The sequence below is a fragment of the Prionailurus viverrinus genome, chromosome D4 (assembly GCF_022837055.1).
Source record: "Prionailurus viverrinus isolate Anna chromosome D4, UM_Priviv_1.0, whole genome shotgun sequence".
In the NCBI taxonomy this organism is placed as follows: Eukaryota; Metazoa; Chordata; class Mammalia; order Carnivora; family Felidae; genus Prionailurus; species Prionailurus viverrinus.
Genome location: NC_062573.1, coordinates 15,829,780 through 15,948,095, shown reverse-complemented (window position 1 = coordinate 15,948,095; position 118,316 = coordinate 15,829,780). Strand labels below are relative to the sequence as shown.

General features: G+C 40.4%; 3 protein-coding genes and 1 non-coding gene across 8 annotated transcripts; 2 read left to right on the top strand and 2 right to left on the bottom strand.

The window, feature by feature from the left end:
- The first annotated feature begins 9,883 nt into the window (after window positions 1-9,883).
- On the top strand, window positions 9,884-21,304 carry ZNF483 (zinc finger protein 483). Of its 2 annotated transcripts, none has more exons than XM_047831524.1 (6): window positions 9,884-10,115; window positions 11,952-12,493; window positions 14,164-14,252; window positions 15,184-15,310; window positions 15,691-15,786; window positions 19,755-21,304. In XM_047831524.1, the coding sequence occupies exons 2-6, from the start codon at window positions 12,106-12,108 to the stop codon at window positions 21,302-21,304; spliced, it is 2,250 nt and encodes a 749-aa protein (XP_047687480.1). In that variant the 5' UTR covers window positions 9,884-10,115; window positions 11,952-12,105. The 2 variants fall into 2 exon arrangements, with proteins under 2 accessions (XP_047687480.1, XP_047687481.1); XM_047831525.1 differs by lacking the exon at window positions 9,884-10,115 and adding an exon at window positions 10,590-10,630.
- Window positions 21,305-38,448: 17,144 nt separating this feature from the next.
- On the bottom strand, window positions 38,449-65,066 carry PTGR1 (prostaglandin reductase 1). 4 transcript variants are annotated; one of them, XM_047831528.1, is made up of 11 exons: window positions 64,824-65,066; window positions 64,331-64,487; window positions 62,191-62,306; window positions 60,752-60,797; window positions 58,780-58,836; window positions 54,526-54,693; window positions 50,340-50,457; window positions 49,459-49,614; window positions 46,415-46,523; window positions 42,713-42,831; window positions 38,449-38,709 (listed from the first exon to the last, which is right to left on the bottom strand). In XM_047831528.1, exons 3-11 carry the CDS (start codon window positions 62,294-62,296, stop codon window positions 38,599-38,601), a joined length of 990 nt encoding a protein of 329 aa, XP_047687484.1. In that variant the 5' UTR covers window positions 62,297-62,306; window positions 64,331-64,487; window positions 64,824-65,066; the 3' UTR covers window positions 38,449-38,598. The 4 variants fall into 4 exon arrangements, with proteins under 4 accessions (XP_047687484.1, XP_047687487.1, XP_047687485.1 ...); XM_047831531.1 differs by lacking the exon at window positions 64,331-64,487 and having other exon boundaries at window positions 64,824-64,969; XM_047831529.1 differs by lacking the exon at window positions 64,824-65,066 and having other exon boundaries at window positions 64,331-64,597.
- A 4,073-nt stretch (window positions 65,067-69,139) lies between these two features.
- TRNAT-CGU (transfer RNA threonine (anticodon CGU)) lies at window positions 69,140-69,212 on the bottom strand. Its single transcript has one exon. It is a non-coding gene; the product is annotated as a tRNA-Thr (tRNA).
- A 27,216-nt stretch (window positions 69,213-96,428) lies between these two features.
- On the top strand, window positions 96,429-117,180 carry DNAJC25 (DnaJ heat shock protein family (Hsp40) member C25). The gene is made up of 4 exons (XM_047831526.1): window positions 96,429-96,846; window positions 110,209-110,361; window positions 113,131-113,601; window positions 115,967-117,180. Exons 1-4 carry the CDS (start codon window positions 96,514-96,516, stop codon window positions 116,087-116,089), a joined length of 1,080 nt encoding a protein of 359 aa, XP_047687482.1. The 5' UTR covers window positions 96,429-96,513; the 3' UTR covers window positions 116,090-117,180.
- The last annotated feature ends 1,136 nt before the right edge of the window (window positions 117,181-118,316 follow it).

The following is a 118,316-nucleotide window of genomic DNA, read 5'->3' as shown; positions in this document are numbered from 1 at the left end:
GGGTGCCTGGGTGGCGCAGTCGGTTAAGCGTCCGACTTCAGCTCAGGTCACGATCTCGCGGTCCAAGAGTTCAAGCCCCGCGTCGGGTTCTGGGCTGATGGCTCAGAGCCTGGAGCCTGTTTCCGATTCTGTGTCTCCCTCTCTCTCTGCCCCTCCCCTGTTCATGCTCTGTCTCTCTCTGTCCCAAAAATAAATAAACGTTAAAAAAAAATTTTTTTTAAAAAAAAGAATTTATAAAAAAAAAAAGAATAGTGGCCTTGAGGTACTTCCTATCTAGAATTTACTTCAATTTCCAAAACAGACAAGAAGGAATTGTGGAAGGGGGTGAAGGGGGGGGGGGCAGAGAAGAGGCCACTGGGAAGCCAAAATAATGTATCATAAAATCCAAGAACTAAAAACTTACATCTTGTAGATTTAGAAGTCCCCTCTCCCTCTGTTAGGCCCTAATCACACTAAATGCAAGCATAGTTCTAAGAAAGTAAATAGTCTTGTTTCCGTAGTCAAAGCAAGTTAGAAACAGAGTATTAGAGAGCATTCTTCTGGGCAAGTACTAGGAAGACAGAAGAGCTACTAGACACCCTAAAAACAAGAGGAAAAGGAGGAAAACTATAAACAGAAGCTATAAGAGCTCAAAAAGCAAAACATGCTGGTGTTATTTGTTAAGTACAAAAAGCACCACCCCCAAGAGGCCCTGACGTCATTTCACCTGAATAACTGATGTTCATGGTGATCATCCTGACATCAAGAAACAGTAAAATGATGTCTACTATATCAGCATCAAAAATCAAGGAAGTACAGAGTATATCTTAAAAAGCTGTTCATCCAAAATGATTCTAATAAGCAATTTTAGATGCCTAAAAGGATTGATTCTAAACTATCTAGAAAATCTAGTTATCCCAAATGATTCAATGATCCATTCCCAAGGATCTCTAGAGAAGCCAAAGTTCTGCAGAGATGTGTCTCATACAGTATTCATTTTGGTTGCCGAAGAAGTCGGGTACTGGGTCCAGTCTGCCAACAGAATCCACAACGCTAATGATCTTCATCTCTGCTCTTTTCAGTTATTAAAAACATGTTTCACTACACATAAAACCATGTCATGGCTCAAAAAATTCTGTTTTCTAAAAATCAAACTCCAAAACATCAGTCCTAACCGCCATGTAGAATCCTTCCACTGTTGTACTCCCCACTTCCTGTGGATTTAAAGTACATTTTGGATCCTCCCCATCGCCTCAAACATTTCCACTACTCTCTGGTCTCTGTTTCCTCTAAGTATCATGTGCTCCACTCTCAGTCCGAACCCCAAAGATGGTAATGAATTCAAGTCTTTCTTCCCTTGGTTTCTATCTTAAAAGTACAGTGCCAATCAATCCCCAACCTTTGGCAAATCTTATCATTCACTTTATTTTTCCCTCCCAAATATCTCTGGAAAAAGGCAAAAAGCTGACCTGGTTCAATACAGTACTACACCTTGCATCTTAGAAGATAAGGCAACATTTTCTCTACGGATAAAACTTATCCCTATACCAGAAGATCCTCTGATTTTCTTTAGATGGTGGTTTCAAACCTTTTGGTTCACATTCTTCCTCCTGCCCCAAATTTATGAAATTTGGGTAATCCATTTACACATTTTTAGATTGACATCTCAAATTTTCCCTTATAAATAGTTGAAAAGGAGAAACTTTGACAACAAATTCTATTGTAAATATTAGTTTTGTTTTGTTTTTTTAAGAGAGAGCACACTCAAGAACAGGGGGAGAGAGGCAGAGGGGCAGAAGGTGAGAGATAGAATCTTAAGCAGGCTCCACGCTGAGTGGGGCTCCATCCCATGACCCTGAGATCATGACCTGAGCTGAAATCAAGATTCTGAGGCTCAACTGCCTAAGCCACCCAGGCACTCCAATATTAGCATCTTAAAATAAAAACCCTTCCGTTATTTAAAAGTACATATATATAGGATCTAATTAAGATATTGATTTGATGCCTACTATCTTCTATTTAAAAATACATGAATAGGGTGCCTGGGTGGCTCAGTTAAACCTCTGACTTCAGGTCACGATCTCAAGGTTTGTGGGTTCAAGTCCTGAATCAGGCTCTGTGCTAACAGCTTGGAGCCTGCTTCGGATTCTGTGTCTCCCTCTCTCTTTGCCCTTCCCCTGCTTGTGCACTCGCTCTCTCTCAAAAATAAATAAACATTAATAAAATACATGAACAAGCTCTTAATAATCAGAAATTTTACGTAATTACATTTGCTCCTTGAACTTCTACACCAACATGTTTCTTCCCACACAATAATTTATTTTTTTTAAGTTTATGTATTTATTTTCAGAGAGAGAGAGTGTGTGTGTGTGCGTGCACAGGCATGCACACGAGCAGGGGAGGAACAGAGGCAGAGAAAGGGAGAGAGTGAGAGAGACAGAGAGAGAATCCCAAGCAGGCTCCATGCTCAGTACAGAGCCGGATGTGGGGCTCCATCTCACAAACACTGAGATCATGACTGGAACCAAAATCAAGAGTCAGATGCTTTACCAACTGAGCCACTGAGGTACACCTCCCATGATAATTTATACTAATGCAATATAGTTTTAACCTTGAAAGTCCTTGAAAGTACCCTTTTCTTCAACAAAAATGATATGTAACATAAAAGTATTTAAATTTTTTCTGTGGCCATCTAAAGAATTATGATGATTGAATAACCATAATTAATAGTAGTACACAACTTGTCAAAACAACATAAATATATTACAATTTTTTAGAGGTTTCAACTCTTAGTGATTGGCATATTTTTATGTTACAACTTCTGAGAGTTGTAGGGGTAGGGGCTTTTGGAAAGAAAAAAAATATGTAGGTATAGCTATTCACTTCCTCATTACCTAATTTAGTATATCAAATTGTCCCTTTGATGTCACTTGAAGCTCTTCCCTGGGGGTAATCAACCATACTTAGACTGGAGGTAGCTGAGAGGTGTGGCTTGTTTTGGAAAGTCAGAGAAGGGCCATTGTGAAATAGGACACCGTGACTCTATTTTTTTTTTTAATTTTTTTTTCAACGTTTTTTATTTATTTTTGGGACAGAGAGAGACAGAGCATGAACGGGGGAGGGGCAGAGAGAGAGGGAGACACAGAATCGGAAACAGGCTCCAGGCTCTGAGCCATCAGCCCAGAGCCTGACGCGGGGCTCGAACTCATGGACCGTGAGATCGTGACCTGGCTGAAGTCGGACGCTTAACCGACTGCGCCACCCAGGCGCCCCTCTATTTTTTTTTTAAGATTTTATTTTTAAGTAATCTCTATGTCCAGTGTGGGACTCAAACTCATGACCCTAAGATCAAAAGTCACATGCTCTCCTGACTGGGCCAGTTAGGCACCCCATGGACACCTTGACTTTACAGCATTCTTAGGCAAAACAAATTAAATGAAAAATGTATATGATCTACAGATTGATTCTCTTAACGTTATCCATGTCCTTGTATTCCAAGAGATCCCTCCCTACTCCCAGGGGACCATAGCTTCAGCATAGTTCATCTTGAGTGTTCTTTCTTCTTATCCTACTCTGTCCCTAGTTTCTCCTTAGAAAAATAACCTACCCCACCCTTCTCTATCCATTCTCATATTCAAGCCGCTCCTGTATTCTGTCCTCAACCCACTGGACCTCCCTGAAACTAATCAATAGCAAACTCTGATGGACACTTTCATCCTGATCTTGTTTGAACTATGGATTCAGCCTCCCTTTCAAAACTCTCCTCTGCTAGGTTTTCCCTACACAATTTCCTCCTGATTCTTTTCCACTTATCAGTTGCCTTCATTGTCCTCTCATTCTCTGCCACCCCTTTGAAGTTGGGACTTCACTTCAGTTTTAATCTCAGACCATTTGACATTCTACCCGCTCTTTCTTTGCGTTCCCCACTCCCTCATCTTCAATTACTAAATAACTACTTTCTCTCTCCAGTTAAGTTCTCTTGGACATGTCCACCTAAATGTGCTACATCCACTTCAAACTCAATATATCCGCAACTGAACATATTTTCCTTCTCAAACCAACTTCTTGTATCCCTCAAAGTGTGTGAAACCAGCATTCAGTTGACCAAAACAGAGACCTGAGAGTAACCCATAATTCTACTTTCTCCCTCACTTTTATTCACTATCTGCAGATTGTCACTGAGTAGTATCAGTTAGGGTTTCTCTGGTCCCCAGCACAGAACCCAACTCATGTAAGTAGAACAATATTTGAAGAAGAGTACTGGAGTAGTTCACAGAAACAAGGAATAATGAAACAAATATGTTCCAAAAAGATAAGAACTGGGCAGCAACCAGGATCTCTGGACCAGGAACTTGAAGATCATCCCTCAGGGAACTGCAACCAGATGATTCAGCAACAGCACAGCCTTTCATTTCTGGATGTTGTGGAATAAGAATTATAAGCTCCAAACTTTGATTCAACCTTGATTAAAAATAAAAGAAACCATAGGGGCAAATGATAGTAGATGAAAGGTAAATAACTTTATTGACATAAATTCTTTGGGAACCCAAAGTAGTCTGTTGGTCTATTCTGTTGTTGTTTCTCAACAACAAAAGAGATGATTAACACACACACACACACACACACACACACACACACACACACACACACACACATTCTGATGCCTAGAGGAGCATACTAAATAAGAGACCAACTCGTGAGTGGCAGAGGTCATGTTTAAGTTTCAGATCTAGATCTGCTCTGTTTCTTGTTTTTATGATTATTGCTTCTTTAATATTTCATAAAAAACAAGAGACTACCATCTTATGTAATCGAATTATCTCATTCATGCTATAAATGAATTAACTAATCTTAGGTGTACTATATATATTGTGTGGGTTCTTTTGTCAAATCAAGAGTATTTCGAATGACTCTCTCTCATACCTGGAGAAAGTAAGATATAGCTGATCCAAACACAAAAAAGTCTGATTCCTTTGACAGTGTCAAGTTTAAAATCCTGGGATGGGAGAGTTGATTGATTTAGTTTGGATCACTTGTCCCCACTGATGGAGACTTGGGACTATTTAAAAAAAATTTTTTTTAATGTTTATTTATTTTTGAGAGAGAGAGACAGAGACAGAGACAGAGTGCCAGCCAGGGAGGAGCAGAGAAAGGGGAAGACATGGAATCCGAAGCAGGGTCCAGGCTCTGAGCTGTCAGCACAGAGCCCAAAGAGGGGATCAAGCCCATGAACCGTGAGATCATGACCTGAACCGCACACTTAACAGATCGAGCCACCCAGGTGCCCCTGGGATATTAATAGAAGGACAAAGGGAAAGTTGAACAATAAGACAAACAATAGTAACCACCTCCCACTAATCTAAATAGCAAATATTCAGTCTCCTTAAAATGGTTCTAATCTGCCACTTCCTCTCTATTACTTGCTTTAGTCTACTTTCTCCAAGGCATCTCTTGGTAAAAAGTCTTCAGCCTTTAATCCTTTGCATTCCAGCTTGTGTCTTCTTCACTTTACCCTAATAAAGATCACTGTTACTCTGGAGGTTTACCATGATTTCTCTAAGTTTTTTTTTTAATTTTTAAAAAATGTTTTATTTATTTTTGAGAGAGAGAGAGAGAGAGAGAGAGAGAGAGAGCGCACGAGCTAGCGGACATGCACACACGTGCATGTGATGGGCAGGACAGGGGCAGACGGGCCAGAAGATCGAGGAGGGGCTCACACTCACTGTGATATCATGATCCCAGCCCAAGTCAAATGCTTAACTGACTGAGCGACCCAGGCACCCCTTAATTTTTTTAATGTTTACTTATTTTGAGAGAGAGTGCATGCGTGCACGTTCAAGTAGGGGGAGAGGCAGAGAGAGAAAAAAGACAGAATCTCAAGCAGGCTCTGTGCTGTCAGCGCAGAGCCTGACATGGGGCTCAATCCTATGAAACATGAGATCAAAATCTGAGCCAAAACCAAGAGTCTGCTGCTTAACTGACTGAGCCACTCAGGCGTCCCTTCTCTATGTTTTAATTCTTTTTTTAAATTTTTTTAATGTTTATTTACTTTTGAGACAAAGAGAGAGAGAGCATGAACAGAGGAGGGTCAGAGAAAGAGGGAGACACAGAATCTGAAACAGGGTCCAGGATCTGAGCCGTCAGCACAGAGCCCGATGCGGGGCTCGAACCCACAGACCGTGAGATCATGACCTGAGCCGAAGTCGGCCGCTTAACCGACTGAGCCACCCAGGCGCCCCTCTATGTTTCAATTCTTAAAATTTAATATGTATATACACATATGCTTTATACATTTTTATATTGTATGTATTTTATTATAAATACAAAGAATTTATTAATGCATATATATTTTATAACTTAGATATAATTGACATATAAGATCATATTCTTTCTAGGTGTACAACATAATTTAATATATGTGTATTACTATATGATCACCATAATAAGTTCAGTTAACATCCATCACCACACACAGTTTAAAAGTTTTCTTGTGATGAGAATATTTAAGATCCACTCTCTTAGCAACTTTCAAACATACCATACAGTTTTGGGGTTTTTAAATGTTCATTTATTTTTGAAGGAAAGAGAGACAGAGCAGGGGAGGGGCAGAGAAAGAGGGAGACAGAGAATCGGAAGCAGGCTCCAGGCTCTGAGCTGTTAGCAGAGAGCCCAACACAGGGCTGGAACTCAAGAGCCATGAGATCATGAACTGAGCCAAAGTCGGATGCTTAACTGACTGAGCCACCCAGGCGCCCCTACAGTTTAACTATAGTCACCATGCTGTATATTATATCCCTAGGACTTTATTAATTTGTAACTGGAAGTTTGCACCTTTTGGCCATATTCACCCACTTTGCATACTCCTCCATCTTATAGTATATTTAGTGGTTTTTCAAGACAGCTTAGCCTCATTAACATCTCTCAAACATCAAACATTAAACATTTCTTGCAATTCCACCCTTTCTTGTCACCCGTTATTCATTTTTCTTCCACCTGTCTAAAGTTTGTTTGTTTCCATCATTTCCCCTTCCTACTCCTTTAAATACACCTTATTGGCAAACTTTTCCTGTAAAGGGCTTGCTAATACATAGTTTAGGCTATGTGCGCCATAGAGTTTCCTTCACAACTACTCAACTCTGCCATTATAACATGAGAGCAGTCATAAACACTAAATAAATAAAGGAGCTTGCCCATGTTCCAACAAAACTTTACTTAAAACAGTGGGCTGATTTGGATTAGGGACCGTAGTTTGCTGATGTCTCATTTAGGAGCCTCTTGAGAAAGGGAGACTAGGAAATGAATGTTGGGGACTTGCATGTCTAAAAATGTCTCTAATCTCCAACTTAAATACTCAGGATGGCTAGAATAGAATTCCAGGTTGGAAAAACCGCTCCTCATAATTTCAAAGGTACTGTTCAATTTTTTCCTACTTTCCACAATGCGTTTCCTTCAGCTCAGCTAGCTCCACTGGCCTTCAGAGGTAATGCTTTCCCTTAAGATTTTACTCAGGCTAACAGAGCTATTTTACTTCATCAGTAACATTTTTCACATTTCTAAAAACCCATTTGAAGAAATTGACCATTATGTTTTCCAATTTCCTATACCCAAGGAATACCTTTTCCTGGAATTTAGTACCAGAAAAATGTTTGGCTCTCAGGGAAACTTCTATGCTGTCTTTTATGAGACGATAAGCATTAAGTAACCCACTGTGATCCATTTTTTTGTCCTGACCGTTATTATCCAATTGCATTCAGCTCTCATACCATATTCATTTGTATCCTCTGACGTTTATTAAAAGTGAATACATGTGAAGGAATTGCCAAAAGGAAGGCCACTATTTTGTCAGCTTGTGGCAACACTCAAGGCTGAAGGGATAGAAACAGGTATTTCCTTTCAACATCAACATCACATTGTAATAATATATTTCTAGATGGGCTAGATATCATTGCAACCATCTTTACAAAATATTATCTACCATATAGTGCATCATTTTGATCATTTCTTTGTTCCTACCTATCCACATTTGCAATAACTCACCAAAACCTACTACTACTATGTCCTGGGCCTTTTTTAGTTCACCACCAATTAGACCACCTTCATCGTCCCACCTGGATTATTGCACAACGTCCTGACAAAACTAGGCTTTTTGCCTCCAGCTTTACCTCTTTCCAATCTCTTCTCCATCCTGAAGCTAAAACAGCTAAAAAACAAGCAAACAAAAAGCCCACTTATTTGATTAAGTGTTCCCTAGTGTGCTTATCCTGACTAGACATCCCACCAGATTGCTTATAAGTGAAACTCATTGATATGTGGTTTTTCTCTTTCTTTACTGATGCACAACCCATCACTCTTTACCGCGATGGTTGCTTTTAATCAAAAGTTAGTTTGGTCACCAGTTCCAAGGAATCATTTTTTCCTGGTAATTTATTCATATGCAGCATGTCACTTAATTACAGAACATTTCAACTTGTGTAGTGTTTCTCAAAGTATAGTCCAAGGATCACCTACAACAGCTGTGGAGGGGAAGGTCCCAAAATTTGTACTCAAATGAAGAATATCATGTGTGTCTAAGGTACACATTGTTTGAGAACCACTAATTAAAGTTCCTCTGACTTGCCCAGTTAAACTTTCAAGCCAATTTTATATCATGTCCCTCTGTTTTCTCCAGCTTCTCCTTGATGTCCCATTTTCAGCCTGACAAGGAGAGGTGGGTAGAGGAGAAGAGCATGTACTCAGACCTGGGACTGGGATAGCTTCGTTTTGACTGTGGGCAGTTTCTTCAGCTTGCCTTGCTGCCTGTGAGATGAACCCAGTGGTTCAATTAGTTGAGCCTGCTCTCTTTTAAAGTCTCAGGGCCCTGACTCACCCTGCTCTCTCAGTCTAGAATGTTTTTCTCTCCTAACTCACTCCACCCTTCCAAAAGCCATCTAGTCATTAGAACCTTCCAAAAAATCCTTCCTGAGTTCCTCAGCCCTTTTTGCAAGGTCCCCAGTAATCTGTGCAAGCGCCCATTTCTAAATTCAACAAATCTACTGACCACCTACTAAGCACCAGGTACTGTTTTATAAGGCCTGGAGATTGTTTCTCATGGAACAAGATAAAAGATAAAAATCCTTACTCTTGTGGAATTGGTATTCTAGTGAAGAAGGCAGACAAAAAACAAAACAAGACAGTAAGTAGTAAACAAATTAGAAAATTATATGTTAGGTAGGGAAACAGGAGTGGAGATGGATGGGTTCCAATTTAAGCATTGTGGTGGTGGGAGAGCTTCACCAAGAAGATATGATACGAAAGGGTAGGAGAGTGAGCCATATAGCTGCCTACAGCAAGAGCATGCAGCCAGAAATGCCAGGCAGGTCGGAAGGAGAGAGCAAGGAGGTCATTGTGACTGGAGCAGGGAAGTCCAGGAAGAGGTCAGGGAGGTTATGGGTGATTGATCAGATTCTATCCAGCTTTGTAGGCCACTGTTAAAATTTGGGTTTTTACTCTGAGTGAAATGGGAAACCTTTTCAGGGTTTTAAGCAGAGGAGGGACATAATCTGTTTCACGTTTTTAAACCATCTCTCCCGCTGCCGTGTAAAGAATAGACAAGGGAAGAAAAGTGCATTCAATCGGCTATTGCAATAATCCAGGGGAGGCATGATGGTGGTTTGCACCATGGTGGCAGGTGTGAAAGTCATAAAATTAATATTTGTTAAATTCGAGTTGCGGCATTAATTATGGCTTACATAGAATGCATCACTAATATGCATTCTGCAGTGGGTTTTTCCAGCCTGGATTTAAGGGAAGGGTAGGGAGAGGAAGGAGGAGGGATGGTTTGAGGTTACCTAGGAGACCGAGCATCATAAATCTGAAAACCTGAGATGGTTCTAGGCCTTTAGGCCTCTGGCGCAGCAATAATTCTGTGGCCGAGCCCACCAGCCGTTTCCCAATGACCATGCGCAACAGGCCAGGTGGGAGCCTATGGAAAACACAGGACTTTCGCAAAGCAGGACAAACGCATTCCGGGAATCGTAGTTCTGCGCCCTTGCGCAGGCGCAGTGGCTCTTCGCGGGCTTGCGCGCGCAGCTCCTGCAGGACCAGCTTCTAGAAGCTCATTGCGGTGGCGTTGGTCCTGACTGCGGGTGCTGATGCAGGTAGTGGTTGTCCCGGGCCCCTGATTTGGCGGCCGCGGCCAGGTCGCCGGCTGCAAGGATGCACCCGGGCTGGGTGCATCCTTGGTGGGGTGGGTGGGTGGGTGGGTGGGGAGCCGAGCGATCTCCCAGTGCACTCCCGATGCTGCAGCTTCTGGGGGAGGTGGGCACTGTCCTGAATGACGGAGCTTTCCTCCATCCCCTCCCTGCTTCCATTCTCCCTTAACTTGGGTACGCGGACTTTTTCGGCGGGAAAATTCCTTTATGTGTGTGCGTGGGGGAAGGGAGCATTGCGGTGACTGCAGGATGTTTAGCAGCATCCCTAGGTCTACTCGCTAGGTAGGTACCACTAGCACTCCTCCAGTCGTGATAACCACGTCTTCAGCCGCCCCCCACCCCCTTTGAGAACTTCTGCCTGCCTGCGTCACATTTTCGCGGAGCCTCTATTGTAGGCTCCCTGGAGACCTAGACGAGTGTCTTAGTCACCACAGAGCCCCAGGTGCTCAGAGCGGCGTCAGGTACGTGGTAGGTGCCTAATACTTGGCGAAGGAATAAATGACGTCATGCATTCGTGTGTGCCGGGCTCTGTGCTCAGAGGTGGGGGAATTATTGGTATACTTGCAATAGGAGGAGAGGGCTTTCACTTGCCGCAATGTAGTACATCTCAGACTGTGTTTTCATCTCCTGGGTGCTCTCTGAGGGTGAGGACCCCACCAGATCTCTCCACGCTTGTCATAGTTTCCTGATCTTCAGTTATTTGCAGAATGAAAGCATGCGTGTAACACACGATAGGCTCTGTGCAAAAGAGCACTTGGGCATCAGAGAAACCTTTGTGCAAGAGGTGACAGTTGAAAGGAGTCGTTTTGAAGGATGAGTAAAAGTTTGGTAGGAGAGAAAGAAGACAGCATTCCTAGGAGAGGGAACAGCACTAGTGCAAAGGATGAAAGGGGATATAGTTTTTGTTTTGTTTTTTGTTTTTTTTATGGCTGCAGCATCCATCAGGGGCAGCTAGAGCTCAAGAGGTGAGGTTCTCAGGGCAGGGTCTCTAGATCATCAATACATGGCCTCTGCATTTGAATTTCACCCTGAGACAGCTGGGGAGTGATAGGTCCCTATTTTGCAAATTAGAAGGGATCCTTAGGCTGCAGCATGAGACTGGATTGAAGGTACCCGTACATTTGTAGTTTAAGTAGGATTGGGGCACCTGGGTGGCTCAGTCGGTTAAGGGTCCGACTTCTGCTCCAGTCATGATCTTGCTGTTGGTGAGTTCCAGCCCCACATCAGGCTCTGTGCTGACAGCTGAAGCCTGGAGCCTGCTTCAGATTCTGTGTCTCCCTCTCTCTCTCTGCTCTGCCCGCATTCATGTTCTGTCTCAACAATAAATAAACATTAAAAAAAAAAAAAGGTAGAATGGGGAGGTTTTTAAGAAATAAAACTGCCAGAACTTGGTTGTTGATTACGTGAGAAGTTTGAGAGGCAAATACGAAATCGGGCTTCTGAGTTGAACACCTGTTGGGAATATGTGGCCATTCACTGCAACAGGACAGGAGGAATAGAATAAATTTGTGACTGGATTCTCTTCTAGCAGTGTGCCTTTTCTGATGTGTTTTGCTTATGAAGAGTCTTTAGTCTGAAGAAACCGTTTTCTTGGTGGGTATCTTTAATTACCCTTAAATTAACTCCCCAGCCTTTCCCCCACAAAGAAAATTGCTCTTTAATGTAGCAGTTGGGCAGGGCTGTTGCTGGCCTCTGTGTATGTTTATGTCTGTGAACCAAACCAAGAACAATGTTTTTAGAAGTAATTGTTTTACCTGTTTAATATCTTTTATTTCTTGACAGTTTCTGCAAGACCATAAGCTGAATGCTTGGAACCCTTGATATTTTGCTGTCCCTAGTGCCTGTCGGTGGACTGTACTGTTAATTCACCTAGAGTCTGAAGGGGACTGTGTTCCTGCTGGTGATACATTTTGCAAGCTGTAGTACCTTGGACGAGATGACAGCCATCTCTCCGGACCCTCAAACTCTGGCCTCAAGTGAACCAAACAAGGTCCTAAGAATGGATACTCCTGGGGATCAAGAAGCTATCCGGAGAGGAGACGCGACTGACCCAGAGACTTTTAGACAGAGGTTCAGGTGGTTTTGTTACTCAGAAGTGGCTGGACCCAGAAAAGCCCTGAATCAGCTCTGGGAGCTCTGCATTCAGTGGCTGAGACCAGACATCCACACGAAAGAACAGATTTTAGAGCTTTTGGTGTTTGAGCAATTCCTGACCATTTTGCCTGGGGAGATCAGGATATGGGTAAAGTCACAACGTCCTGAGAGTAGTGAGGAAGTAGTGACCCTCATAGAGGATTTGACCCAAACACTTGAAGAAAAGGAAGGTGAGAATCATAGATGGTGGGAGGAAGAGGGAGTAATTTCCTCAAGGTGTGAAAGTAAACTCCTCCAAAGAAAGCAGTTGATTGCTAAAATAGGAGTCCAGGTTTGGGGTTGGGACTGGGTTTGGATCAGCCTCACCTTTTACTGTAGAATCTTGGGCAAGCTATGTAACCTCTCTGAACTTTCATTTTTTTTTAATCTGTAAAAAAGGGGTTCCTGTCTAGGTCTTTTGTGAGGGTTAAACAGGTCAAGGCATAATACTAATTTCTTTCCTCTTCCCTTTGAGTAAGAGGGACTCTTAGAACATGGGAGAGAAGGAAATTATCTGAATGTGTTTGGAGTCACAAGCATATCATCCTGCCCAGGCCTCAACTTCTGCCTCCAGCGGGTACAGGAGCATGTTTCCAGAACGGGGCTGCCCGATAGCTGCAATGATGGAAATGTGTTGTGCACGGTTTTGCTCTTCAAATTGAATATATGAGATGTGGCGAAGGCAAATAAGGAATTGAATCTTAAATTTAAATAGCCTTACGTGGTGAGCAGCTACCCTATTGGATAGTGCAGTTCACAGCCTTAAGGGAGGAACAGCTGACTTTTACTTTTATGCCTACATTATTATAAATGTATAAACTATGAATTATAACTAACTTATCATTGTAAGATATGGATAAAAAGACTTCTAGGGTGGATAGCCCTTTGAGGGCATGTGGTTCAACTTTTATAAAATCCCTCTAATATCCTACAATGTTCCAAATATGTGTAACATATGAGTTACCATAAGACTCCCAATACATATGTACAAGTTTGTATTCTACCCAGAGTTCCACAGAAGTGGCATTTACCACCACAGACTTGAATTGTGCTTGCACAGCTAAAGGTATATTCAACATTTGGGTTTCCTGACTTTCCTCTCACTTGTCTGTCATTGCAGTGTGGTGCTTCTCCAAAATTAGGGCCTCTATATGGAAGCCCCTGCAGTAAAGAAGTTCATGAATTGATTGCTTTAGCCTTCTGTAAGAACAGTTTCCTTTAAATCGTCCCTTCTGTCTCTTTGATTATATAATTCTGATTCTTAATTTCTGTTGATTGTCTAATCAATAAGCTGCCTAAAATTCTTTTCATAAGAAAGTGAAGCATGATTTAAAAAATACTTTTCTCTTATTAGGAGAGCTGTTGACATTGCCAGGTATGTAATATATTCAGTTGATAGTTTGGCTCCCTGATTTCAGTCTTTAGGAATCTGCTGGTGACCCCAGAATAAGGGTCTGTTCCTGAGACCATCTTGGTTCTCTCATTCAATAAATGACTCTACAAGGCATTGTGCTAGGACTGTGAAGAAAACAAATTAACACATAAAACAAAATGCTTTTTTACCTTAAAACATCCTATGAATATTTTAAAAGAATAATTAGTATGCCATTTAAATTCATAAAACTGTAGGTGTATGGATTGAATGAAATCAGTTATTGTGAGCTTAGGAATCGAAAGGCTTTTTTATGGGGTAGGGGAAAGAGCTTGGATTTTAAAAGAGTGTATCTGTGGCTTTTATCTGTGTTTTAAAAAGTAGGGAAAAACTGTTTCTTCTGACGTTTTTATCCAGAGAGACCTGTAAGAAATTCTAGTCTGAGGAACACATTTGAAAGACCAGAGTGTTCTTCTCTCCCCTTCTTAGATCCAGCCTCTCAAGAGTCTGTTATTTCTGAAGAGGAGAACCCTGAAGAAAATAAAATGGTTTCTGTCCTTCCAAGTGCTGAGTCCCGGGTAAGCTTCCCTTCACTGGTTTTCATTCTTTAGTGAATACTTACTGAGCTCCTACAGAGTGGTATAAAAATATTAGAGTAAAGAAGACAGTCTCCCTTTTCTTCATATTCTTCGAGCTCATTCTTCAGATGCTATTTTATTTCAGTTACCAGAATTTGTCACAAGTCTGATTCTAATGAAAATAACAGCTCTGTGGAGCTCCTGGGTGGCTCATTTGGTTAAGCATTGGACCTCAGCTCAGGTCATGATCTCATGGTTGATGAGTCTGAGCCCCACCTTGGGCTCTGTGCTGACAGCTCAGAGCCTAGAGCCTGCTTCAGATTCTGTGTGTGTCTCTGCCCATCCCTGCTCACACTCTGTGTCTCTCAAAAATAAATAAACATTTAAAAAAATTATAAAAAAAACCCAACAAAATATTTTTACTAAAATTCTTAAATTATTCTTGGTAAAATTAGTCAAGTGGAAATAGGGTTATATTTTCTTAACACAGTAAAACTCTAGCTGAACAGTGTTGGAAAACAAAAAACAACTCTCCTGTAAAAAGATATGGCTGTCTAATCATGCTGCTGTTAATGAGTATTTCTTGAATATTCTAGCCAATGCAGTAAGGTAAAAAGGAAATGAGGTAAGTTTTGGTGTGAAAGAGACAAACGTGTATTATTTGCAGATGACATGGTCTATTTGTAAACCTCTGAGTATCAACTGAATAAGTACTAAAACTCGTAATAGTTGAGAAAAGTGGCTGGTTACAAGTCGATAAGCTTTCTATAGACCAATAATTATCGGTTAGAAAAAAATTCTTATTCACAATAGTAAATAATACCGCTAAAATAGACTGATAATGGCTCCCAAAAGTATACCCAGTTCTTAATCCCCAGAACCTGTGAATGTTAAGCCGATGCAAAAAGACTATGTTTTGTGTGTTCATTAGGAGTCCATAACATTCAAGGATGTGGCTGTGAACTTTTCCAGAGGAGAGTGGAGAAAACTGGAGCCTTTTCAAAAGGAGCTCTTTAAGGAAGTGCTACTGGAGAACTTTAGGAACCTAGAATTTTTGGGTAAAGATATCTCTTCTTGATCTAACATACAAGCTGTGTATCTTTTTGTTCACTATTATTGAAAGGTAAATGCTATTAACTGTTTTGGCTGGGCATGCAGGGTTGACCATGACTGATCCTAAAAGTGTGTTCTGAAAATGTACTTTTCTGCAGTGTTTTCTCCAAAAAAAAGAGTTCTGCTTTATTGAACTGGAAATGTTGAGTATCACTGTGCTGTCATCAAGGGGCATACCTTCCTTGGTTTCCTCCTCATATTCCAGTGTTGATGTCTGTATGTGAAAGCTTCTCTTCCCTAGAGAACCAGAGGCTGTGTGTGAATGTTGGAACATTTTTGTTCTATGCAGAAAACAGTCATTTGGTATTCTTTTCTCTATGAGCAGGCTTTGCAGTTTCCAAATTAGATTTGATTTCCCAGCTTAAGTGGGTTGAACTGCCATGGCTGCTGGAAAAAGAAGTCTCAAAAGGCTCCAGACCAGGTGAGTTGGTGAAAAGCAGATAAAGAAATTAAAACGGTTGTTTAGCCAAGTCATTTGTGAAGAGCTTTTGAAATGTTGGGTGGGCTAGATGCTAAAATGGAAAGGTGATTAGAATATACCCCTTGCCTTCCTGGAATATTCATTTTAGTGAGGAGACTGTTGGTGTAGGTCCTCTGAGAAGTGGATGCCAAGACACGAATAGCTATGCCAGAGACTTACTGGGGAGAATTTCAGTGAAGGAAAATGGGGATTATTGGAAGAGGCTAGAGGAGCTTTCAAGAGCATAGTGTGACTGTAACGTCTGTGAGTGAGAGAGGGAAGGGAGAAAGGTTGGGTAGGAAGTATCTTAGACTGCAGTGCTGCTTAAGAAAGTTTTGGCAAGGGGGCGCCTGGGTGGCTCACTTGGTTAAGCGTCCACCTCTTGATTTTGGCGCAGGTCCTGATTTCACTGTGATTTCGAGTCCCGCATTGGACTCTGTGCTGACAGCACGGAGCCTGCTTGGGACTCTCTCTCCCTCTCTCTCTCTGCTCTTGCCCCACTTGTGCTCTCCCTCAAAATAAATAAATTAATAAACAAACAAATAAACTTAAAAAAGCTCTGGCAAGGCCAAAAACTGGAATCACCTGCCTGTCAGATTCCTGAGTCTCACAAAAAATGGACTTGCCCAAGTGTCCCTGCTGTACTTGCCATGGACTGGGAGCAGCTTATGGGAAAGTGGCCTTGGCATGAATGTGGTGGTGGATATTCAGGGCAGCTGCAGGGACTGGTAAGTAAGTGTCCCAGAGTTGGAGATCTGCGAAGTGCTATATAATATGGGTATCAGAACAAAAGGTGTTAGTAATGGGATGTGTACTATAATAATGCATGTGTAAGGAACAGTGGGAAATACAGGAGTGACAGCTTTTTTCACGTTTAAGTTGAATCTTGAAGGAAAAGTAGGAATTCATCCAGTGGACAACATGTAGAGTATAATCTCATCTTTGTTAAAAGCAAAAAAATGTTACATGTACAGGTATTAAATATATAGCTATAGATAGATTTTTTTAATGTCTGGAGAGCTTTCATGTTCACCCTGGTTATCTTTGAGGGATTACATTTTTTTTCTTTATCCTTCCTTTATATTTAACAATAAATGTATTAAATTCACATTTAATTTTTTTTTTCAACGTTTATTTATTTTTGGGACAGAGAGAGACAGAGCATGAATGGGGGAGGGGCAGAGAGAGAGGGAGACACAGAATCGGAAACAGGCTCCAGGCTCTGAGCCATCAGCCCAGAGCCCGACGCGGGGCTCGAACTCACGGACCGCGAGATCGTGACCTGGCTGAAGTCGGATGCTTAACCGACTGCGCCACCCAGGCGCCCCTAAATTTACATTTAAAAATAATTTATTACAATACTTTTTTATATTAAATAATTTCACTTAGCTCTGTTCCACCTTTTATTTTATATAATTTAAGTTTATTTATTTTGAGAGAGACAGAGAAAGGTGGGGAGGGGCAGAGAGAGAGAGAATCCCAAGGAGGCTCTGCAGGGTCAGCACAGAGCCTGACAGGCTTGGACTCACAAAACCATGAGATAGTGACCTGAGCCAAAATCAAGAATTGGATGCTTAACTGACTGAGCTACCCGGGTGCCCCTTAGCTCTATTCCATCTTCTTAAATTTTATTTTATTTTTAATATTTTTATTTAATTTTGAGAGAGACAGAGCGTGAGCATGGGAGGGACAAAGAGAGAGGGAGACACAGAATCCAAAGGAGGCTCCAGGCTCCAAGCTGTTAGCACAGAGCCTGACACGGGGCTCAAACCCACGAACTATGAGATCATGACCTGAGCCGAAGTCCTACGCTTAACCAACTAAATCACCCAGGCGTCCCATCTCTATTCCATCTTAACCAAAGTCAACCTGTTGGCTCTTTTCAGTATAGATACACAAGTAAAGAATATTATGTTTAGTATAAATGATATAAATATGTACCTCTCCACCCCAGAATCATCATGTAGATGTACACCTTGTTTAAAAAGTTATTTACAACAGACTGGAGATGACGGACAAAGCAGAGTCAGTACTTATAATTTATAAAATACTTAAGTAAATCAGCAAGGAACTGATTTTTCTAATGCTGAGTCTGTTCGAAAAATGGGTGAAGAACTTGAGCAGATAGCTGACAAAATTAAAAATAACTGACAAAACTAAAATTTAAATACCTGCAAATTTGAAAAAATTTTCCCAGTCACTGGTCAACAATGAAATATACATTTAAAGCAGCAGATCTACTTATTATCCATCAAATTTGTAAAGATTTAAAGAAAGATCATTTGACCAGAGAGGAGGACTCAAATACTTGTGTTCATCATTTTTCATATGGTGGTAAAACTTTTCTACCCTTGGTTCCATAACTCCACTTTTATGACTGTTTTCTGAATATATATTAATCATTTGATAAACATTCAGTATGGGAATGTCTCAACTGTAATGCATCTAAATGATGAATTACTACTGATTCAAATTACTCTTACGAAGCATTATCCATGAGATGGGAAGGAATTAATGAATGAAAAAAGTAACGCCACGTTATACATGGTTTTACTTTTAAATGTATACGAAAGATTTATTCTAAAATATAGAGAAAAATATCTTTAAAAAATACACAGAATTTTTAACAATGGTTAGCTTCTGGGTAATAGAATTTTTGTATTTTATAGTTAGTGCTTTGAAAAATAGTTTCATGAGGGGTATGTGGGTGGCTCCATTGGTTAAGTGTCTGACTTGGTTTTGGCTTAGGTCGTGATCTCATGGTTTTTGAATTTGAGCCCTGTGTCCGGCTTGGGAATCCTCTCTCTCTCTCTCTCTCTCTCTCTCTCTCTCTGCCCCTCCCCCACTCGTGCTCACCCTCTCTCTCAAAATAAATAAACATTAAAATAATAATAGTTTTACGAAAGTGACAGTGTGATCTTATGATTAAGAGCCAAGTTGAATGATGATGGCTAGTAAATGAATTCGAAGTTCTGAGAAGGGTGTAAATAGAATATGGTATTAGAGAAGGCTGTGGAGATTGTGGGACTTGAACCCTAGGCCCTGTCAAATTTATGTGTTTGTAATAGTGAATAGTTGAATAGTGAATAGTGAATGCTTGGGATTGCACTTGAGGTAGTACAAAGACTGAGAGAATAGGATTGAGAACGCCACCATAGTGTGTAGGGACAGCAAATGGATGCCTGAGTAGAGTGTATCCATAAGATTGATAGGGCCAGACTGGGGTAATGTGTGAAAGTCTAGCGTAGTTGATGTTACATGTCTGTGATGTGATTAACATTTTCTATAAACTTAGTGCTATTTGGCTGCTTTGAGAAGCAGTGTAGTATAGGGATCAAAAGTATGGGCTTTGATAAACATTAAAAAATAAATAAAATGATTAAAAATAAATTATGGGCTTTGGTGCCAGACTAGATTAAAATCTGCCACTTACATGTGACTTTGGGTAAGCTCCTTATAGTCCATGTGCCTAGGTTGTCACATCCACAAAATAGGGATAATGACAGGACCTACTTTATAGGGTTGCTGTGTAGATTAAGTGAAATACAAGTGCCGGATGTGGGACCTGGAATTTACTAAGTATTCAATAAATGTTTGCACTGTCGTCATTATTTGGAAAAAGGGTAGATTGTAGAGAGAGTGAGTTTGAACATATTACAGAAATTTGAAATGAGGGTGAGAACATGCATCTTTATTTTAACTATAAAGCATAAATTCTTCACTTTCCTCAATATTTTTCCTAATCCCTATATTTACCTAGTTTTCTTATATTACTTTTTTCTGCTCTGTTTTGTAAGATTCTGAGAACTGTCCAAGCCACGCACCTACTGTTCATAGTCCTTACTATTTATCTGTATTCCTGTTTCAGTCCCAAATATGATAGCTCCCTTTACTGCAACAGGACATACCCTATTTATTATTTCTTTTAGAGTGTGAACCTAGAGGTGAATTGAAGGAATCCTTTCGAAATCAAGATGCTCTCCTGGATGAATCAACTTTAAATAAAATAATAGAAAGATGCCTAATGGGTGGGGATCATGGCTTAATGGGAGAATCCCGGAAGCGTAGCAGTAAGGAATATTCACAAGGCGCAGTCACACAAAAGAAAACTCATGGGAGAGGCAATAAGGGTGAGGAATTTGACCCAGATAAGAGCCCCTTTGGAAGTAATTTCAAACAAACCTCAGACATAATTAAACATCTGAGAGTCTACTTAAGGAAGAAATCTCGGAAGTATAATGAATGCAAGAAACCCTTCAGTTTTCATTCAGACCTTATGAACCGCAAAGAACACACTGGAGAAAAGCCACGGAAATGTAACGAAGGCAGGAAAGCCCTAGGTCACTCTTCATCTCTTACTGAACATCAGAAACATCAGAAAATGGGGAGGAATTTGGGGAGGAAGGCCCAGAAATGCAGTAACTGTGGGATAGCCTTTACACGAAGCTTGTCCCTTACTAAGAGAAGAAACTGCACTATATGTGAAAAATGTTGGAAAAATCTACATCAAGATGCATCCTCAGATAAAGATGAGGGAGCTGAGATGGGAGAGAAGACCCACAAATGTAGCAAATGTGGAAAAGCCTTCGGCTATAGTGCCTCCCTGACCAAACATAGGAGAATTCACACAGGGGAAAAACCCTATATGTGCAATGAATGCGGAAAAGCTTTCAGTGACAGTTCATCCCTCACGCCACATCACAGAACTCATAGTGGAGAGAAACCCTACAAATGTGATGATTGTGGAAAAGCTTTCACCCTGAGTGCCCACCTCATTAAACATCAGAGAGTTCATACTGGAGAAAAACCCTACAAATGTAAAGAATGTGGGAGACCCTTCAGTGACAGTTCATCTCTTATTCAACATCAGCGAATTCATACTGGAGAAAAACCCTACACGTGTAACAATTGTGGAAAGTCCTTTAGTCACAGCTCATCCCTTTCCAAACATCAGAGGATTCATACTGGAGAGAAACCCTATAAATGTGGTGAATGTGGAAAAGCCTTTAGACAGAATTCTTGCCTTACTCGACATCAGAGAATCCACACTGGAGAGAAACCCTATTTGTGTAATGACTGTGGGATGACTTTCAGCCATTTTACATCTGTCATTTATCACCAGAGGCTTCATTCGGGAGAAAAACCCTACAAGTGTACCCAGTGTGAGAAAGCCTTCCCTACCCATTCGCTCCTCAGTCGTCATCAGAGAATTCATACTGGTGTAAAACCTTATAAATGTAAAGAGTGTGGAAAATCATTCAGTCAGAGTTCATCTCTCAATGAACATCATCGAATTCATACTGGAGAGAAGCCCTATGAATGTAACTACTGTGGAGCAACCTTCAGCCGCAGCTCAATCCTGGTAGAACACCTAAAAATTCATACCGGAAGGAGAGAATATGAATGTAACGAATGTGAAAAGACATTTAAGAGTAACTCAGGCCTCATCAGACATCGGGGATTTCACTCTGGAGAGTAGTTCTTGAAATACTGTAAGGGGGTGCGGGTGGGGGGTGGGGGTGGTGGAATCTCACCAAATTGTCCCTTATTAAAAACCTGGGGTGTAAACTACCACAGCCTTGATCTGCAGCCACAACTTTGATGGGTTGGCAGCTAGGAAAAACACTTTCTCCCATGCACACTTCTTTGGCAAATCCTAATTTGGGTTGGCAAAGTCACATTGAAAGTGAAGAACGCAGGCGAGATGGGCAATGATTCTAAAAGGCCAAACGCAGATTTAAAAAGCAAGAAGCGGTGCACAAGACCCACTTGACCATTTCTCTTCAAGAGGTTTCTCTTAGCTTCTAGCAAGAACTGGTCGAATTCTGTTCCAGTTTGCCAACCACCTCGATATATCACCTTGGGGCATGTCATTTGCCCTTTCTAAATTTGAGTTTCTTTACTGGTACAATGAAGTGGCTGAGGCTCATGATTTCTGAGTTTACCTCTGATCCTCTCTGAAGCTGTGAGAATAAGCTAAACACTTGGCTCGTTGGAATTTTCAAGTTTCTGTGGTAGGATATTACTCAAGAGCCTGAGCTTCTAGCATAGTGAGAATGAAGTATACTCTTGGAATACTTGATGCCAAATCTGTCAGCAGGAACAAGTCGGTGAAGCTCATGCAGGTGTGTTTTCAGGGAGCGTTTTAATTGGACAAAGTATCCCAACCTGTTTTTTCCTCTGGACTTTGAGTAAGGGGCTTAGGAATCTAGAGGGCATGCATGGGAGCCATCTCAGCCATGAGAGTACCAGTCCTCGGAAAATAGGTTGGGGGCTGGGGAGGGGGGTGGTAGGGGAAGAAATGGGTGCTGAAAGCAGAGCTATTCTGGATGGATTGTCTTTTGCAAAATAGAATTATATTTTTTTAAAAGTTTGCTTATAGTAAGTATAGCTCCTTGTAATTGGAGTGCAAACATTGTGTATGGCAAAGGTCACGAGCTAAGAATGGGCCATTTGATATGGTTTCATTGGTCTGCACGATAAGGGGTGTGTGTATGTGTGTTGGTGGAGTTGTCACCATTTAAAAATTAGATTTCATATTTAAAAAAATAAAGGCTTGCCTTGAAAAATTGCAAGGGGTGACCACACTGGCCCATATTTCAGTGGAGTAGTCAGCTGGTTTGGTGTGGTGCCTGCTGCCTTTACATGGGGAATCCACTCTTCTACTTGCTAAGTTCTCTTGTTTATAGGACCTGACTTGCCCACTATAGGAACTTGATACTGTGATCCTCTACCATCTGGAGAATGCCGATCCTAAAAACTAGAGAGACTCTATTGATACGGATATTCAGGAAAAGAATGTAGAAATCAAAAAAAAAACTTTTCAGTTACATTTTCTTGTTGAAACTGGACCTGAAAGGAATAGAGTGTGCAGATACTAGTGGATTGTTACTTAGAAATCTCATTGGTGGAGTGTGAATAACAATTTCTAACTGAAAAAGGAACTAGAGCCCTGAGTCCATTTGGGTTACGTCTCAGGTGATAGGGTTCTGGAGGTGCCCTACTGATTCAACAGTGGTACTAAAAAGTTCCTCAAGTTGAAGTTTGAGGCAGCTGTTATATGAAAGAGAATGAAACCAGAAAACTTTTGGCTTATGGAAGAAGATCTTTCATGCTTACTGGAGACTCAGCAATATTTGCTGTGATTTAATAGGTGTGGGTTTGCAGTGCTACCTCTGGATTATACTGTTGGTTTCTTCCTTGTACCCCAACTCTCCCCACCCCAAAGCTTGTAGTTCAGATACTGCTGAGTGGTAAATTGATCCGCATAGTTAATTGCTCAGTGGACCAACCAGAGACATTCTAGCCATGAAAGGAATATGGTTTATGAGAATCATTCAATCTGGTTTCAGTGTTTTTTGTGAACATATATAAACCCTGGTTTGGTTTTTTTTTTCTGAAAAGATAGAGTATGTGAAGGGAAGTATTTAAAATTCTTGAGAAGAGGCTCGTTCCAGGATGTTTACCAACATTCTCCAACATTCATAAGAGGATGTTTTATACCATTGTTGGGAATCTGGAACATAGTTTTTTTTAACAAGTTTTTTGGGGTGTAAGTTACATATGAAAGTCATTTCAAGGGTATAATTGAGTTTTGGCAGATACACTGAGTTGTGCAATCATCACCGTAATCCATTTTTAGAACATTTTATAACCTCAGATCCCTCGTGCCTGTTTACAGTTAATCCCTATGCCTACTCTTAGTCCCAGGCAACCACTAATCAGTTTACGCTGTCCGTAGAGTTGCCTTTTCTGGACATTTTATACAAATGGGGTCATACGTGGTCTTTTGTTTTTCATTAACATGTTTCTAATTTCATATTATAGTGTATCAGTCCGTTATTTTTATTGTTAAATAATACCCTATTTTATGGGTATACCCTATTTTGTCCATTCACCAGTTGAAGGACATTTGGGTTGTTTACAATTTTTGGCTGTTAAAAAGAATGCTGCTTTGAACATTGATGTGTAAGTCTTTGTGTAGACATGTCTTCATTTTTCTTAGGTAGATGCCTGAGTGGCTGACTCATCTGGTAAATTTTTGTTTAACTTTTTAAGAAATTGCCAAATTGTCTTCTCAAGCGAGTACATCATGTTGCTTTCTGAGCAGCACTGTATGGTCCCATACAATCTGGGAAATACAGATCCTAAAATCTAAAGAGATTCCATTGACAGAAAAATTCAGGAAAAGAATGTAAAAATCATACAGAGTGACTCTTCAGTTAAGTTTTCATTGTAAAATTACACCTCAAAGGAATAGAGTGTGTAGATATTAGTGGATTATTTCTTAAGAATTTCATTGACAGAGTCTGAATAATAATTTCTAACTGATGAGGCAGCTGAAGCCTTTAGTCTGTCAGGTGTCTCTACATCCTCACTAACCCTGGTTATATTATCTGTTTTTATGAGAGCCCTCCTAGGTATTTGAAATGGTATCTCTTTGTGGTTTTAATTTGCATTTCCCTGGTGGCTAATGATGGTGAGAGTCTTGTCATGCGCTCTTTAACTATTTATAAATCTTTGGGAAAATATTTATTCAAGTGTTTTTTTTTTCCATTTAAAAAATTGCCTTATTGAGTAGTCATGGTTTTTAGTCTACGTAACAGTCTTCTCTCCAGTATGAACTCTCTAAATACCAGGTACTAGCCACAGAGAGTGACCTCAAACCCTGCTGCATGGTATTTATCAAAAGCTTGCTTTCAGTAACTACTTCTGTGTAATTGCCTAAAGGATATTTGATCTGGGCCATCATCCAAGTACTTAAATTCATTTTTATGCCCTATCAGCTCATCAAGAGATTTTAAACTTTTTTTGATTCCTTATAGATTTGTTTTTATTAACCAGTATTTTGACTTTATGCTTTTTATATACATTGACGGGTATTAAAATCAGCCCTTTAACACATTCTAATTTAAAATGCAGATCTTGCTCTTAAAAATGTTTCTTCTTACGGAGTTTCTGTTGAAGAAACTTCTTTCAGCTCACAGGACAAGATAAAAGCTTCTCCTGTCAGTGAGTCTACTTTTATTTACTTATTTTTGAGTTAGTTTTTAGTGTGGTAAAATACACAGAACATAAAGTTGAGCCTTTTAGCCCTTCTTGGGAGTACAATTCGGTGGCATGAAGTGCATTCACATTGTTGTGTAATCTTCATGACTGTCTATCTCCAGAACTTTTCTGTCATCCTAAACGGACACTTATTAAACAGTTACTCCTCATTCTGTCCTGCCCACAGCCCCTGGTGACCACTATTTTACTTGCTGTCTCTCTGAATTTGAATATTTGTCTTTTTGTGTCTGATTTTTTACACTTAGCATAATGTTTTTAAGGTTCATGATACAGCATGTGTCAAAATTTCATTACTTCTCAAGGCTGAATGATGTTCCATTGTATGGATGTACCATATTTTGTTCATTCATCCATCCACGGACATTTGGGTTGTTTCCACCATTTTGGCTATCATTAGTGGTATAAAATAGAGTCCCTAGTTCTAAGCAGATGTTCTTAATGGCATCTAGAATGGTGATCCATTCCAGAAGGTTTTCCATTTACTTTGCCGAGGTCCATCAGAGGAATCACTATCTGTGCCAGCTATAGCCTTACAAAACATGTTTGTTAAATAAATAATAAGACCTGGAAGTTGAAATTAGTCCTTGATCCAGGGGCTGCAGAGTAGATACTGTGTTAGCAGTGATAAAAACAAGTCATACATCTTCGTGAGAGCTCTTGGGTGACCAGGTAAATTGTCTTTGAGCAGTAATACTTTGAAGGAATTTTTTTTTTTTCTGAGCAGATCTCAATAGTGGACTTAGAAAATTGAGTAAAAACCATGTGGTAGGGGTGCCTGGGTGGCTCAGTCGGTTACGCATCCGACTCTTGATTTCAGCTCAGGTCATGATCTTAAGGTTATGGGATTGAGCCTCACATGGGGCTCTGTGCAGACAGTAGGGAGCCTGTTTGGAATTCTCTCTCCCTCTCCCATGGCCCTGCCCCCGCTCGCACGCGCATGCTGTCTCGCTCTCAAAAAACAAAACAAAACCATCTTGTAAACAGTTGTGTTGTCATCCAGGTTTTGTTGTTTCATGTGTAGAGCACAGGCAGAGAAGATTTAGTGTGATTCTGAAGGGCCCTAGGATTTTCGGAATGGTAAATGAGCATTGGTTTCAACTTGCAGTCACCAGCTGCATTAGTCACCAAATGAGAGTTAGCCTTTCCCTTGAGCCAGGCACTGACTTCTCTCTAGTTATGAAAATCCTAGGTGGCGTTTTCTTATAAGACTGTTTGGTCTGTATTGAAAATCGTTTGTTTAATGTAGCCACCTTCGTTAATTGTCTTGCTAGATCTCCTGGATAACTTCCTGCAGGTTCCACATCAGTATGTGCTGCTTCGCTTGCTGTTAAGGAGGCAGCTTTCCTTAAACCTCATGAACCAGTCCCTGCTAGCTTCAAACTTTTCTTTCTGCAGCTTCCTCACCTCTCTCAGCTTTCAGAGAATTGAGGGGAGTTAGAGTCTTGCTCTGGATTAGGCTTTGGCTTAAAGGAATGTTATTGGTTTGATCTTCATATCAGCAGTAAGGCTGCCTTGCTTTCTTATTCATGTACTTATGGGAGCGCTGCTTTTAATTTCCTTCAAAAAACGTTTCCTTTGCGTTCATAACTTGGCTAACTGGGGCAAGAGGCCTAGCTTTTGGCCTATCAGCTTTCAACATGCCTGCCTTATTAAGCTTAATCATTTCTAGCTTTTGATGGAAAGTGAGAAATGTGTGACTCTTTCACTTGAGCACTTCGAGGCCACTGGAGGGTTATTAATTGGCCTAATTTGAGTATCATGTCTCAGGGAATAATGAGGCCAGAAGACAGGGAGATGGGGACAGAGGGTCGATGGAGCAGTCAGAAACATGCACAGCGTTTATCATTGGTGTTCGTTGTCTTACGTGGGTGTGGTTCTTGGCACCCCAAGACAATTACATGAGTAACATTGAAGATCACTGATCATAGTTTACCATAACAGCTATAATAATAATGGGAAGGTTTAAAATTTTGTGAGAATTCCCAAAATGAGACACATAAAACGAGCAAATGCTATTTGAAAAATGGTGCTGGTAGACGTGCTCAACACAGGTTGCCACAGATCTTCAGTCTGTGAAAACAAAAAACACCACAATCTATGAAGCACAATTAAATGAGATATGCCTAGGTTCATTTTCACAAATGCTACGTTTATTAATGCTTCATATATACAGTGCACTTTAAGAGATGAGATGAATGAATATTCCCCAGAATATTCCTGCAGAAATCCAGTCTTATGTGTAAGACTGATGTGTGTTGGAGGGCAGGTAGGATGCAGGTCACAGTATGGTTGCATTTAACAGCGAAAATGAACTGTGTTCATTGCTAAAAATGAAATGTAAACATAGCACGTGGGAACACCCAGGAAAGGTGGCTCTGATGCTTGGGGATAGGAGTCCGTTGTGTTCCTTGCTGCCACGGTGCAGGCCCTGCATTGTAAAGACCTTTCTTTCCAGCCCTGGTGAGGAGTTTGTGTTTTGTTACCAGGGCAGTGGGGAACCAGTAGAGGTTCTTCATGTGTACATGTGTTTGCTGATAGAGAACTTCTGTTTTTGCTGTTTTTTTTTGTTGTTGTTGTTGTTTTGTGTTTTCCTCAGAATTGTTTCTCCGTTGTGGAACAGCTTGATGCAAAGAGAGAAACAAAAATTTTAAGATTCTGGAAATACACTGTCAAATTGTTGTCTATACAGGATAGCACATACATAGGGTCTCTCCTTTCTGTGGAAATATGGATGTCTCTATGATCTGATGTAAGGGATCTTTTCCCCAAACCAGGGCACTTGTGAAATGTCTCTCCTAAGTTAATCTGATGCTTAGTAAGTTGCAAATTACTAGCAAAATATTTCCTACCCTGAGAACATTGGTGAGATCTCTCTGCTGGGCTCTCTCTCTCATAGGTTCTAAGGTTGAGAGGTCCTTCCAGATGAGAGTCTTCAGGTCTCTACCCCTATAGAGTGGTTCTGATAATCTACAAGCTTTGCTAAATATCTGCAGCTCTTCTGTTTTTTTTTTGCCATTGGTATTCAAGATGTTTGTCAAGATGTCCCATATAAAATGAGACCAAGGAGAGCATTCCTCTAAAGTAGTAATTAATGGATGCATAATCCCTAGTTTTTTCTCTTTGAAGAATCTTCATTTTTCTCACTGGATTTGCCAACCTCATCAGAACCTTCCTTTAGCTCTCAAAGCATCTTTTAAGACCATTGTTTTAAAGGTCTTGTCTGGCAAGTGTGACCTCTGGGCTTTCCAAAGTACGTTTTCTGTTGATTTATTTATTTTATTCCTTTGAATGGGTCATACTTTTTTGTCTCTTTGTATGCCTTGTGATTTTTTTGGTTGTTGTTGAAAACTCAACATTTGAATCTTACAGTACAGTAGCTCTGGAAATCAGGCTTTCCCTCTTTTCAGAGTTGTCTTTTTTATTGTTTTAGCATGTCTCTCTGCTGGGGATCAGTCTGTGAATGCTTAAACTTTTCTCAGCTCTCTTCTGACTCTGTATTTCCCTGGGAGGAGTCCATGGTATTCTAAATTCTCCCATATATCAAATTTTTTCTCAATGTCTAAAAAAAACCCAGGTCCTGTCCCTTAATCCTCTGGAAGCTACTTGAGCCAGTGGGGGTTGGAAGAATGGTAGCTGGCTTCTGTGCTCTTCCTTCATGATCAGAAGCGGCCACCCACAGTCCGAACCCAGAACTCCGACATTTAGAGACAGAGGTTTTTATTACTTCCTCTGGCACCAGCAAGCCCAACTACAGATGTGGGTTTCGTCTCCACAGCTGCCTCCCCCTGGGCTGGCCAGTAGAGAATGAGTGGCTCCTACTGTCCTGAAGGCTAGAATCCACCACTAATCATTGCAGTGTACCAGTCAAGAGTTCCCCTGGGAGCTGTAAGTTTTAAAATAGACTTCCTCTATTCCAGAATTATCACTAGCTACCTTTTTCCAGTACAGTTGTTGTCTACGTGGACAGATGGGTTCCTGGCTCTTCCTTCTCCGCCATCTTCCCTGTCATCACTTCCTTCATGTCTTTGATCTTTATCTTGCTTTCTGGAAATTTTCTTTAGCTTTATCTTGCAACTCTACTACTAAATGTTTTGCATGTTTTATTTGTGTTGTCACATTTATAATTCTAAGTGCATTTTCTGATTCTCTTTTCCTTTTTTGTTTCATGGGTGAATTTCTTTTCTGTGAGGATGCTAATATAGTGTCTTTATTCCATGTTCTTCTACTCCCTGCATTATCTGTCTTTTCTCTGAGTTGCTTTTAATCTGTTTTCTCTCTTTCACATTGGAGGCTTTCCTCAAATGTCTGGAGAGCTTTGACTATTCGCATTTAAGAAGAGGGCTCTAAAGAGCTGACTGGAAGGTATTTCATTTAGTGCATGCAGCACTGTCCCGATAGCATAATGTGAGCCACACATGTAATTTCAAATTTTCTAGTAGCTGCTTTTAAAAAGCAAAGCAGATGAGGTGAACAATATATTTTAGAGACATATTATTTCAACATACAACCAGTGTAAAAATTGACGAGACATATTTTTTGCATTGTCTTCAAAACCCAGTGTATAATGTATAAAAGTTGCAGCACATCTTAATTCATACACTAAATTTTTCCTTTGAAGTACTTGATCTATATTTAGATTTACAAAACTTAGCATTGAAAAGTAGATTCACCTAGTTCTTCCAAACATATCTTGATGTTAATGTAAATGTACTTAAAGTTTTCCAATAACTGGATCAAATATCAAAAACATTACTTTGATATTTGCATCCACATTGACAAAACTCATTGTTTTATTGGAAGAATTGATTTGATTTTGAAGCAAAAGCAATCATTTTGAAAATTATTTAAGTAAATTCACTAACTCTTGTGTCCACTCAGTATTGTGAACATCAAATTTGGCAAAATAATTGCATGAAATGGAAATAAAACTAAGTTTATCCAATCAACAAACCATTCTTCACATTTGCTTTTTTCTTTTTTGGCATCCAACTTACACAGAATACTATTGATTACATTTAAAATTTACATATTGACCAATGTTAGAAAAATGTGTACAGTTGTCATTTTTTATTTGTATTATGAAGTGTTTCAATTTTAACTAAATTATTTTACCTAAGTAGGTACAAGTTTTTCCTGTTCTAAGGAGTTTCATATTTAGCTCATTCACATGCAGCGTTCAGTTAAGGAGAAATATGAATCACACTGCCACTTTTTGTCCATGATTATTGAATATATGGCAAGCATTCCTTTCATTTTAAGAAAACCTTAAATTGAAATTCTTAGTACAGGAAATCTTTGTAAAAATTCTTTTCTAACTCAACCAAGGAACATTGGTAGAGAACACAAGATCATTAAAAACATTATCCTCACCAGTTCCATAACCTGGCAATGATAATTTTATAGCATTTGCACATTATATACTGAAGAATTTTAACATCTGTATGCTTGACTCTCTTTAAGAGTCTCCTTGAGAAAACTGAACACAAATATTTTCAAGAGTTACCAGACACTGGAACAAAGCAGTGAGGGAAACATCATTCTCTTGCTTTAAAATTCTAATACAGCTGGTCTTTTGACTTAACATAGCTGGAGTCTCATTCTTATGATAGAAACTCGTTTTTCTGTCTCTAGCTGAAATTCTTCTTTGACAGATGGAAAAATGTCAAAAATACCTGTCATGAGTTTGAGTTTTTAGGCAATGAATTGACATTTCTTTGTAAATTTGGATGTTCTTTGAGACAGAATGTACCAGATTTTCAATGGGCACTGTCTTAGTACATGACTCATCCAAAGCTAAAAGTAAATACTTTCTGAATTTTAAATCAATTGATCTTTGATAGTATTATAAACTTCTTGTATTCTATGAACAACTTTGTTTAGAGAGTTAATTGAAAATTTCAATTTTTGTAAATGTCTTTTTAAGTCTTTAATAATTTCTAACTAAATTACCATAACTAACATAATTTCTTTTTATCGTCTCTCCATCTAAGATTTCTTGTGTATGTGTTGAAGAATTCAACTATTGTATAGCTGGCCAAGTTGACAAGTTCAAAATCCTGTTAAAAACTGTTTAAATTTTTTTGATGGAAATTGCTCATTTCATATAACTAATTTTGTGGAATTTTTTTTTTTGCTGTTAGAATACTTAAACTCACTAGATTGTTGCTGAAAATGACAAATATTAGCTATTGTCTTAAATATTGTCTACTGTATCTAACACATTTGTATACAACAAACAGCTTCTTCATTTTGCTGTGCCTGCAGTAAGTTGCAATGGCCATTCATCGATTGTGCACTATATCCTCTCCCCCTTTTGTCTTTCCTGTACTAGTTGTAGTACTAGCTTCTGTATTGCACTGAATTCTGCCTCAGTAACATGCCTTCATTTTGAAATTTAAATATTTTCCCTTATTTTTTTATCTAGAAAAAAGTTATAATTAAAATAGTATCTCAGTTGGTGGTTAGGATTTGCATAGATGTCACTGTAACTGTGCTGTCTGCATAGGTATGCTTTAACTTGTGCTAGCTACATAACATCCCCAAGTAAACACATTGTGATGTTCTTTCAGTGCATAGAAGAAAATCATCTGAACTGAATCAATCCGTTGATAACTGTGTAGATTGAAGTGTTTATCTGTAATACTAGAAATAATGCACGTCCCTCTACAAGCATTACAGTACAACATCCTATGCGATGCAACAGTTAAAGTGAATTGTAGTTCTACAAAAACAATAAAGTTGTGTTTAATGGAAAAACATTGACTCTGCTTCAGTTTTTTAAGCCTCAGAATGTGGCACTGTCTGTACTTGCAGTCGTAAGAAGCCTTCAGCAGCTACCATATTGGACACTACAGAGTCAGAGTAAGCAGCACTAGCCACAGAGAGCCCAGCAGATCAAAGTGCTTAACTGATAACCATTCATTTCCCAGGCAGACATCCTACATTGTGTTGCATTCTACTGTTTTGTAGCTGTACCATCTGGAGGTCCCAGAAGCAGAGAAAGCCAGAGTGGGGAGCATTATATACATGGGTCCCAAATGGGTGCCACGGTGTCCCAGGTCACTGTAGAGAATTCTTAGGGGATTCCAGGATATTTTAAATTTTAGGGAAACACAGATACAACTATTGGGCATAGTACCAGATACTACTGTCTTATTATTTGGAACTTATTTAGCACATGGGACAGTTTGGTATTTCTTTTCTTGTGAAAAGACGGTTGTGGTGCTAAGAATGCTCTAACCAAGAAACTTTGGGAACATGTAGCTTAGAAATCACTTCCTTGCTCTTCCATTGGCCAGAAATCAGTCACATGGCACTAACTGCAAAGGAGGCTGGGAAATTGTCTTGCCCTCATTGTGAGCACATAGATTGCTTCTGCCACTATTTGTCCTGATCACTATACCCTTTCATTCTCCCCGCCCACCCTCCTGCTCACCCCCCCCCCCCCCCAGTACATACCTTCTTTCCCCCAGGGAGATAATCCAAAGTCTGTTGATGAGTGTTTACACCTTGAAGTCCAGGGTCTCTGGGTTACAAACTGAGTACCTGGGAGCAGCAGGTCAATTTATGGGCTTCACAGAAAGATGATTGGGTGTTCACTTAGGTTTCGCCTCGGGGAATTGCCCAAATGTCAGTGTCTGTCAGTCATCCTTGGAGCAGTGTGATTTCTCCAGGAGGACCTAGTTTTTCCAGAGAAGGAGCTATTCTGCCAGGGGCTACACACCTGGCTATTGTGGAATAGGCAGAAGAAATGCTGCATTGTGGGATGGGAGTTGAGAGTTCACCCCCCTTATATAGACTTCCACTTAATCTGTTTGCAGCCTGACATTTCATTTCCACCTTCCTCCAGGGCCAGGGGATCCAACTTAAGAGCCTCTCAAGTTCCACTTGGTGAGAGATCATACTGGTTTTCTGGGGGGGTTTATGGAGGGATGGATAATCATTTACCATGTAAGGTAGGAGTGGCATTGTGAGCTTGAACTGCTCCTTACACATATTTTTAAGCACTAGCTTTCATTTTAGCCCCCAATTGCCTCCCCACTTCCAGAGAACCTGATGCCTTCGCCTCCCAAATCTATATAGGTTTCATCAGTACCCTTTGAAAGAATGCAGGCATTGGGGCGCCTGGGTGGCTCAGTCAGTTAAGCATCAGACTTTTGATTTCAGCTCAGGTCATTCACAGCTGGTGAGATCCACCCCACATTGGGCTCTGTGCTGACAGCATGGAGCCTGCTTGGGATTCTCTTCCTCTCTCTGCCCCTCCCCAGCATGATCTCACAGTTATCAGTCTGGGCCCTGCGTCAGGCTCTGTGCTGACAGCTCAGAGCCTGGAGCCTGCTTCAGATTCTGTGTCTCCCTCTCTCTCTGCCCCTTACCCATTCACACTATCTCTCAAAAATAAACATTAAAAAATTTTTAATAAAAACATTTTTTAAAAAATGCAGGTGTGCCTTATTTTCTGTGCTGACAACAAAAGTTCCTGTAAACAACATGTGTCTTCATGTAATGTTGTTTGCAGTTACATGTGTGTAATTTTTTACAACAGCTCTAATGAGATATAATTCACATCAAAATTTCACTTTTTCAGCTTTATAGAAGTAAAAATCAGCAAAATTGTAAGATACTTAAAGCATACAAAGTGATGATTTGGTGTACATATACATTGTGAAGTTATTCCTCCCACCACCACCGAGTTAATTAGCACATCCATCACTTTGCATATTTACCAGTTTTTGATGGGAACATTTAGGTTGTACTCTCCTAGCAAATTTCAATTATATAATAACAGTGTTATTAACTATACTCATCATGTTATACACTGGGTTCTCAGAACTTACGGGGCTCCTGGGGGGCTGAGTCAGTTAAATGTCCAACTTTGGCTCAGGTCATGATCTCATGGTTCGTGACTTCAAGCCCCGCATCAGGCTCTGTGCTGACAGTGTGGAAGCTGTTTGGGATTCTCTCTCCCTCTCTTTGCCCCTCCCTGACTTGTGCTTTCTCTATCAAAATAAATAAACACACTTAAAATTGTTTGACTTTTTTCTTTCTTTTTTTTAGACCTCACATATAAGTAATGCCACACAGTATTTTGTCTTGTTCTGACTGGCTTATTTCACTTAGTATAATGCCCTCCAGCTCATGCATACTGTTGCAAATGACAGAATTTCCTTTTCTATGGCTGAAGGATATTAGTGTGCGTGTGCATGTGTGTGTGTTTATCCGTTCATATGGATACAAACACTTAGGTTGTTTGCATACCTTGGCTATCGTGAATAATGCTGCAAAAATTCATTTCTTTGAAGTGTACAATTTAGGGGTTTTTAGTATAGTCACAAAGATGTGCAACTATCACTACTATATAATTCAAGAATATTTTTATTTCCCCCCAAATAAATTCCATACCTATTATCACTTTCTACTCCTTCCAGTCCCATCTGTACAACTACTAAATCTACTTTCTGTCTCTAAATGTGCCCGTTTGTTCTGGACATTTCATATAAACAGAATCCTACAATGAATGGCCTTTTGTTTCTGTCTTCTTTCACTTTAGCCTAAGGTTTTCAAGATCTTCTGTTGTAACATGTATCAGTACTTCATTCCTTTTTATGGCTGAATAATATTCCATTATAAATATGCCACATTATAGCATATTGGACATTGGCTTGGTTCTTCTTCGGGCTGTTATGAATAATGCTGCTATGAACATTTGTGTACAAGTTTTTGTGTTGACATATGTTTTCAGTTCTCTTTGGTGCATACCTGGGAGTGACATTGATGGTTCATGGGGCAATTCTGTTTAGCATTTGAAGAACTGCTCAACTATTTCCCAAAGCAGCCACCCCATTTTACATCCCTACCAGCAATGTATGAGTACTGCTAGAATCAATTTTTTACCTCTTTGCCATCACTTGTTATTAACCTTTTTTGTAACAATTGGTTACAAAAATCCTACTGGTTCCTCTTTATTTTTCTTAAATGGAGTTTGCATTTTTTTTTTTTTTTAAGTAGGCTTCATGCCCAGTGCAGTGCCCAGTGTGGGGCCTGAACTCAAAACTCAGAGATCAAGGCCTGAGCTGAGATCAAGAATTGAATGCTTAACCAAATGAGCCACCCGGGTGCCACTGGAGTTTGTATTTTTGTTATGCCTTATGTTATTTTGGATCATTTTCCGGAGGACAAAGCAGAATTCTTTACTCCCTTAAAACCAGAAGCCCTATAGATCTTAAAATTTTTCAGTTGGGCTAATAATATGCTGTCAGTGGTAATGTCCTACCTGGTTCTTCATCTGGAAATGTCTGTCACTTTACTATTGAAATTTCACTGAAAAAAATTATATTCCTGGGATATGCACAAGTTCACAGAACATATTACATGCTGGAAAAAAGCACATTTTTGGTGCAATCAGTTGTATCATATCAAGTCCAATTAGCTACCTGGAAGCAGTTCTGGATTATGCTGTTAGCATCAGGCTAAACCACTGCAGTGATGATTTTAAATGAGTTAATCCGAAATACTGTATTTAAAAGAGCACTCTTTTCGGGACACCTGGTGGCTCAGTTGGTTAAGCATCTGACTCTTGGTTTCAGCTCAGGTCATGATCTCATGGTTTTGTGGGTTCGAGCCCTGCATCGGGCTCTGCACTGGCAGCATGGAGTTTGCTTGGGATTCTCTCACCCTCTCTCTCTGCCCCTTCCTTGCTCACCATGTCTCTGTCTCTCTCAAATAAATGAATAAACTTTAAAAAATATTTTAAAAAGGAGCACTCTTGTAATACCCTATTACAAAAATGCATAATTGTGCATAGATTGACAGATTATTTAAAAACTTTCCCAAGCCCTGGGGCATCTGAATGGCCCAGTCGATTAAGCGTCCGATTCTTGATTTTGGCTCAGGTCATGATCTCACGGTGAGACTGAGCCCCACATTATTGGAGATTCTCTCTCCCTCCACTGCTTGTGCACATGCACACACTCTCTCTCAAAATTAATAAACATTAAAAAAAGAAAAACTTTCCCAAGCTATAGGAATAACTAATAAAAAGTGTAATAGGAAAAAATCCTATTCCCAGTAGTGACAAAATAATGAAACACAAAGATCAGTTGAGCGGGTTAGTCTAGCTATGAACCAAGTACCTATGAATAGAAAACACAATGAAAGATGTGTTTGAAATCAGTGAAGGGTAGATGGGAGTATTCCATAAATGATGTAGGAAAAACTGGCTCCTAACTTGGAAAAAATAAAGAGGAATATGTATCTTACAGTGGGGACCAAGATAAATTCCAGACAGAGAAGTAGATGGGAGTGGGGGAAACATGAAGACCTGTGTTCATCCTGTCTCAAGTTGAAAATATTAATTCCCATTTAGGAGGCTTTTCCACAAAGTACATACCTTGTGGTTGTAGATCTTACAGACTTTGGCCTTAGGCTGGCTGTTTATCATATTTCTTTCTCTCTGCACGTAAGTCAGGAGTCTGCAGTGGTTTGGTAGCAAGCAAGCTCCTGTCTTGGAGCCTACCTTTCGTACTGGACATATTTTCTTCTTTTTAAAAATTAACTGTAGTAAAGTATAATTTACATACAATATGATGCACATTTAAATGTACCACTTCATGAGTTTTGACAAATGTCTCCCCTTATGTAATACCCACCCCCAACAGGACACTGAAATCGCCCCCAGATAATTCTCTCTTGCTTCTTTGCAGTCAGTCTCAATCCCCTATTCTCTGCTGTCACAGATCTAACATAACAGCTAACACTGTAAAATTTACAGAATAAAACATGGGAGAAAAATTTCATGACCTTGAGCTAGGCAAAGATTTCTTAGGTGAGAAACTAAAATCAGTAACCATCAGGGCACCTGGGTGGCTCAGTCTGTTAAGCGTCCAACTCTTGGTTTCAGGTCAGGTCATGATCTCATGGTTCATGGGTTCGAGCCCTGCATTGCTCTGCTGGCAGTGTGGAGCTGGTTGGGGTCCTCTCTCTCTCCGCCCCTCCCCTACTCACCCTGTCTCTGTCTCTCTCAAAATAAATAATCTTCAAAATAAAATAAAAAAAATAAAATCAGTAACCATAAAGGAAAAAAAGATAAGTATTATCAAAATTAAAAACAAATGCTCTTGGCTTCCAATTTCTGGGCCAGCCCATGTTGGGTTTGGAAGTCATCACTCTGTCCTAACAAGAAAGAAGTTGAGGAAACTGAAAAATCAACTCTCTTTAGATACAGCAGAGAACTGAGGTCACAAACTGCTGCCCCCAAATTTAGAAAGTCAGACAGACACAGAGAATCATGTGATTGGAGTCAAAGCCCAAGAGCAGAAATCTCCATGGGAACCAGTAGTCCCATGGCAGGAAAACTTAAACTATAATTGAGGAATTATTGGAGGCTCAGTCTGGATATCTTTGAGAGTTAAAAAAACAAACAAACAAAAAAAGCAGGGGTGCCCATCTTGGGGATACCTCCACACTTGCCTGAGTTTTATCTCATCCCTGTATGGGAGACCCAGAAGGGTGAAGATTTTTATTTTTTAATTGTATTTTAAATAGTGGATAATTTGTAAGACCTAGAATTCAAAAAGTACGAAAGGTTATACAGTGTAAAGTTTCTTGCCTTCAGGCACTCCCCAGTTCTCTTCTCTGGAGACAAGTCATATTATCAATTGTTTATTACATCCTTCTTGAGGTTTCTCTCTCTCTCTCTCTCTCTCTCTCTCATACACACACACACACACACACACACACACACACACACACACACACATTTTCTTCTTCCATTTTTTCCCTTCCATTTTTCACTGTGGTCTAATTTACCCCTTACCCTATTTGGAGGCAGAATTGACATCTTCATAATTCTGAATCTTCCTATCCAAAAGCATGGTACCTTTCCAAATTTTAAGTCTTTGTGTTCCTCAGTAATGCTTTAAAGCTCTAAAGTGTTCGTGGGTGGGCACCTGGCTGGTTCAGTCAATAGAGCTTCTGACTCCTGATCTCAGGGTCATGCGTTCAAGCCCCACGTTGGGTGTAGACAGTATATTTAAAAAAAAAGAGAGAGCTTGAAAGTGGTCTTCATTTAACTCTCAAACACTTTGGAGGCTTATATCCCCATGTGCTATCTTTTTGTAGCTGTTGGGAATGATAAATCCCTTCCTTGGTCTGTCATATTATTAGACTCAGCTGCAGAGAACCAGTTTGGGCTGCCCTGAGACCCCCATGAGCAATGATTATTTCTGCTCATGTAATCATAAGCAATAAGAGTGATAATTTTATGACTTCAAATTCACTGATTTCTGCAGGGAGATAACTAACACTTACTGGGTACCTAATATAGGCCAGGCATTATGCTGGTATTTTAAATAAATTTATAATATGTACATAACGCAGATGTTACTATCCTCACTTTACAGGTCGGAAAAAAAAAAAAAAAAAAGAACTCCAAAGTCACAGAGGCAGTAAACTTTTGGCCTCTAAGCCATTATTTTCTCCCTTAACCTAGAAGGAGCTGTAGTAGGCAGTGACATGGCTGGCCGTTGTTCACTATGCAATTTTCACTCTCTGTTGCTAATTACATACCACTTAAATGTGTTTTATTAGATAGATCAAACTCACTACAATTTTTAGATAATGAAGGCAGTATGTATTTTTACTAAATGGTTAAAAAGACGTGGTAATCATCCAAATGAATTCTAGATTCCATGTGTCTTTTTTTTTTCATGCTTTCACTATTGTTTTCCCCAAATTTTCACCTTTCAGCATTCCCATAAACGCAGCTGGCATGTTTTCAAACCCTTCAGTGATGTATTCACGGTACTGGATTTTACCCTGTATCAAAATGACAACAAATATAACAGATTAATTTCATATTCTGAATGATATACTTTTCTCATCATAGCAACAAATTTATCAGGAACATCATTATCTTGGACATCTAAGAGGGAGGCCCAATCCACCATGAGCGTATACTCAATCTAGTGGCATGAGCCACAAAGTACACATAAAAGTTTGGTTAACAGGTGTTAGGTCACAGTATAACAATAGAAGAAATGTTACAGGAAAGTGATTAAGCAATTTATAAGTAAATCACATGGAAAAGTTTAATAATGTAATGATCTCAGAAGAGGTGGAAGAAGATGGAAAAAGGGGCCCCCTTCCAGAGTATTATCTACTTTAATCCTTCCAGTAGCTTCATGATGTAGCATCATTACCTCTCTTTGACCCCTGAAGCGGCAGAGCCTGTTCAGGAATTGTAAATACCATGGCAATCTAATAATTCGTCCTCCCTTCAAGCCCAGATTCTCTCAATATGTGTTGAACATTCACTTAGGAATGTGGGAGGGAAGGGTTTATTTAGTGAGGGTTTTTCATTTCTCTGCTACAAGGCAGTCTACTAAGTGGAACTAATTTACATTTTCAAGGTTTTTATAAAGGGTCTTCTGTGGAAACTGGCGTTACCGGATACCATTTATTTTCTTAACATATTCCAGTGATGGCTTAGTACCCTTTATGAATTTATGGAGGGACAATTTGCTTGGGGTCACTCAACTAATTGATAAGTACAGAGGCTGGGATTTGAGGAGGCCTTGACTAGGAAGCCCCAGCTCTTTTCTGTTCTTAAAGGAGGCAAAGAACCTGTAAAGGGGCAAATGCTGTAATCAAAAGTTTATAAGTTAAAAGTAGAGGATGAATACTAATATACAGGTGATAATAATATGGTAAATTAAGGTGCAGAATACAGGGCATATTGAAACTCTTTGTACCATCTTTGTGATTTTTCTATAAATCTAAAACTATTCTAAAAGAAAAGTATATTTTCAAGAAGAAAAAGAGATGAGAAAAAAAAATAAGTAGTTGAGAGAGAAATTAGGCCAATTCACTAGTTACTGAAAACAAAACTGTAATTAGGTCCACTCTGTTAGAAGGAGGCATTAGGAAGACCAGCACAGTGGTTTCTTGTTGTCAGTTGCCATCATGGGAGGGCTAGATCAGATTTCACCAACAGGGACAAAGAGGCTCCACACTGGGAGCTTGAAAATCATTCAGCTCTTCCCAGCTTCCTGGAAAGAGCCCAGCTCAGCACTCCAAGCGTTGGACTGGGAAAAACACCAAGCTCCAGTGGCTGCCAGAGGAGCAATCTGTTTGAATTGGGAAAGGATGATAAAGCCAAGAGTTTAGAAGTGTGATATCACTTTTCCCCTCCAAAACTAAAATAATGCCCCTTGGTTATTCAGAATTCTGTTGACTAAAACTGCAAATTGTGAAAGACGGGAAAAGTATCACAACATAGGACAGGATTGGCTTCTTCCTGTGGATTGAAAGCCATGGCTATAGGAAGATGCCAATTTGGGACCTGGAAGAGCCACAGCCCCAAATATATGCCTCTCCAACATTTATCCAACAATATTCATCTAGAGTTTACATTGATTCAGACACTATTCTAGGTGGTGGGGATACATCAGAAAAAAACGCATGAATGTTGCTGCCTTCATGGAGGTTACATTCTCACAGGAGGGCGATGGGCAATAAATATACATGAATTATAGTATACATCATGTTAAAAGATAATAATTGCTACGGGTAAAAGATAAGGAGGATCAAGAATGGAGGGGGACTGCAATTTAAAATAGGGGCATTATGGGGCACCTGGGTGGCTTAGTCAAGTTAAGCGTCCAACTTTGGCGCAGGTCATGATCTGGTGGTTCATGAGTTTGAGCCCTGCATCCAGCTTTGTGCTGACAGCTCAGAGCCTGGGGCCAGCTTCGGATTCTGTGTCTCCCTCTCACTCTAACCTCTTACCTGCTCACACTCTGTCCCTTTCTCTTATTAATATTTAATAAACAAATATTTAAAAAATAATAAAAAAATAAAATAAAATAGGGCCATTTTATTTATTTATTTTTTTTTAATTTTTTTTTTCAACTTTTATTTATTTTTGGGACAGAGAGAGAGAGCATGAACGGGGGAGGGGCAGAGAGAGAGGGAGACACAGAATCGGAAGCAGGCTCCAGGCTCTGAGCCATCAGCCCAGAGCCCGACGCGGGGCTCGAACTCACAGACCGTGAGATCGTGACCTGGCTGAAGTCAGACGCTTAACCGACTGCGCCACCCAGGCGCCCCTGAAATAGGGCCATTTTAAAAGTTGCCTCATTCAGAATGTAGTTATGACTTGAAGGAGATGAGTGAATTAAGGAAGCAGTTACAGAGGGCAGAGGGAAGTGGGGAGGGATTGGGCAAAGAAAGCAAGGGGTGAACACTAAGAAATGAAATTAGGTAATGGAGGCCAGATCATGTACAATCTTGTAGGTTTTTTTTTTTTATTAGTTTATTTTTGAGAGGCAGAGAGAATCAGAGTGCCTGTGGGGGAGGGGCAGAGAGACAGGGAGACACAGAATCAGAAGCAGGCTCCGGCTCTGAGCTGTCAGCATAGAGCCCAATGCGGGCCCGAACTCACAAACCGTGAGATCAAGACCTGAGCCGAAGTCGGTCGCTCAACCGACTGAGCCACCCAGGCGCCCCTCGTAGGTTTTATTGTAAGTGAAATGGGGAGCTTTGCAGAGTTTTGAGCATAAGAATGACATGGTTTGATTTATGCCTTAAAAGATCACACTGGCAGCTGTGTTGGGAATTGTCTGTTGGGGCACAAAGTTGGGAGGCCAGACAGAGGCTACTAGGCTAGATAAGAAGGTGGCCTGGACCAGGGTGGTGGCAGTAGAGGTGGGAGAGCTGGACAGATTCTGTGTATATTTTGAAGGCTGAGCCACCAGAATTTCCCAACAGATTAAATGTGGGTCTGAGAGAAAGAAAGGAATCAAAGATGATTTCAAGGTTTTTGGATTGAGCAACTGGGGGGTGGGGGTGGGGATAGAATTGCCGTCACTGAAATGGTGAGGTCTGTATATGGAATGGATTTGGCAGGAAAGATCAAGACATATTTAGTTTTTGACGTGTTGAGTCGAAGATGTGTATTACACATCTAAGTGCAGCTGTTGAGCAGCCCAGAGCCCTGGGGAGAGATCCAGGCTGGAGACAGACATTCAGGAGCTGTCAGCATACCAATGATATTTAAAGCCAAGACCCTGGATGAGCTAAGTAAGGGATAGACAGACTGTGGGCAGAGAAGAAAAGAAGTCCAGTGACCATACCTTGGGACACTCTATTATTGATCTGCAGAGGAAAAAAGAAGTTAGCAGAGGAGGAGGTCCTCTGAGAAGGACAAATCTGTGAGGAAAACCAAGAGCCAAGGGAAGGCAAGGGAAGAAAGTGTACCAAGGACAATGTGATCACCTCTGTCAAACACCCCCCAGAGCCAAATGATACTAAGAACTGACCACTGCAGTTCACAATCAGGACATCATCAACCTTGACCAAAGCAATTATGGTGGAGCGGCAAGAGTACAAAAGCCTAATATGTGGGTTCACAAGAGAATGGAAAGAGAGGAACTGCAGACATTGAGTGTCAACACTTCCTGGGGCATCTGGGGGGCTCAGCTGGTTAAGTGTCCCACTTGGGCTCAGGTCATGATCTCATGGTTCCTGAGTTCAAGACCTACATGGGGCTCTGTGCTGACAGCTCAGAGCCTGGAGCCTGCTTCAGATTCTGTGTCTCCCTTTCTCTCTGCCCCTCCCCTCTTCACACTCTGCCTGTCTGTCTGTCTCTCTCTCTCTCTCAAAAAAAAAATCACATTAAAAAACAAACACTTCCTGGTATTTTGTTCTAAAAGGGGGAGCAGTGAGATGGACCTGTATCTGCAGTGGAAATGAAGCCTATCGTGTCAGAAGAGAATGGGATCCAGTGTACAACTGGGGGAGTGGCTCTGGAGCTCCTCACCTCTAAGACCCATGTCAGCAAGTCTTTCAGAGCCTTCTGACGGACATCTCCTTGCCAGCGGGTGACAATGAACCCTTCCAGGCGGAGTTGCTGATAGATGATATTCTCTGGGGGTGGGCCTGTGAAAGAGGAGGACACATTTAGGTGACAGGGTCCAGGGAGGTGGCCGTGGTGAAAACACAAACAGTATAAGTCACATCACTGTTCTAGATTTCTCCACTCTTTTCTGATTCACGAGGTTGTCCAAAAATCAACATGCCCTCTGTGGTAGACAGAATAATGGTCTCCACAGGTGGCTGTATCTTAACTCCCAGAACCTATGAATGTGCTTCCTTACATGGCAAAAAGGACTTGGCAGACATGATTAAGTTAAGGGCCTTTAGATGAAGAGATTATTCTGTGGGCCCAATATAATCACAAGGGTCCTTGGAAGGGATGCGGAAAAGTCAGAGTCAGGAAAAAATATGTGATGATGGAAGTATAGATTAGAGTGAAAGAGAGAGAAAGAGAGACTTTGGAAGATTCTGTGCTGCTGGCTTTGAAGATGGAGGTAGGGACCATGAGCCACAGAATACAGGCAGCCTCTAGAAGCTGGAAGAGGCAAGGAAACAGACTCTCCTCTTGAGCCTTCAGAAAGAATTCAGCCCTGCTGATCCATGTTAGACTTTTGATCTCCAGAACTATAAGGCAATAAATCTGTGTTGTTTTAAGCCACTAAATTTGTGGTAATTTGTTACAGCAGCAATAGGAAACTAATACACACTCAGTCCTTGCACAGGCCAGGAAGCCAGGGAATGTTCAGCCTGCACATGCCAGAAGCAAGGCCCACCAAACACTGCCCAATGGCAGTCCATAGAACACTGTTCTATGGAACAGAAGTGGGTCCTGAAGATAACGTGAAAATGTTCCTGTGCTAATCAAGCATAAATACCCTGATATTCCCGACATGTAGAATGTTCTTTTTCAGAATCACATGGAAGGCTTATGAAAAGAGATTGCTGGCCCCTCCCCCAGTTTCTGATTGTGGGTATGGAATGGGTCCCAAGAATCTATATTTCTAACAAATTCTCAGGAGATGGTGATGCTGTTAGTCCTGGGCCCACACATTGAGAACCACCAGCCTAGAAAAAGTACCAGCCTACTCTGCAGCCTATCAAGAAGGTAGTATTCAGGGCCCCTGGGTTGCTCAGTCAGTTGGGCATCCAACTTCGGCTCCGGTCATGATCTCATGGTTCATGGGTTCAAGCCCCATGTCGGGCTCTGTGCTGACAGCTCAGAGCCTGGAGCCTGCTTTGGATTCTGTCTCCCTCTCTCTCTGCCCCTCCCCCACTCACACGCTATCTCTCGCTCTCTCTCTCTCTCTCTCAAAAGGAAATAAACATTAAAAAAAAAAAAAAGGTAGTACTTTTCTGTGTGAGAGAGAAAAGGTTGTGTTGGTTCCTGGCTTATTTTCCCAAGGATCCTGAGTGATCAGAAACTGAGGAAATGACACCTGAACATAGTCTTAAAAGTTTCAGGAAGTCAGGTGAACATGCCCCTGAAACCTCAGCACCAGATGAGCCGAGGTGACTGGCAGAATTTATTTGCGGCATCCTTGATAACTGGCATCGCTCAGGCTGAAAGTTCCTACTCCCTACTTTGGAGAAAGTCACATTAGCAGTCAGAAAAATAAGGCCTTGTCCTGAACCAAAAGAAACTGGTGCAAGAGGAGTGAGATACGAGGGTGACACAAGACAGCAGCACGTCCAAATGTCAGGTTGCCCTTGCAGAGAGGGTGCTTCTTTAGGAGATGCACACCAACCATATTTCTCTTTAGGTTAAGAACTGGAATCCTCATTTCCTCATCTTGGAAGAGGATGAAATACCATTTTTGGGCTTATCCACCCTGATGGGAATATAGTTTCTTTATTGGGAGCAAGAAGAATGTGGCATTTGAACGTGGCATTAATGCTGGGGCAAATAATTACCTCTGAGCTATCCTAACAGTGATATATGTTAGAATTTCTGGAGCTCAGAGGCAGGGCAGGATCTCATCTAAAATGAATGGACAAGGCCAGCTGACGTCTCAAAGACCTTCAACTTCCAAACTCTAATTGCTAACAAGACGAGATCAAGTTACTGGACCCAAATATTTGGCTGTACCTTATTGGACTAGGGTCAAGAAAATGCATCCTGGTGCTTTGCTCAACGGACAGGCAGAAGATTTCCCAGGATTCTAGCTTAGCTTCAATTAGAAAAATAGAGGGGCGAAAATTCCATAGCAATAAGACTGCCAAGTACACCTGGAGTCTTTTTGGAGATGGTAGTATCTTTGATTTTTCCCAGCCCAAGAGGGAGTCTGCAAGCTGTCCTTTCTCAGTCCCTTCCACTCTCGCTCACCTGTCTCAGTGCAGTTGTGGGATTGTTAACTAGCAGGGCTGTAGGGTTTCATTCCCATGAGTGAAGCCCATCATAGAAGCCCAATTTATTTATGGTTATCATCCCAGATCTTGATGATAATCTCTAAGATTCCTTTTGCTTTTTTCTTTTTTTGGACCACAGGTCAATCTATAATCTCACCAACAGCACAAAATCGTTGTAGTAGGAAAGGACTCTGTAGGAGGAGTGCAGAAGGCCTGTCTTTGAGTCTCTTGCTAATAGGATTTAAAGAGCCTCTGGCCTTCTTGCCCATTCATCTCCCCATTCATAAAACAAGAGGCCTGCACAACATCTCTCAGAGAGTTAGGATTTCACAAATAGAGTTCTCTAGTTGATACTGCTTTTGGACCTCTGTGGGTATGAAGAGGGCAGAGGGCAGTCTCAGCATAGGAAGAGTGGAGAAGTGGAGATGGATGCACAAAAGAAACAAAACAAGGACAGTCCAGGAACAGAGGGGAAATGCATGCTCCTCTCCCTTTCCATGGAAATTGTCAGTCTGGGGGAGCCAGTGTGTCCTGAAGCTCTAGGAGGCACTGCCCTCCACTGTCGGAAGGAAATGGCGGCCTGTTGTTTGCTTCAACCACATTGAGTCATCCTCTCCGATCCCCATTCCTCCAGCAACGTTCTGAATATCCTAAAGAACCCTGATATTGCATGAGCCAGACCAAGGTGTTCTGTCTCTAAATCAAAGCATGGTTGTCTTTTCACAACTTTGCCCAAAACAAAAGGTAAACAATTAAAACTTTTAACAATTATCAACATTTCTTCCGTATTTTCAGATTCTGTTATTTCTCTATATTAAAATCTAACATAAGCTATTTAGCACAAACATATAAAAATACATAGTTTTAGTTTAATAAACACTACTTCATCAAGAATATCAGGAAGTCTGGGGAGCCTGTGTGGCTCAGCCAGTTAAGTGTCCAACTTTGGCTCAGGTTATGATCTCGCAGTTCGTGAGTTCAAGCCCCAGGTTGGGCTCTATGCTGACAGCTCAGAGCCTGGAGCTTGCTTTGGATTTTGTGTTTCCCTTTCTCTCTGCCCCTCCCCTGTTCGTTCTCTCTCTCTCTCTCTCTCTCTCTCAAAAACAAATAAACATTAAACAAATTTTTTAAAAAGAGGAAAAAGGAGAAAATTATTTTTTAATTATTTTTTAAAAAGGAGAAAATTATTATCAGGAAGTCTTTTTAATATTTTGATAGTCACTGGCCTATATACCATATCTGTGAATTTTCTCCTTGCCCAGTCTTTCTACATCTGTGATCGTGTGCATGAGCTCATTACCTGGGGGAAGTGGGCGAGTAGTATTATACACAGAGATGGCCCCACAAATAGCAATCCTTCCAAACTTCTTCATCTGGGGGATAACAATGTTTGAAAACTCTCCACCTACCTAAACAGGATGAAAAAAACAAAAACAAAAACAACCAATCCACTTTAATCTAAACACTAGAAGATTCAGGAGAATCATTAAGTCACAATTACCATTTCATAACATTTATTTTAGAAGGAAAAAAATCAGACTGAATTAGCACAACAGTGCAGAAAATTGCACTTGAAAGGGACATGTGAGGTTGGACATTTCTGTTTTACTGTAGGAACATACCATATATAACTTATACATTTTACTTTATTATATTTTGGGGTTTTCTGACCAGTTCAATAATCTCTTTGCCCCTATCTAAAACCATGGAAAAAAATAGTCAGAAGGCACATCAAAAACAAAGCTGGAAGACTCATATTTGACAATTTCAAAACTTACTACAAAACTGTATCAATCAAGACAGCATGGGAGCAGAAATATAGATCAACAGAGCTAAGTTGTGAGTCCAGAAATAAACTCTTACTTTATGGTCAATTGATTTTTTAAAAAGTCCCAACACAATGAAATAGGGGAACAAAACAGTCTTTTCAACAACTGGTACACAATTACTGGCTATGGTAAAGAATGAAATTGGACCCCTCCTTACACAATACATAAAAATTAACTTAAAATGTATCATGGGCCTAAATGTATAAGCTAAAGTCATAAAACTCTTACAAGAAAACATAGGAGTAAATCTTTGTGACCTTGGATAAGGTAAAGCCTTCTTAGACATGACATCAAAAGCCCAAACAACAGAAGGAGACATAAATCAGCCTTCATCAAAATTTAAAACTTCTACAGGGCTCCTGGGTGGCTCAGTTGGTTAAGTGCCCGACTTTGGCTCAGATCATGATCTCGTGGTCTGTGAGTTCGAGTCCTGCATCAGGCTCTGTGCTGACAGCTCCGCGTCTGGAGTCTGCTTTGGACTCTGTGTCTCCCTCTGTCTCTGCCCCTCCCCTCCTCACGCTCTCTCTCTCTCTCTCTCTCTTTCTCTCTCTCAAAAATAAATAAACATTTTTTAAAAATTTAAACTTTTGTGCTTCAAAGGACACCATCAAGAAAGTGAATGAAAAGAAAAGAGAAGGTGAAAAACAACTCACAGAATAGGAGAAAATTATTGCAAACCATATTCAGTCAATCCTCATTATTGGTATATTCCGTAGTTGAGAAAGAGACTACTTGCTAACATTTATTTATATCCCTCAAATCAACACTCACAGGGCTTTCCTGCTCATTTGCAGACGTGCCTAAAGCAGTGAAAGATGCACAAAGTTCCCAGCTAAAGTAAAAAAAAAAAAGTCGAGGTTCTCTCTCCTTTTTTCACCTCTCCCAGAGATTACCAAGGAGGGAAGGCAGAAGGGCACAGTACAGAGTAGTTCAAAAAGCTCCAGCTCTGGGGTTGGTTGGATGGGGTCTGAATCCCAACTCTGGGAGGATCAGTTGGTGGGGCAGCCATAGGCAAACTTCTTAACACTTCTGAACCTCCTTTTCTCTTTTAAAAAATGAAGAAAATAAAAGCTGTAGGAAGAGTTGTTTCTAGGATTTAAGATTGCAATGGAGGTAAAATATATACATGTATGTACATACTTGCCCTAGAAGCAATGCTCGTTGTTCGTGGTGACTTGATAGAACATAACTACCAGGAATACTGAGAATTGACTGTATCTGATGAGGAACCTATCATAACTCTTATAAAGAACTCTTGGGTGGGAGAGAGCCAAAGCATAAGAGACTCTTAAAAACTGAGAACAAACTGAGGGTTGATGGGGAGTGGGAGGGAGGGGAGAGTGGGTAATGGGTATTGAAGAGGGCATCTTTTGGGATGAGCACTGAGTGTTGTATGGAAACCAATTTGACAATAAATTTCATATATTAAAAAAAAAAGAACTCTTGGGGTGCCTGGGTGGCTCAGTTGGTTGAGTGACTGACTTCGGCTCAGGTCATGATCTCATGGTCCGTGAGTTCAAGCCCCACATCGGGCTCTGTGCTGACAGCTCAGAGTCTGGAGCCTGCTTCAGAGATTCAGAGATTCTAGGTCTCCCTCGCTCTCTGCCCCTCCCCCACTCATGCTCTGTCTCTAAGAATAAATAAACATTAAAACAAATTTTAAAACTCTTAAAACTCAACAAATTGAAAAATGGGCAAAATATCTGAGTAGACATTTCTCTAAAGAAGATATATAAATGGCTCATAAGCACATGAAAAGATGCCCAATACCATTAGCAATTAGGGAAATGCAAATCAAAACCACAGTGAAATACGACTTCAAACCAACTAGTATAGCCATAATCAAAATGATAGTTAGTAAGTACTGGTGAGGATGTAGGGAAATTGGAACCCTCATACGCTGCTGGTGGGAATGTAAAATAGTGCAGCCATTTTGCAAAATAGTTTGTCAGTTCCTCAAAATGTTAAATATGGAGTCATCACATGACACAACAATTCTACTTATAGGCATATACCCAAGATCATGAATGTTCACAGCATTATACGTAATAGCCAAAAGGTGAAAATTACGCAGATGCTCATCAATCAATTGATGGATAAATAAAATGTGGTATATCCATACAATGGAATATTATTTTTCAGCCATAAAAAAGGAATGAAGTACTGATACATACCACAACATGGATGAACCTTGAAAACATGCTAATAATGTACAGTGTAAGAAGCCAGTCACAAAAGGCACTTTGGGGGGGAAATGGGGAGTAATTACTGAGTACAGCATTTCTTTTTGGGATAATGAAAATGCCCTAACATTCATTGTGGTGATGGTTGTACAATTCTGTGAATATGCTAAAAACCACTGAATTCAACACTTCAAAATGGGTGAATTATATCTCAATAAAGCTGTTTATTAAAGGCATATGTACTTTATATATTTTAGATGGAACTCTAGAAGGCTATTCCCTTGTGTAGTACTTTGTTAGTAAATAAGATATTAAGTCCATTTTGTGCTTACGTTATCAAAATAACAATCGTAACCATCAGGAGAGGCTTTTTTCAAAGTTTCTTCCAAAGACTCTACTGTTTTGTAGTTAAAGGCAACATCATATCCAAGCTTTTTAAGGTAGGCAACTTTTTCATCAGACCCTGCTGCTCCAACAACTTTGCAGCCCTAAATGGGGAGAAAAAAATGGAGACCATTTATAAGCCAAAAGCATGGACTAACTCACCTTCCTAGCCTAGTATGGTCAGGTTCCCCAAGAACACCCTCTTAGGTGCTGAAGCACATACATGAAGATACCATAATGGGCCAACAGACCCATAGGTGAAATTGGTCCCTGAATCAGCCTACAACCCAACGTTAACTTTAGCTTGTCTCTGACCAACCAACAGATTCTGGTCTATGTTTATATGGTTTACAGCTCGTTTCAACTTACTGACTCGACAACCTATTCATCTGACTCTCATTTCTTTATTTTGGGTCTTCTCTTGCAGTGACTTGCATGCTATCTTTTGGAACAGTGGTGCTTTAGACTATAATTTGGGCTCAGCTCTGGAACTCTCAGCCATCTGGTCACTTCTCCTGGTGACTGCCCCTTTATTCTTTGATTTGGGCTCAAGCATTGGACTAGATAGAACCTGTCTAATCATAGAATCATAGAGGAACTGGAGAGCATTCTGAAAAGCACTTTCAGGATGAGCTAGAGATTGTATTGGTACACAGAGAGTAGCACTTCAGAAATCTCTCTTGCATTCTCAATGTATCTTCAACTTCCAAGCAAGACCCACTAAACAAAACTCCCTGAGATCAGAGAAGGTCTACTCTGTTCACTGTTGTATTCTCAGTGTACACTGTGGGTATTGAGTAAATGTTGGGTAATGGAAGAAGACACTTACCTTGAGCTTAGCTATCTGGCCCACAGCAGAGCCCACTGCTCCTGCTGCTGCATTAACCATCACTGTTTCTCCACCCTTCACACCACAGATGTCAAGTAGGCCAAAGTAGGCTGTTAGCCTGAGGGAAGAAAATTAAAGATATGTGGGTTGATTTGTGGCTTTCTCTTATAAGTTGTTCAGATATATCCTGAAGGCCTTCTCAACAGCCCAGTGCCATGGGTCCAATAAAAGACAGAAAATATATGAATTGAATATTACCAGCCACTAATGGTCCACCTCCTCCTTCCTCGCTCCTAGATAGGAATAAATATGATGGGAACCAGAGAAGAAATGGAGAGTTGGTTGGAAAGGCGCTGCACCCTGTCTATCCCTAGGCCAAGTCTCAAGAGCAAAAGAAGATTCTAGGACTCTGGGGGTCCTAGAATAGAGAGCTTGTGCCTCATTCCTATACACGCCCTGGGGAGATGGTGAACTTCATGGGGAAAGCCTCCATGTCATCATGGTGCCACAACCATAGAGCAGATGAGAGGATCCAAGAGAAACACCTTGAGTTTTCCATGGCTCCTAAGTGGTATGGAAGAGTTTCTGAAATTTCCCCATCTCATCCTAAGTGAGATGTTGAAGTTAGCTTGCAGGGAAAAAACTATGGGGTCTACAAAGATGCAGCTCAGAGAGTACTGACAAGAACTGAGTGAAGAAACCACCAGCTTGGATGGCCAGTTTGGAAGGGGATGTCACTGAGGACTCAGTGGGAAAAGTCACACTTTGAAGCAGGAGAACAGCATAAGACTAAGATAGATCAAGACCAAGAAGTTATTGGGGCACCTGGGTGGCTCAGTTGGTTAAGCGTCCAACTTCGGCTCAGGTCATGATCTCACAGCTCATGAGTTCGAGCCCCACGTTGGGCTCTTTGCTGTCAGCACAGAGCCCACTTCAAATCTTCTGTCTCCCTCTCTCTCTGCCCCTTGCTTGCACTCACTCTCTCTCAAAAATAAACATTTTTTATAAGTTAAAAAAAAAAAAAAGATCAAGAAGTTGCTGTCGCCCCCCTGCTGACATGGAATCTGTTAGCCCTGGAAGCTCTGCATCAATCTTGGGGAGAAGAAAAAGAAAATTCTGAGTTTTGAACCTGAACAATGTGAGAAATCACTAAATTAAACTGAGGCTCTGTTTTACTACACAAGCCAAGATGCAGGCTTGGGATAGAGATGAAGTACAGCAATAGAAAAATTTTGAGTTTTATAATCACACCCCTGAGTCTGAGTCAAAGAAATCTATATCCACTGTGGCAATTGCTAAGCCACTTGCAAAATTTCAGACAAATTCATGTAAAGTTGTTTCTATAAGAAACAAACTATACACTAGCCTTTGCCTATATCCGGGGACCCATTAGAGTTGGACATTAAAGGCAAGGCAGTGAAAGGCATAGAAATCTACACATTTTCTGAGGACCCAAAAGCTAATGTTCCCAGTAATTTTCAAAAGATGAATGGAGCACCATCTACCTCAGAATCACCTGGAGTTTTATTAAAAATTTATATTCCCAGTCCCCACCTCAGACCCACTGGTCCAGAAATACTGGGACATGAACATCTGAATTTCATAAGAGTAGGTGATTCTTAGGAATTTAAGCAACTGAGAACCACCACCTTAATGAATGCCGAAACCAAAGCACACTGGGTGAGCTAGCATAACCTCAAAAGAGAAGCAGAAGGTGCATTTTCTGATTATATCATTCCACTCATGACAATCGTTACCACCCCCCAACCCCGATCTCCCTTCTAGAAACCCTAAAATCACCTCTCAATTAGACATACTGCCCTAGAAGACACAAGGCCTCTCCCAAACATCATATCCTTTTAGAAGTAAAATGGAGAAGCCAACAGTAAAGCAATCTTAGAGGAAAAATTAAAGGTACCCTTGGGACTAAGGGGGGACTTAACATATAACAGTTTGGAGAGCAAAACACACGAACTCCTCCAGCTTAACTGAGAAAACAGAGGTCCACTGAAGGAAATAATGCAAACCTGGAGGGAATGCTAAATCTCTGGAGCCTGGACAGCTGAAAGGCACCCTAGGTTTCAAAGTTCAACTTCTTTTTTTTTTTTTAAATTTTCTTTTTTTTTTTTTGAACGTTTATTTATTTTTGGGACAGAGAGAGACAGAGCATGAACGGGGGAGGGGCAGAGAGAGAGGGAGACACAGAATCGGAAACAGGCTCCAGGCTCTGAGCCATCAGCCCAGAGCCTGACGCGGGGCTCGAACTCACGGACCGCGAGATCGTGACCTGGCTGAAGTCGGACACTTAACCGACTGCGCCACCCAGGCGCCCCACAACTTCTTTTTTTTATAATGTTTATTTATTTGTTTTGAGAGAGCGAGCGAGAGGGGGAGGAGTGGGGAAGAGACAGGGAGAGAGGCAGAGAATCCCAAGCAGGCTCCACACTGTCAGCAGAGAGCCCCACAGTCTCACAAATTATGAGATCACGACCTGAGCCAAAATCAAGAGTTGGACGCTCAACCCATTAAGCCACCGAGGCACCCTAAAGTTCAACTTCTTTTATGGTCTATAGCAGAAGTTCTAGCACTCTTGAAGGGCCGACCCATCCCACTGGTAAGTAGTCCAGAAGGCAGGAATTGCTCAAAGAATGGGCAGTGTGTCACTAGAGAAGGTTAGAAGCATGGGATAATGCCTCTCCCTCAATCAGTGAGAACCAATGGTATGAAGTTGATTGTTTATGGAGTAAAAATGCACTCCTTGGGGGTTTGGAACAGGGTGAATGAGAAGTACACACAAATGAGTAAGTTATCCTCTGTCTTAGGATTCAAATCTCCTAATATTTTACAGATTACTTTCTCCCCATCTAAGTCATGGGAGACTTGCTCCAAGGTTTCCTCATGTCTGCCTTCACCCCTGCATTCCTACACCTGGCTCACAACTTAGAACGACAGGTGGGATAACAAGGTGGGAGGAGAAGCTCTCCCTCGTAGAGGTTATGGGGCAGGTAGGCAGGACCTGGAAGTGCTATAATTCTATTTAGTGCTTATTTGAAAGTAAGAAGGGGGCGCCTGGGGGGGCTCAGTTAAGTGTCCTGCTCTTGATCTTGGCTCAGGTCATATCTCAAGGTTCGGGAGATCAAGCCCTGTGTTGGGATTCTCTCTCTCCCTCTCTCTCTCTGCCCCTCCTCTGCTCATGCTCTCTCTCTCTCTCTCTCTCAAAAAATAAACTTTAAAAGAAGACTAAAAAAAAAAAAAGCAAAAAGATATTAAGCACCCTCTAATTTCACATTAATTTCAACATTGCCTCTTGGTCACAGCAATACTAAAGAGTTCATAATCTGAGTGCAATATGAAGTTGGGGTGTATGGGACTGGTTTTTGCTAGAAGCTGATCATTTGAGGTATACATATCCAGTTCATTCTTTAGAAGTCCTTCAAAGTATGAAAAAGAAGGAGGGAGGGAGGGAGGAAGAGATCAAATAACTTAGAGAAAGAAAGGAAATACATGAATTTCAGGCTAAAAAAGTTTTGGGGGATTCCAAAAGGAATTCAATTGACCTTGCTTCTCCAGGCCACAAAAGGAAATTTGGAGCCTAAAGTACAGCTGAGATAGGATGAACTGACCAGGAGTCTTCCTGAGGGACAAGGCCAAAGGACTCTTGTGGAGTTTAAGTCTGTGTCAGCTGAGTGACTGTGCAACCATACTTGTGATTCATCTCATGTAAACTTCAGATCTCTTTATACCTCAGGAGATTCAGATGTGCATAGGGAAAGGTGAGGAATGAGAGACAGCACAGAAAAGCCAAGGTATATTGAATTCTCTTCCCCTTTTCAAACTCTGAAATGGAGACAGAGACCCTGAAGCCAAGACCCTTCCAGGGACAAAAGGAGCTGGTCCCTTTGTGTTACCATTTGCCAGCTGCTAAAGAGGGATCATGCCCCATGCTGCTTCTCACTGCCGCTCTCTGGTTCTGAGGGTCTCTGGCTGGATTTTTCCCTTTCTTTCCTTTAGTCCAAGGCCAACTCTAACCCATCTTATTCCCTTCTCAGTCCCACCATTTACTCTAACCAGCCCCTGAGCCTAGAATGTCTTGGGTCTCTTCTTGTTGACCACATTCTAGACAAACTATTTTGGAAAACCAGAATGTCAGATATTCAAATAAATGAAACATACCCATGAAACTCACCCTGTCATGCCAACTGTTCCCAGAGCCAAAGACACTGGTAATGTGTCTGGCCACTCTGCAGGCAGTTTTTCCAGATCTTTCCCATCAGAAATGGAGTGAGTTGTCCAGCCTGAAGAAGCCACTACCATAGTTCCTGTTGGGAAGGCTGAGTTTTTACTTTCCACAACTCTGAAAGATAAAGCACATTAAGATGTGGGAAGCCTCTTTTCTTTCAAAGGAGTTAGGATGTTGCATGGTTAGTATTCCTAAAAGGGCATGGAAGTTAATATTCCATGATTGAATACCCCACCACATCTCTCCATCTTATTCCTAGCCATTGGTTTCTCCTCCTCCTTGAGAAAAAAGTATGGGCCATTAGGGAGGAACTCTCTGAACTGGTTCAACATCTGTCTCTGTCCTCACCCACTTCTCTTTAAGCAAGAGGTGTACATCCTCTGGTTCAAGGTGTTCTGTTCTGTTCTTCAGGGGCCACCCTCCATCTCCTAGCCCCTCCTCTCTCCTGAATATTTAACATTGTCCTCTCCACTGCCCCCTTTCCCTTTTATATTCAAACTTCTTCACTGCCCAATCACTTGACAACCCAATGCAACATGGCCTCCACCCCTGTTACTCCACTAAAGTCACAATTTCTGATTGCAAAATCTAGTGGACACTCTTTACTCATCATCTGATTTCACCTTTCAACTGTATTCAGCACTCTGGGCTACCCAAACTCTTCTTCATTGGTTTCCACAATACTGCCTTCACTGGGCTTTTTGCCTCTCCCTCTAAGCTGCTCCTTTCCTGTCTCATTTGCTGATTCTTATTCTCCCATCTTCTCCCACTGTTACCATTTTTTTTTACTGTCTTTCCCTTGATCATAAAATTATGTAACACATTTATTTTAGAAAAGTTATAATATATAAAATAAAAAATCAGTTCTAATCCCATAATACAAAGATAACTGCTAATATTTTGGGATATGTTATGGCAATCTTAATGATATATTTAAAAATGTGTATTATAAGAATGCAAACTGGTACAGCCACTGTGGACAGCAGTATAGAATTTCAAAAAATTAAAAATATAATTACCATATGATTCAGTAATTCCACTACTAGGTATTTACCAAAAGAATGGGAAAACACTAATTGAAAAAGATATATGAACCTCTATGTTTACTGCTGTACTATTTACAATAGCCAAACTATGGAAGCAACCCAAGTGTCCTTCCATAGATGAATGGAATAAGATACGCGCGTGCGCACACACACACACACACACACACACACACACAATGGAATACTCCTCAGCCATAAAAAAGAATGAAATCTTACAATTGCAACAACATGGATGGATCTACAGGGTATAATGCTAAGTGAAATAATAAGTCAGTCAGAAAGACAAATACCATATGATTTCACTCATGTGTGGAATTTAAGAAACAAAGCAAATGAACAAAGAAAAAAAAGATACAAACAAAAAAATAGATCCTTAAATATAGAGAACAAACTGATGGTACCAGAAGGGAGGTGGGTGAGGAGATGGGTAAAATAGGTGAAGGGGGTTAAGAGTACACTTATTGGGGTGGCTGGGTGGCTCAGTCGGTTAAGCATCTGACTTGATTTTGGCTCAGGTCATGATCTCCTGGTTCATTGGATTCAGCCCTGCATTAGGCTCCATGCTAACAGTGCAGAGCCTGCTTAGGATTCTCTCTCTCCCTCTCTCTGCCCTTCCCTGCTTGCTCTCTCTCTCAAAATAAAGAAAAAAATTTTTTTTTAATTTTTAATATTTTTGAGAGAGAGAGAGAGAGACAGAGCACAAGCAGGGGAGGGACAGAGAGAGAGGGAGACACAGAATTTGAAGCAGGCTCCAGGCTCCGAGCTGTCAGCACAGAACCTGACACGGGGCTCAAACCCACAAACTGTGGGATCATGACCTGAACCAAAGTCAGGTGCCCAACCGACTGAGTCACCCAGGCCCCCCAAAATAAATAAAATTAAAAAAAAATTTTTTTAAAGGAGTATACTTATTGGGATGAGCAATGAGTAATGTATAAAGTTGTTGAATCACTATATTGTAACTAATATAACACTGTATGTTAATTATACTTGAAAAGAAAGTAAGTGCATTTTAAAAATGTTTATTATATATATTTACATAATTGAAATCACCTTATGTTTTGCAAGCCAGGTTTCTCTCTCTACACTAGCATATATGACTTATACTTTTTCTCATGTTAGTAAGAATCCTTTAAAAATTGAAATGAATTTCAGGGCGCCCTTCTGGCTCAGTCAGCAGAGTGAGCAATTCTTGATCTTGGAGGTGGGAGTTGGAATGCCACGCTAGGTGTAGAGATTACTTAATAATAAAATCTAGGGGCGCCTGGGTGGCTCAGTTGCTTAGGTGACCAACTTGGCTCAGGCCATGATCTCATAGTTTGTGAGTTTCAGCCCCATGTTGGGCTCTGTGCTGACAGCTCAGAGCCTGGAGCCTGCTTAGGATTCTGTGTCTCCCCCTCTCTCTACCCCTCCCCTGCTCACGCTCTGTGTCTCTCTGTCTCTCAATAATAAATAAACGTTAAAAAGAAAAAATTTTAATAATAAAATCTAAAAAAAACCTGAAATGAATTTATTATACCAGTATTAGACACTTAGGTTATTTCCAGTATTTTCTAAATATACTTCAATTAATATTCGTAAATATGAATTTATAATTTTCCTAGGCAATATTTCTATAAATGGAATTACTAGGTCAGAGACTATTAAAACATTTGTTAACTCTTGTTGCATGCATATTGCCAAATTCTTTTCCAGAAGGTTATGCCAACTTTTGCTTCCACCTTCAGGGTATAAGTGTATCATAACAACATTTCCATCCCTCAGTACTGTCTTAAAAAAAAAAAAAAACAGACAACTTTGCCAATTCAGCAAACACAGACATATGTTGTTCATATCTTTGATCATCAGCAAGAAATGTATACGACCTATATGAAGAAAACTGTTAATGGGCCATAAGACAAAGATGGATAAATGGAGAGGTATACTTTGTGCCTGGAGAAAAATGTACTAAAGATAACACATTTCCTCTAAATGAATCTATAAAGTCATTGAAATCCCAAAAATCCAAATATAATTTCAATAAATGGTGTTATAACTGGCTTGTCACTTGGACATAAAGTAAATACTTCACCCATATTCCAAAATAAAAATTAAAGGATCTGAAGATTTAATTATAAAAAATTAGCATATAAAATACCAGAAGAGAGGCACCTGGGTGGCCCAGTTGGTTAAGCATCCAACTTTGGCTCAGGTCACGATCTCATGGTTCATGAGTTTGAGCCTGGAATTGGGCTCTTTGCTGTCAGTGCCAGTCCACTTAAAATAAAATAAAATACCAGAAGAAAACATGAATAAGTATTTTAGTTATTTTGGAGGGGAGGATGCCTTTCTAATGATGAAATGAAACCCAGAAGCCACAATTACAAATATTAATAATGTATCACATAAAAATTTTAAATTATGACTGGACACAGGGGAAAGATAAAGATAAAGACACAGATATTTGCAACACTCCTATTCCTAACATATAAAAAGGCTTGTACAAATCACTAATAAAAGATAAAAAGACCTAAAGGAGGAAAGGAAAGGACATAAACATAATTCACAGAAAAAAATTGATAATTAATTTACAAAAAGAATGTCAACATCACTAATAAAAAATAGGAAACATTTGCTATCAGGAATAGATTACTTAAATGACAGATAACAGTGGAATAATTTGCAGCCATTAAAAGGTAGGTAGTATATTTATATACTATCAACAAAAGATATCCATATTAAGTGAGAAAAATAAATTTGCTGAAGGGCAATACTGCTAGTTAAGAAAAATTATAGACATTGGTTTGTGTACTGAACAATTTTTGAAATAAGAATACACTAACAATAGTCATCTCTAAGGCTCAGATGATGGAGGAACTTTCAGTTTCCAAAATAAAAAATTGTGGTTCATTGGAATTTTTACTATAGTCATAAACTGGACAAATGCAATTTTTTAACTAATTAAAAGCAAGACTAGCAAAGTGAAATTGCAGTGATGACAATCTCACAGTCGTCCCTCCCTCACAGGAAAGGGGCAAGATGTCCCAAGTTGCTTCCAAGGTCAGTGAGTGAACCATACAGGCTGAAGAAACTGTAGGGGCGATGGACAGACTCAGGACCCAACAGAAGGTAAAAGAGAGATGTATTTTTCAAGTCCTGGGACAAATAGAAATACCTGGCCACTTGCTGCCCCATCATCGTATCACCCTCCTTCAATCTTTTGGCTGCCACTCTGGAAAAAAAAAAAATTCTTAATACATAAGAGCATCAAGGGAAAACCATCTTGAGTTTCAAGCCAAATGGAAAATCAGTGGGAAAGTATGTGCTGATACATGAAGGTAATATAACTGGGTGAAATGCGGGAGAGCTGCTAGAAGTAAGTAGTTCTGCTCTGTGACCCCAAAGAAGCATTCTGATAGTATTTTTCTGGGAAATGAACAGGAGAATCTTACCATCATATTCCACTGGGGTTGAGTTTCTACCAATGACTTAAAAGATGACAAAGACACCACTGGGTACTTGTTACTCAAATCACAAGCTGTGATATTGTGATTTAGAATTAGAATTATTATATTCTGTCTATATCCTGTTTCTGGCAGAGCACCCTGGGATTTCCTAATTAATGAGACTGATAAAGGTATCTTTTGTTATGTTAATGAAGTGACTTTTGGAAAGCACCTAAGGATGGGAGCTGGTTGCCAGAACCAACCATGTGATTAGAGGGCTGTAACTTTCATTTCCCTTATCCAGATCTCAGGAAGGGGAGAGGGACTAGAAGTCAAATCAGTTGCCAATGGTTAATGATTTAATCAACTGTGGCTATGTAATGAGCCTTCATAAAATACATTCAGAGAGCTTCTGGGCTGGTGAACACAAGGAGATCTGGGGAGAGTAGTGCCCTTGGAGAGGGCATGGATGCTCCTTACCCCTCCCCACATACTTTGCCCTATGCATCTCTTCCATGGGACTGTTCCTGAGTTATATATCCTTTTATAATAAGCCAGTAATCTAGTGAGTAAACTAGTTTCATGAGTTCTATGAGCCACTCTAGCAAGGAAGGTGTCGTTGGAAACTCCAAAGTACAGGTAACAATGTGGACTTGAGTCTGGCATCTGAAGTGTGTGGGGGCAGTCTTGTAGGACTGACTCCTTCACGTGTGGGATCTGACACTATCTAACTGTAGATACTGTTAGAATTGAGTCGAATTGTAGGACACCCAGGGGTTATCAGAGAATTGGTTGGTATTGTGGGGGGAAAACCTACAAATTAGAATTATTATTGCAGAATCGTACTCGCCACACATAAAGGGATGCTAGTTAACATTTTGAAACATTTTTTACATTAAATTTGAATCTCTGTTGATCAGCTCTGAAAACAATCATTTTAAAGAATGATGACTACATTATTTACCTAGGCAAAAACCACTGAGAAGTTAGTGCCCCATAAAGGCCTTTTATTCCCTCCCCCCCTCAAATTGTTTCCTGAGTACACACATTTGATTACAGGAATACAGGTAAATGGAAGTCAAGAAAACCTTATTTTAGTCTTACCATCTTCCTCTACACAAATAAGTGCCAGTAGTAAAATGGACAAATTGGATTTGTCTTAATTTTTTGGGAAGCAATTCTGATAAGCAATTTGAGGCAAATTGTGTACATTAAGATAGGAGATGATGGTAAAATACAGGGGCAGGGTAATCCCTCGTCAACCTTCTCACACCTTCGCTGGCAGAATGAGCATCCATGAATCTTATCGCTGATATTATACTGGGACAACAGGGGGAAATGACAATCAGTTGGATATTTGAAAAGATGACTATTTCAGGGGCGCCTGGGTAGCTTAGTCAGTTGAACATCTGACTTCAGCTCAAGTCATGATCTCATGATTTGTGAGTTTGAGCCCCGCATCAGGCTCTGTGCTGACAGCTTGGAGCCTGCAGCCTGCTTCAGATTCTGTGTCTCCCTCTCTCTCTGCCCCTCCCCTGCTCACACTCTCTCTCTCTCTCAAAAATAAATCAACATTAAAAAAACATTATACATTTTTAAATTTAAAATTTAATCAATTAATTAATTAATTAAATAAAAGATGGACTATTTCAAAACAAGGTCCCAAACACAATACATGAATTTTTAGGAGGAAAATAATACCTCATGTAAGGATCCACAGTGAGGAACAAAGCTTCCAGCAGGACCTCTACAAAATAAAGCATTCCATAGGCAATTAGATACTCAACACTCGATGCCTTCCTTGACTTTGGCACTCTAAATAAACACAGATAACCTTTCTGCTTCAAGGTTGCCCTTCCATCAGTACTTTCTATGGAAGAGACAAAAGGGGCTCTCACATTTGGTCCAGCCCAGATCATCATCATCATCATCACGTTATTTATTCAGCACTCCATGCTTTACATGGATTATTCTAGATGATATTCTCAACGATTACTGTTTTCATTTTATTTAGGCCTAGGTTAAGGAACTTGATCAGGGCCACATTTGTAATCACTATGTTACAATGATCATATAAGGTTTCACTAACAGCCCCCATCAGTATTAAAGAATCTATATTTTGTTGCAGTGACCTCATGCACACATTCTCTGGAATTTTGAATTGGAGTCCTGGCTACCCCAATTTAGATGGGACTGAACTTTGCCATGCTATTTGATTGCATGTCCTTTTCTCAAAGCCTGCCTACCTACCTGTAAACACTTTTTATTGCCTGTTCTACAAAGCTAATCTCCAAACATGTTATGGCATGTGCTGCCATTTCTCTCCCCTAGATTTCTTTAGGTTTACCTTGTCCTTTCACTTTCCCTAAGGGGATGGGAGAGTCTTCAATGAAGGAAGAGGGTTTATCCCTCCTGTCTGTGTATAGGATAATCTGAGCTTTGCACACAGCTGCTAGGTATTGCTTTCCCCACTTGCTTACCCCATCATCAGGCTTGCCAGGACAGAGAGGAAATCCTCCCCAGAGTCTGGTCAAAGTCATGAACAATGTACCCAACCGTGAGTTTCAATTATGCAGGAAATCAGAGGGATCCCACATGACATGAAGGCTTCACACAAGAACACCCTGAAAAAGTCTCTGTGGCAGATTGCAAAATTGTCACAAATGCCTCCCATCTCTTTGTGTGGGGCCTCTTTGCCACTCCTCCCAACAAGAAGTCTATTTCTCAATCCTTGAATCTGGACTTGGCTAATGTGACTTGCTTTGCATATTAGCAAACATGATATAACTTGAGGCATGAAAGTACTTGCACATTGGAGCCTGCCAACTCCTACTGTTCTAGATCAATGAGGCCACTGTGAAAACAAAGAGCTCAAGTCAGCCTACTAGAAGAACTGAGACACACACCTCAGCAGAAAGCTTGCTAACCACCAGATATGAGGGGGGCCCATCCTACATTAAACAGTCAGCCCAGATGAGACGTGAAGAGTTACCACCAACTTAACCCAGCCCAAATTGCCAACTCACAGACTTGTGAACAAATAATGATTGTTGTTTGACATCACTAAACTTTGAGGTACTTTTGTTATGAAGCAAAGGCTAACTGATACAGTCTTTTCCAACTCAAATCTTAGGACTTACCTCCATTGTTTAAGGGTGGGAGTTCAACTGTTTTCAACTCAAAGTTACCATGAGTGGGGCTGCCTTCGAAGTGCTTCTTCAGGGTCCAGCTCTTAGCATAAGCCATCCTGAAGTTCCTGGAACACAGTAAAGATGTAGTCAGCTACCACGAAGTGACTGGATTATTAAGACTTCCTAGCCATTGCAATGAAGACAGACAGGAGGGTCTACTCATCATCTACTTCTCTTCATTATCATTTAATACCAACCACATTTATTATTTATTATATTTCTATTGCTGTGCAAAACACTTCAAATGCATTATCTCATTTTATCCTCCTATGTTCCCTATTAGATAGGCATTATCACTGCCAGTACCAATGAGGAAACTGAGGCTTCCTCAGAACTCTCCAAGGCAAGGGAAAATGTAAACCAACACAGAATTCTTCTCAGCTACCGCTAGGGTTTCACCAGGACACTCAACAGCCACCTCATGTGCAAATATTCTGTTTCTCACCTCACATAGAGCGAATCCTGAGAAAGAGTGTCAAACACAAAGAACCGAAGGGAGGAACACTCAAATCTTTCAGCCGGATAAAGAAACGTTCTAAGGCAAACAGTCTCATCCTGCTGAACACCACGGCGTGGCGCTGCTGCTCTGCTCAGTGGTGAATTTACTCTGGCACCAAAAGGGAAATCCAGGGTTTAAACTTGCCTTCACAGGGAACCAAGAGAGATGATCCAGGCTGCCCTGAGCTTTGGGATCAGGACATTTTGCTTGGACCGATCTACCCCGCATCATGTGGGAGCCTCTCCTTCCTCACGTGTGTACTGCCAGCTGACAGGCCTGTCCCCCAGCAATGGAAGCAGAAAGAGGGGTTGACGGATATAAAAAGCTGAAATAGAGCTTTGCCGACACAGAAGTCATTTTAGGCCCTCCTGACACTACTTACCCAAGTGCACCTCCTTCAGAATTTCCTAGGAGGTGTTAGAATTACAAAGGAATGCAAAAACCTCAGAAGTTAAGGATTTTATGGAAACAAATAGTCTCTGCCGAGCCAGAGAATAGCCTAACCTTATCAGAGACCATAAATCAATCCCAAAGCTCCCAGCGCTGTTTCAAAAGCAAAGACTGACCTCATGCACATGGTTGGGCTGTTCTTTGCTAGATTGAAACCCTTTGAGCACTCAAATTCCGGGCTAATTGGAGCCAGAGAACTGACGATGCCCACCCTTGCTGACCCTCAAGACTTCGATCAACTAGGACGACCTTTGCCCCAATTCATAATGAATTTGCCTTTGCAGAACCCCTTCATGAATATGCATGTATCATTAGCTTAAAACCTCCTCACTTTTCTTGTTCGGGGAGACACTACTTTAGGGAAACACCCCTGGTGTTCTCCTTTACTCACAAATAAAATCCTTCCTTTTCCTATTCTTTGCAGTCAAATGCTCTACCCCTGAGCTATACCCCCTACTTTTCCTATTCTTTGGCTCGGTTGTGTCTTTTCACTGAACACCCACCAAGAGGCGACCCCAGTTTAGGGTAACAGCAGGGCCCTGGACATTTCTGCATTGCCAGGGGAGCGATCCCGGCGGGCGGATCCGTAGTCCTGCTCTTCTACTTCTTTTCCCGAAAAGGCAGCTGAGAGCGAATTCTGAACTCGCTGCCAGTCCAGAAGCCCCCCCACCCGGGAAAGAGCGTAGCCGAAGAGGCCGCAGAGTTCACGGAGTCCCACCCACCAGAGGGAGATGTCCAGGTGCAGAGTCCGCAGGCGCGCTTGCTCCTAGCTTCCCACCTCGTCGGCCTGCACACACCCGTGCCCACTAACCGAATTCCGACCCCTATCTTAATTGTCCTTCCACACTTGTCCCAGTTCCGCGGTTCCGCAAGTTACTTGGCCAGCCGCCGCCGGGGTTGGGCAGCTATGCTGAGAACCCGGAATGCAGGCCGTGCCCTTCCCTCCAGTAGGTCTCTGATTTCTCCAAGAACGTGCTGGGACTGGGAGGAACCGATCCGGACATCTGGCTTTCTAGTTTCCTCCTAGCCCAAGACTCAGAGGTTATGCAGCAAGAGGTGAGGGAGAGCAACGCGCAAACGCTCCACAATAGGGAATTCTAGAAAATCAGCAGGAAAAAAACGGTGAGGATGTTTACTTACGAGAATACGCGGGCTCCACTAGCTAGACACAGAACGTGTTTGAGGTTGTGCAGCGGACCTTCCCCCTTAAATCCAGGCGGGTCCCGGGAGAGGGTGGGGCTTCCCGCAGGGGCGGAGCTGCTCCTGCAAGAGTGGTGGAGCCCGGGCCCGCAGAGGGCTTCGGAAGGGAAAGCCAGGATTACCCACAAGTGTGTGTGCAGGGCGTGATTCCAATGATAATGGCCTCTATTGGAGCCCTGCCCAGGTGGAACTGTGCTTCCACTAGCGTCCTAAGTGGCAATCCGGTGGAAAGACGCCGCTTAGAAGAACGAGCCTTGGCGTCCACCGTTCAGGAAGGAAAGAGCCAAACGCAGGGTCCCCCGGCGGCCGCAGCCCTGGTCTGGCCCAGTGCTGCTTTCGATCCGCAGGATCCTCCTCAGATCACAGCTTGCCTGGTGTCCACACCTCCACCCCATGCCCAGTCCCCAAGTCTCCCTAATGAACACCTGTTTACCTTTCACAAGTAGATACAAAGGTCCCAACGTCTGTGAGCTGTGGTCAGATTCCCCCAGGCAGGAGTGAGTGCTCTTCACTGAGGCGACCTCCGAGTCAGAACATCTAGCCCTTCACAGGGCCTTTCTGGGACTCGGGGAGGAGAGGAGAGGTGGTCTAAGGGAGGGAATGTACACAAAGCCAAAGTGCTGGTTTGGGCTACCCTGATTCGAAGCTGGTGTGTCTCCCTTTTCCTAGTGGTGCAGCTTTGAGGGAGTTCCTCAGCCTCTTCCTGCCTAAATTCACCCCTCTGCAAAATGGGGATAAGACAGTGCTTTATGGGGGCTCCCCCTAGCGGCCCACCCCGCAAAGCCTGCGACTCTTGATCTTGGGTCTGAGTTCCAGCCCCATGTTGGGTGTTTAAAAAAATAAATAAGACATTAAAAGAAAAATAGTGCTTTATGAACATTAAATATCTTCTTTCCCCCGTTTCTTTTTTCTTCTAGAGAGAGAGCTCACCAGTGGGGGAAAGGATCCCAAGCAGGCTCCGTGCTGAGCAGGGGCTGGATCACGTGATCCTGGGCTCTTACCTAAGGGGAAATCAAGGGTCCAGAGCCCAACAGATGGAGCCACCCACGCACCCCTTACGTGTCTTTTTAAAGAACAAAATGAGTTCATAAAGCTCAAGTGCTTAGAGATTACCACACAGGTGTGTGGTAAACTCAATAAACCTAGCTCCCAGTAACAAAATCTTTGGACTTCCCCGTTGACCCTAAGTCAGTCCCAGGAGCCCCACATTGTGTCTGATTCAATCATGTATCCCCATCTTCTAGCCCAATTCTTGCCAGCCATGTCATGTAAATAGTGAAACAATGTAAAGATGTTTAAGGAATTTTAAAACTACCCCTTAATTTCCTCCATTACCCTCTCACTAAGCTAACTCATGTTACCAGTGCAGTATTTACCTTTCACTCCCTTCTCTGTAGCCAGGCAGACATATACATAGAGAAGACTTTTCCCCCTGTTTTGACATCACTGGGATCATTGTCAACATGGTACTCTATCTTTTTTCCTTTTTCTTTTTTTTCCTTCTGCATCTTTTTTTCTTTTTTTTTTTCTGATTTAACATCAGGGACCTGTCTCCAAGTAAAGAGATACAGATATAACTCATTACTGAAATAGTTCTTAGATAATATTTCATACTTTGGGTGTATGATACTTTATTCCTCAATGTTGAGATTTTTTTTTTTTTTTAGATGCTTTCTAATCTTGCTTTGCTTTGTCACTATCAACAGTGTTGCAATAAATGCCTATCTAGGAAGAGCTTTATATTATAATGATTTTATTCTTATAGGCTAGTTTCCCAAAACTGAGATTGTTAGGTCAAAGAATATGTGTTTTTAAAATTTTTAAAAATGTTTTTATTTATTTTTGAGAGAGAGACAGAGCACAAGCAGAGGAGGGGCAGAGAGAGAGGGAGACAGAATCTGAAGCAGGCTCCAGGCTCTGAGCTGTCAGCACACAGCCTGACGCGGGGCTCGAACTCATGAACCATGAGATCATGACCTGAGGTGAAGTCAGAAGCTTAACCAACTGAGCCACCCAGGCACTCCAAAGAATATGTATTTTTAATATACTGAGTTGAATCACATGAAACTATTGATACTCAACCACTGTGACCTAAAGAAATCACAATTTCAAAAGGTTAAGCCTAATAACCTTGTTTTCCAAAAATAAATAGCAATTTACATTCCTCTCTTAAAAAAAAAAAATGTTTATTTATTTATTTTTGAGAGAGCATGTGCGCATGAGCTTGGGGGAGGGGCAGAGAGCCAGGAGAGAGAAAATCCCAAGCAGACCCCATGCCCTCAGTGCAGAGCCCAACTCGGGCTGATCTGCATGACTGTGAGATCATGAGACTTTGATCTCATGACTGTGAGATCATGACCTCAGCCAAAATCAAGAGTCGCCACCGAGATGCCCCAGCAATTTACATTCCTACCATCAATGTATGTGAGCTTCTGTTACCTAAAGCCAATAATCAGGACTGGTGTTATTGTTGTATTCACTTTTTGCCAAACTGATCAGTGCAAATGAATTTATGCCCACAAATGGCTGAGATCTGATTTTATTCACAGTTGTACCCTTGTACCTACCTGTAGTATCATTTAGAATATTTTTTCTTCCAAGTTACAGAGGACTCACATTGGCTTAAAAAATATGGCTCATGCGGCTGAAAAGTGCAGAAGTAGAATGGGCTTCAGGGTTGGTCTGAATCAAGACCTGGCATATTTCATCCTTACCTACAGCTTTATGTGGCATCAGCATAATCCTAAAGCTTGCTTCCCTTATGGTAACAGAATGGCTGCAGCAGCTCCACTAACCTAAAGGAAAGAAAAATACCCATGTCACAAAATTCCTAGCCAGAGTCCTCTACCTCTCATTGACTGAAATGTCTCTAAACCAATCTCTGGCCAATTAAAGACTGAAAAGCTTGGGCCTGGGTTACCCAAACCTATCATATGTCATCAGGGATAGGATTCCTCTTTTCCTTTTGCCAGGCTTTCAATTAACAAGGCACTGAAAGATTCAGAACTCCAAGAGAAAGACTTCTCAGTTTTCAACATAAAATGGCATTAAGTAATAATCAGACGTTAGCGGTACAGTATTGTCAGTTTTGTAGGAAACCTTGTTTGTTGGCTTCGAAGGCTTTCAACAGAAGAATTGAAAGAAATCTGGGTGTCTCTGAGAAAGTATGTTGGATTTCTAGAACTGCCATAACAAAATACCATAGGTTGGGTGGCTCAAACAACAGAAATTTAGTTTTTCATGGTTATGGAGGCTGAAAGTCCAAGATCAAAGTGTTGGCAAGTTTGGTTTCTCCTGAGCCCATGCTTCGTGGCTTGCTGATGGCCACCTTCTTTCTGTGTCCTCACATAGTTTTTCTCTGTGTACACACATCCCTGCTGTGTCTCTCTTCTTTAAGAACACAGGTCATATTGGAGTAGAGCCCCACCTAAGAGTCTCAGTTGAATTTACTCATCTCTTTGAAGGTCCTGTCTCCAAATACAATCATGTAGATTAAAGCTCACTCATTTATGACTTCATTGAACTTTAATTACCTCTTTAAAGGTTCTATCTCCAAATACGATTTATTCTCAGGTACTGGGGTTAGGCTTCAATATATGAATTTGGGGGGAACACAGTTCAGCTCATAACAAAATGTATGTATGAAAAGTAGATGGATGCACACTGTGAGGTATAATGCAGCAATCAGAAACACTGGGTTAGATGTACATAAAGCAACTTGGATGGATCCTAAAAACCCAATGCTGCCTAAGAAAAGAACATCATATGCCCCAACACAGTGGGGCATATAACTCAATATCATTTCTACAAATTAAAAGTATATGCCCAGAGGGGTGCCTGGTTGGCTCAGTCTATGGAACATGCAACTCTTGATCTTGGGGTTATGAATTTGAGTCCCACATTGAGTGTGGAGATTACTTAAAAACAAAATCTTAAAAAAATAAAAAATAAATACAAGTATAACCTCCAATATGCATTATGCAAGAACGTTTACAAAAAAAGACAAACTATACATTAAACACACCACTCTAATTGTCTATAGTAGAAGGAGGAGAAGAGTAGAGGATGGGTCTTTTTTTAAGTACATAAATTAATGAGAGAGACAGAATTTTGGACAGACCAGTGGTGATGATACACTGTAAATTATGATGAGTATGAAGAACTCAACCCTCTGGCCCTGAGGTCCAAAATCAAATATGAACAGTGAAGAAATTAGGATACCTCTCTTCTTAGCAGGGTCACAGAAAGCTTTTGCCACAGTCCAGCTACACAGACACAAGACAACCTATGTCCCTCTTTTTCCTCTAAAATATTTGGCCCATATGGTGACATCCAATTGCAACATATCCTTTCTGATTTGGGATGCAGAGAGTTTATGGTTTTCTCTATTATCCAACAGAAACATTGCAAAGTAACCAAAGTGGCAAGCATGTACAATTAATGGCAAAGAGCCAGATATAAACACTTAGAAAAATATTTCATGCTTGGTATTGCCTGTCCAATATCCACTTACCCCTCATTTTTCCTACAAACATATCCTAATTTTGTTCAGGGTAGCAGTGTGCCCAGTTAAAGAACTCTGCTTTCCAGATTCCCCTGCAGCTGGGGTTTTGACACAGTTCTAGTCAGTAAGAGAGAAACAGAACTCTAATACCTAATGGGTAGGGCTTTTAGGAAAGTTACTGTTTTCCTGATTAAGATGAAAAGGGACAAACTTAATAGACATGATTTTTTTTGAAGTAAGCTCTACGCCCAATGTGGGGCTTGAACTCACAACCCTGAGATCACGAGTCACATGCTCTACCAGCTGAGCCAGCCAGGTGCCCCCAGATATGCATCTTTTGTCCTTGGTCTTTCTTCCTGCTTGGGATGTGGAGATACTGCCCAGTGGTACAACAAACATTTTATGACTATGGAAGAAAGCTTTTCACTACAGACAGCAGTAGAAGAAGAGAAAAGGTGTCTGTTTTCCTGAGCAGTTGCAGAAGCTCTGGACTTTCTACTTTGGACTCCTTGTTATATGAAAAAATAAATAAATAAAAAGGTTTTCAAGCCATTGTGATTTTGGTTTCTGGAACCACTGAATGCAGCCCTACATCTGGGGAATGGAACAAGATAAGCCTGTACCACCATGCTCCTGTCGTGAGAATTTATCAAGGCTATCTTTCTTCTAGATAAAGAGAGGACAATCATGACTGTTGGTCAAGAAGCCCCTTCTGCCGGTGGGGTGAGAATTTCCAAAGCTTACCCGGCATGCATGGACTAGATTTTGGGGAAATATCTGCAGTGCTCACTACATTACTAAACAAGATTGTTGAAAAGGTTGTGACATGGGACATAAAGTACCGGCAAGTGGCAAGCCTCCAAAACATCTTCATTTCCCTCCCCTCTTCTCTATCTTGTTTTTTTTTTTAAGCCATTAAAAAATACTTATTGACACCTTTTAGAATGGATAAAATAAAAGACAAGGAAAAAAAAACCAAGAAACAACAAGTGTTGATGAGGACGTGGAGAAAAAGGAACCCTCATGCACTGTTGGTAAGAATGTGAACTGGTGCAGCCACTGTGGAAAACAGTATGGAGGTTCCTCAAAAAATTAAAAATAGCAATATTATATGATCCAATGATTCCACTATTGGGCATTAATGAAAATAAAAACACAAACTTGAAAAGACCCCTACATTACTGCAGCATTATTTATAACCAAGACATAAAAGCAACCTAAGTGTCCATCAATAGATGAATGTACAAGGAAAACAGCACACATGCGCGTGCACACACACACACACACACACACCAGAATATTACACAGCCATAAAAAGGGATGTGATTGTGTCACTTGAGACAGCAAGGATAGACCTAGAGGGTACTATGCTAAGTGAAATAAGTCAGACCGAGAAAGACAAATACCATATGATTCCTTCGACTCACAAATGGAATCTAAAAAAATTGAATAAACAAACAAAAAGCAGAATCAGAACTATAAATACAGAGAACAAATCAATGGTTGCTAGAAGGGAGGGAGGTGAGGATTGGGCAAAATGGGTGAAGGAGAGTGGGAGATACAAGCCTCCAGTTATGGAATGAATAAGTCATGGTAATAAAAAGTACAGCATAAGGAATAGAGTCAATCATATTGTAATAGTGATGTAATGGGACAGAGGTAGCTATACCTGTAGTGAACACAGCATAATGTATAAGTGTGTCAAATCACTAAGTTGTACACATGAAACCAATGGAACACAGTATGTCAAGTATACTCAAATTAAAAAAAATATTACTTCTTGAGTACCTATTGTGAACAAAGCATGTTTCAGGTAAGGTACATCAGAGTTCAAAAATGAGAAAGACACTCTCTGATATTGAATATTGGAAAAGCTGATAAAATCACAGGTATGAAAAGTCTTTGTAAAGCAAATAAGAGTTATAGAAAGAAAGTGCCAGGAACAAAGTCTGCCTTGAACACTTACTTTCTTGACATTAAATGGAAGTTATGGATAAGATGTGACCACTCTGGGCCAACCAGAATCTCTTTCTCAGTCAGTCATTGTGGCTCAGGCTTATGAATGAAGTGAATGTCATGATGATTAAGCTCAATCAAGGCTGTTACATCCTCACACAGAGTTAGTTAGAATATGTCTTAAAGGATTAAGGAAGATTTTCCCTTACTTTGCTTTAGGACAAAATCTTACTCAATTCAGTGCTCTGATGTTAGGTTTCAAAGAGCTCTGATCTAGTGAGCTGAGGGAACACTCCACTTAAAACAATACAATCACACAAATAATAAGAGTATGTATCTGGGCAAATAATTCAGATAATACAGATGTGTAGAGCATAAAAAGCAAAAGTCGTTATCTGTTTCGTGGAAATTACTTGATGGCTTTCTATGGCAATGCACTTTAAAAACAGACAGACCTGTCTTCCCTTTCTTTTCTACAACTTCCATTGCATTGGTCCAGTGAGATAAGGCTTGTGAAATTATTAGAAAACTGGATAGTAATATTAGTCTCATAAGTGAAAGAATCCCTTAATAAACATAAGACACTATGTTTGGAGAGATAACAATTATGCCTCTTCCCACACAGAACTATGACGTGTGGCTGGTGCAGCACCAACTAGGAGCCTTTGGCATCTAGTATTTCTTTCTTCTTTTTAAATTAAAAAAAAATTATTTTAGAGAAAGAGATAGATTGAGAGCACAAGAGGAGGAGAGGGGCAGAGAGACAAAGAATCTTAAGCAGACTCCACACTCAGTGGGGAGCCCAACGTGGGGTTCAATCACACAACCCTGGGATCTTTTTTTTTTAATATAATTTGTTTTCAAGTTAGCTAACATACAGCATAAACAGTGTGCTCTTGGCTTCAGGAGTAGATTTCCATGATTCATCACTTACATACAATAAACACCCAGTGCTCATCCCAACAAGTGCCCTCTTCAATGCCTATCACCCCCCCCCAAAGTTAGCCCCCAGCTTGTTCTCTGTATTTAAGAGTCTCTTATAGTTTGCCTCTCTGTTTGAAACTATTTCTTCCCCTTTCCTTCCCCCACGGTCTTCTGTTAAGTTTCTCAAATTCCACATATGAGTAAAACATAGGATATCTGTCTTTTCTCTGACATTTCACTTAGAAATAATACCCTCCAGTTCCATATACGTTGTTGCAAATGGCAAGAGTTCATTCTTTCTCATTGCCGAGTAGTATTCCATTGTATATATAAACCACATCTTCTTTTTTTAATTTAATTTAATTTTTTATTTTTTATTATATGAAATTTATTGTCAAATTACTTTCCATACAACACCCAGTGCTATCCCAAAAGATGCCCTCTTCAATGCCCATCACCTACCCTCCCCTCCCTCCCACCCCCCATCAACCCTCAGTTTGTTCTCAGTTTTTAAGAGTCTCTTATGCTTTGGCTCTCTCTCCCACTCTAACCTCTTTTTTTTTTCTTTTTTTTTTCCTTCCCCTCCCCCATGGGTTTCTGTTAAGTTTCTCAGGATCCACATAAGAGTGAAAACATATGCTATCTGTCATTCTATGTATGGCTTATTTCATTTAGCATAACACTCTCCAGTTCCATCCACCTTGCTACAAAGGGCCATATTTCATTCTTTCTCATTGCCACATAGTACTCCATTATGTATATAAACCACAATTTCTTTAGCCATTCATCAGTTGATGGACATTTAGGCTTTTTCCACAATTTGGCTATTCTTGAGAGTGCTGCTATAAACATTGGGGTACAAGTGCCCCTATGCATCAGTACTCCTGTATCCCTTGGGTAAATTCCTAGCAGTGCTACTGCTGGGTCATAGGGTAGGTCTATTTTTAATTTTTTGAGGAACCTCCACACTGTTTTCCAGAGTGGCTGCACCAGTTTGCATTCCCACCAACAATGCAAGAGGGTTCTTGTTTCTCCACATCCTCTCCAGCATCTATAGTCTCCTGATTTGTTCATTTTGGCCACTCTGACTGGCATGAGGTGATATCTGAGTGTGGTTTTGATTTGTATTTTCCTGATGAAGAGCGATGTTGAGCATCTTTTCATGTGCCTGTTGGCCATCTGGATGTCTTCTTTAGAGAAGTGTCTTTTCATATTTTCTGCCCATTTCTTCACTGGATTATTTGTTTTTCGGGTGTGGAGTTTGGTGAGCTCTTTATAGATTTTGGATACTAGCCCTTTGTCTGATATGTCGTTTGCCAAATGTCAAATATCTTTTCCCATTCCATCAGTTGCCTTTTAGTTTTGTTGATTGTTTCCTTTGCAGTGCAGAAGCTTTTCATCTTCATGAGATCCCAATAGTTCATTTTTGCTTTTAATTCCCTTGCCTTTGTAGATGTGTCAAGTAAGAAATTGCTGTGGCTGAGGTCAGAGAGGTCTTTTCCTGCTTTCTCCTCTAGTGTTTTGATGGTTTCCTGTCTCACATTCAGGTCCTTCGTCCATTTTGAGTTAATTTTTGTGAATGGTGGAAGAAAGTGGTCTAGTTTCATTCTTCTGCATGTTGCTGTCCAGTTCTCCCAGCACCATTTGTTAAAGAGACTTTTTTCCATTGGATGTTCTTTCCTGCTTTGTCAAAGATTAGTTGGCCGTACTTTTGTGGGTCTAGTTCTGGGATTTCTATTCTATTCCATTGGTCTATGTGTCTGTTTTTATGCCAATACCATGCTGTCTTAATGATTACAGCTTTGTAGTAGAGGCTAAAGTCTGGGATTGTGATGCCTCCTGCTTTGGTCTTCTTCTTCAAAATTACTTTGGCTATTCGGGGCTTTTTGTGGTTCCATATGAATTTTAGGATTGCTTTTTCTAGCTTCAAGAAGAATGCTGGTGCAATTTTGATTGGGATTGCATTGAATGTGTAGATAGCTTTGGGTGGTATTGACATTTTAACAATATTTATTCTTCCAACCCATGAGCACGGAATGTTTTTCCATTTCTTTATATCTTCTTCAATTTCCCTCATAAGCTTTCTATAGTTTTCAGCATACAGATCTTTTACATCTTTGGTTAGATTTATTCCTAGGTATTTTATGCTTCTTGGTACAATTGTGAATAGGATCAGTTTCTTTATTTGTCTTTCTGTTGCTTCATTATTAGTGTATAAGAATGCAACTGATTTCTGTACATTGATTTTGTATCCTGCGACTTTGCCAAATTCATGTATCAGTTCTAGCAGACTTTTGGTGGAGTCTATCAGATTTTCCATGTATAATATCATGTCATCTGCAAAAAGCGAAAGCTTGACTTCATCTTTGCCAATTTTGATGCCTTTGATTTCCTTTTGTTGTCTCATTGCTGATGCTAGCACTTCCAACACTATGTTAAACAACAGCGGTGAGAGTGGACATCGCTGTCGTGTTCCTGATCTCAGGGGGAAAGCTCTCAGTTTTTCCTCATTGAGGATGATATTAGTTGTGGGCTTTTCATAAATGGCTTTTATGATGTTTAAGTATGTTCCTTCTACCCCAACTTTCTCGAGGGTTTTTATTAAGAAAGGATGCTGAATTTTGTCAAATGCTTTTTCTGCATCGATTGACAGGATCATATGGTTCTTATCTCTTCTTTCATTAATGTGATGTATCACATTGATTGATTTGCGAATGTTGAACCAGCCCTGCATCCCAGGAATGAATCCCACTTGATCATGGTGAATAATTCTTTTTATATGCTGTTGAATGCGATTTGCTAGTATCTTATTGAGAATTTTTGCATCCATATTCATCAGGGATATTGGCCTGGAGTTCTCTTTATTTTACTGGGTCTCTGTCTGGTTTAGGAATCAAAGTAATACTGGCTTCATAGAATGAGTCTGGAAGTTTTCTTTCCTTTTCTATTTTTTGGAATAGCTTGAGAAGGATAGGTATTATCTCTGCTTTAAATGTCTGGTAGAATACCCCAGGGAAGCCATCTGGTCCTGGACTCTTATTTGATGGGAGATTTTTGATAACTGATTCAATTTCTTTGCTGGTTATGAGTCTGTTCAAGCTTTCTATGTCCTCCTGATTGAGTTTTGGAAGTGTGTGGGTGTTTAGGAATTTGTCCATTTCTTCCAGGTTGTCCAGTTTGTTGGCATATAATTTTTCATAGTATTCCCTGATAATTGCTTGTGTTTCTGAGGGATTGGTTGTAATAATTCATTTTCATTCATGATTTTATCTATTTGGGTCATCTCCCTTTTCTTTTTGAGAAGCATGACTAAAGGTTTATCAATTTTGTTTATTTTTTCAAAAAGCCAACTCTTGGTTTCATTGATCTGCTCTACAGTTTTTTTAGACTCTATATTGTTTCTTTCTGCTCTGATCTTTATTATTTCTCTTCTGCTGGGTTTGGGGTGTCTTTGCTGTTCTGCTTCTATTTCCTTTAGGTGTGCTGTTAGATTTTGTATTTGGGATTTTTCTTGTTTCTTGAGATAGGCCTGGATTGCAATATATTTTCCTCTCAGGACTGCCTTCACTGTATCCCAAAGCGTTTGGACTGTTGTATTTTCATTTTCGTTTGTTTACATATATTTTTTAATTTCTTCTCTAATTGCCTGGTTGACCCATTCATTCTTTAGTAGGGTGTTCTTTAACCTCCATGCTTTTGGAGGTTTTCCAGACTTTTTCCTGTGGTTGATCTCAAGTTTCATAGCATTGTGGTCTGAAAGTATGCATGGTATGATCTCAATTCTTGTATACTTATGAAGGGCTGGTTTGTGACCCAGTATGTGATCTATCTTGGAAAATATTCCATGTGCACTCGAGAAGAAAGTATATTCTGTTGCTTTGGGATGCAGAGTTCTAAATATATCTGTCAAGTCCATCTGATCCAATGTATCATTCAGGGACCTTGTTTCTTTATTGACCATGTGTCTAGATGATCTATCCATTGCTGTGAGTGGGGTGTTCAAGTCCCCTGCAATTACCACATTCTTATCAATAAGGTCGCTTATGTTTGTGAGTAATTGTTTTATATATTTGGGGGCTCCCGTATTCGGTGCATAGACATTTATAATTGTTGTTTCTTCTTGATGGATAGACCCTGTAATTATTATATAATGCCCTTCTTCATCTCTTGCTACAGCCTTTAATTAATTAATTAATTAATTTTTAAAAAAATGTTTTATTTCTGAGACAGAGAGAGACAGAGCATAAGTGGGGGAGGGGCAGAGAGAGAGGGAGACACAGAATCTGAAGCAGGCTCCAGGCTCTGAGCGGTCAGCATAGAGCCTGATGTGGGGCTTGAACTCACAAACTGTGAGATCATGACCCGAGCCAAAGTCAGTGGCTCAACTGACTGAGCCACCCAGGCGCCCCAATTACAGCCTTTAATTTAAAGTCTAGTTTGTCTGATATAAGTATGGCTACTCCAGCTTTCTTTTGACTTCCAGTAGCATGATAAATAGTTCTCCATCCCCTCACTTTCAATCCGAAGGTGTCCTCAGGTCTAAAATGAGTCTCTTGTAGACAGCAAATAGATGGGTCTTGTTTTTTTATCCATTCTGATACCCTATGTCTTTTGGTTGACGCATTTAGTCCATTTACGTTCAGTGTTATTATAGAAAGATATGGGTTTAGAGTCATTGTGATGTCTGTAGGTTTCATGCTTGTAGTGATGTCTCTGGTACTTTGTCTTACAGGATCCCCCTTAGGATCTCTTGTAGGGCTGGTTTAGTGGTAATGAATTCCTTCAGTTTTTGTTTGTTTGGGAAGACCTTTATCTCTCCTTCTATTCTAAATGACAGACTTGCTGGATAAAGGATTCTCGGCTGCATATTTTTTCTGTTCATCACATTGAAGATTTCCTGTCATTCCTTTCTGGCCTGCCAAGTTTCAGTAGAGAGATCTGTCACGAGTCTTATCAGTCTCCCTTTATATGTTAGAGCACGTTTATCCCTAGCTGCTTTCAGAATTTTTTCTTTATCCTTGTATTTTGCCAGTTTCACTATGATATGTCGTGCAGAAGATCGATTCAAGTTCCGTCTGAAGGGAGTTCTCTGTGCCTCTTGGATTTCAATGCCTTTTTCCTTCCCCCAGATCAGGGAAGTTCTCATCTCTTATTTCTTCAAGTACACCTTCAGCACCTTTCCCTCTCTCTTCCTCCTCTGGAATACCAATTATGCATAGATTATTTCTCTTTAGTGCATCACTTAGTTCTCTAATTTTCCCCTCATACTCCTGGATTTTTTTATCTCTCTTTTTCTCAGCTTCTTCTTTTTCCATAACCTTATCTTCTAGTTCACCTATTCTGTCCTCTGCCTCTTCAATCTGAGCCTTGGTCATCTCCATTTTATTTTGCAGCTCGTTAATAGCATTTTTTAGCTCCTCCTGGCTGTTCCTTAGTCCCTTGATCTCTGTAGCAATAGATTCTCTGCTGTCCTTTATACTGTTTTCAAGCCCAGCGATTAATTTTATGACTATTATTCTAAATTCACTTTCTGTTTTATTGTTTAAATAGTTTTTGATCAGTTCATTAGCTGTCGTTATTTCCTGGAGGCTTTTTTGAGGGGAATTCTTTCGTTTCGTCATTTTGGATAGTCCCTGGAGCGGTGCGGAACTGTGGGGCACTTCCCCTGTGCTGTATTGAATAACTTGCGTTGGTGGGTGGGGCCGCAGTCAGACCTGATGTCTGCCCCCAGCCCACCGCTGGGGCCACAGTCAGACTGGTGTGTACCTTCTCTTCACCTCTCCTAGGGGCGGGATTCACTGTGGGGTGGCATGGCCCCTTTTGTGCTACTTGCACATTGCCAGGCTTGTGGTGCTGGGGATCTGGCGTATTAGCTGGGGTGGATCGGCAAGGTGCACAGGGGCAGGAGGGGCAGGCTCAGCTTGCTTATCCTTCAGTGATCCGCTTCAGGAGGGGCCTTGCAGCACCGGGAAAACCACGTCATCTTTATCCATTCATCAGTTGATGGACATTTGGGTTCTTTCCATAATTTGGCTATTTTTTTTAACGTTTATTTATTTTTGAGACAGAGAGAGACAGAGCATAAACAGGGGAGGGTCAGAGAGAGAGGGAGACACAGAATCTGAAACAGGCTGCAGGCTCTGAGCGGTCAGCACAGAGCCCGACTCGGGGCTCGAACTCATGGGCCATGAGATCATGACCTGAGCCGAAGTCAGACGCTTAACCGACCAAGCCACCCAGGTGCCCCATTTGGCTATTGTTGATAGCACTGCTATGAACATTGGGGTATGTGTGCCCCTATGAATCAGCACTCCTGTATCCTTTGGATAAATTCCTAGTAGTGCTATTTTAATTTTTTTTTACTGTATCTCCTAATCTTTGTTTGTTTGTTTGTTTATATATTTATTTATTTATTTATTTATATTTATTTTTTAATATGAAATTTATTGGCCAATTGGTTTCCATACAACATCCAGTGCTCATCTCAACAGGTGCCCTCCTCAAAGCCTATCACACACTTTCCCCTCCCTCCCACTCCCCATCAACCCTCAGTTTATTCTAAGTTTTTAAGAGTCTCCTATGGTTTGCCTCCTTCCCTCTCTGTAACTTTTTCCCCCCTCCCCTCCCCCATGGTCTTCTGTTAAGTTTCTCAGGATCCACATAAGAGTGAAAACATATGGTGTCTTTCTCTGTATGACTTATTTCACTTAGCATAACACTCTCCAGTTCCATCCACGTTGCTACAAAAGGCCATATTTCATTCTTTCTCATTGCCAAGTAGTATTCCATTGTATATATAAACCACAACTTCTTTAGCCATTCATCAGTTGATGGACATTTAGGCTCTTTCCATAATTTGGCTATTCTTGAGAGTGCTGCTATAAACATTAGGGTTCAAGTGCCCCTATGCATCAGCCCTTCTGTATCCCTTGGGTAAATTCCTAGCAGTGCTATTGCTGGGTCATAGGGCAGATCTATTTTTAATTTTTTGAGGAACCTCCACACTGTTTTCCAGAGTGGCTGCACCAGTGCATTCCCACCAACAGTGCAAGAGGGTTCCTGTTTCTCCACATCCTCTCCAGCATCTGTAGTCTCCTGATTTGTTCATTTTGGCCACTCTGACTGGCGTGAGGTGATATCTCTGTATGGTTTTGATTTGTATTTCTCTGATGAGGAGCGATGTTGAGCATCTTTTCATGTGCCTGTTGGCCATCCGGATGTCTTCTTTAGAGAAGTGTCTTTTCATGTCTTCTGTCCATTTCTTCACTGGATTATTTGTTTTTTGGGTGTGGAGTTTGGTGAGTTCTTCATAGATTTTGGATACTAGCCCTTTATCCAATATGTCATTTACAAATATCTTTTCCCATTCCATCAGTTGCATTTTAGTTTTGTTGATTATTTCCTTTGCAGTGCAGAAGCTTTTCATCTTCATGAGATACCAATAGTTCATTTTTGCTTTTAATTCCCTTGCCTTTGGGGATGTGTCAAGTAAGAAATTGCTGTGGCTGAGGTCAGAGAGGTTTTTTTCCTGCTTTCTCCTCTAGTGTTTTGATGGTTTCCTGTCTCACATTCAGGTCCTTCGTCCATTTTGAGTTAATTTTTGTGAATGGTGGAAGAAAGTGGTCTAGTTTCATTCTTCTGCATGTTGCTGTCCAGTTCTCCCAGCACCATTTGTTAAAGAGACTTTCTTTTTTCCATTGGATATTCTTTCCTGCTTTGTCAAAGATTAGTTGGCCATAAATCTTTGGGTCCAATTCTGGAGTCTATATTCTATTCCATTGGTCTTCTATTTTTAATTTTTTGTGGAACCTCCACACTGTTTTCCAGAGTGGCTGTACCAGTTTGCATTCCCACCAACAATGCAAGAGGGTTTCCATTTCTCCACATCCTCGTCAGGAGCTCTTGTTTCCTGAGTTGTTCATTTTAGCCACTTTGACTGGAGTGAGGTGGTATCTCAGTGTGGTTTTCATTTGTATTTCCCTGATGATGAGCGATGTTGAGCATCTTTTCATGTATCTGTTGGCCATCTGGATGTCTTCTTTGGAGAAGTGTCTATTCATGTGTTCTGCCCATTTCTTCACTGGATTATTTGTTTTTATTATTTATTTTATTATTTGTTAAGTTCTTTATAGATTTTGGATACTAACCCTTTATCCGATATGTCATTTGAAAATATCTTCTCCCATTCTGTTGGTCGCCTTTTAGTTTTGTTGATTGTTTCCTTTGCTGTGCAGAAGCTTTTTATCTTGATGAGATCTCAATAGTTCATTTTTGCTTTTATTTTCCTTGCCTTTGGAGATGTGTCGAGTAAGAAGTTGCTGCAGCTGAGGTCAAAGAGGTTATGGCCTGTTTTCTCCTCTAGGGTTTTGATGGTTTCCTGTCTCACATTTAGATCTTTCATCCATTTTGAGTTTATTTTCCACAACCCTGGGATCTTCACCTGAGCTGAAATCAACAGTCAGATATTCAACTGACTGAGCCACACAGGCACCCCAGTATCTAGTATGAGGTTCTAGTATACTGTTATGAGGATTATAACAGTCCAGAGAAGCAAATATTATTATTATCTTCCTCAGAAGCTTAAAGAACCTGAAGTTCTAAGAGGTGAAATCAGTTAGACAAGCTCACAGAGCTAGTCAGTACGAGGGTTGAGATTTGAATCCGAGTTAACATGCTCCAAAGCCCTGCACTTTTCACTGTTTCATGTTACCTACCAATATAAGTGAGATGGATTCCTCTTGTAGGCAAGAACAAACGTGGGAAAGATCACACTTATGGGATCTCTGTAAACAACTATTAGTAATGTTATTTTGTACATACAAATATACTTGTCTTGGAATGTCACTCTCTCATCTTGGTTTCCTCTCTTAGTCCCTCTTCCCACCTTCCTCTCCACTTGGCTGGTGTCTGATGTAATTCCATGGCAGAGCTCCTTTCTGTCGCATGAAGGCTGTGGCTGGGACTGGGACAGAGAAAATACAAAATGAACCTGAAATACCTTTTGGTACCAGTAAGTAAGAAAACACATAAAATATGATGGGAACAAAAAAGGACATGGAACATGTTAAAAGGATACAGAACCATCTTAAAGGAGCTTCCCTTGGCTGATTCTAAGACAATTTGAGCATCAAAACAAGTAATGAAATTGACAGATTAGCACCCATATGATTAACAATAACAATTAATACATTAGTGGAATTAACATATTTTATTGCCCATAAAATAAGTTTCCATGAGTTTATAAATGTAGAAGCAAAGAAAGGTCTTCGTTGGAGCACCTGGGTGGCTCAGTCAGTTAAGCATCTGACTCTCGATTTCTACTCAGGTCATGATCTCGAGGTTTGTGGAATTGAGACCTGGCTTGGGCTCTGTGCTGATGGCATGGAGCCTGCTTGGGATTCTTTCTCTCCCCTTCTCTCTCAAAATAAATAAATAAACTTAAAAAAAGAGAGAGAGAAAGATATTCTTTATAGTAAGAATGTAAATGTGGTTGGGGGCACCTTGGTGGTTCAGTCAGTTGAGCGTTCCACTTTGGCTCAGGTCATGATCTCACTGCTTGCAGATTTGAGCCCTCCATCAGACTCTGTGCTCACAGCTCAGAGCCTGGAGCCTGCCTGCTTCAGATTCTGTGTCTCCCTCTCTCTCTCTCTCTCTGCCCTTCTCCCACTCATGGTCTGTCTGTCTCTCTCTCTCTCAAAAATAAATAACATTAAAAATTTTTTAAAATAAATGTGGTTGGAACGACAAAATTAGAATGTCACCATTCTGCAACCATCGTATTAATCATTGGTTCAGGCAAAAATCATGGAAGCTAAAACAAATAGGTGAAAGTTTGTTTCAGAAAAGAATACACCTAAAAGTTTCTCTTCACACATTATTTATTAAAGGGGGAAAAGGTAACTTTACAGTATAAAAACCTGGCAGATAAGTGGCCAAAGTTAACATTAACAATAATGAGACAGATGTTATCTTGTTCTTTCTGATATTATCCATTGAGAAGCACCTTGCATCGGTTCTGTGGTATCCTGACAGAAATGCATACGTGGAGTTAATTATGAGGAAACAGAAAACTCAAATTGAAAGAAGACCTGCTACAAAATAATTAGCTTATGATCTTCAAAAGTGTCCAGGTCATGGAAGTCAAGGAAAGCCTGAAAGACTGACTTTCTAGATTAAAGACTAAGAGACATGACACTTAGATGCAGTGCAGGAAACTGGGTTGGAATGGGGATTGCAAGACAGCTCTAACTGCATGATAGAAACAACTGGTGAGATCTGAATATGTACTATTGGTTAGAACAGGAGCTGGCAAACTGTGTATGACCCTCTGGTCAAATCCAGCCTACAATTTCTATATAGCTGGCAAGCAAAAAATGGTTTTAACATTTTTAAAAATTATGGAAAAGAACCACAAAACATAAAGTTTATCATCTAAGTCATTTTTAAGTTCCATAGTGTTAACTATATTCACGTTCTTGTGCAACAGATCGTTAGAACTATTTTTGGAAAACTAAAACTCCATACCCTCCAAATGACAACAGCCCATTGCCATCTCCCCCTAGCCCTTGGTACCCACAAGTCTATTTTTTATGTCTACAAATTTGACCTCTTCAGATGTCTTCTATGAGTGAAGTCATATAGCTTTTGTCTTTTTGTGATGTGCTTATTTCACGTAGCATAATTTTCTTTTTAAAAACTTAAAAAAATGTTTTTTAATGTTTTGTTTTATTTATTTTTGAGATAGAGACAGAGCATGAGTGGAGGAGGGGCAGAGAGAGGGAGACACAGAATCCGAAGCAGGCTCCAGGCTGTCAGCACACAGCCCGATGCGGGGCCCAAACCCACAAACCGCAAGATCATGACCCGAGCTTAGCCGACTGAGCCACCCAGGTGCTCCATCTTTTAAAAAACTTTTTAAAGTTCTTATGTATTTATTTTGAGAAAGAGAGTGAGCATGGGAGGGGCAGAGGGAGAGAGAGAGAGAGAGAGAGAGAGAGAGAGAGAGAGAGAGAATCCCAAGCAGTCTCCACATCCAGCACGGAGCTGGGTTTCTTAAGCTCAGAGTTCCTCTGCTGTGATATACTGCACTGCACGTGCAGTATTCACCTGGGGTAGCCTATGTTGCCCCTGTGGGCTAGGGTGGGGTGCAGGTTGGGAGCCAATGTGAACATGAACTTCATGCTGCTTGCTGGGCTATAAATAATAAAGTCCTTTTTCTCTGACCAAGGAGTCTGTGTCTTCTGCCATCATCTGTGAAACTGTGGCAGGCTAACCTGCTAGCTTGCAAAGGAAGGTAAAAATCTCAACCCCTTCACGGTTCCTGACAATTACAAAGTACAAAAGCATGCAGTCATATATAAGGAAGCACAATTTGGCAAACAAAACTGATTATAAAAAGTAATTTCATTTTTCACTCCTATCTCTAAATGAATATTTAAAGGATTCAATTCATAATTATCTTACTGTACAACCATGGCACCATCCAGCTTCTTCCACATACAATTATGGTCCCCATCTTATCTCCTGATTTGAAGGATACTCCAAATGACCCATGGAATCTAAATCTATCTGGCCATTATCCAAAATCACTGATCGGTGGCCAAGGGGTAAAAAGTGTTTTAAGAGAACTGGCATTTCTGAACTCCCTCCAATATCTCGACTGACCCCTTCCTCGTTGATTCTGGTGTGTGATGCACAATTCCTAGCATCTTCTTCCCAAACACCCAACTTCAGAGCAACTATATAGTTTTGTCCCTGTTACTTCTCAGTCCACTCAGTACCACTGACATCCTGATGGCTGACCCAGGCCTAAAAGAAATACAAGTCACCAAGAAGGACATCTAGGAAACCCTGAGTGTGTGACTATGTGCGTGCGTGTGTGTGTGTGTGTGTGTGTGTGTGTGTGTGTCAAACACTATTAGAACAATGATTAGTGGTACTAGCTCCAGACAGAAAACCTAAGTGGTGGACACTGCCTGGTTCTTCCATCATGATTTACATATCTTCAAGCCTGAAGGAGGAGCACAGTTACTTGAGTTCTCTCAACATGATGGAAGTTGGGGGCACCTGGGTGGCTCAGTCAGTTAAGTGTCTGACTCTTGATTGTGGCTCAGGTCATGATCTCACAGTTGGTAAATTCAGCCCCATGGCAGGCTCTGTGCTGACAGTGCGGAGCCTGCTTGGGATTCTCTCCCTTCCTCCCTCTCTGCCCCTCCCCTGCTTGCACTCTCTTTCTGTCTCTCAAAATGAATAAACATTTTCTTTAAATGATGAAAGTTGTCAGACCAAAGCCCTTTGGATCCCAGTGTATTTACTCTGTCTTTTACCATTCTTTGTCACGCCAAGTTTAACGAGGGCACAGAATAGATAACAAGAGAATGTTGTTCCGGAGAGGCTGGACTCCTGGTAAGTCCCAGTACACAGAGGATGGCTGTGGGGATGGATCACCAGAGCCTTGCCCCTCCTAATGTGATCCCTTGATCAGCAGCATCAGCACCAGCTGTGAGCTTGTTAGAAATGCAGAATTTCAGGTCCCACTTCAGACTTACTGATTCAGAAACTACATTTTCAACAAGATTCTTGGATGATTCAGATGCATATTTTACAGACTGAGAAGTATTGCGTTAAAGCTTTCTATGTGGGAAACCCACAGAAATACAAGTTCTGCTTTGTTAATGATGACCTGGGTGTGAGACAGAGTGTGTGTAATCTAAATGGCCTTGTAGCCCCTAATACTCTTCACACATCATTGTGGGTTTTGCTCCATCATCCCAGGAAATGTCTCCCAATCCTGTCTGGTATTCTGAAGCCATGTAATCTGTTCTGGGGTCTCTGATTGCTATCTCCTTATCTTGTACTGGGTATCATCTCCCTGATGCTTAGCTGTCTGCTCCACCCAATTCCACCTTTCATCCTCACCTCCACATGGCCATGGGACAATCTCATCCTGCCTGCATCCCACAAGCTCCATGTTAGCCCTCCCAAATTCTGCTTGTGTGGGAGTGGGATTTAATGACACACACCCACCTCCCTGCTAGAGTTCTACACGCCCAGCTAGAAGCCTTTGGCCAGGAAAAAGTGAATCAGTAAGAAAGTGGTCTATAGGAGCACCTGGCAGCTCAGTCAGTTGAGTATCTGACTCTTGATTTCGGCTCAGGTCATGATTCCAGGATCGTGGGATTGAGCCCCACATTAGGCTAGAGCGTGGAGCCTACTTGGGACTCAATCTCTCTCTCTCTCTCTCTCTCTCTCTCTCTCTCTCTCTCTCTCTCCTTCCCTCCCTCTACCCTTCTCTCCTGCTTGTGTTTGCTCTCTAAAATTAAAAACAAACAAACTGTCTGTGGTCTTTGATCTTTCTGGAAGGCTTGGGAGAAGAAACATCTCATGGCTGGGTCCCATAGCAGAGGCTAAGGGCTCTGGCTAGACACTTCTGGGCATATTTGTTTTGGCTGAGGCTGAAATGCAATGCTGGTGTTTGCTACTGCCTTCACTACACTTGTCAGGCTTCGTGAAAAGCCTCTTGACAGGAAAGGAACAAGGAATGAGGCGTTGGCAGAGTCGGCAGGGCATAAAGCTCAAATTTAATAACCTATGGGTTCTTTTATTTATGTGCTTTTCTTTCCCTGGTTTTGACATTCTGACTTTTAATTACCATTATCATAGTGGGTATGAATTTTAGTCCAACTTAGTTCAGGTAAAATTCCAAGGTTCTTCACTATAATTACTGCCTAGCAAATGCCTTCAGCTTCCTTGCTTTTCTCTTCCTTTATCAGTCACCTTGGCATAATACTAACCCTGAGTAAAAATGATTGCCTTTTTCACATCTGCTCATGAGCAGCTAAACATTACTGGAGAAAAACACACAACCACTGGTTTTGCTCAACCCCACCCAACAATCCCAGTCATTCTCCAGTAAATTTGCTTTCTCACACAGTGTGATAACAATTTCATATTTTCACTTCTGTTCTCAAGTCTTATCCCTTAAGAGATAATCTTACCTTAGGTTTCATTAAGAAAATAGAAACCATTAGATCAGAGACCTTGACTTTTCATGGTCAAAGTTACAAATTTCTCTGCATGCGCACACATCTTCCCTTTTCTTCTTCTGATGATGGGGGAAGCCATCCCCTCCTACTGAAGGTTCATGAACTTGGATTGCATCCCTTCTAACTTCTTAGGCTACTTAGGTTATTTCTTTTCTCCTGCATAATCAACCTCTTGTATCAACTAGAGTACTTTCGACAACAAATAAAAAGGCAAAAACCCCTTGTAGACTAAAGGTTCTCAAATTTATATCCCCTGCTTCCACTCAGGAGCCATCCATATCTGAGTGGGTATTATGCTAATTAGTAAATTCCTATGTCCTTAAACTTCCCATGTAAAACCTTACCACGGAGAATATTTCTGAAGTGACTGTTTACCTAAGTTTACACATTATTTCAACAAAAATTAAATAGATATATGTTTGTACATCGGAAATGTTTTTCCTCCCTTTAAAAACAGAGCCAATGCCAGTGTTTAAATTATATGTTTGGTGCAAAATCCTCGTGACCACCATCCTGTTATGAAGCATGCCAGGGAGTGGGTGCTGGAACTGTGTTTAGCTTTCCCCTCTTGTCTATGCAACCAATCAGGTTTCGTTTCCCTTCTTAGATGCTTGTTTTTAAAAGGTGCTTCATTCAAGAATTCTGAGGGAAGGCTAAGAAAAACAGAAACCATTGTAAATTATGGGGTTTATCCATCAGACATTTATAACAGACTGTGCAGGAATGGGTAGCATCCACTAGTGGACAATTTGGAACTGGCATCAGTCTCTGTTGGGTGCTTTGGAACCAGTTAGAGGTACAGGGCCAGGTTGAGTTCTCTCCAGAATTTCTGCTCAATGAGATTTTATCTGTGGTTTCCTGGTGGTCAGCAAATACACAACTGGCTTCTGTCTTCCTGATGACCTAGCAGGTCCAGGACATAAGCCCAGTAAGAGTGCCTTGTGTGTGTTGTGTAATTTTTGTCCTTGCCTTCAATAAGAATAAGAGAGGAGGGGAGAATTGTAAAATGAGTTTCTCCACATTAGTGACTGAATGGGATAAATAGTTAAAAGGCAAATGGGTGTTTAAAAAAGCAAGAATTAATACAGTCAGATACTAACACTCTCCCATTCTTCAAGTGGGTGGCTGGTAGAAGAGATAAGGAAGAAACAGATATTAATTTTTAAAAAGATAGGCATATGTAAAGAAAACAAGAGAGAGGGTATATTCATACGAGTCTGACAAAATTTAAAAATGGGTATGGCAATGAAATTGGTGGTGTTCTGACTCCATAAATCACCTCACTCACATGACCAGACCTCTGGGCTAACAGATATGACCAAAATGAAGTTCAAGAGCAATGCTGGTTTTGAGTTAGCCTTTTTTTTTTTTGCCTTCCTAGTTTTAGAACATTCTTAAAAATCTTTTAAAAAGATCTTATAGTACCAATTCCTTGCCTTAGAAGTATAGAGAACTTTAAAACACTATAATATCCCAAGTTGTATACAGAATGGTTGTTTTTCAACCATTTATTGATTTGGGGGTATGTAGGTGTAACTTTTGTTCACTTAATTCAAGTCAACTTTTGGGCCAAGCCATTCAATGTAAGTGTGAAAAAAAGTATGCTCAATTTGAATGGGAAGACCTTTTAAAAGTCTTATACCAGAAATTATAACAAGGTTTTCTCTCACTTCAGGTGACTTTTGGCCAGACTGACCAGTAGTCATCTAGCATAGTGGTACAAATGTCATCTATCTGGGAGTGTGAATTACAACACCCCACTGCTCTAGTTGGACAGTGTAGATCCACTAGGCTAAAATCCATGGTTAGAGCAGTTTCTTATCTTTACTGTTTCACCATTGGAGACACAGAAAAAGCCAATCGACTCTAAATTATTTTACCCAGATTATTCACCTGGTAGATGAATCAATTTGTGCATCAGTTGAAATGTATTTATTGAATGCTAATTACATAAAGACACTAAAAGAATACAAAGAATTAGAAGGCATGGCCTTAGTGGCTTCTTTTTAAAGTTAATTTTTATTTTGAGGAGGGGAGGGGCAGAGAGAGAGGGAAAGAGAAAGAATCCCAGGCAGGCTCTGCACTGACTGATCTCATGAACCATGAGATCATGACCTGAGCCAAAGTCAGACGCTTAAGTGACTGAGTCACCCAGGTGTCCCCTTAGTGTTTTTTAATAGAATTTTTTTAATTCTTAAAAATTTTTTTTAATGTTGATTTTTGAGAGAGAGAGAAAGACAGAGAGTGAGCAGGTGAGGGGCAGAGAGGGTGACACAGAATCTGAAGCAGGGTTCAGGCTTTGAGCTGTCAGCACAGAGTCAGATGTGGGGCTAGAACTCATGAACCATGAGATCATGACCTGAGCCAAAGTTGGATGCTTAACCAACTGAATCACCCAGGCACCCCTTTAATGGACTTAAAAAAATTTTTTTTTAACATTTATTTATTATTGAGAGACAGAGAGACACAGAGCATGTGCAGGGGAGGGGCCGAGAGATGGAGAGACACAGAATCTGAAGCAGGCTCCAGGCTCTGAGCTGTCAGCACAGAGCCTGACATGGGGCTCAAACTCACAAACCGCGAGATCATGACCCGAGCTGAAGTCAGACGCTTAACCGACAGAGCCACCCAGGCGCCCCTAATAGATGTTTTCAAAGAGCGATTTTAGGTTCACAGCAAGACTGAGAAGAAGGTACAGAGATTTCCCATATGGCCCTTGCCCCCACATATGCATAGCCTCCCTTATTATTAACGTCTTCTACCAGAGTGGTACATTGGTTACAATTAAGGAGCCTACATTGACGCATCATAATCGCCCCAAATGCATAGTTTATACTAGTGTTCATTCTTGGTGTTGTACATTCTATTTGTTTGGACAAATGTATGACATGTACTTGTCATTACAGTGTCATACAGAACATTTTCACTGCCCTAAAAATTTTCTGTGTTCTGCCTTTTCATCCCTCCCTCTTGCCTGGCAACCACTGATCTTTTTACTGTCTCCATATATAGTTTTGCCTTTTCCAGAATGTCATATAGCTGGAATCATACAATATGTAGCCTTTTAAGATTGGCTTTTTTCACTTAGTGATAGGCATCTAAGCTTCCTCTATGACTTTTCATGGCTTGACAGCTCATTTCTTTGTAATACTAAATAATGTTCCATTGTCTGGAGGTACTTCAGTTTATCCATTTCACCTGTGGAAGGACAGCTTGGTACTTCCAGGTTTGGGCAAGTATGAATAAAGCTTCTATAAACATCTATGTGCAGGTTTTTGTGTGGACATAAATTTCCACTTCCTTTGGGTAAATACCAAGGAGTGCAATTGCTGGATTATATGGTAAGAGTATACTTAGTGCAGTGTTTTTTTTAATGTTTATTTATTTTTGAGAGAGAGAGAGAGAGAGAGAGAGAGAGAGAGAGAGAGAGAGACAGCGCAAGTGGGGGAAGGGCAGAGAGAGAGGGAGACACAGAATCTGAAGCAGGTTCCAGGCTCTGAGCTGTCAGCACAGAGCCCAAAGTGGGGCTTGAACCCATGGGCAGTGAGATCATGACCTGAGCCCAAGTTGGACACTTAGCTGACTGAGCCACCCAGGCACCTGGTTTTTTTTTTTTTTTAAAGTAATCTCTATGCCCAATATGGGGTTCAAACTCATGAGCGTGAGATCCAGGGTGGCATGCCCTACCAACTGAGCCAGCCAGTGTCCCAGAGTATGTTTAGCATTATAAGAAAACATCAAACTGTCTTCCAAAGCATCTGTACCATTTTACATTTCCACCAGCATTCAATGAGAGCTCCTGTTGCTCCACATCCTTGCTAGCGTTTGGTGTTGGCAGTGTTTCAGATTCTGGCCATTCTAATTGGTATGTAGTGATATCTCATTGTTGTTTTGTTTTGTATTTCCTTGATGACATATGATGCAGAGCATCTTTTCATATACTAATTTTACATTGATATACTTTCTTTGGTGAGATGTCAAGATCTTTGGCCCACCTTTTAATCAGGCTATCTGTTCTCTCATTGTTGAGTGTTTTATTTTTTTAAGATTTTTATTTTTAATCAATCTCTACACCCAACGTGGGGCTCAAATTCACAACCCCGAGATCAAGAGTTGCATGCTCCTCTGACTGAGCCAGCCAGGCACCCCTCTCTTTGTTTAGTTTTAAGAGTTCTTTGTATATTTTGGATAACAGTCCTTCATCAGATGTGTCTTTTGCAAATATTTTCTCTCAGTTTGTGGCTCATCCATTCTCTTGAGCTTGCCTTTCACAGAGCATAAGTTTTTAATTTTAATGAAGTGTAGCTTATCAATTATCTCTTTCATGGACCGCATCTTTGGTGTCGTATTTTTTAAGTCACCACCATACTCCAGTTGACTTAGCTTTTTAAACCATAATTTCATTTTTTAAATATATGTGAATTAAGGCATTTCTTCCTCCACTTTGAAGGGAGTGATTTAAATTTTGAGACTTTCTGCTATGTGTGTAAATTAATTATGCTTGTACTTACAAAATTTCAAACGTTACTTTTATTTTTTTTTAAGTTAATTTATTTATTTTGAGAGACAGAGTGAGAGTGAGAGCACAAGTGGGGTAGGGGCAGAGAGAGGGAAAGAGAATTCCAAGTAGGCTCCATGCTGTAAGTGCAGAGCCCAATGTGGGGCTCAAACCCATGAACCGTGAGATCATTACCTGAGCTGAGATCAAGAGTTGGAGGCTTAACCAACTGAGCCACCAAGGCGTCCCTCAAATGTTACTTTTAATAGAGACTTACATTTTGGAACAAGTTTGTGTGCTTATTCCAAATGTAACAAGTTAACATCAAGTGAAATAAAGTTTATGGAAGTCTCAAGACCATGCTGACGCTATAAAATCAATTGTGTTCCATATGACTTTCCACTATGGTTTATCAAAACCTAGAAATGATGTAGAGTTCAGTCTCAATTACCAGAATCCTAAATACAGTTGTCATCAAGTTGCTAATCACAAACTTGGTTAGCCTATGAACCTACTAACTCATTGAAGTCATTTGGCAAACGGTTATCTGTGAAGAAATCACTATTTACCATGCTTATTATTTCTCCTTTCATATACCTTAGGAAGAAATTCAAGGTACAGATAATTGGTCTGTAGAAACTACATCTCAAAATTCCATCTGTGATCATCTAATACTGAACTTTGGACTATAATAAGTGGAACCAAAGGCCAGAGTTTAAGTAATAAGGATATTTTGGCTTAAGATATTATTACTCAGATAGGTTATAGTGGTCAACAAAACCTACCCAGATGATTTTTCTGATTTATTGAACATGTTTTTACCTAAGCAGTTGAGTCACAGGTAATAACAGCCTCAAACCCCAAAAATTTGATGACTTTTCAGTTTCCTTCATATTTACATAAACACCAATCTTGGCGTTTTATATATTTCTACGAAATTTTGCATCTCATCCAAATTTTCCAATTTACTACCCATATAGGAGTTTTCCTGATATTTTATTCCAGATTCTGATTCATGGAGTTTCCTATAGTGAGAGAGAAGAAGTGAGACATAGTTGGGTCAACACTTTTAGAGCACCTTTTTCACCTCTCTGAGTAGGGTAATTCTTTCCAGGATGTAGCCCCCTGACCCTTGTCTGGCCTGGGTTTTTGTGACCCTCCTTGGCTGCCCTCTGGTTTGCCTTACCTTCCCTCGGAGTTCTAACCCTGGATTAGGGATACTCCTTCATGGTGCCAGCCATAGTGACTAAAAGGGAGCTAAAGAGAGCTCTAACGGGTACAGAGCAAAAGAAGTAGTAAATGCATTGCATGCTTTAACAGATACAGCATTTCTTTTTGGGGTGATGAAAAGTTCTGGAACTAGATCATGGAAATGGCTGTAGGCCACTGTTAAGGTACTTAATGCCATTGAATTGTACATTTTATTTATTTATTTATTTATTTAAATTTGTTTATTTATTTTTGAAATAGAGAGCAGGTAAGCAAGCAGGGGAGGCACAGAGAGAGAGAGATGGAGACAGAGGATCCAAAGCAGGCTCTGTGCTGTCAGTGCAGAGCCTGATGCCGGGCTTGAACCCACGAATGTGAGATCATGACATGAGCCAAAGTCAGATGCTTAACCAACTGAGCCACCCAGGTGCCCTATTTTAATTTTATTTTTTAATTTAATTAATTCATTTTAAGTAATCTCTACACTCAACTTGGTGTTCAAACTCATGGCCCTGAGATCAAGAGTCGAATGCTCTTCCAACTGAGCCAGCCAGGTGCCCCTGAACTGTACATTTTAAAAATGGTCCAGATGGTAAATTTTATGTGTATTTTACCTCAATAAAAAGAATTAATCTCAGATGTGGGGCAAGACACTCCTCTGAGTTTCTGAGTTCCTTGTTTCCTTTTCCCCTTAGCCTCAGGGGTAGCTGTTACCCTTTGCATTTACTCTTTCTTTCTTTCTTTCTTTCTTTCTTTCTTTCTTATGTTTATTTTTGAGAGAGAGACAGAGACAGAGTGTGAGAGGGGGAGGAGCAGAAACAGAGGGAGACAGAATCTGAAGCAGACTCCAGGCCTACTGAGCTGTCAGCACAGAGCCTGACGTGGGGCTTGAACTCATGAAACATGAGATCATGACCTGAGCTGAAGTCGGTTGCTTAACCGGCTGAGCCACCCAGGCACCCCGTATTTACTATTTCTTTTTAATAAAATTTACCATCTTAGCCATTTTGTGCAGCCATCACCATGATCTAGTTCCAGAACTTTTCATCATCCATTAAGCATGCATTTATTATATATTACTGTAATTCCTTTGGCTCTGAGGAGAGAGTGTGGTTATCACCGAAGCAGGCTGCCTGCTGCTGTGGCGAAGAAACTGCTGAAAGCTAACAGCTGCCGCCCGTGTGGTGACTAAGACCCTGACTGGAGATTTATCCATTTCCTAGGACTGCTGTAACAAATCACCATGAGCTGGCTGGCTTAAAACTACAGACCCTTACTCTCTCACAGTTCTTGAGGTTATAATTCTGAAATCAAGCTGTTGGCAGAGTTGGTTCCTCCTGGGGCCTCTGAGAGCAAACTTTTCCATGCCTCTCTCCTAGCTTCTGGCAGCTGCTGACAATCCTTGGCATTCCCTGGGTTGGGGTAGCATAACTCCAATCTCTGCCTCTGTTTTCACATGGTCATTTTCCCTGTGTGTCTGGCCGCTTTCTTATTAAGGGGACAAGAGTTGTTGGATTAGAACCCACTTGTATCCAGCATGACTTCATTTTCTTTTTTTCATTTTTTTTTAACGTTTATTTTTATTTTTGAGACAGAGAGAGAGCATGAACAGGGGAGGGTCAGAGAGAGGGAGACACAGAATCCGAAACAGGCTCCAGGTTCTGAGCTGTCAGCACAGAGCCCGACGTGGGGCTCAAACTCATGGACCGCGAGATCATGACCTGAGCCAAAGTCGGCCGCTTAACCGACTGAGCCACCCAGGCGCCCCTTTTTCATCTTTTAAAAAAAGTTTATTTAAAGAGAGACAGGGAAAGCACGTGAGGTGGAGGGACAGAGAGAGAGAGAGAGAGAGAGAGAGAGAGAGAGAGAGAATCCCAAGCAGGCTCTGTGTTATCAGCACAGAGCAGAGTCAGCCTCTGGACTCCATCCCATGGCCATGAGATCATGACCTGAGCCAAAGTCAAGTCAGATGCTTAACTGACTTAACTGCCACCCAGGCACCTCCAACATGACTCCATTTTATTTTTTTTTTCAACGTTTATTTTTACTTTTGGGACAGAGAGAGACAGAGCATGAACAGGGGAGGGGCAGAGAGAGAGGGAGACACAGAATCGGAAACAGGTTCCAGGCTCTGAGCCATCAGCCCAGAGCCTGACGCGGGGCTCGAACTCACGGACTGCGAGATCCTGACCTGGCTGAAGTCGGACGCTTAACCGACTGCGCCACCCAGGCGCCCCTAACATGACTCCATTTTAACTAATTACATCTGCAAAGCCTTTATTTCCAACAAAAAGTTCACATTAACAGGTACAAGAGGTTAGGACTTGAACATGTCTTTTGGGGGGAGACATGAATCAACCCATAGTAGGAGCCATCACCAACATGGTGGCAAAGAAAGTGGTGCTGAACAGGGAATTTTGCATATTGATCTGTTTGAGAAAAAAAATGCAATGCTCTTTTTCTTTTCCAGCCTTGCAGTGTGCCCCAGCACCCTCTGTAGGTAGAGTTTAACAGTCAGGTGGCCATGGGGGAAATGCAGTCTGCAGAGTCCTGTTCCCCAGGGCAAAGAATTGTGAGATTGCAACTCAGAGGCACTAAATTAATATCCACCACAGTTCTGTCTGCTCTGAAGTGAGCTTTCCCTCTGCTAGTTTGATCTTGAGTACAAAGCTCCAAATCAGCTGTGGGACTATGACACGACAAGGGGAGAGTTCAAATAGAAGAGAACTATCTCTAAGTCCTGCAGGATATAGGGGGTTGGAGGGGACTGCAGCAGGGGAGGGATGATATTTTACACAGACAGACCAGTGTGAGCAAAAGCAGAGTGCGTGAGGCCCTAGATTGTCACAGAATCTTGAGAGCCTGCTAAAGTATTTGAACTCTAATCTGAGGGCAAAGTCGAGTGAGAGTAACACTATCACATTTGTAATGTAGAAAATTTCCTTTAACTCAAGGTAGAACAGCAAGTTCTTCCAGTTGGGAAGGAGAGCCTGAACAGGTAGCAATGAGCTTCTATAAGAAGAGCTTGCATGGAGGAAGTGGACTGGGAAATCTGAATATCTGAGAGCCTCATGGGATGTGAGGTTCAATGAGAATCATCAAACGTTTCAAATATGGACATGCCATGCTCTGATGTGGACATGGATGGAATTTCAAACACAGTATGTCCCAAATGGATGCATCATCTTACATCATAAACCCACTTTCCTTCTGTGTTCCTTATTTTAGAGATGGCACCTGGCTGTCCAATCCAGAAATGTGAGCATTATCATGACTTATTCCTCTCCTTAGCTTCTCCAGAACCAATGATCCTAAACTGCCCATTTTGTTTCACGAAAGTGCCTCAACTTTTCACTATGCTTTCTCTATTCTCAGTGTACTACCTTGAAATGGTCCTGTAGCATCTCTTACTTGGACTCTTAAAACTGTCTCATAATGGTCGTCCTGACATCTCCCAACTTATTTTCTCAGCAGAGTAATTTTTCTGAAGTGCAAATTTGAAGGTGTCATTTTACTACTTAAAATTCCACTCTGGCTCTCCATTGCTCTTAGGATAAAAAGTAACTTCTTCGACATGGAATAAAATGTCCCCTCACAATCTGGCTGCTTCTGGTTTCATCCCCTTCACTCCTCATTCCCATCCCAGTCCTATGGACTATATTTTATTTCTTGAAAAGCTTCATGTTCTCTTCTTGCCTGCCTCTTTCCCCTTCTTGGTACTTCCTTCACAACTCCCTTATCCCAAAACTCCCTAACTCCCATTCCTCAAGTCATCCTCTATTTGTCCTTCAAAGTCAGTTTAGATGTCCTGGAATTGACCCTAACAATTGACCCTGGCTCTAATAATTTCAGCTTAGGTGACTTTCCTATGTGTTTCATTAATTCTCTCTCTCTCTCTTCTATGTATGTATGCTATATATCATACATATATGTGTATCTTTTCTTTGTTTCATTTTCTTAAAGGACATTATTATATCTTAAAGTTTACTTATTTTCTTGTTTATTGTCTGTCATCCTCCACCAGAATATATGTTCCCTGAGATCAAGAATTTTTGTCTACCTTACTCACCACTATGTCCCCAGAGCCTCCAACAGTGCCTAGCTCCTATTAGAGACTCAATAAATATGTACTAAGCGAATGACAGAAACACATTTTTTGAGGCAAAGTTCTTCATATTGTTGTATAGTCCCATGAAATATTTGGGATACAATTACACTAAGAAATTATTTGTTGTGTCAGAGATTCAAATTTAAGTGAGCCGCCTGTATTGTTTTTCTACACCCAGAACACATTTGGCAATATCTGGAGACATTTTTGACTGTCACGCTCAGATAGGTGGTACTACTAGCGTGTAGAGGTCAGGGCTGCTAACCATTTTACAATACATAGGCCAGCCCTTTACTTGGCAAATAATTATCTTGTCCAAAATGTTACCAGTGTGGAGGCTGAGAAACCATTTAAGGGTCCCCAGCAGGCAGAGAGTGACTAGAATCTCTAAGTTCATCTTCCTTTGGGAAAGACAGCACGGGACTAAAGGAAGGCGTCTGGGGCTCGGGACTCGCTTTAAAACCCTGTGCACACATCTTCACGGCGATAACCAGATGGTAAGAGAGCCAGACGACCAACTGACGCAGGTGAAGTAAGGCTGTACAAAAGATCGCGTGTGAAGGGTACCGTGGACGTTACGTAAAGCGCTCTGCGCACACTGGTTACGTGCGACACTGAGACATCCTTTAAGTCTAACAACAAATCCTCCAGCAGCTGAGGCTAGGAAAGAGGCCAGCTGCATACCGGAAGCGGCCCGGCGGATTAGGCGTCCTTCTCCCCTAGCAACGGTCGCGAAACAAGCGCTTGTCGCAGCAGTGCCCAGTGCGCCTGCGCGGAGGCGGCGCCTGCTGATGTGGAGTTAGGTCGGGGAGGCGGAGCCCGGCGCACGGCGGTGTGCGGCAGAGGTGCTGGGGTGGTGGAGCAGCGGCCGAGGCCGGGATGGCGGCGCCGCTCGCTCCGCGCCGGGGAGCCGGAGCTGCCGGCCGGCGCTGGTTGGTGCTGCTGCCGCCCCTGCTGCTGGTGCTGCTGCTGGTGCGGCCCGCGGGGGCCCTGGTGGAGGGGCTCTACTGCGGCACGCGCGACTGCTACGAGGTGCTGGGCGTGAGCCGCACGGCAGGCAAGGCGGAGATAGCGCGGGCCTACCGCCAGCTGGCCCGGCGCTACCACCCCGACCGCTACCGGCCTGAGCCTGGCGATGAGGGCCCGGGACTGACGCCGCAGAGCGCCGAAGAGGCCTTCCTGTTGGTGGCGACCGCCTACGAGACTCTTAAGGTGAGGTCTGGGGGAGCAGATGGGTTGCGAAGACTCCTGGCCTGCGGAGCAGGGTTCTCGGTGACCCCGACTCCGGGCGCGGCCACCGCCACGACTCCTATCTAGGATGTTCGCGATTTCCTACGTGGCCCCGCGAAAGAACCCATACGGCTCATTGACAAAGATGGGAGCCCCCTCGGGCCTTGGGGGACAGCCCTCTCCTTTTTTGTTACAGTTTTGCAAACCTTTGGGCATCTAAGGATTTAGTGAAAGCGCTTTAAAAACGTGTAGCTTACACTTGTAAAGCAAGGTAGTTGTTATTACCAGGATCTGTGATAGAACACAGGAAAGGTCTCCAATATTGAATGACTGTGATGGCGCCAATTTGACATGACAGAAACTTGATTTCTGGGCATGGTATTAAATGTGCCATTTAGCCTTTTGGGATGAGCACTGGGTGTTGTATGGAAACCAATTGGTCAATAAATTTCATATATATAAATAAAATAAAATAAAATAAATTATGCTAAAAAAAATAAAAATAAATGTGCCATTTAGCATGGGTTTACGGATCTAGAAAAAGAAAACAATGAACAAGCAGTCAGAAGACCGGATATTTGACTCTTGGCTCCTACACCCCAAGTATGACCTTGGATAGTGACTCAATATGTCACAGTAGCTGTTTCTTCATATGCAAAATTAAAGCCGTGATACCTCCTCAGAGGGTTATTATGAGGATTGAATAAGTGTGAGAAATCCACTGTATAGGACCTGTAAATAGGTGCTTAATGACTTGGGATTCAAGACTCTGAGAATTTTTGACAGGAAAAGTTTGTGAATATGTGTGTAGTCATTTGACAAAGGCTTTATGGAGTCCTTTGGGGATGGGGAGATTTAGCCTGATCCTGTTCTCTTCTCCTACTGCAAAAATCAAACCATATAAGGAATCACAAGTATAACTCCTATTGGATGGAAATGTTACTGCTTCAAGGGCCCCATCATGCAAATGTACCAGCAATTTACAGCAATTGTAAGGTACTTCTTTCCAGCCTTAAAAAAAAATAAATATAAATATATATCTATGTATATATACATATATATTTTTTATATATATTTATATATATATATATATTTTTTAATTTGAGAGGGAGATCACCAGTGTGTTTGCGGTGGGTGGGGGTGGGGTAGAGGGGGAGAGAGAGAAAGAATCTCAAGCAGGCTCCACACACACTCAGCTCTGAGCTGCCCCGCAACCCTGCGATCATGACCTGAGCCGAAATCAAGAGTGGAGTGATCAACTGACTGAGTCACCCAGGCGCCCCCCTCCTTTTTTTTTTTTTGGAGTCAAAGTTTTCCATGTTGCTATGTTGTCTGCTTTTAATGACTACTTTGGGTATACTGTAATTTAACCATGGATTATTTTTATAGATTGGCTTCCCAGAGCTGAAAATACTGAAACAAGGAGTTAAAGGCTTTTCATTCATGCTTTCCAGAGCAGTTTATGTACTACGGAGTCATATTAATGAGTGTGCTGAGTTTGCTAAATTATGACTAGCATTGTTTAGATTGTAATTCTTACTGGCAATTAACTGAAGAAATGAGTGGGGCATGGGGAAAGTGCAGATATCGGAGGGTTTAGTTGCTTATTATTTAGGATATAGAGTGATTGAAGAAAGACTTCCCAAAAATGGGAAAGAACTTCTCCATCCAGGACAACCCAGCATCTAAAGCCCCAATCTGTGTTTTTCTGCAGTGAGGAAATCTAGTGGTCCAGACAAACAGGCAGAAGGACCTGGTGGCATATAAGGAAGCACTGGAGGGATGGAGAACTTCCAGAAGAGAGGGCAGCAGAAACACTGGCAACTGTTGCCTTCTGCTGGGGTTGGAGATAGTTTGGCATGAGAGTGGTGAGCATGTTAGTAAACGAGAACCAAGAATGAGAGATGGTAGATAAATTCTTGCTGGATGGAACCCCAAGATTCTTAACTATTCTTGCCATTTTCTTGAAGACACATATTTGGAGGCTGATTTGGCAGATCTGCATTGATTGCCTCTAAAAGGTTTTACCCCTAAAGTTTAGGGTTGATTGGTTAGCTAATGAAAGCTCAATGAAATAATTTGTGCACTTTTTGGCAGTTAAAAACTGGTATGTCTATGGGGCGCCTGGGTGGCGCAGTCGGTTAAGCGTCCGACTTCAGCCAGGTCACGATCTCGCGGTCCGGTAGTTCGAGCCCCGCGTCAGGCTCTGGGCTGATGGCTCGGAGCCTGGAGCCTGTTTCTGATTCTGTGTCTCCCTCTCTCTCTGCCCCTCTCCCGTTCATGCTCTGTCTCTCTCTGTCCCAAAAATAAATAAAAAACGTTGAAAAAAAAATTAAAAAAAAAACTGGTATGTCTGGAGAAAGTAACACTTAATTTTTTTCAAGTTTATTTATTTATTTAGAGAGAAAGAGCAAGTTGGGGAGAGGTGGAGAGAAAGAGGGAGAGAGAGAATCCCAAGCAGGCTCCCGCACTGTCAGTGTGGAACCTGACATGGGGCTGGAACTCATGAACCATGAGATTGTGACCTGAGCCGAAATCAAGAGTTGGACGCTTAACTGACTGAGTGACCCAGGCACCCCAAAAGTAACACTTTTAATCTTGATTCCAACAAGAGGTTTGCAGTACTACAAATGTCTCCAAACAGGAAACAATTGGAGTTGTGCTGATGGAGGAGGGAGTGAGAGAATGTGCAGTAGTTTCCCCAGCCCCATTCAGAGTTACTGTCAGAGGAAAGGGATGTCTAGGGATGGTTTGGACCCTGAAAATCAGACCTAGCTCAGCTCTATGAAAACAGTTTTACAGTTATAGAGATGGACTTCTAAGTGGAACACTTCCAGAAACTTTTCTTTTTCAAACTTCATTGCAGATTCCCTCTCCTGGAATAAAGAAAAGGACTTTGATTTGCTGTATGTGGAAGTTATTAAAAACAAACAGGGTGGTCAGGTTTTATTTCTGTCATAATGAAAAACTGTGAGTAAGCGGCCAGAGAATTCATTTCTGGGTAATGCAAAGATCTAGTGAACTGGGGTCATCCAATTTGGACAGCCTCAGCCTTCAAATTATCCCTTTGAGGCAATGGGGATGTAACTACTACTTGAGTTATATCTGCAGGCTGGAATCAGGGCTTGTGAGGGATAAGAGGTTCACATGGCCTTTGCTAAGAGCAGATCAGATAGAATAGTGGGAGGAGTTGGTAGGTTCCAGTGGCTCTGGAATAAGGAGATGCAGAAGCCTATCTAGAATTCCACATATCATCTCATGGAGGTAGCAGATGCCTACCTGGGACCACTTCTTTTCTGTTTGCTAGTTTTGGTATGCGCTGTATCTTTCTCCATAAAGAATAACAGTAAACCCTGTGAGAGGTGTACTATGTACAAAGCCAGCCAGAAAGAGGAAGGGACTTGGGAAGACTGTGTCCTCCTTCATAGGCATGTGCAGTTATTCCTGGCATATGGAAGAAGTTGATTTTATATTTGCTTTGTAAAATGCACAGGTAGATTCCATCTTGAAACAGTGTATCTAAAAGAAATTTTTCCTTTCTTGAAATCTGAAATGATTACTTATAAATTCATTGGAGCTAGGAGTCTTTTTTCTTCCCCCATAATTTTTTGATAACCTTTTGATTTCTCTTATTATTAGTCTGTTCAAGTCTCTTAATATTTTTAATATATGTGATATAAGAAGCTACATTATATCTTCATTATAAGCTTATAGTGGTTTTCCATCAAAACTTCTAATAACCAAGGATCTCTGAATGTTGATAATAAAATACATCACCAAAATGGGAACTTATATTTGTGAATTCTTGTGGATTTATGCCTGAAGTTGTCTTGGTCAAATAAATACCTCTTTGAGAGAGAGAGGCTTTTTAAGATGGCGGTTGTTAAAAAAATAAGTACACTAACGGGATTTAAATACAGTTGGAAAGACAGGAGATATCACACGTGGTCATTGTTATTTTAGCAACACGGATTCTACCTGTGCACAGAGATACTGAGGAAAACCAGAAAAAGAAGGATGGGTAATTGTGGAAGGCGAAGGCACTGGTCAGATGCTTTCATCAAGTCATGCTTAGTTCAGATTTTCAAATAACTTAAAAATGCAGTTCGCAGTAGGACGTCAAACCATTATGATTTTACACACTGTGTTATATTTGCTTCATCATATAAGCAAAGTTAAGACAATGAAATAGTATTTAGTGTATTCGACTACTGGGATTCAGGGAATTTGTGGACTTTGGAAGTTAAGTAAATGGACTCTCACTTGCTGTGTCAACATTGAATCTTTTTATGTGGATATAGCACTTATCACACTGCACTGTAAATATGGAGTAGCCCTCCTTTCTTCACTAAACCATCTCCTTGCCTTTTTGTATGTATATCCATGGAACCTAGCTCAGTGTCTGGCACATCAGATAATGAATGTTTGTTAAATGAAAACTCATATTTGGAGATAGATTCAGATTGAATGGAAATTGAAAGTGGATTTCTGACATTGTGACCTTGTTATGTGAAGCCTACTTTGGTATTTTACCCTAAATTAACTGTAGTTTTAAAGAGTGGTATAGATAAAGTAGATTGGATGGCTATGAATGAAAAGTTCCTGCATGAGAGAAAATGCTCATCTATTTTTAAGGATAAATTCTGTTTTTTTGAGTGAAAACATTAACCCTTTTTGAATATAGATAACAATTGGATGAAGTAGATGGAATACGGAAGGCATAGAAGTAAGCAGATGAGGGAACAGGTGGAAAGAATGCACTTAGAAAATGGGAAAATAGAATTTGACACCATTTTGCAAACTCACAAAAGAACAGAAAAGATCTTGGCAGTATTGCCAAAAGATCTTGGCATGAATGTTATCTGATAAGGTAGGAGATCTGTAGTGAGAGCCTTTTACTACTTTAGCCTTGTCTTGGCAGGGAAGTCACAAGAACACTTTAGTTTTCTATCAGTCTAGTTGGTGTAGCAGAGCTTTAGCACTTATGAAGAATTGGGCATAAGGGGGGGGATTCTGAACACCCTACCCTTTTATGTGACTGTTTATTCTTCCTTAGTTTATTATTCTCTTATTCAGTCCTTTCTGTAACTGGTACTGAGGGAGGCGCTGAGGGAGGAGACAATAACAATGAAGAAGGCACAGTTCTTGCCTTTAATCTTTTAACATAACAAGGAGACAGGTACTTATTGTGTGGTTATTATTTATTTAAGTTATATAATAAAATGTGTAGGTTATATTGCAGCACTGAGAGGACACAATTATTTCTTCTTTGGGGATTGGAGAAGAATGTACTCTTTGATCTGGATCTAGAGCAGTCACCAACAGTTGACAGTGAAGGGATATTTTTGGTAGAGGGAAAACCTGATCAACAACAACATGCAGTCATGAGTATGTAAGACTCATTCCAGGAATGAGATCTAGTTTGGTAAGGTATTATAATAGTATTTTCTCCACCAATGATCACTTTTATTATATTTCTCTGAAGTACTCTTTGTTTTGAGGAACAATTAACTGCATTTCTTAGAATTATTGTTTTTCTTTCCTAGCATCTATCCAGATTAATCAATCATTCATAATAATTGGGTATTCATAAAAATAATAAAAAACATGTAAATTTTGAATACAGTTGTGATGCTGATAAACAGCCAACTTAATTAAGCTTGATGGCAGATAGTTTTCATTTTACATGTCAACTCTGATTGGTTATGACTCCCTGAAACACTTGTAAAGGTTTTGAGATCTTGTCTGGGTTTAGTGAGAAGGAAGGAGGACATGTTCGATAGTGATTTCTCCCATGGGCCCAGAAGAAGGGTGTGGTACCTTATGCACCACACACACTATTTCTGCTGTGAGTCCATAAGTGTTTATTTTTTACTGATCCCTTAATTTCAACTGTTATTCCCTACTTATGGCAAAGACTGATTGTATACCAGATGTATTTAATTTTAGTTCTGTGACTACCTGACACATGATGTTATCAACACCCAATCAGAGCTTTTGATTAACACAAAAACGACTGAGTTGATAGAATTCTGGCCAGAAACTGAGCACTTGAGATTTTAATTTAGCCTATGCAGATTTATCATGGGTAAAAAGAACATTTTGAGATATTCACAGCACAGAGACCCTTATAGCATTTTTCACAGATTTTAGAGGATCCACTACTTTTAGGTTAGAAGCCTGTCAGGCATATGGTAAGGAGATGTTTCAGGAGACTGGAACATAGTTTGGGATCAGATAATGACCAACCTTTTAATCTGTGTTCAGGAATTCGAACTTTATGTATCGAATAGTTACCAGAGGTTTTAAAGAGGAGAAATAACACAACCTGATGTTTCTCTCAGGAAGAAAATTCTGAGAACAATATTGAGAATGGGTTAGGGAAGACGGAGAGGTTTTTGACTGAATTCATTTCCACCATTTTCTGGAATTTTGTCATTCTTCTTTGGTAACTTGAAAATCTCTTAGTTGGTTCATTTCACATTCCTTTCACTTAATTTTGCTTCTTTCAAAGCTACTGTCACATCTTTCTTCTTTTTTCACTGTTGGCTATCTTTACTTCCTCACCTCCTTTTCCTTCCAGCTGCTGTAGACTGACGTGTATCAGCACACATACTGGAATTGTTCTTCAGGTGAACAGTGGTGCTCTAGGTGTCAGATCTGAGAGCTGCTCTTCCTTTCTCCCTCCTGGTGTGATCTGTGGCATTTGATGTTGCTGATCATATAGTTCTTTAAGCTGTTCTCCCTAAACACCCTCAGTGTTATTCTCTCCCCTTTCACCTGTCTTTCTAGTCATTTCTTTTCAGTCTTTATAACCTTTTCTTCTGCCAACACCTTAAACATTGCTTTTCCTTAGAGTTCTATCCTTTGGGTACTCTTTTTTTATTTTTGCTTTCTAATCTCTTCCTGGTGAAACTCAACTACATCTGTGACAACTCTAAAATCTGTGTTCTCTAGGTTCATATTTTCAGTTGTGTCTCATTTTGTAGCATAGTTACCCAAAATTAAACATTTGAGAAGTCAATCTTGTTATGTTTGTTAAAGCATACATTTTATTTTATTTTATTTTTTTAATTTTTTTCAACTTTTTTTTTTTGGGACAGAGAGAGACAGAGCATGAACGGGGGAGGGGCAGAGAGAGAGGGAGACACAGAATCGGAAACAGGCTCCAGGCTCTGAGCCATCAGCCCAGAGCCCGACGTGGGGCTCGAACTCACGGACCGCGAGATCGTGACCTGGCTGAAGTCGGACGCTTAACCGACTGCGCCACCCAGGCGCCCCTAAAGCATACATTTTAAAAGAGGATGTAATTATGACTCATATAAACACAAAATGAACATTGTCAGATTTTATTTAATTAATTAATGAAGGAACCACTAAGATATTAAAATCAGTTCAAAAGAGAAAAATTGCCACACATTCACGAACAGGGAACACTAAAGTGCCTGTAAAACTGGCCAGTATGACAAGGCAATAGTCAGTTGTATTCCATTGGACACAATTTATCTTTCTGTGAAGAAGAATTATCTGCATTACTTCCAGTTTTCTACATGTTACTTCTGTCCCTATAAAGGTGCAACCCTCCTTCAGGAATAGATAATCCCAGGAGGCTCCAAGAATTGAAAAGATTCCAGTAATTTTTTTCTTCCTTTTTCAGAATCTTCCACTATTTTCTCTAGCATCTTCTCTAAACTTGATATCCTGTTCTTTTTTTTTTTTAAGCTTATTTATTTTGAGAGAGAGAGAGAGAGAGAGAGAGAGAGAGAGAGCGCGCAAGAGTACATGAGTAGGAGAGGGGCAGAGAGAGAGGGAAAAAATCCCAAGCAGGCTCTGCACCATCAGCGTGGAGCCCCATATGGGGCTCGAACTCTTGAACCATGAGATCACGACCTGAGCTGAAATCAAGAGTCTGATGCTTAGCGGACTGAGCCAGCCAGGCACCCTCATTCCATTAAGCACGATATTGTCAGAGTTAGCTTTCAAAAATAAACACTTCTACTTAGTGGTATTGTTCTCATGCTTTAAAACATTTTGTTTTTGAATAGCACAGACAATACTACTCTAGCACTTCAGCATGGCATACAAGGTTCTCTCCATGGTTCTTATCCAAATCTGTCTTCCTGGGCACATTTACTACACTTTCTTCCTAAATTTCCCTACTGTGCAACCTTCACTGAATCCATTAAATTCATTGATGCTTCTGTACTTCAACACTTGATGTTACCTGTGCCTGGAACAGATTTTACACTGTACTTGCTTTTCAAGATCCAGTACTTATTTCTTCTCTGCTGTGGTTTCTGTTACCAGTAGTCTCAGGCAGAGTTAGTCTTTTCTTCCTTAGCACATCAAATTGCATTTTTCTTGCTAGATTGTTCTAAATGGAAGAGTTCTTGAGACCAGGACGTTATCTTATTTGTCTTTTTATCCTCCTTTGAATTTTGCACAGGCTTAATGCCCCGTGTAATTATGCCCCTGATTTGAAAATAACCAAGGTTTTTAAAAGCTCAGGTTACCAAGTAGATGGTGATACTATACTATTAACTGACACGGAGGGACAGATTTGCATGTTTGTTTTGAGATAGTTATGTTATATTTAGGAAATGCTTAGGAGACATTTGAAAATAGGAGGACACAGGAAAAGCAAATCCGAGTATCACTAGTATGTAGGTGATACTGCAAATTGTGGAAGTTGTTGAGGTCACATGTGGAAAGAAGAGAAGACGTGGGAAGACAGTGGCATAGTGACTGGGGTCAGGAAGCAGGGAGAGAAATGAAACTGACAGCAGTAAATTTCCTTCCTCTGTAGTAGGATGTAATGGCCTGGATAAAAATGTAGGAACAGATGTTATTTTTTTTAAAGGATCATTTGTGTGTGTGTATTTCTTTTCAAATGGGATTAATATATATTTTTAAGAATGAACAAAAATATTACTACGTTTTTTAAAATATACTATTGATTCCTGGCCTTTAACATCCAACCTAAAATGGTTTCTACTATCTGTGTAACAGAAAAATTTTAATGTATAAGTGGCTGCAATACAAATTATTGCAATTTATGTATATTGAGACCAAACAATTCATTATTTCTTCAAGGGCAAGAACATAATATATTTTTGCCTCTGGGGAGGTGGGGGGGGATGATCATTTTCATAAGAGAAGGAAGGATTCAGTGCTTTCTTTGCTTGTGGGTTTCCTCTTGTTCACTTTTGATCTAGATATTGGTGGTTCTGTTCCAGTCCTCCTGCATATGCCCAAGAGGATTGGGAGTGGAGTGGACACCAGCAGAAGCACCATTTTTTCCTGTAGAGATTAGAAACAAGGAGCTTATTGCCCTGCTGGTCAAGGCTCAGGACAGAGAGGAGGAAGAAACAAGTATAAAGGTTTTGGTTTTGGAAAGAAGTTGGAATCTCCTGACCCTGGGACCTTAAGATCCACAAAATTGCTGAAAGAAAAAATACTACCTTATTGAAAGGTAAGACATTAAACTGTTTTAAGGTTTAAGCTGTTTTAGCTACAGTAGCATATTTTCATAAGCTATGAAATCAAGCAGTCATTTCTGCTAAGCCCAAGTTTTTGTGAAATAATCACCGGCCTTCCTGGTGAGATGAAGACCTGTGTATAGTGAGGGAGAGCCTTTACAAAATTTTACTCATTTTTTAAATGACACTTACTGAATGCCAGGCACTATGGTAGGTCTTGGATATACAGAGATTAATGTGTCACCCTACCTATCTTCCAGAAGTTCTCACTCAAGCAAAAGAAAAAACGAATGATTACAATGTGATAAGTGCTATAATAAATAGGTCACATATGTAATAAGAGTGTCCTAAAGGATTAATAGGAGCTCATGAGGTTGGAAGAAAGGGATGGGCATTTGAGGTAGAAAGAATTATATGTTCGAAGACATAGGTATGAAAGGGCATGCTGTACTGGAAGAACACACCAAATTTCAGAAATTACTATCTGATGTTTGCTATGGGCAAAAGAGGGGCAAGTGATGAGATGTTGCTAGGTAAGAGCGCACTAGTTATGGAGGCCTTGTTGCATGTCAAGAAATTTTAACTTACTAGCCACAGGGAATCACTGGAGATTGAGGACTGAGTTCCAGGATGGGTGGGAGAAAAAATAAATATAATGGTTTTAAAATATGTATGTACCTGTAGCTTTCAATTGGGTCTCAGCCTCTTGTCTTTTCTTTTTTGCTAGTATTCCAGGTATCCTTGCTAGTATTCCTGGTATCCTTTTTTGCTAGTATTCCTGGTATCCTTTTTTGCTAGTATTCCTGGTATCGTTGGTAACCTAGTATTCTTACTAGGTTGATTCTAAACTTTGTAGGCTACTAGAGAGTAGAATTTTGACTTAGACTGTTGAAAACTAACTCTCCAATTTGTGCCAACCTTGAATACCTTCCAAGGTGTATTATGCATACCTCAGCCTAATATAGTTTTCTTCAATCTGGAGAGAAAGCTATAAACCCAAGAGTAAAGATTCTGGCTGATTAAATCCTATAACAAGGAGGTGGCAAACCTTTCTTGTCTTTAATCGTGACAAAAACGGGGTCATAAATTTATAGTGACCCCAAAGAAAAGAAAACCATCCTGTGAAGTCAGACTTGATCCTGAAACCTTTTGCAGGAATTAATTTGAGGCCTCATTAGAGGGCTCTGAATAGACTTCACAGGCTCTGGTTGCAGCAGAGAGGCCAGACACAAGGTTCAGATTTTGGAGTGGCTGGTTGCTGGAACATTAGTTGACCATCCTATTAGAAGAGCTCAGGACTCAATGAAGTAAGTCACAAATTTAGGGACCAGTGAGAAGATGGTGACCGTGGTAGAAGATCTGGGTGAAATGTTTGAATAGGGATACCTGCATTCTATGGATTGTGACCTTCACTAAGAGAACAAAGACGAGAGGATAACTGTTGGACCCATGACATTCACATAGCAGATTTCAGTCACACTCAAAGACAGTGCTGTATACTTTAACCAGGAGGTGTACAGTCAGGCTGGGCAAAGGGCTCTGTGTAGTTAATGATGCTGGCTGGAGTTCTTTAGGAATCTGATCAGTGTGGCAGTTAGTTTCAAAACTACTACATGTAATCGAGTTGGAGCAAGAAGAATTGTGTTTGAAGAAACGCATTTCAAAAGGCATCTACCAAGATTGGGAGGCTGAATGAAAAGTCAAAGATTTCAGGCCAAAAGCAGAACATTTCTATAAAATTAGTCCAAAAAGCAAAAACTAGAGGGAGAATGGAAAAATTCTTAAAAGATGCCTTAAAGTACTCAAAATGAGATACATCAAGATATGTGGGTTTTAGTCTTCAGAGCTATCTGTATGACCTATAAAGTTTTGCCCTTTTTAGGTTAGAAGCTATAAAATATGCCTTATAGAAAGAATAATGGATTGACAGTTGAGGCATGTGCCAATTGCCACAAGAAAATCTTTTTTTTTTAACAGAAAAGAACATTCAAAGAGTGAATTTGAAAATAAAAACAGCCTGAACTCAGCCCTCTCTAAATAACAGACAGTTCTCATACTGGCCCTCCAAATAGTGCTGTAGAGTAGACTTTAAATATATTTAAATTTCATTATACTAGATACTAGTTTATTTGGTTTCAAATTCTAGTCAGAGGTAAAAAATAGTTTGAATGTACTGAATTTAAGAGAATTGTCACTGAAAATGTGCTCAAACTCACAATTCTTATTAGAAAACATATAATGATTTTAATGGGTACAGAGGAGATATTGTCATTAGCAAACTCATTTCAAATCTCAGAAACTATACGTTGGAAGAGTCAGGAGGTCCTGAATAGACCCCAGAGCCTTCATCTGTGGTAGTAGAGCACTGGGTGTAGATTTTGAAATGCCTTTAGTTAAGAATTTACAATTTTATGAATATTACATAATTCATGCTAGAAAGACAGCCTCTAGGTTAAATAAGATTTTTAATTTTCATAATGGTTTCTGTTGTACTCCCTCCCTTACAGAGAGTAAAGAATTTGTTGTGGTTTTACTCTTTAACACTCTTTGGACATAAGACAAAATAGGGGGTGCTTGGCTAGCTCAGTTGGTAGAGCAAGCGACTTTTGATCTCTGGTCATGGGTTTGAGCCCCACATTGGGGGAAGAGTTTAATTTTTTTTTTTTTTTTAATGTTTATTTTTGAGAGAGAGAGACAGAGCATGAGAGGGGGAGGGGCAGAGAGAGAGGGAGACACAGAAATCGAAGCAGGCTCCAGGCTCTGAGCTGTCAGCACAGAGCCTGACGTGGGGCTCAAACCCACCAACCATGAAATCATGACCTGAAGTCGGATGCTTAATTGACTGAGCCACCCAGGCACCCTGAGTTTACTTTAAAAAAAAAAGAAAGACAAAATAGGTTTCCTGTGTGATAAAGAAGCAAATCATAACCCCGTGTAGAGTTCTTCAACCTATGTAGCTCAGTAAGAGATTGGCATTTATCTCTATTTGGAATTGATTAAAATTAGAGGTTTTAAGAAATGTTTTATTTGTGAACATTCAGAGCAGCATTTCAGAATGCTGTGATTTTTTTTTTTCAACGTGTTTGTGTAATTAAGAAAGATCTATATGTTACCTTATTTATGAACTGGGCTGTGACAATATAATAGTAAAATACTCTGTATTTGTAACATTTTTTTTATAATGTTGTATCACTTGATGTTGAAATAACCCTGTAATATTAGAAGGGTAGATATTATCTGTGTTTTACAGATGAGGAAGAGTGAGGCTCAGAGAGGCTAAAGATTCCACTTGAAGTCACAAAGTTAAACTTTTTACCATTATACTGTATCAGTGTTTCTTGGAGATGAGCATAATTCAGTTTTATAAGGCACAGACTGGCTTTGTCTGCTTTTTGTTGTCTTAATCATTACTTTCAACAGAAAACTTTCTACACAAGGCTGGAAAATGATGGTGAATATCTATAATAGAGATAAACATTTGTTCCTATAAATAATTATTGAAAGTAGGTATCAACATGTTCTGAAGTTAAAAGAACGTGACAACATCCTTATTAGCATCATAACGCTGCCTAAAACATCATGGTTAATTGCTATTAAAATGTTTTTATTTTTTCAGGAGGACTAACAACACTTACGAATTTGGAGAGATTACTTTTTTTATGCTTTATACCTAATATTAAAGTTCTAGAAACAAATTTATGTGTGCCTCTGAAGAGTGGTGGGAAATTTTTTTATTTTGATAGTTTCAGTTCTTTTATTCAGATTAATCTTACATGATTATAAAATTCTGTTTGACTTAACAGATTATAAACTAAGTCCATTTAATGAAATGTCCTATGAAATTGAGTATCTTGTTATTTTACAGGATGAAGAAACACGAAAAGATTATGACTACATGCTGGATCACCCAGAAGAGTACTATAGCCATTACTATCATTACTACAGCAGGCGCTTAGCCCCCAAAGTGGATGTTAGAGTTGTGATTTTGGTCAGTGTATGTGCTATTTCAGTGTTTCAGGTTGGTATTAATGGAGGGTATGTCTTCGTGTGTGTGCTTGAGTGCACATTGCCTAGTACTGGGCATTAAAACTGAATTAGAAGTACCTTTTTAAAAAAAAAATTTTTTTTTAATGTTTATTTGTGAGAGAGAGAGTGTGTGTGTGTAAGCAGTGGATAGCAGAGAGAGAGGGAGACACAGAATCCAAAGCAGGCTCCAGGCTCTGAGCTGTCAGCACAGAGCCGGCCACGGGGCTCAAACTCATGAACTGCAAGATCATGACCTGAGCCAAATTCAAACAGTCAACTGACTAAGCCATCCAGCATCCCCTAGAAGTACCTTCTTTTAAAATTTATACTTATAAATTCTTATAAAATTTTACTTGCAGTTGAGACTAATTTTTTTAGACTAGAAAAATATTCATTTGTTCAACCAATCGATAACATTGGAATCATTGTAAATGGGAAATCCAAGAAATTAATGATGAATGTCATAATTTAACTATAAAAAACTCAACAGTAGATCTTTTTCTCATTGTTCCATTTAGAGTATTCCCCCCCCCCCCCCAACAGCCAGAGTGAATGTTAACCTGATCATATCATTATTTCTGTAGGACTTTTAAATGATTTCTCATTAAATTTAGGGAAAGCCTGAACTTTTTCTTTATTTTTTAAAAAATATTTATTTATTTTTGAGAGAGCGGGAGACAGAGAATCGCAAGCAGGCTCCACACTGTCAGCAGAGAGCCCAACATGGGGCTCGAACCCAGGAACTGTGAGATTGTGACCTGGGTTGAAATCCAGAGTCGGACACTTAACCAGCTGAACCACCCAGGTGCCCCCCAAACCTGAACTTCTTAATATGAACTAATAAGTCTTGTTGGCTATCCACAAAATGCCAGAAGTGCTTGCCATTACTGTAACAACCAAAAATGTCCCACACATTTCCACTGCCTGCTAAGGGCACTCTTGCTTAGGCTGAAAACTACTGAAACAGATTAAAAGAGCTGTAGTAACTTTTCATGTTCTTCTAAATGTCACAAAAATTTAACTTCAGCTTGAAGTGAGTTTTTCCTACTATTCTTAAACTAACCACACCTGTTATGTTCTCTAGAGGAAAAGAACATGTCAAATGATTAGAATGAAGCAATTTGCTAGTCTGAAAACTGCTGCTCCAGCTTAATTCCCAGAAGTGAGAGTCACTTTATATGACAAATAGAAATCCTGTTGAAAACTAATGTGTATTTTAAATGTATCTGCTTTTGCAGAAGTATTTTCCCTTCAAAGGGGAAAGCAGGGATAATTTTACCTTTGTGTTTTAGATAATGTGATATCCTAGTAACATTTCTTTTCCTTAGTCCTAATAGATTGCTACTATAATATTTCAAGATATTATTGGTGTAACTGCAATATTCATTCAGTAACACAGCAAATGAAATGTGTGGAATAGTGAGCAGTAGGGCTTCTTCTGACAATTAACAAAACGCTTTGTATATATTTATGAAATAAGTTAGATGTTTTACAGTCACAGTCCGTGTGTGTGTGTGTGTGTGTGTGTGTGTGTGTTTAATGTTGATTTAGTTTTAAAAAAAAAATTTTTTTTTTCCAACGTTTTCCATTTATTTTTGGGGCAGAGAGAGACAGAGCATGAACGGGGGAGGGGCAGAGAGAGAGGGAGACACAGAATCGGAAACAGGCTCCAGGCTCCGAGCCATCAGCCCAGAGCCCGATGCGGGGCTCGAACTCACGGACCGCGAGATCGTGACCTGGCTGAAGTCGGACGCTCAACCGACTGCGGCACCCAAGCGCCCCAAATGTTTATTTAGTTTTGAGAGAAAGAGAGAGAGATCATGACCTGAGCCGAAGTCAGATGCTCAACCAACTGAACTACCCAGGTGTCCCAGATGTTTTCCAGTCAAATACGAGTTCAAACATATTTGAATCTTCAGAATATAATGAGCATTGCTGTGATATATCTAGATGGTTTAGGAAAGAGATGGGAATGAATATAGTTGCCTGAGTCTATATCCTGTGATCTCTTTTTTAAACAAGTTCATCACTGGCTAGTTTTGCCAGTTAACTCGTCCTCCAGAATGTAGATCACAGTCTCACAGTCTTAAAAAGAGAGAGAGAGAGAGATTTTTTTTTTTTTTTTAATTTATTTTTGGGACAGAGAGAGACAGAGCATGAACGGGGGAGGGGCAGAGAGAGAGGGAGACACAGAATCGGAAACAGGCTCCAGGCTCCGAGCCATCAGCCCAGAGCCTGACGCGGGGCTCGAACTCACGGACCGCGAGATCGTGACCTGGCTGATGTCGGATGCTTAACCGACTGCGCCACCCAGGCGCCCCAAGAGAGAGATTGTTTAATAGTGATCTAGGGAAAGTCATTTCGTAAAGATGTGAAATGAAAGGTATGGTGTGATTCCATGGATTTATCTTCTGATCTTGGTTATCTCCTGTCTGAATTAATGGCTGTTTTGGCCCAGCTCAGGGCTTACTTGATTTATCTAGCCTGAGATCCCATGTACATGGGGGTATTATTCAATTTTATCTTTTACTTACAGAGAAACATGATTGTGGTCCCGATTTTTTTTTTAATTAAGTTAAGCTCTATGCCAAGCTCATGACCCCGAGATCAAGAGTTGCATGCTCTACAGACTAAGCCAGCCAGGCAGGCGCCCCTTGAGATCCCTATTTTTAATCAGAATGGCTTTTGGGAGGGGGGAGGTGTTCACCAAGATGCATTTTGGTAGTAAAAATGACCCATTTTTCTTTGTTAAATATTCCAGTTTTTCAGCTGGTGGAACAGCTACGACAAGGCAATCAGCTACCTAGCCACAGTGCCCAAATACCGTATCCAAGCCATGGAGATTGCCAAGCAGCAGGGGTTGCTTGGAAAAGCCAAAGAGAAGGGCAGAAACAAAAAGTCCAAAGAGGAAATTCGTGACAAGGAGGAGAGCATCATAAAAAACATTATAAAAAGTAAAATAGATATAAAGGGAGGCTATCAGAAACCACAGATATGTGATCTTCTCCTGTTTCAGATTCTCTTAGCACCTTTTCACCTGTGCTCATATATAGTCTGGTATTGCCGGTGGATCTATAACTTTAACATCAAAGGCAAAGAATATGGGGAAGAAGAAAGACTGTATATCATACGTAAATCCATGAAGATGTCAAAGTCTCAGTTTGATAGTCTAGAAGATCATCAGAAAGAAACTTTTCTTAAACGGGAGCTCTGGATAAAAGAGAATTATGAGGTGAGTAATTACTCTGCTGGGATTTTAGTGTTATCTTACTTTTGAAGTTAAAATTTGGTGTATGAGAACGGATCACAGAAATGCACTCCAATTTCTGAAATCCAAGATTTAAATAATAAAGATTCAATTTTTATTGGAAGTGTGACTATATTTGGTAGTGGGACAATGGGTTTTTAACCTGTAATTTGTCTTAAAAGATGAACTTCAAATAGTTTAATTGACTCATGCTGAAAATCTTAAGAAGGGTCTAATTTGTTGTGTTAAACTGCAGTGGGATAATATTTATGTTTGCAAGGGTGTCACAACAACTTTCTGTTAATTGCTCTAATTGAAATTTGTTCTTCCCCAAATTTTCTTTCAGTCATGTAAACTTAGCCAGAGATTAAAAAAAAACAAAACAGAGAAGGAATAAGAGATGGAAATTTTGTTGAAATAACTTCATTTCAAAATAAATGAGCACAGAATCTTCTGTATAATAAATAACATATTATGAAAAGTTAACTTTTATTTAAAAAAAAATGTCTCTAAATTTTGGGCAGTTTAATAAATGCTACATAATTGTCATCTATACTAGTTACCTTGAAGTGAGCAGCTGCTTAGCTAAAGTCCTAGAGGAACTAGTAATCTCATCATAATGATATTATATTAGGTTTGGGGTAAAATTAATTGACTGATGTTATTAAATATAAGAATAAAGCACAGTGATGGGGTGCCTGGCTGGCTCAGTTGGTAGAACATGTACTTGAGATTGTGACCTGAGCCAAAGTCAGACACTTAACTGACTGAGCCATCCAGGCACCACAGTGGAGCATGTGACTCTTTTTCTTCCTATTTTTTTTAAATGTTTATTTTTGAGAGACAGAGCACAAGTGGGGGAGGGCACAGAGAGAGGGAGACACAGAATCCGAAGCAGGCTCCAGCCTCTGAGCTGTCAGCACAGAGCCCGACATGGAGCTAGAACCCACGAACCACGAGATCATGACCTGGGTGAAGTCTGAAGCTTAACTGACTGAGCCACCCCGGTGCCCCAATGTGACTCTTGATCTCAGGGTTGTGAGTTTGAGTCCCACATTGGATAGAGTTTACTTAAAACAAAACAAAAAAAATAATACAGTGAGACCTTCTTAAGAAATCTGAAGTGTGTTTGTTTTTTTTTAGTTTCATAAATATTCCCTTTTTTTTTTTAAGTTTATTTATTTATTTGAGAGAGAACATATGCTTACACACACGTGAGTGGAGGAGGGGCAGGGAGAGAGGGAGACAGAGGATCCGAAGCAGGCTTTGCGCTGACAGCAGAGAGCCCGATGCAGGGCTCGAACTCATGAACCATAAGACTGGGGCTTGAACTCAGGAACCATGAGATGATGACCTGAGCCAAAGTCAGATGCTCAACTGACTGAACCACCCAGGCACCCCAACATTCCTTTTTATAGGTGGTGTCCTAAATAGATTTTACTGAAGGCAGGGTTCCAGTCTGAATTATATTTAACTTACTATGAATTGCCAGAATGTTTTCGCAAGTAGATGTAGTTAGCCTGCTTGTAAATAACATAAAAATGGAAGGTAACATACTGTTTTGTTCCTGAATTATTTGAAAAGTTTTCTCTTTTAAGTAGGGTAAGCAGCCCAGTTTACAAAACTATATTTTCCATGGAGTACTATCCTGGGCTGAATTATCATATGTTAATTATATGAGGTGATCTTAGTCATTACCTCCTAAAATTTGGTAGTAAAATCATTTCTTTCTACAATTTGATGAAACTGGTTATGAAAACTTGTCCATTTAGCTTCAGCTGACATCCATGAAGATCTTCTTTGTTCTATACCTTTGTGGTTTATTTAGCCCTCTTTGGGAACCTTAGTAAAATATTTTGAAAAACCAAAACTTCTCTTCAAAGATAAAAGTAGATGTAAGTTCAATTTGGAGACAAGTGTATATAAAAGGTCATTTTTTCCCTTCGTTAGCATTAACAAAAACTGAAAGTCATCAGTTAAATTTTCAGAGTATTGTATTAAAGTAATAGTGTGATTCTCTAATATTGGATATTAATTGTGGAGAGGAAATGTTTACACCCTTTAAACTCAGCTGATGTATGATTTCAGTAAGGAAACGAATGTATTCTCAGGTTACAGAAATCAGTGACAAAAATTACTAAGTTGTTGTACAAATTTTTTTAATTTAACCCTGAATGTTAAGGTGCTTAATTGCTTAGTATTTTTAGATGCATGGTCTTCAGAAGACTGTGTACATTCACAGGAAACTTTTACCTGAAGTTATATTTGAAAAATATTAATATGCTGTAAAAGTAATGACACATGTTTCCCTTTGGATAGTAAAGTCATTTAGGGTTATTTATACTTACAGGTTTATAAACAAGAACAAGAGGAAGAACTAAAGAAAAAATTGGCAAATGACCCTAGATGGAAGCGATACAGGAGATGGATGAAGAATGAAGGGCCTGGACGGTTAACATTTGTGGATGACTGAGGATTGCTGGAATGCTACTGTGCCAAACCTTAATTGTGATATTATTTTCATAGCTGAATTATTTTAGAATTGTAAAAACTGCTCCTCAGCAGTACTTAAAATTCCTCAAATATCTGATTAAACAGAATAATATAGAAATTTAAACTTTCCCTTAAAACTTTATATATAAGACATTTATGATTGTTCAATTTTTATAATCTATTTGTGGATTTTGTTAAATGATCTGACATGAAGATTTATTAGTTGCCATTTAAAATTTGTATCTTTAGTTAAAATATTTGACATGAAAATTTATTAGATACCATTTAAAATTTTTATGTGTTAAGTGTTTATTCTTTAAAAGTGTTTCCTTATTCTTTGTTCTAGTGCTACCTTTTTCTGCTTCCATGGCCTCATATTTTCACAAAACATAAAAAATTACAACAGCATTTAAATACACTGTGTCTTTAGACACGAACTTCAGCAAAATGATTTCAACTGTCATGTCATTTTCATTACAGTCATTCTAGGATTGAAATATGTTCAAAATATCTCTCTAGGAGAGTCTTCTGCCAGAATGTGTTTATACTATTTTCCCCCTGTCGTGCTATTCTTAATAAGATCAGAAACTCTCCAGGAGAGTGAATCTACCTTCATGTCCTTGTAGGATGATCTTGATTACAGTCATTATAGGACTAAAACTATTCTCAAACATTTTTCCAGAAGAGACCTTGTAAAAAGGTCTTTTGTACCACAGTATTGCTTCCCCCACCCCTTCAGTTAAAGAAAAAAAAAGATGGAGCAGAAATAGTGTACTGAAAAGTTGTTCATGTATTATGAAGTCTTTGAGCCATGAAAAATCCAGTGTACATCAGTGTATTTACATGCATTTAAACCAGAAAGAGGAGGTGCATGGCTGTGTGCTGTTCTTTCAAACAATGAAATATATATGTTTTATACATGTGGAAGTGAAAGCAATTCACACATAATTTGACTGAAGCAAGTATGATACTGCATCAGAGTATCGATACACAATCATGGTAGTGAATCAATACTCCTGTTAAAGGATGTATCTCAGTGCTTCATATTAATAAAATGGTTGCAATACGTCACAAGTTTGTGGGTATGACATTTAATTTATATATATATATATATATATTTTTTTTTTTAAGTTTATTTGTTTTTGAGAGAGTGAGAGAGAGAGCATGAGCAAGGGGAAGGCAGAGAGAGAGGAGACAGAATCCCAAGCAGACTCTGCACTGTCCGCGCAGAGCCCAACATGGGGGTTGATTGAACCCATGGAGTGTGAGATCATGATCTGAGCCGAAATCAACTGACTGAGCCACCCAGGTGCCCAAGGTATGACATTTTAAATCAAAGATTAAGGTAACCGCTTTTGTATCATATAGTTTTAAAAGAATAGTGTAGATAATAGAGATGCAGAGTCTCTGTTTCTAGCAAAAGTAAACTAGTGCTTTCAGGAGCTCAGCCTAAATGTGACATATACAAAGAGGCAAGGAGGGAAGAGTTTTATCCTTGTCAGTCGTTTAACCTATGAGTGAGGGCCTCAGTTGCCTCATTAAATGGAAAATTGGGGGAGGAGCTTAACTAGCTATCAGTAGGATCTTTTTACAGTTCTAAAATTCTGAAATATTTATATTTTTGTAAACTTTAGATAAAATTGTTCAGATAAAAGTGGTTCATACATGTATTCATTTTTAGGAGGGTGGAGAAATTACAGAGCTAAATTATAGGTAACTATGTTTCAAACCTCAAAAATGCCCAACCATAGATAAATGTCTTTCAGAGATGCTGAGGTTATCTGCAGTTAGCGACCTCCTGTCTTAGGATTCATTATTATATTTAACACACAATAGTGTTTATCATCTAGGAACAGAAATATGTGCCATAGGTTGTAGGAACCAAAAAGAAATATAGGTACTTGCCCCTGTGTTAAAGTTTCAAAGAAACTTATGGTATTCTAGGTCCTTCTTACCTAGTAGTAAGGAATAATAAAAGGACTGGAAATGTTAGCATTCATAAAGGTTGCCTGATACAAACTGTTGGATATTATTTTTTTTATTATTTTTTTAATGCTTATTTGTTTTTGAGAGAGACGGTGTGAGTGGGGGAAGGGCAGAGAGGGAGACAGAATCTGAGACAGGCTCCAGGCTCCAGGCTCCAGGCTCCGAGCTGTCAGCACAGAACCTGATGCAGGGCTTGAGCTCAAGAACCATGAGAACCTGAG

Bases quoted from the DNA above. Each gene is read 5' to 3' on its own strand.
- DNAJC25 (XM_047831526.1), top strand. From the start codon at position 96,514: ATGGCGGCGCCGCTCGCTCCGCGCCGGGGAGCCGGAGCTGCCGGCCGG. The intron at 110,362-113,130 runs GTTGGTATTAAT...TAAATATTCCAG, and splicing joins GTGCTATTTCAGTGTTTCAG to TTTTTCAGCTGGTGGAACAG. The intron at 113,602-115,966 runs GTGAGTAATTAC...TTATACTTACAG, and splicing joins GGATAAAAGAGAATTATGAG to GTTTATAAACAAGAACAAGA.
- ZNF483 (XM_047831524.1), top strand. From the start codon at position 12,106: ATGACAGCCATCTCTCCGGACCCTCAAACTCTGGCCTCAAGTGAACCA. The intron at 12,494-14,163 runs GTGAGAATCATA...TCCCCTTCTTAG, and splicing joins AACACTTGAAGAAAAGGAAG to ATCCAGCCTCTCAAGAGTCT. The intron at 14,253-15,183 runs GTAAGCTTCCCT...TGTGTTCATTAG, and splicing joins TTCCAAGTGCTGAGTCCCGG to GAGTCCATAACATTCAAGGA.
- PTGR1 (XM_047831528.1), bottom strand. From the start codon at position 62,296: ATGGCTTATGCTAAGAGCTGGACCCTGAAGAAGCACTTCGAAGGCAGC. The intron at 50,458-54,525 runs GTGAGTTTCATG...TTCTTCCCTCAG, and splicing joins GGAACAGTTGGCATGACAGG to GCTAACAGCCTACTTTGGCC. The intron at 42,832-46,414 runs GTAATGAGCTCA...CCTCTTTCACAG, and splicing joins TACTCGCCCACTTCCCCCAG to GCCCACCCCCAGAGAATATC.